At 52.6% G+C, this 101,495-nt stretch overlaps 9 protein-coding genes and 1 non-coding gene across 17 annotated transcripts; 3 read left to right on the top strand and 7 right to left on the bottom strand.

Moving 5' to 3' along the window:
* On the bottom strand, positions 9,905-18,613 carry RCN3 (reticulocalbin 3). The gene is made up of 7 exons (XM_018062791.1): positions 18,214-18,613; positions 17,552-17,799; positions 15,565-15,767; positions 14,388-14,560; positions 13,023-13,083; positions 10,713-10,912; positions 9,905-10,461 (listed from the first exon to the last, which is right to left on the bottom strand). The coding sequence occupies exons 2-7, from the start codon at positions 17,791-17,793 to the stop codon at positions 10,354-10,356; spliced, it is 987 nt and encodes a 328-aa protein (XP_017918280.1). The 5' UTR covers positions 17,794-17,799; positions 18,214-18,613; the 3' UTR covers positions 9,905-10,353.
* Positions 18,737-24,993, bottom strand: FCGRT (Fc fragment of IgG receptor and transporter). Of its 2 annotated transcripts, XM_018062789.1 has the most exons (7): positions 24,870-24,993; positions 24,355-24,441; positions 23,806-24,054; positions 23,424-23,699; positions 20,272-20,541; positions 19,533-19,649; positions 18,737-19,225 (listed from the first exon to the last, which is right to left on the bottom strand). In XM_018062789.1, exons 2-7 carry the CDS (start codon positions 24,425-24,427, stop codon positions 19,146-19,148), a joined length of 1,065 nt encoding a protein of 354 aa, XP_017918278.1. In that variant the 5' UTR covers positions 24,428-24,441; positions 24,870-24,993; the 3' UTR covers positions 18,737-19,145. The 2 variants fall into 2 exon arrangements, with proteins under 2 accessions (XP_017918278.1, XP_017918279.1); XM_018062790.1 differs by lacking the exon at positions 24,870-24,993 and having other exon boundaries at positions 24,355-24,637.
* Positions 32,477-32,573, top strand: MIR150 (microRNA 150). Its single transcript, NR_129599.1, has one exon. It is a non-coding gene; the product is annotated as a microRNA 150 (primary transcript).
* RPS11 (ribosomal protein S11) lies at positions 33,713-36,332 on the bottom strand. Its single transcript, XM_005692721.3, has 5 exons — positions 36,065-36,332; positions 35,049-35,180; positions 34,787-34,862; positions 34,323-34,452; positions 33,713-33,895 (listed from the first exon to the last, which is right to left on the bottom strand). The coding sequence occupies exons 1-5, from the start codon at positions 36,077-36,079 to the stop codon at positions 33,772-33,774; spliced, it is 477 nt and encodes a 158-aa protein (XP_005692778.1). The 5' UTR covers positions 36,080-36,332; the 3' UTR covers positions 33,713-33,771.
* Positions 41,860-45,442, bottom strand: RPL13A (ribosomal protein L13a). Its single transcript, XM_018062788.1, has 8 exons — positions 45,331-45,442; positions 43,863-43,935; positions 43,411-43,476; positions 43,102-43,203; positions 42,813-42,898; positions 42,574-42,633; positions 42,165-42,287; positions 41,860-41,975 (listed from the first exon to the last, which is right to left on the bottom strand). Exons 1-8 carry the CDS (start codon positions 45,343-45,345, stop codon positions 41,889-41,891), a joined length of 612 nt encoding a protein of 203 aa, XP_017918277.1. The 5' UTR covers positions 45,346-45,442; the 3' UTR covers positions 41,860-41,888.
* Positions 46,404-56,084, bottom strand: FLT3LG (fms related tyrosine kinase 3 ligand). Of its 6 annotated transcripts, none has more exons than XM_018062783.1 (8): positions 55,976-56,084; positions 55,591-55,657; positions 54,332-54,445; positions 53,263-53,349; positions 52,969-53,112; positions 52,376-52,514; positions 48,755-48,942; positions 46,404-46,621 (listed from the first exon to the last, which is right to left on the bottom strand). In XM_018062783.1, the coding sequence occupies exons 2-8, from the start codon at positions 55,621-55,623 to the stop codon at positions 46,421-46,423; spliced, it is 906 nt and encodes a 301-aa protein (XP_017918272.1). In that variant the 5' UTR covers positions 55,624-55,657; positions 55,976-56,084; the 3' UTR covers positions 46,404-46,420. The 6 variants fall into 6 exon arrangements, with proteins under 6 accessions (XP_017918272.1, XP_017918274.1, XP_017918273.1 ...); XM_018062785.1 differs by having other exon boundaries at positions 52,376-52,460; XM_018062784.1 differs by having other exon boundaries at positions 53,296-53,349.
* Positions 61,016-75,301, bottom strand: ALDH16A1 (aldehyde dehydrogenase 16 family member A1). Its single transcript, XM_013971563.2, has 17 exons — positions 75,122-75,301; positions 69,624-69,726; positions 69,076-69,202; positions 67,918-68,096; positions 67,755-67,832; positions 67,481-67,662; positions 67,243-67,395; positions 66,361-66,546; positions 66,078-66,173; positions 65,732-65,868; positions 65,460-65,565; positions 65,250-65,374; positions 64,733-64,900; positions 64,253-64,454; positions 62,695-62,880; positions 62,230-62,352; positions 61,016-61,655 (listed from the first exon to the last, which is right to left on the bottom strand). The coding sequence occupies exons 1-17, from the start codon at positions 75,209-75,211 to the stop codon at positions 61,494-61,496; spliced, it is 2,403 nt and encodes an 800-aa protein (XP_013827017.2). The 5' UTR covers positions 75,212-75,301; the 3' UTR covers positions 61,016-61,493.
* Positions 75,132-81,616, top strand: PIH1D1 (PIH1 domain containing 1). Of its 2 annotated transcripts, none has more exons than XM_005692717.3 (10): positions 75,132-75,150; positions 76,605-76,698; positions 77,067-77,133; positions 78,073-78,252; positions 79,409-79,470; positions 79,561-79,642; positions 80,248-80,377; positions 80,605-80,680; positions 81,222-81,365; positions 81,495-81,616. In XM_005692717.3, exons 2-10 carry the CDS (start codon positions 76,609-76,611, stop codon positions 81,534-81,536), a joined length of 873 nt encoding a protein of 290 aa, XP_005692774.1. In that variant the 5' UTR covers positions 75,132-75,150; positions 76,605-76,608; the 3' UTR covers positions 81,537-81,616. The 2 variants fall into 2 exon arrangements, with proteins under 2 accessions (XP_005692774.1, XP_017918269.1); XM_018062780.1 differs by lacking the exon at positions 75,132-75,150 and adding an exon at positions 75,263-75,364.
* Positions 84,537-95,923, top strand: SLC17A7 (solute carrier family 17 member 7). The gene is made up of 12 exons (XM_018062779.1): positions 84,537-84,752; positions 89,079-89,331; positions 90,803-90,921; positions 91,218-91,332; positions 91,411-91,498; positions 91,773-91,859; positions 91,959-92,101; positions 92,730-92,879; positions 93,060-93,192; positions 93,862-93,972; positions 94,173-94,300; positions 94,503-95,923. Exons 1-12 carry the CDS (start codon positions 84,691-84,693, stop codon positions 94,794-94,796), a joined length of 1,683 nt encoding a protein of 560 aa, XP_017918268.1. The 5' UTR covers positions 84,537-84,690; the 3' UTR covers positions 94,797-95,923.
* GFY (golgi associated olfactory signaling regulator) lies at positions 96,216-99,265 on the bottom strand. Its single transcript, XM_018062777.1, has 4 exons — positions 98,706-99,265; positions 97,951-98,561; positions 96,858-97,031; positions 96,216-96,415 (listed from the first exon to the last, which is right to left on the bottom strand). Exons 1-4 carry the CDS (start codon positions 99,263-99,265, stop codon positions 96,216-96,218), a joined length of 1,545 nt encoding a protein of 514 aa, XP_017918266.1.

Genomic DNA, 101,495 nt, shown 5'->3' with positions numbered 1-101,495 from the left:
GGGAACTGGAATGCAAAAGTAGGAAGTCAAGAGACACCTGGACAAACAGGAACATTTGGCCTTGGAACACAGAGTGAAGCAGGGCAAAGGCTAATAGAGTTTTGCCAAGAGAACGCACTGGTCATAGTAAACACCCTTTTCCAACAACACAAGAGAACGCTCTACACATGGACATCACCAGATGGTCAATACCAATATCAGATTGATTCTATTCTTTGCAGCCAAAAATAGAGAAGCTCAATAGAGTCAGCAAAAACAAGACCGGGAGCTGACTGTGGCTCAGATCATGAACTCCTTATTGCCAAAATCAGACTTAAATTGAAGAAACTAGGGAAAACCACTAGACCATTCAGGTATGACCTGAATCAAATCCCTTACAATTATACAGTGGAAATGACAAATAGATTCAAGGGATTAGATCTGATAGAGTGCCTGAAGAACTATGGATGGAGGTTTGTGACATTGTACAGGAGGCAGGGATCAAGACCATACCCAAGGAAAAAAAATGCAAAAAGGCAAAATGGTTATCTGAGGAGGCCTTACAAATAGCTGTGAAGAGAAGCGAAAGGCAAAGGAAAAAAACGAAAGATATACCCATTTGATTGCAGGGTTCCAAAGAATAGCAAGGAGAGATAAGAAAGCCTTCCTCAGTGATCAATGCAAAGAAATAGAGGGAAATACAGTGGGAAAGACTAGAGAACTCTTCAAGAAAATTAGCAAAGATGGGCTCAATAAAGGACAGAAACAGTATGACCTAACAGAAGCAGAAGAGATTAACAAGAGGTGGGAAGAATACACAGAAGAACTGTACAAAAAAGAGCTTCACAACCCAGATAATCACGATGGTATGGTCACTCACCTAATGCCAGACATCCTGGAATGTGAAGTCAAGTGGGCTCTAGGAAGCATCACTAAGAACAAAGTTGTGGAGGTGATGGAATTCCAGTTGAGCTATTTCAAATCTTAAAAGATGATGCTGTGAAAGTGCTGCACTCTATATACCGGCAAATCTGGAAAACTCAGCAGTGGCCACAGGACTAGAAAAGGTCAGTTTTCATTCCCATCCCAAAGAAAGGCAATGCCAAAGAATGCTCAAACTAGCGCACAATTGCACTCACCTCTCACGCTAGTAAAGTAATGTTCAAAATTCTCCAAGCCAGGCTTCAATAGTACGTCAACTGTGAACTTGAAGATGTTCAAGCTGGATTTGGAAAAGGCAGAGGAACCAGAGATCAAATTGCCAACATCTGCTGGATCATCGAAAAAGAAAGAGAATTCCAGAAAAGCATCTACTTCTGCTTTATTGACTATGCCAAAACCTTTGACTGTGTGGATCACAATAAACTGTGGAAAATTCTGAAAGAGATAGGAATAACAGACCACCTGACCTGCCTCTTGAGAAATCTGTATGCAGGTCAGGAAGCAACAGTTAGAACTGGACATGGATCAACAGACTGGTTCCAAATAGGAAAAGGAGTACGTCAAGGCTGTATATTGTCACCCTGCTTATTTAACTTCTATGCAGAGTACATCATGAGAAACGCTGGGCTGGAAGAAGCACAAGCTGGAATCAAGATTGCCGGGAGAAATATCAATAACCTCAGATATGCAGATGACACCATCCTTATGGCAGAAAGTGAAGAAGAACTAAAGAGCCTCTTGATGAAAGTGAAAGAGGAGAGTGAAAAAGTTGGCTTAAAGCTTAACATTCAGAAAACTAAGATCATGGCATCTGGTTCTGTCACTTCATGGGAAATGGATGGGGAAACAGTGGAAACAGTGTCAGACTTTATTTTTTTGGTCTCCAAAATCACTGCAGATGGTGAGTGCAGCCATGAAATTAAAAGACGTTTGTTCCTTGGAAGAAAAGTTATGACCAACCAAAATATCATATTAAAAAGCAGAGACATTACTTTGCCAACAAAGGTCCATCTAGTCAAACCTATGGTTTTTCCAGTAGTCCTGTATGGAGGTGAGAATTGGACTATAAAGAAAGCTTGAGTGCCGAAGAATTGATGCTTTTGAACTGTACTGTTGGGGAAGACTCTTGAGAGTCCCTTGGACAGCAAGGAGATCCAACCAGTCCATCCTAAAGGAAATCAGTCCTGACTATTCATTGGAAGGACTGATGCTGAAGCTGAAACTCCAATACTTGGGCCACCTAATGTGAAGGTCAGTTCAGTTCAGTCACTCAGTCATGTCCGACTCTTTGTGACCCCATGAATCACAGCACACCAGGCCTCCCTGTCCATCACTAACTCCCAGAGTTCACTCAAACTCACGTGCATCGAGTTGGTGATGCCATCCAGACATCTAATCCTCTGTCGTCCCCTTCTCCTCCTGCCCCCAATCCCTCTCAGCATCAGCGTCTTTTCCAATGAGTCAACTCTTCGCATGAGGTGGCCAAAGTATTGGAGTTTCAGCTTTCCCATCAGTCCTTCCAATGAATAGTCAGGACTGATCTCCTTTAGGATGGACTAGTTGGATCTCCTTGCAGTCCAACGGACTCTCAAGAGTCTTCTCCAACACCACAGTTCAAAAACATCAATTCTTCAGTGCTCAGCTTTCTTCACAGTCCAACTTTCACATCCATACATGACCACTGGAAAAACCATAGCCTTAACTAGACGGACCTTTGTTGGCAAAGTAATATCTCTGCTTTTCAATATGCTATCTAGCTTGGTCATAACTTTCCTTCCAAGGAGTAAGCGTCTTTTAATTTCATGGCTGCAGTCACCATCTGCAGTGATTTGGGAGACCAAAAAAATAAAGTCTGACACTGTTTCCACTGTTTCCCCATCTATTTCCCATGAAGTGATGGGACCAGATGCCATGATCTTCGTTTTCTGAATGTTGAGCTTTAAGCCAACTTTTTCACTCTCCTCTTTCACTTTCATCAAGAGGCTTTTTAGTTCCTCTTCACTTTCTGCCATAAGGATGGTGTCATCTGCGTATCTGAGGTTATTGATATTTCTCCCAGCAATCTTGATTCCAGCTTGTGCTTCTTCCAGCCCAGCATTTCTCATGATGTACTCTGCATATAAATTAAATAAGCAAGGAGACAATATACAGCCTTGACATACTCCTCCTATTTGGAACCAGTCTGTTGTTCCATGTTCAGTTCTAACTGTTGCTTCCTGACCTGCATATAGGTTTCTCAAGAGGCAGGTCAGGTGGTCTGGTATTCCCATCTCTTTCAGAATTTTCCACAGTTTATTGTGATCCACACAGTCAAAGGCTTTGGCATAGTGAATAAAGCAGAAATAGATGCTTTTCTGGAACTCTCTTGCTTTTTCGATGATCCAGCAGATGTTGGCAATTTGATCTCTGGTTCCTCTGCCTTTTCTAAAACCAGCTTGAACATCTGCAAGTTTACAGTTCATGTATTGCTGAAGCCAGGCTTGGAGAATTTTGAACATTACTTTACTAGCGTGTGAGATGAGTGCAATTGTGTGGTAGTTTGAGCATTCTTTGGCATTGCCTTTCTTTGGGATTGGAATGAAAACTGACTTTTTCCAGTCCTGCGGCCACTGCTGAGTTTTCCAAATTTGCTGGCATATTTAGTGGAGCACTTTCACAGCATCATCTTTCAGGATTTGAAATAGCTCAACTGGAATTCCATCACCTCCACTAGCTTTGTTCGTAGTGATGCTTTCTAAGGCCCACTTGACTTCACATTCCAGGATGGCTGGCTCTAGGTGAGTGATCACACCATCATGGTTATCTGGGTCATGAAGCTCTTTTTTGTACAGTTCTTCCGTGTATTCTTGCCACCTCTTATTAATCTCTTCTGCTTCTGTTAGGTCCATACCATTTCTGTCCTTTATCGAGCCCATCTTTGCATGAAATGTTCCCTTTGTATCTCCAATTTTCTTGAAGAGATCTCTAGTCTTTCCCATTCTGTTGTTTTCCTCTATTTCTTTGCATTCATCGCTGAGGAAGGCTTTCTTATCTCTCCTTGCTATTCTTTGGAACTCTGCATTCAGGTGCTTATATCTTTCCTTTTTTCCTTTTCTTTTTGCTTCTCTTCTTTTCACAGCTATTTGTAAGGCCTCCCCAGACAGCCATTTTGCTTTTTTGCATTTCTTTTCCATGAGGATGGTCTTGATCCCTGTCTCCTGTACAATGTCATGAACCTCCGTCCATTGTTCATCAGGCACTCTATCAGATCTAGTCCCTTAAATGTATTTCTCACTTCCACTGTATAATCATAAGGGATTTGATTTAGGTCATACCTGAATGGTCTAGTGGTTTTCCCCACTTTCTTCAATTTAGGTCTGAATTTGGCAATAAGGAGTTCATGATCTGAGCCACAGTCAGCTCCTGGTCTTGTTTTTGCTGACTGTATAGAGCTTCTCCATCTTTGGCTGCAAAGAATATAATTAATCTGATTTCGATGTTGACCATCTGGTGATGTCCATGTGTAGAGTCTTCTCTTGTGTTGTTGGAGGAGAGTGTTTGTTATGACCAGTGCATTCTCTTGGCAAAACTCTATTAGCCTTTGCCCTGCTTCATTCCGTACTCCAAGGCCAAATTTGCCTGTTACTCCTAGTGTTTCTTGACTTCCTACTTTTGCATTCTAGTCCCCTATAATGAAAAGCACATCTTTTATGGGTGTTAGTTCTAAAAGGTCTTGTAGGTCTTCATAGAAATGTTCAACTTCAGCTTTTTCAGCATTACTAGTTGGGGCTTAGGCTTGGATTACCGTGATATTGAATGGTTTGTGAAGAACTGACTCATTTGAAAAGACCCTGATGCTGGGAAAGATTGAGGGCAGGAGGAGAAGGGGGTGACAGAGGATGAGATGGTTGGATGGCATCACCGACTCAATGGACATGAGTTTGAGTAAACTCTGGGAGTTGGTGATAGACAGGGAGGCCCGGGAGTGCTGCAGTCCATGGGGTCGCAAAGAGTCAGACACGACTGAGTGACTGAAAGGAGGAGGGAATTGGGTAGTGACTAATTAAAGTCACCTGCCTTGGAATTGTGGCATCTCAACAGCTGGACCGCCAGGGAAGTCCCTGGGCAGCTTTTAATCATAATTTGTTCCCTACAAATTTGTTGCTATGTCTATTGTTTTAATTTTTTTTAAGTTTTCAAACAGTGTTGTTCAATCACTCAGCTGTGTCCGACTCTGTGACCCCATGAACTGCAGCATGCCAGGCTTCCCTGCTCTTCACTATCTCCTGGAGCAGATACAAACTCATGTCCATTGAGTTGGTGATGCCATCCAACCATCTCATCCTCTGTCACCCCCTTCTTCTCCTGCCCTCAATCTTTCCCAGCATCAAGGTCTTTTCCAGTGAGTCAGCTCTTTGCATCAAGTGGCCATGCAGCTCTCAAAAAGCTACAAATCTGCCCTACGCCTTCCTATATGGGAGAATTACCAATAACCTGAGATACGCAGATGACACCACCCTTATGGTCAAAAGTGAAGAGGAACTAAAGAGCCTCTTGATGAAAGTGAAAGAGGAGAGTGAAAAAGCTGAGTTAAAACTCAACATTCAAAAAACTAAGATCATGGCATCTGACCCATCACTTCATGGGAAATAGATGGGGAAACAATGGAAACAGTGACAGATTTTATTTCCTTGGGCTTCAAAATCACTGCAGATGGTGACTGCAGCCATGAAATTAAAAGACACTTGCTTCTTGAAAGAAAAGCTATGACCAACCTAGACAGCATATTAAAAAGCAGAGACATTACTTTGCTGACAAAGGTCCGTCTAGTCAAATCTATGGCTTTTTCAGTGGTCATGTATGGATGTGAGAGTTGGACCATAAAGAAAGCTGAGGGCCAAAGTATTGATGCTTTTGAACTGTGATGTTGGAGAGGACTCTTGACCCTTAGAGTGCAAGGAGATCCAACCAGTCCATCCTAAAGGAAATCAGTCCTGAATATTCATCAGAAGGACTGATGCTGAAGCTTCAATTCTTGGCCACCTGATGCAAAGAGTTGACTCATTAGAAAAGACCCAGATGCTGGGAAAGATTGAAGGCAGGAGGAGAAGGGGACGACAGAGGATGAGGTGGTTGAGTGGCATCACCAACTCCATGGACATGAGGTTGAGCAAGCTCCGGGAGTTGGTGATGGACAGGGAAGCCTGGCGTGCTGCAGCCCATGGGGTGGCGAAGGGTCGCACACACCTGAGCAACTGAACTGAACTGAACTTCCTAAACAGAGTCACCACCTTCCGCCACTAGGTGGCAGTGTGTTATAATTAAAAGCTTTGAGCCACTCCAACAGGTAACAATTATAAACTCTGGGTAAGACAAAAGAATTACTGTCTAGGCTTAACCCAAAGTTCAATTAGTCTCATGACATATTTTACTAATGGTCCCCTTTAACATAGGATTCATTTTCTCAGTTTTTCCTGTTAATTGTAATCTCCAGGACAAATATACTTTCCAATGTATGTGTAATCCCTTAGATATCTGTTTCGTTACACTGGAGACAAAAGCAAGCACACTGTCCCTTTGAAGGAAGTTGTTGTTCAGTTGCTCAGTCGTGTCCAACTCTTTGCCACCCCATGGACTGCTGCATGCCAGGCTTCCCTGTCCTTCACTCTCTCCCAGAGTTTGCTCAAACTTACATCCATTGAGTCGGTGATGCTATCTAACCATTTCATCCTTTGCCACCCTCTTCTCCTTTTGCCTTCAGTCTTTCCCAGCATCAGGATCTTTTCCAGTGAGTTGGCTGTTCGCATCAGGTGACCAAAGTACTGGAGCTTCAGCTTCAGCATCAGTTCTTCCAATGAATATTCAGGACTGATTTCCTTTAGGATGGGCTGGTTGAATCTCCTTGCAGTCCAAGGGACTCTCAAGAGGCTTCTCCAGCACCGCAATTCGAAAGCATTAGTTTTTCAGCACTCAGCCTTCTTTATATTCTCTCATATTGGTACATGACTACTGGAGAAGCCATTCAGTTCAGTTCATTTCAGTTCAGTTCAGTCGCTCAGTCATGTCCGACTCTTTGTGACCCCATGAATCACAGCATGCCAGGCCTCCCTGTCCATCACCAACTCCCGGAGTTCACTCAAACTCATGTCCATCAAGTCTGTGATGCCATCCAGCCATCTCATCCTCTGTCGTCCCCTTCTCCTCCTGCCCCCAATCCCTCCCAGCATCAGGGTCTTTTCCAATGAGTCAACTCTTCGCATGAGGTAGCTAAAGTATTGGAGTTTCAGCCTCAGCATCAGTCCTTCCAATGAACACCCAGGACTGATCTCCTTTAGGATGGACTGGTTGGATCTCCTTGCAGTCCAAGGGACTCTCAAGAGCTTTGACTGTATGAACTTTCATCAGCAAAGTGGTGTCTTTGCCTTTTAATATGCTGTCTAGGTTTGTCATGTTGTTTTTTTTTCCCCAAAGTGCAAGGGTCTTTTAATTTCATGGCTGCAGTCAACATCCGCAATGATTTTGGAGCCCAAGAAAATTGAAGGCTGTAAGGTAATCTTAATTGGGGAATAATTTCTTTAAGAAGGGTTTTTACCACTTCAGAGGCTTTTTCTTTCTGGATGGGAAATGCCTCCACTTGTCCTGAAAAAAGACTGTCCACAAGCACTAGCTGGTATCTGAAATTTCCCACAGCTTAAGGCATTTGAGCAAATCCTATGTGCTGATCCTCAGTGGACAGGCTGACGTTGTGTCAACTCTGTGTCAACACGCTCCCTTCCTTTTCTTCCTGTGTGATGGATATTATCTTGGGTTTCTATTACCATTAAGTGACAACTGTCTTTTTCTCACCCTGCTGTAATACACAAATGCGTGCACCTAGATAATTCCATTCTTCTTCCTTGCTTCACCACAGAATAGCTCCAGAGCCAATCAAAGACCCTGTAAAACCACACATAGCAGCTGAGCATCTCTAACCACTGAAAGATGCCTTTTGGCCTTGGCATCCACCAAGTGGGCTGAATTCTGGGATAAGGCCTTCAGTGATTTTAGGAACCAGGTAAAACCTTTCTGTTCTCCCTGGGCATGTCCCAGTTTGGGACAGGGATGGACAGGTGTGTGTGTGTCTATCAGCAAGTTTGTCTGTATATGTGTATCTGTCTTCCTTTCCTCCATTGGACATCAGTGTGTAAATAAAGAAATGGTACCAAAACAAAATGAAAGTAAAAACCCCAGACCACAAGCAAAACTCTAAATAAATCCTCAAGTTTGGCCTCGAGGTTTTACGTATCACAAGAACCATCAACTCAACCCCTGTGCAATGTGGCTCCTTGGAGAGCTGCTGTATCCAGACCAGTGACCCAGGAGACCGCAGACAATGGAATTAACACAGCAAAGGTGACGGTACATGGGGCAGAGTCCCAAGATGGCCCCTCAACCCTCTTGTGGAGACCCTAAGAGGTACTGTGATCACACATTGTAATCCATTATCTGCCTCTTAGTCATGGGTCTGTAGCTGTAATCAGATCATCCACCCAAAATGTACCCTGGACGGTTTTCTTTAGGGATAGTCGGAACATTCCTCAACTTGCAAAGACAGAAACACAAGAAAAATAAAAAAGCACGTGGCAGACACAAATGCCAGCATCAGACAAACCGGTTCACGATTCAGGGAAAAGTTCAGCAATCATTGCCTCTCTCCAACAGGGTACCCCACTTCAACACAAAACACACTGGCTTATTCTGGAGGAAAGAAGCCCCAACTGGAGCAAAAGTTTCCTGTGGCAATGACTTACCCTACTGTATGGAACCCAGCGGCTCCCACAGGTCAATTTCTTGCTCCAACTGCCAAGCGATGGGGCAGCTGGTGCTGCTTTAGGGAATTCTGAAGGGAAGATCCTCAGGACAAGTGGTCCCATGGCTGCTAGGGACTTACCCCAAAATTCCCTAACAGGGGTGGGTTGGCCAGGAGCACGGAGGCTCCCAGTTGGCTTTGCCAAAACTGGTACTGTTCCCCCCACAACAGGCCAATAAATCCAGAGGTAAGTTGTCAGGGCAAAGAATAGTGACTTTATTCACAAAGTCAGCAGACCAAGAAGGTGGTGGACTAGTGTGTCTCAAAGAACCATTTTCTCCAAGTTAGAATTCAGACTTCTTTTATACTAAAAGGGGAGAGAGCAAGTCCTGGTTCTGGGTCAGAGCCTGGAGGGGATGTGTTCATTTCTTCCTTCCCACAATCATTCACAGGTGAACCTAAGTAGGTTTCTCATAAGTTAAACAGGTATTCTGGCTTAATGCTCAGTATCTGGGAGGTAATGACAACCCTAGACACCGTATTAAAAAGCAGAGACATCCTTTTGCTGATAAAAGTCCGTCTAGTCAAAGCTATGGCTTTTCCAGTAGTCATGTATGGATGTGGGAATTGGACCATAAAGAAGGTTGAGCACTGAAGAACTGATGCTTTCAAAATGTGGTGCTGGAGAAGGCTCTGGAGAGTCCCTTGGACTGCAAGGAGATCAAACTAGTCAGTCCTAAAGGAAATGAATCTTGAATATTCATTGGAAGGACTGATGCTGAAGCTGACGCTCTAATACTTTGGCCACTGAGGGAAAGAACTGACTCACTAGAAAAGACCCTGATGTTGGGAAAGACTGAGGGCAGGAGAAGATGACAGAGGATGAGATGGTTGGATGGCATCACCAGCTCAGTAGACATGAGTTTGAGCAGTCTCTGGGAGACAGTGAAGGACAGGGAAGCTTGGCATGCTGTAGTCCATGGGGTGGCAAAGAGTCAGACACGACTGAGCAACCGAACAACAACCTGGGAAGTAGGTTCCCCGAGATGGGTCATTATGTATAATTTAAGGGATAACCCTGCCCAACCTCTAGAGCCCCCTCTTCAAATGCCTAGTCCCGTCCTTCAACCCAGAGCAGTTCCCCAACTCCCAACACGTTCCTCTCCCAGTCACAGCCACCGAGGCCCGTGTCCCCCCTTCAGAGAGACACACAGGTGAGGCCCCAGCACTGGATTTTATTGCCTCCCTGGCAGAGAAGAGACATCCTTTGGGCAGGTGCTGGGGGTGAGTTCAGGGCACCTGGGGGTATGTTTCTCCGCTGTGTGGGGTGAGGCTCAGATTTGGAGCTGGGGGGTTAGTGGAGGCCTTTGGAGGCTGAGCTTGATGTCGGAGGGCCTTGGTCTGGGCTGGGAGACTCTGCCAGTGAGAAAGGGGTGGTCCCTCATCTCATCATTTGGGCCTGTGAGCCCCTTTGGGGAGCTGGGAGGGGCCGCGGTGTCTCAGGGAGACAAGTTGACGCAGTGGTGAGTCCGTGGAGAGCCCAGGGGCAGGGGGACGCCGAGGTCGGTGTCCACCTCCTGCAGGGCTGGACAGGTCAGGGCCTGGCCACTGGGGCGCCCCAGCTCAGCCCGCGGGGCAACAAGGCGGCAGTGGGTTCATGGGGCTCAGAGCTCGTCGTGGTGCCGTGTCAGATCCTCGCCGTAGTTGGTGGCCTGGCTGCCCACGAACATATTCCAGTTGCCCAGGATCTCAGCCTTGCTCAGACGCCCGTCCTGAGGGGGTCAGAGGTCAGGGGACCGGCAATGGACCCCATCTGGGAGGCTCCTCCCTGAACTAAGGATGACCTCCCGATCTCCATCGCCCTCTGAGTCCCTGGTCCCCCTCTTCTCCCTCCCCATCTCAAACTCTCTGTCCCTTTTCCGTTCTCCAAACAAGAACCCCAAAGCCCCAGGCCCGCGTCTTGGTCATCTCTGCGCATCCCACAGCGAAGGCCACCCACTCGCCAGCCGCCCCGTCCCCGCACCTTGTCTGTGTCGCTCTCGTGCAGTAAGTGGTTGGCCTCCACCAGGGGCTGGTCCTGGGCGGGGGGCAGCACCCAGTGGCCCACTTCACTCCCATCCAGCTTCCCGTCCTTGTTCAGATCCCGGAAGTCCCGGAACTGCTCTCGCTCAGTCTGCACCCAGGCCGGCTCCTCCTCCCCGGGCTCCGCTGTGTACAGGTCAGCTGGGATGGGGCAGTCGGGGGCGAGAGGGGGTGATGTCAGGGGCGGTTCCCAGGACCTCCCAGCCTGGTTCTGACATTTCCGGATCCCGGGCCTTTCACTGTCCTTTGCCTTAATTTCTTCTTCTGTTTAAATCCGATTAGGAACATACCTGATTTACAGGTGATCCCTTATGCATGCATGCTAAGTTGCTTCAGTCGTGTCTGACTCTTTGCGACCCCATGGACTGTAGCCCACCAGGTTCCTCTGTCCATGGGGTTCTCCAGGCAAGAATACTGGAGTGGGTTGCCATGCCCTTCTCCAGTGATTCCTATGCTACACTGACTTCACTGATGGATTGGTCATTTGATTGACTGAATCATCCATCCATTTGGTTGACATACCCGTGACACAAGAGTGTGCACTGCTTGGCACATAGTAGGTGCTCATAGGAAGGAGGAATGAGTGAAAATTTTTATAGGCAATCTTCTGAAGCTACGCTTTGAACAGCTCACCATATCCAGACCATCCCTCAAGATTCTAGGAGCCCCTCCTTTGTGGCAGTCATTTGTAAATGTTTGCAAAACCCTTCACCCCAAGGGCCCACAGACAGATCTGGAAGACATTACAAACAGACAAGTCTTTTTATACCAGACACAAAACCACCATAATTAGGACAGAATGCTTTCTTCTCCTCTGGGTTTGAACCAGGGAGCTGTCTTAGAGATGTCATCAAAGATGGAGCAAGCGGGGGAAAAAAATTATGGAGCAGGTGCTGGGCATACAATTACCCAGTTAACCTTCAGACTTCCCTTTTTTCCTGCCACACCTCACAGCTTGCGGGATCTTAGTTCCCCAACCATGAACTGAACCTGTGGCCATGAAAGTGAAAGCGCCCAGTCCTAACCACTGTACCCCCAGAGAAGTCCCGGTCATCATTTCCCATAAGAAATGATGACCTAGTAACTGGAAGTACATGGGGTTCTTTTATTTTTATTTTTGGAATTGTGGTAGAAAGCCCACAACCTAAGATTCACCATTAGTGACACTTAGCACATTCTCAATGTGCAGTAGCCCCCTCCCTCTAGTTCCAGAACATCTTCATTTCCCCAAAAGACACCTATGCCCATTCGGCAGTTACTCCCTATTCCTTCCTCCCTCCAGCCCCCTGGAAACTGATTATCTGATTTCTATCACTATGGATTTTCCTACTCTAGACATTTCAAATAAATGGGATCACGTACGATGTGGCCTTTTATGTCCGCTTCTTTCACTCGGCCTGATGTTCTCGAGGTTGATCCACATTGTTATATGGATGGTGCTTTGTTCTTTTTTCACAGCTGAACAGTATTCCGTGCCCTGGCTGGATCCCCTCCTGTTTACCCATTCATCCACTGATGGGCATTTGGGTTGACTATATATACAGCTCCTACATGGTAGGTGGTCTATTATCTCCATTTATAAGATGAGGAAACTGAGGCACACGGTAGGTGCTTGATACATGCTTTTCTGCTCTGGCACACCAAAGGAAGTCAATAAATGTTTCCTGGGCCTGGCACACAGTGGGTGTTTGATCAAGATTTGCTGGAGGGCTTCCCTGGTGGCTCAGTGGTAAAGAATCCGCTCGCCAATGCAGGAGTCACAGGTCTGATCCTCGATTTGGGAAGATCCCATATGCCCCGAGGAAACTAAGCCTGTGCACCGCAATTACTGAGCCTGAGCTCTAGAGCCTTTGTGACGCAGCTAGTGAAGCCCCCACGCCCTACAGCCTGTGCTCGATAACAAGACAAGCCACCGCAATAGGAGGCTCGTGCACCAAGGCTAGAGAGCAGCCCCCACGCTCTCTGCAGCTAGAGGAAAGTCTAGCCACGGAGACCCAGCACCGCCAAAAATAAATAGATAAATACATAAATACATAATTAAAACAAATGTGCCCAAACCCCGCAAGTATACACCATCGGTAAAGGCCCCCCAGGCCTGACCCACAGCTGATGCTCCGTGAGTGTTTGGGTGAATGGATTCAGGCAGCCTCCACTTCAGAGGGTCTTTGCTCTAACGGCTGATAGGTATCAGCTGCTACCCGTGGCTGAGGAGAGGACAGGCATCCTTGGGGGGAGAGCTGGGCCCACTCACCGATGTACTCATCCACTTGCACGTAGCCGTCTTTGTTCCTGTCCAGATCCTCCAGGGTTTCCTGGGGAGAAAGAGGCATTGGGGCTGAGAAAATGCAGAAAGAGAGGAAAGCAGTCAGACAGGACAAAATAATACGAGTTTGGTCGTTAAGTTCCTCTTCAAGAGCTGTAGATAATATTCTGAGCCATACAGACTTCCCTGGTGGTCGAGGGGCCAAGACTCTGCACTCTCAATGCAGGGGACCTGGGTTCGATCCCTGGATGGGGAACTAGATCCCACATGCTACAACCAAGAGTTTGCATGAGGGTTTCCCTGGTGGCTCAGTGGTAAAGAATCTGCCTGTCTAGAGCCCGGGAGCTGAAACTACTGAGCCCACCCACCCATGCTCCACAACAAGAGAAGCAATGAGAAGCCTGTTCACCGCACCCAGACAGTAGGCCCTGCTCAGCGCAACTAGAGAAAAGTCTACCCAGCAACGAAAACCCAGCACAGCCAAATATAAACGTAATAAAGTAATTTTTAAAAAAGAGTTTGCATGCCATAACTAAGACCCAGCGCAGCCTAGTACATAAAAATAAATACTAAAAAATATTCTGAGCAATATCCTTTGAGATGTCTAATGTAATAAAGATACTGAAACCCCCACCAGGTGAAACAGGTGGAAGAATTTAACTCCCCCTAGCATGGGCAGGGGGACAGGGGAAATGTCTGGACTTTCCATTCAACTTTGCTATGAACCTAAAATGGCTCTAGAGATTAAAGTCTAGTGGAAAAAAGAAAAGGGAGAAGAGGAAAAAAAAAAAATCCTGTCACTCTAGAATACAGACAGTGTTGGCAATAATAATAATAATAATAATAACAGGCAAGCAGAAATGGCCTCAGAGTGGACACTCCATGTCTAGGGTTGGAATTTTCCTGGGATTCAGCCTGGACAGGGTTTCCTCTAAGGCACTTATGGAGGGGATGATCTTCTGAAGATAGCCTGGGTGCTTGGATCCCCAATGTGAGCACAGAAAGGGGGAGGCCAGGGACTTCTCTGGTGTCCCAGTGGCCAAGACTCTATGCCCCCAATGCAGGGGACATGCATTCAATCCCTGGTTGGGGGATGGGATCCCACATGCCACAACCAAGAGTTTTCAGGACACAACTAAAGATCCCACGTGCCGCAACAAAGACCCAGTGCAGCCAAATAAATATTAAAAAAAGAAAAGAAAGGGAGAGGCCAGATTAGGAGAGATTAGACACTAGGGGGTGGAGGGTGGGCACTGGGGCCCCCAAGGTAAACGCTGGGAGGCAAGTCTTGGCGTCAGAAGCCTAGGTCCCAGGAAGGGAGGTAAGAAGCTGGATTCCTCAGGCCCCACTCACAGCAATCACAATGTCCCGCATGTGAGGGAACTCCTCGGGGTGCAAGAAGGCCGTCAGCTCCTCCCGAGTGGCCATCGAGTCCCCATCCTGGTCAGCCACCCGGAAACGCCGCTCATCCCGAGCCAGCATCTTCTTGTAGGTCTCCGCATCCTCCACGTCATGAAATTCTTCACCTGGGGAAGGAGGGGTCTTGGTGGACTGGGCTTTAAGACAGAGGGATCTAACTCCGGGGAGTCACGGCAGGAAGACCTCCACCGATTAATAATAATTAACAGTAGCTACCTTGCAGTGAGAGCTGATGATGTGCTAAGCTCTTTATCTACAAAACTGCAATTCATCCTCCCAAGAAGCGAGTACAGTGAGTTATTTTGTCAGTCCTCACTTTATGAAGAAAACTGACTCTCAGAGAGAGGAAATCACTTGCCCAAGGTTATGCAGTCAGGAAGGATGGACTTTGAGTTGACACTGGCCCTCTGGGCCCTGAAGTCACACTCTGGTGCAGTTTACTGACTCAGCTTGCTGGGAACAGAGGAAGGGAAGAGCATTTTCAGCAAAGGAAATGCTATGTGCAGAGTACAGAGATTTGCAAAGCATGGTGAGTTCAGGGGAACTGCGGAAGATCCATTTAGCTGGGACAGAAAATGCAGAAAATTGAAAGTGGAAGGTTGGCTGAGGTGGGGTTGAGGTTGGGTAAGCCTGAGGACCCTGGGAAGCCATGGAGACTATGAGCAAAGGAAGGTCAGGGTCAGCTCGGAGTGTGGAACGATCCCCCTGAGGGTATGTGAAGAAGTCTGGAGTGGGGCTGGGGTGAGGGTTCAGGTGCCAGAGGATAAGAGCCCTGCTGGGGCAGAGGGCTTGGGCCTGGTGATGAGAGGCGGGAATTCAGAGTCAGAGGCAGAGGAAATGGCTTTGGGGTTCTCGGAATGAGAAGTCAGAGGTCAAAGGTCAGGCTGATAGTGCTCGGGCCATTAGATGTCCCTGGTCAAGAAACTGAGGTTCCCAGTGGATGTCAGAATGAGAAACCAGAGATCAGGGATTGGGGGTGGGCCCTAGTCAAGGGTCAGAAGTCAAAGGTTAGGGATCTGGTTAACGGAGTTTGAGGGTCTCAGGATGAAGGTGTCACAAATGTCCGGGTCACGGTGTGTGAGGGGACCAGGGGTCGGTTCTCGCCGCGTACCCGGCTCATAGTGGCCGTAGGTGGCGTTGCGCAGCTCCTCCCAACCCACACGCCCGTCGCGGTCTGTGTCGTACGTGTTCCAGGCCGCGCTCACTGAGTCCCGTATGTGCCGCTGCTGCGTGTGTGCGATCCACGAGCGGAGCTCGGCCAGCGACACCCAGCCATCCCCGTCTCCGGCGCGGTCCATGCGGTCCACGATGCGCCTGCGAGCCGGAGCGGGCGCACGTCAGTCTCGGACCCCGCCCACCCCGGCTCCCGCCTTCTTCTAGACACTGGAGACACAGCCCCATATTGGACTGAAAATGCTATCCCCGCCGACAAACCGGGGGGAGGAGTCTGTCAATCCCAGGACCACTCCCACCAGAGGGCTCCGCCCTCTCAATCCGGGCTCCGCTCCCAGAGGCGATAACCTCTCTGCCGAGATGCAGCGGGCCTGTGGCTGGCGCTCCGCTCTACAACTCGACGGCTTGGGGGAAGGACCCATGACAATCCAGGTCCAACCCTCCACTTTGGCCCCACCTCTCTACCCTGCGCGTGTTCCATCTCTCACTTGAAAGAGCTGGGAGGGGACGGAGGGCAGGGAGTCACACCGCGCCCATCGCCCGCAGACTCCCTGTCCCAACATCCACTCCGAACTCCGACTGCCGCCGCAACACGCGGTCCGGACGGCTCCCCTTCCCTGGCCCCGCCCCCTTCCCTGGCTCCGCCAATCTCCTGGCCCGCTAGCCCCGCTAGCCTCGCCCTCTTCCCCGCCCCCTCCCTGGGCGCGCGCGTCTATCTCAGGCCAATATCCCTGCAGTCCCGAGTTATGCTGCGACTCTCCCCTTGCGCCTGGTTTTTCCTAGCCGTTATCAGGCTTTGCCCTATGACTGTCACCCCCAACACGGCGGGCTCGGCCTTCACCCACTCCTCTCCGAGCTCCAGCCTGATCCTGCACACCTCCATGTCTCAGGTCAAGCCCCTTTAGGCCACCACCTCATGCCCCTTCTCTCAGGCCACGCCTGTCGGTTCCCAGGTTCCATCCCTGGTAACGTCCCGTCATTGGTCTGTGTCCTCGCCCGACCGCTAACGGAGCCCTTCTTCCGGTCTCCATCCCAAAGCCCCTCGACCCAGTTCCCAGAATCCAATTTGAGATGGCCCTGCCTAGATCGCTGACCCGTCCCTCCAGCGTTATGTTGTCTCTGCTCTGCTCCGGCTACCCTGAGGTTCGAGCTATGGTTAAGAGTTTGGACTCTAGAGCCAAACATTAAGGTTCAAATCCTGCTGCCTCTTCTTGCTGGCCGTGTGACTGTCGGCAAGTCATATAACCTCTCTGTGCCTTAGTTTCCCCCTCTGTAAAATGGGAGTAAATAATAGAACATACCTCACACTGTGGATGTTGGGATTAAATGAGTTAAGCCTGGTAAGCCCTTTGCACGGTGCTGGGCATTGTAGTAAGCGCGACCACAAATGCATTAGCCTACTTCATCCAACTCCATCCATGCACAACATTCTAGTCAGCATAGCTGACCACCACGGACATCTCCACCCTGAGTTGGGATACCCTGGTCTCTTATCTCCCACCTGGAAGACTGCAGTCCCTTCCTCAACGTGCTCTCTACTTCTTGCTCCCTATAGTCTGTTCCCTGCATGGCAACCAGAGGGATCCTGTTAAAACTGAAGTCGGCTCACCTCCTCCTTCAGAGCCATTGCATAGCTCTCATCTCACTGGGTCCCCTGCACAACCTGATCCCTCTGTTCTCTCTGCTACTACCTCCTACTTTCTCCCTCTGCTCACTGGGTTCCAGTCACATAGACCTCTCCCTTTTTCAAATACACCAGGCACATAATTCCCCCTCCTGCCTCAGGGCCTTTGCACTTACAGTTCTTTCTTCCTGAAATGCTATTCCCCCATATACCCAAGTGGCTCAAATATCACCTTCTCACTAAGGGCTCCCCTAACCTCCTCCTGAAAATTACAATCCTCCTTCCCCTCCATCTCTCCTACCCCAGACGAGCTTGACTTTCCTCTGGGGTGAGTTGGTCGAATTCCTTGGCCACTTCTCGTCCCAGAAAAGCCTCATGATCATATTGGAAGTTCCCGTGAGCGTCATCATGAGGGGCTTCGCTCAGGGGGGCCGCGTGGTGCACCCTCCCCTGGCCATGAGGGCCGGCGTCAGGAGATGGCTTCCCCTGGGCTCCACGCCTGAGCAGCAACAGCAGCAGCAGAAGTGAGGGTGGCCACATCATCAGTCCCTGAGGAGTGGCGGAGGCTAGGAGTCAGAGTCACAGAGAAAAGGACAGAGAGGGGATGGGAGGGATGGGGACGCGGGCAGGGGGGAGCCCAGGACAGGACAGAGAGCTGGTAGCTGGTTGCAAAGTTTGGGCCGCAAGAAGGGACAGGAAGAGGGAAAGGAAGGCGGGATTCTCAGAGGTTAACCAGCTGTAGGGACCGAATCCTCCGAGGAAGTCCCAGAGAAGTACCCCAAGAGGGTAGGATTCAAGCGGGAGACGTGGCGCACTTCCCACGCGTACTTCAGGGCAGGGTCGTGTCCAGAGAGAAATCTTGCAGGTTCCCGGACATCGCTTTCAGCCTGGTCCCCAATCCTCCGCCCAAGGGGACCCAAACCGTCCTCCCTGGACAGGCCACCCGCCCCCGCCTCCCTTTACCGGGTCAGATAGCTTCACTTCGCTCTCCACGTTCCACCCTGCGTTCTCCAAAGGGATGCCCAATTTGGCGGCTCTCCAGTCAGGCCCCGCCTCCTGAAGCGCAGAGGCCCCGCCCCCAGCCAATGAGCGCTCTTGAGGGCCTCATGGGGCGGGGCCAAAGAAGCAGGGCGGGCCAAGGGCGCCCCTCGCCACGTCCACAAAGGAAAGCGCGGCCCCGCGAGGCTCGGCCCCGCCCCTTCCCAGTGAAGGCGAAGTGGGCAAATCCGGAGTGACACGGCCAGGGGAACTACAACTCCCGGCAGGCGTCGGGGCGCCCTGCCCGACCACCTCCAGTTGCTCTAGCTTCAAAGCCTCACGGGAGATGTATTTTTATCTCTTTCCCTTTGTCCGCAGGTTTTAGGAAAGGGAACCTAGGAGCCAGAGGAGGCTTTCCTTTCCCTCAAGGAGGGAACATCTCTTCCGCTACACCAAGAAGTCAGATCAGACTCCAGCCAAGAATTCCTCAAAATGCCTGGCACAAACATCCAGTAAATATTTGTGAAATTTATTCATTAAAAATACATGACTTGGTATATAAAGTTGGCAAATTCCACCATGGCAACAAGTTAGCCTCAGGAGAGATTTGAAGCCCAAGGCTTACACCATTTATCCCCCCTCACAATTCCCTAAAAAAGTTGAAACGATGAGAACACAACGATTCGGGCCTAAACCCATGTTATATGTGGAGCTGGAAAAGAACCATATATATCAGGAGGGGGAACTGAGGCAGATCACAGGAGGAAAAATCCAGAGGGAGGACATCGGGCTCCTTCCGGAGGCTCAAAAATACCAGGATTCCCGGAGGTCTCACAGCATGAAAAGGACCTGAGGACATTAGCTGGTAACAGCCAGGATGGGGGATGATCGGCAGTTGCTGGGAATGCATTTTTATCCTAAGATTCACCATCCTTGGACAGGCCGGGAGTGGGCAGGAGGGCCCCTACATCCTCCCCACGGAAAGAGATCCAAGAAGCTGAGAAAAGAGGGACAGGGGAGATGATTAGAATCTTTGAAATCCTTTAGGTCTCTGACTGCCCCTCCCCACGTATGTGTATGTGTGTGTGTGGTGTGTGTTGTTTGTGTGTGTCTGTGTCTTTTTCAGTCTCTGTCCTACGTTATGGATTTCTATCCCCCTGAGTCTCTTTCTCCCCTCCAGTTTTCTTTCTCCCCATCTCTCTCTGGGTCTCTGTCCCCCTCTGTCCCTGCAGGAATGAGTCTCCCGATTTTGGAGGGGGTCTCTACCCCTCTCTCTGAGGCACCTCCCTCTTCCTGTACCATACCTGGCAGCCCCTTCCTCATCCTTCTCCACAGGAGAGTTCCTCCCGCAGCCACCGTCAGGAGCAGGAAAAAGCCGATGACGATTCCCACCACTGGCACCGAGGTCCTGGCTGGTGATTCTGCAGTCAGACAATGTTGTGAGATATTTAAGGGACCCTCCGCCACATCTGAGTCAGGACAGGGGACTTGGGGTTTGCAGTCCCTCCCAACCCCAGAGGTCCCAGCACCAGGTTGTAGAGAGTGGGTGTGGGTAAAGGGAAGGCCACTCCCAGGATGTTCTAGATCTAAAAAGCCCCCAGGTTGGATATAAGAACCAGCTGTAGCAAGAGGGGTCTCAATCACTCTGGTCAAGGGACCTGTAGCAGCGGAGTGGGCGGTGTTCCAACTTGGAGAGGAGGGATGGACACAGAGCAGTAGAACATCAGACTCATAAAGGCCTGGCAGCAGCACACAACGAATGGTCAGACTCCTGAAGACTAGCAGCAGCAGGACGGAAGGTGGTCAGACTTAGGGAGGACTTCCCATAGCGGTTAACAGTGGCCAGAATCAACGAGGCCAGCAGCAGCAGGATGGAAGGCACTCAGACTTGGGGAGGCAAGCAACGCAGGACAAGAGGCTGTCAGGCTTTGGACGAACTGGCAGCGGTGGGGCAGAAAGCAGTCAGACTCAGGAAGGGTTGCTGCAGCAGAGGGAGAAAAGACAACCGGAAGTCGGGAGCACAGTTCCCCAGCGGGACCTCACCCAGCTCCACTGTGAGGGGCTGGGCCAGCCCCACGTGCTGCACCACGCAGCGGTAGTGGTGCTCGTCGCCACTCTTGACTGTGAGTGATGACCAGGCGTAGAAGGAGCCGTCGCCGTTGGGGCCCATGTCTATCTCACCAGAGCCAATGGCCAGCCCGTTCCGCAGGAAGTGCAGCTTCAGCTCAGGTGGGTAGAAGGAGAAGGCGCTGCAGGTGAGCACAGAGAGGCCGGGACTGCTGGGTCTGGCCTTCAGGCGCATGGAGGGTGGCTCTGCAGACGAACAGGCAGACAGGCCTAAGCCCCAGGCCCAGAGACCCCCAGGACCAGGCCCAGGGTTGTGCAGAAATGGAGAGAGGCCTCCATTCCTCCCCCTCTACCCAGCAGGCCCCACCACGTGCCGCGTGCTGCTCTGTGCTCCGTCGCTCAGTCGTGTCTGGCTCTTTGCGACCCCACGGACTGTAGCCCACCAGGCTCCTCTGTCCATGGGACTCTCCAGGCAAGAATACTGGAGCGGGTTGCCATTTCCTACTCCAGGGGATCTTCTGGACCCAGGGATCGAACCTGCGTCTCTTGCATCTCCTACACTGGCAGGTGGATTCTTTACCACTGTGCCACCTGGGAAGCCCGCATACCACATCCAATCGTGCCCTATGCTGGCCTGAGCCTAGAGAACATAACGATAAAGGAGGAAAGGCCTTCTTAGGGGTACTGATATCCAACCTGCCCACCACAAGGGTATCCACCTCTTTTCCAGTCCTTCCTACAATGACACATACACGCATCTACCATGGGATGTGCAGGCACTCTTCCGGGCACTAGAGATACAGCAGTGAACAAGAGAGACAAAAGTCCCTGTCCTCGTGGAGCTTGTGTTCTAATGAGAGGAGTGTGTTAGTCGCTCAGTCGTGTCCAACTCTCTGACCCCATGGACTGTAGCCCATCAGGCTCCTCTGTCCATGGGACTCTCCAGGCAAGAACACCGGAGTAAGTAGCCACTCCCTTCCCCAGGGGATCTTCCCAACCTAGGCATAGAACCCAGGTCTCCTGCATTGCAGGCAGATTCTTTACCACCAGATTCTCTGAGCTACCAGAGAAATGAATATTTGTGTATATGTAAATGAAAGGGAGGACTTCGCTGGTGGTCCAGTGATTAAGATTTTGCCTTCCAATGCAGGAGACGTGGGTTCAATCCCTGGTCGGGGAACTGAGATCCAACATGCTGCAGGACAACTAAGCCTGAGCACTGCAACTACCCAGCCTATGCCCTACAATTAGAGAGAAGCCCACTCGCCCAAATGAAGACCCCGAGCACCACAAGGGAAGATCCTGCATGCCACAACTGAGGCCAGACACAGCCAAAAATAAATATTTTTAAAATAAATGAAAGGGAAACAGGCTATGAAAGTGTGCTGAGGGAAAATAAGACAGACCCTACAGTCATTCAATAGATAGTGAGAGGATATGAAAATTTCAAGCCAGCACACTTGAAATTTAAATGAACTTGACAAATTCCTGAGAGACACAATGTTCCCGAACAGACACAAGAAAAAAATTTTACAATTGCGTAGTGGTCCTGTAACTATTTAAAGTTTTTAATCCATAATATAAAACTTCTTGACAAATAAATTCCAGGTTCAGGGACTTTCCTAGTGGCCAGTGGTTAAGACTCTGTGCTTCCAATGCAGGAGGCACAGGTTTGATGCCTGAGTAGCACAGCCAAAAACAACAACAAAAAATTGATCCGTGTACTTTTTTTTTAGCCACACTGTGTGGCATGTGGGTCTAGTTCCCTGGCCAGGGATTGAACCCTTGCCTCCTGCATTGGGGGCTCAGAGTCTTAACCACTGAACCAGCAGGAAAGTCCCTGAGCAGTGTACTTTAGATAGGTAAGTCACACCTCAAGAAAAATAAATAAATAAATAAAAGATGCTATAATGAATGAACGGACAAAAAACAGTGGTATGAGAGACAATAATGGGGGTTGGGGGGCACCCTTTAGCCAGGGAGGGCCCTACTGAAGAGTGGACATTCAAAGTCAAACCTCTAGCATGAGAAGGACCCAGTCCTGGCCGGAGCCCAAGGAAGAGAATCAAAAGCAAAGGGAACACTGAGGACTACTCTGGTGATCCAGAGATTAAGAATCCACCTTGTAATGCAGGGGACAGGGGTTTGATCCCTGCTTGGGGAACTGAGATCCCACATGCCGTGAGGCAACTGAGTCTAGGCACCACGACTAGAAAGAAGCCTGCAGTGTTGCCACAATGAAGACTTGACACGGCCAAAAATTAATTAATTGTTTTTAAAAAAGGCAGCGGGAACAGCTGGAGCAAAGGCCCTGAGGGAGGAAAGAACCTGACAAATTGGAGGAAAGGGAGAAGTCCAGTGTCACTGGGAGCATTGTGAAATTACAGCGGTGGAAAGCAGCCAGACCATGCAGGGCTTGCAGGCCTCGGAGGAGAGTTTGGATTTTCATCCAAGATTAGCGCGAATCTGTGGTCGGGTTTTAAGCATCAGTGGGATGCGAGCTCATTTATGTTTTTAAAAAGTTCATCTGACTCCTGGGTGGAGGAGAGTCTGAACTGAGGGCCGAGACAGAAGCAGGAAACTCAATGTTGGGGAAGCTGAGGACAAAAGAGCTCTAAACTGCAGCTCTTGAATTCCCTAGACATGCCTATAATTATAGCTCAGAGTGACACGTGCTGTATGGACTGGAGGTCACATAAGGTCCTGCGGCGTCTGAAGGAGGTGAGAGAAAAACCTCAGGGCCAGAGTGGAAGCTGACACCAGTGGCCCCTGGCACCAGTGAAACTGGCAAAGGTGGAGAAATGGGAGGGCTGGGGCGAGCTCAAGGGGCTCTGGGTGGCTGTATCTGGCTGAGTGGAGCAGATGGAGACAGGCGAGGCTGAGCTGAGGGGCAGAGGCCATGCCACGTGGGATCACAATGCCAGGCCGAGGGGCCTGAGCTGTGCCCCGAGGGCAAGCTGTGTGCAGGAGAGGGGCTGGGGACCGCTGAGGGTGGAGGAAGACCCTCAGAGATAGGATTGTGGGAGAGCAGGGTGGACTGGAGTCAGGGGGGCCAACGGGGAGAGGCTGGGGAAGAGGATGAGGCCCTGGGAATGGAGGGGGCCTGCAGTGATCAGGGGGTCGCTCACCCTTCCACTCCAGGTTGCCTCGGCCCCTCTCCAGATGCCCCAGCAGCCGGTGTGGGCAGGAGTAGAGGAGGAAGGTCTTCTCCTTGTTGACCGCCTCCGGCTGCTTTGTCCACTGGATACTGACCGTCCGGGACTCAGGCCAGTCACCATCCCAGATGCCCAGCTTGGGGTCAAACATCATGAACTCCTCGCCGTTCAGGGCAAACTTGGCCACCGGCACCGAGACATTATCAGGGCCCAACTCGCAGCCCAACAGGCCCTGCAGGGTGAAGGGGCCTGGGGTGCCCACACGCGTATTAGCGGCTGGGAGCAGGGGGCCCACCGTCCCCTCCTCCCTCAGACCCGGGATCCAGGCTCCCAGCCCAGGAAGTCCCCGTCTCACCTTCGCCTAAAACTTGGAGCGCTTGGAGGAAGAGCCTCTCCTGGTTCCTCAGGTCCGTGGTCTCTCTCTCCCAATACCAGGACACCTGGCTTTCCCAGACCCACGCGCCATACGGCTCAGCCTGCGCTCGCAGGTTATTGTAGCTCAGGTACTGCTGGGGCCCTAGCCAGCCCGAAACCCAGAAAGCAGGGGTCCCCGCGGCGGGGGCCGACACGGCGGTGAAGTGGTACTGGAGCGAGCGATGGTTCTCTGCCGGCGAAGAGAGCAGATGGTGCGGGGACCCTGGATGGGACAGACACCCCGGGAGAGAAAAGACCCCACCCCAGACAGAGGGGCCAGACCCTGGCGGGGTCGGGGGTAGGGTGGTGGGGGCGGGTCCCAGGAAGAAGGGGACAGGTGTTTTCCAGACAGACCGCCAGAGGGAGAAAAGATCGTGGGAATCCAGACGAAACGCGGCCGAGAAGGAAGTCCCCCGGTTCGAGCGGGGGATCTCGGATTTCGCTCATTTCCCGGAGGCTGGCACCTCCCTCGTGCCCGGCAGCCCCTCACCTGCGCTCAGCGCCCCAGGCAGGAGGACGAGAAACAGACCGAGCCCCCAGGGCTGAGGCCGGGGAAGCCGCATCCTGAGTGGGAGACCTGGGGCGGGAGGGGGCGCGTGACTCCTCCGGACCCCCGGCCCGCCCCTCCCGCAGCTCTGGCCCGGCCCGGCCCGGCTCGGCCCGGCCCGGCTCGGCTCAGCTACCCCGCGCGCCCGCGGCTGCAGGTGGAGGAGCTCGATCCCGGGGGGAGGATGACAACAAGGCCCTCCTCCTCGGTGAACTTTCACCCACTAATTTGATCCGCGCTGGTTAATTAGTTACAGAGCCTGGATAGGCTGAGATTCCTGGCTCAGACTTCGGCCCCGCCTCCTCCTCCCTCCTCCTCCTTCCTCAGACCCGCGAGTCCCGTCCCCTCCTCCCTCGGCCCCCAAAGTCCAGATCGCCGACGCCCTAGTCCCTGAGACCGGGGAGTCCTGCGCCCGGCCCTCTCCTCCCTCGGTCTGGGGGCCCCAGCTCTGGACTCACTGGCAGCCGCGATCCCTTCCCTCTGCGGCCCCAGCTGGCTCCCGTGACTGGAGACCCCAGTTCCTCTCTCACATCCTGTCCAGAGAGGACGGCTCCTCGACTCCAGGAATATCCAACCCCGCCCCTACAGCTGTAGGGCACACCCCGGGCCCAGGGGCTGGTCTGGCTGAGTGTCCGTCTCTGCCTCTCTCGAGAAACTTTTGTCTTTTTTTCTTTCCTCTCTTGCACTGTTGCTCCCTGATTTTCTTATCTTGAGAATGTCCGCCACCCAGCAAATTCATGACAAAGTTGAGAATCAGTATTATCCGAGTGCCAAATTTCGAGGTCTGTGTGGGTCCCCTCCTTACCTCCTTGTCTGCCCCCCACCCCAGCAAGGTCACTAATGCCTGCGGTGATAAAAGTCCTCCAGCTTCCACGTTTCTTCCTTCCTCTCCCAAGGGGCCTCTTAAAGCGCCCCTGCAGTTCCTTAATATCTTCTGGTATGACCTCAGTAATGCACAGACCCAATATTCTACATCATACTTGGGGCATCATCCGGCCTCCCACTTCCAGCCCACCTTCCTGCTATAATGCTTCCATTCACTTGTTTTATTGTGGTAAAGTGCCCAAGACAAAGGAGTTACTATTAGTGACATTTGGTGCACTCACAATGTTGTGCAACCATCACCACGATCTAGTTCCAGAACTTTTTCATCATCCCAAAGGAGAGAGCCCAGACACATTAAGTGGTCCCTTCTCCCCCCTGCCCCTGGCAACCACGAATTTACTTTCTGTCTCCACGATTTGCCTATTCTGGACATTTCCAATTAATGTGGCATTTTATATCTGGCATCTTTTTCGTGTACTGTGGGGGTTTTCTTTCTTTTTTTTTCTTTTTTTTTTGCCTCCCCACAGGACTTGCAGAAGATCGCAATGAAAATCCAGAGTCTTAACCATTGGTTTGCCAGGGAATTTCCCAGCATGCTGTTTTCAAGATTTAGCCACATGGTAACATGCGGCAGGACTTCGTTCCTCTTCACGGCTGGATGATATTCCGTCGTATGGATTGACCACACTTGGCTCATTCCTTCAGCAGTTGATGGACATTTGGTTGTTTTCACTTTTTTGGCTATTGTGACTAATGCTGCTGCAAACATTTGCTTGCAAGGTTGTTGTTTTTTTTTAATTTTTTTTTCCTGCATAGCTGTATTCAATTCTTTTGGATATGTACATAGAAGTGGACTTGCTAGGTCATATGATGTATTAGTCAAGGTTTCTTGGAGGAACAGAATCAACAGGATGTGTATATATATAGAGAGAAAGAGACTTAGTATAAGAAATTGGTGCACGTGATCAAAATGTGATAGAGGTGGCCGGAAAGAATTACAGTCCAAGTCCAAAGGCAGGCTATCTGGAAAACCCAGAAGAGCTCATCTTGCAGATGAAATCTAAACGCAATCCGCTGGCAGGGTTCCCCTTTGCTTGAGGGGAGGTCAGTTTTCCACCTTCGGCTGATTGGATGAGGCCCCCCCACATTATGGTGGGGGTGGTCGGCTCTACTCAGAGTCCACTGATTTCAGTGTAATTTCACCCCCAGACACCCACACAGAAACATCCAGAATAATGTTGGACCAAACATCCGGGCACTGTGGCCCCGCCAAGTTGACACGTCTTTAACCGTGTGTGTGTGTGTGTGCGCGCTTAGTTGTGTCCGACTCTTTGCAACCCCGTGCAGTGTAGCCCATCAGCCTCCTCTGTCCATGGGCTTTTCCCAGTCAAGAATACTGGAGTGGGTTGCCATTTCCTCCTCCAGGGGATCTTCCCGACCCAGGGATCGAACCCATGACTTCTGTTGCCGTCTCCTGCATTGCTGGCGAACCAGGCAAGAAACTTTCCGCATTTCTCAGGAACTTGCTGACCTTCCCTCTTCTAAGGACCCTTGTGATGACATTGCTCCCACCTGGATAATCCAAGATTATCTCCCCATCACAAGATCCTGAATTTAATCACATCTTCAAAGTTCCCTTTATTAAACAAGGTCATGTAATCACAGGCTTTGGAGTTCTAGGGCATAGGCAGCCTTGGGGAACACTATCCAGCCCAGCATGGTCACGGCCACGGAGGGTGCCCTCCCTGGACTCTGCTGTAGTGTCCCCATTCGGGTCTTCCTTTGCTCCTGTCAGAATGACCTCGGGGTTTAGCCACGAGGCCTCTCAGAGGTCCGACCTGAACATTCCTCATAATGTTCCTCCTTCTTGCTTCAAAAGAAAAAGCTCTCAAGGTCCCTTAATACCCACCAGGAATCGCTGCTAAGTGTGCTGGAAGCTTCTGTGTCTCCAGGGACCATTTACAGCATCTCATATCTTATCCCCAGGGTCCTATGCTCTAATGATCCCTGCTCATGCATGTTTTTTTTTTTTTCTTCCCCCCCCCCCCCCCCGGGAGGGTGGTGTTTGCAGGGTGTGCCGTGCAGCTTGCAGGATCTTAGTTTCCCTGATCAGGGATTGAAGCCTGGGCCCCAGCGGTGAAAGCACCGAGTCCTGACCACTGGACCACCAGGGAAGTCCGTTTGCCTATGCCTTTTAGATTCCGTGGGGTCCTACTATCACATCGCCAGGGGCCCACAATAAAGTAATAGAAAACAGCAGGACAGTTATGAAATGTGCAGAGCCCAGGGGTAAATGAAAATATGGGCGCTTAGCTCCAACTTCAAAACGAACCAAGGTGCCTTTGGAACATCGGCACAGGGAGCTCACTCCTGATGCTGCCCTTGGTGTCTGGGGACATAGCCCCTGGCAGCTCTGAGCTGTCTTCCTGAATCACCACCTTATCTGCCCCTCCTCTCTCCCCTGCACTGTAGCGCCCCCTCCTGACCCCAAGATGCAATCACACCAGCGTTTGAAACCAAACCCCCTCTTTCCCGTGGGCTTCTCTGTGCCTCAGTTTCATCTGGGAGGTGGGATAATAATCGTGCCTCCTTCGGTAGAGAGGCTTCAGTGAATCAAAGGTTTGGCATGAGGCACATAGTAGAGCGTAGTAGTAACCTGTTCCCCACACTGCCTGCCTCCCACTCAGTGCGGTGAAAGTCCCCAGGGTTCAGGCCCTGGCTCTGTCTCGCTCACTCTTGCATCCCCAGGGGCCAGCACAGGAAGCATCAGCAGAATGAAGGAAGCCGGTAGTGAAAGACCCGGGGCTGGTTTAATAGGTCCCTAAAACTTCTAGAATGTTCTAGCAGAATCTGTATGCACCCCTGGAACAATCTGTGGGTCTCTGTTTAAATACCACAGAGCTCGGACCTACTGTAATGCGAAACTCCAGGGTTTTCCAGTGATGGAAAACTCAGGGAAGTGCTCGCATACGACAGCAAGGCTGCTCACACATCTGAAGCCGCTCCAATTCCATATTCCTAGACTCCACTTGCAGTCCTGGGGCTAGTTAAATGAATCCAGGTGCCTGCTCCACACATAAGATGCATGTGCTGGCTCTCATCTAACCCAGATACTGCGACCACCAGTTACAATGGACGTACTTGGTGGTGGTCCAGTGGGTAAGACACTGCGCTTCCAAAGCAAGGTGCGTAGGTTTCATCCCTGGTGGGGGAACTAAGATCCCACATACCATGTACTGTGACCACAGGGAAAATTAAAAAAAAAAAAAAGTTACAAGACCCTGAGGTCCCACTATAATCTATTATAGGTCGTGCTATAATACCACACGGGGCTGCAACGATGCTCGCCAGTCTGGCTATAACAGAATATTCCTGTGGCCTGTTCTGATAGATGTGAGGCTGCAAAACATTATGATATAACCAATATCTGCCCTGTTTTCATGTAACAGGCCTGACACCTGCTGTCATCATAACCTGGGAGCCTGCTTTGAAACATGCTTGGAGCTAATTTCCCTGGAAAATGACCACTGGGGACACCTATAAGAGGCATGCAACAGAATATTCCAGAAGCATGCTAAAACAGTCTCAAGATCCCATGACAAACCACCAGAATTTGCTGTAGCAGATCCAGGATTCCATAACCATTGATACTTCTAGGGCCTTCTGCCAAAGACTTTTTAGTTTTTAAATTTGTTTGGCTGCACCAGGTCTTATTTGCGGCATGCAGGATCTTTAGCTGTGGCATGTGGGATCTAGTTCCCTGACCAGGGGTCAAACCTGGGCCCCCTGCGTCGGAATCGTAGAGTCATAGCCACTGGACCACCAGGGAAGTCCCCTGCCAAAGACTTTTGTCCTCCGGCCGGCCAAAGCGACTCAGCAAGGCTTCGCCAAGGTCTCACTAGGCTTTGCTCTAACAATAGGCTCAGGAATGTGACACAATCACTTCCTTAAGAAGTATCTCTTACTAGAACTAGTTCTACCCCCGATAACACAGGTTAGTCTATTTCATGTTCCCAAAGGGGCAGGGAGGCAAGATTTTACAGGTTAGGAAACTGAAGCCCCGAGGTTCCCAGAATAACATGCCCAAGGTTATGCAGCGAATGAGGGCAGGGCTAGACTCTGCAACAGAGCCTGCAGTCTTCATACTAAACATTGGGAGGTTTCTGTGCAAGTTCACTGCTTCCGGTTACTCTGTGCCTTGAGACCCAGTGTAAGCCGATAGGTTGGGGGTCCCTGAAGAAAAAGAACCACGAGTGACTTTCTTGATGTAAGAGAAGCCATTTTGGCCTAAGCCATCTGTGATCTAAGCCTGGCCTCAGTACTTGCCCTTGAACAGGTCTCAGTCATCCGTGATCTTCAGGGAAGTAAAGTGTGAAAGTGTGAGACGCTCAGTCGTGTCCGACTCTTTGCGACAGGCTCCTCTGTCCCTGGAATTCTCCAGGCAAGAGTACTGGAGTGGGTAGCCATTCCTTTTTTCAGGGGATCTTCCCGACCCAGGAATCAAACCTTGGTCTCCTGCAGACAGATTCTTTACTGGAAGAGAGGGCATAGAGAAAAAAGGAAAAGCTGTCAAGAAACAATAAAACAGTCCTAATTCCTCCTCAAAGTATATACAGAACTATCTGATACAATCTTTGAGTTCTGCAGTAACTAAGGCCCCACCCAGGTGAAGGATCAAATGCTATTGCCCCTCCAGACTTCAATAACTACAGTTAGGGCTCGGGCGAACTTTGCCCCAGTTCTGTGCTGATTTCCCCTCTGCTCCATCACCCCCGCCCCATGAATGTGCTTGTTCCCTTAGCTTAAAACTTCCCCAATTTTGCTGCTGGCGAGACACTCCTTTGGGGAGCGTCCCTGGTGTTCCCCTTACTTGTGGCGAGTTATAGCAAAACTTCCTTTTCCTGATCTTTGGCTCAGACACCCACCAAGAGACGGATCTGGGGTAATGCTAGGGGTCAAGCCTGGCCTGCGAGAATGTGGGGATTTAACTTTTTTAAAAATTAATTCATTTGGGATTTAACCTTAAAAGGATTCATGCACTCGGGCAAACGTGTGCGGCGCACTCAGTTTGTTCCAGGTGCCAGGGTTGCAGAGATTTTTTTCCCCCCTTTTTGGAGTTTATATTCCAGCAGTTAACAGGTTAACTAATAAGTGTGCCCAGTCATACAGGATCTGTGCAACAAATATACAAATATGTCATGACCAGGCTTTCCTGGCTATGTGGGACATTCAGGCAGGGAGGGGGCACTGGGAGGGCTGGAGATTCTGCCACATGGAAAGAGGTTGGTGAAAACTAGAGGTTAAGGGGTGTAGGAAGCAGCAAGTGGAAGCCTGGGGTTGGAGGTTCTGGGCAGAGGACACAGCCAGCGCAAAGGCTCAGAGCAGGGAGCAAGTCTGGGGTGCAGGGAGGGTGGGAGGAGCAGGCAGGTAGAGGCCAAGCTCTGCGGCTGTGAGCTGTGCCCAAGAGTCATGTCTCTAGCTGCCACAGGGCTCTGAGAAGGGCAGGTAGGGACCCTCCTGGTGGTCCTGGTCTCAGGGAGGCAGCAGTGAGCAGTGGCTTGAAGCGAGATTTAATTCCCTTCCCAAGAAATGAACTGGGTAGCCTGGAATCCTGGCCACCAGACCAGCAAGGGGTAGAGGCTAGAAACTATTTTTCCCCGGCTCTTTGGCCGCAGTGAAAAATGCAGTTATCACGGAGGCAGAAACTATAAAGGCAGGTACAAAGTTTATTGTTAGAGACAGAGCACAACAACAAATGTGGGGAGCGCACACACAGAAGTGGTTTGCTCTGTTAAGACCGAAGCCAGGCAGAGACGCACACCCAGACAGAGAGGGTGTGGGCGTCCCCCGTAGTGAGGAGGAGCGCAGTGAAGGGGCGGTTAAGTCGTTTATATAGGTCAGTTCTCCCAGGTCTTTGTTTACCTTTAGCCCAATATCTGGTTCCTTTTTCCACACCTGGCCTACCCTGGGACCCTTACCCTGGGTGCACACACACCGCTCAGCCAAGATGGATCTCAAAGTGAAGGCTTCTGAGCAAGAATCATTATGGCCTGGTGTTATCCCCTGATTTTTGGCCTCCAAGGAGCCTTTTTGCGCATGTGTAGGGTCTCCCTTGTCCCAAAAGAGGGGGAGTGAAGATCCCGTAATCCTTTATTTGAACAAGGTTTTGCCCCTCTTTGTCCTTGCCCTGACTATTACCTTAAAGTGTTTACAAGAGACAAAGACTGGCTATTTACCCTGTTTCTGTTGTTACTTCCATTTTGCCAAGCAAACGGGAGGCTGACTGTAAATTCCTCAACTGGAGCTCAGTTCTCATCTCAGGAAATGCTAACAGTTGTTAAGGATCCAGCCTGAAGCCCACATCTTTGTGCTCCGTGAAATGCAACCAGGAGGCCAGCTGTAATGTCTAACCTGGAGCCCCTCTATCTCCTGTCTCCGTCCAATGGTTAAGAATCCACCTTCCAATGCAGGGGATGCGGTTTTAAGCCCTGGTCAGTGAACAAAGATCCAACATGCTGTGGGGCAACTACTGAGCCCACACACTCTATAGCCCTTGCATTGTAACTAGAGAAAAGCTGCACGCTGCCACAAAGAGCCCGTTTGCCACAAGGAAGACCCAGAGCAGCCGAAACAAACAGAACCGCGGGTAATGTCCTCCTCCAGGTCATCGGAACAGAGGATTGACAGGGCCCTGGGGACTTTCTCCTTGGATTTTGTGCACTGACCATCAGGAGGTCCCCACCAGGTCAGGGCTGCACCCGACACTAGGTAGCCTGACAATGGGGTGCCAAGGAGACGCCCAGCAACCCAGCGCTGGGAGGAAACAGAGGAGCGGGCCTGTTGTTGTTGTAAACACGGTGGCCCCACCCCGAACGGAAACACCTGCGGGTGGGGGCTCCTGGAGCGGCCCCAGGTCCCCCTCAGGGTCTCCGTTCCCCGTCCTCTCTCTCCTCCTGTCTCTCCGGATCTGCCTTTCCCTGGTCCCCATCGCTGTCCCCCGCTCTCTGCGTCCCAGTGCCCCTCCACGGGGCTCCCACCCTCCAGCACCAGGTGGGGCGGGCTCGAAGGCTGAACCTCGGGGCGTGCCCCCTTCTGACCCGTCCCTGCCCCTTCCTGCCCTCTTTGATGCGGCCCCACTTCCTCTGGCAGGAACCCCCGCCCTCACCAGGCCTGGGTAAAAAGGAGCCCCCGGGCCGGTCCAGACGCAGTCCCCAGAGGCGGCAGCAGCGGCAGCGGCCCTTCTCTTCTCATGGCCCTGTCTCCCAACCCTTGTACCAGTGTGTGTCTTGGTCCCTGGTACAGGTACGGGGAGGCAGGGACCTGGGGATCCCAGCAGCACCAGGCCTCCGGGTTGGAGTTAACGGGGTAACTCCAGCGCCTCCCCTAAACCTAAGCCTCCATCTCTGCCCCGTTGTGGCTCAGGTGAGGGTCTCTGCTGTCTCTCCTCGGCATTTGTCTGCACCTGCTGTCTCTGTACCTGCTTCTCCGTCTGACTGGTGTCCAGCAGAGGGGTGTCTCACATCTCTGACACTCAAGGTCCCTCTTCCTTTCCCCACTTCTGTAGCAGAAAGCCTTTCCTGCTAATACCAACTGTTGAGCTCTCCCCATTTCCTGAGTTTTTACCCTTGACCCTCAAGGTTGCCCTATCTGGCTGTCAGAAATCTCTTCCCCTTCATTTGCCTTGCCCTCATTTTTCCCCATCTCCAATTTCTCCTCACCCAAAGCCACCCCATCTGGTCTGTCCTGATTCAGTCCCACCTTGAGGGACTTCCTATCCATGCAGCCGCCTGTGACCCCTCACTGCTGGCTGGCCTCGCTATGCCCTCTAGGCCATTTTCCTTACTAGGATTTTTGGGCAAAGTAGTCCCCATCATCTGATGCCTGCAGCTTAGGTACTTCCTGGGACCCTAAACAGAGAACTTGCCCCCTCAGATGAGTTTGCTCATCTGCAAACAGGCATGGTGCTCACTTAGGAGGGTCGGCGGGATGTGCAGGGGAAGGTGGGTGCCTTGCTTTCCCGTCAGAAGACAATCCCACCTTGAGTTCAAGACCTTCAACTCTGCCAACAGGCAGCTTTGAACCCAAGCCCACCCAACCCACTGACGCTGACACCCAGCAAAGCCAAGAGGGCGGATATTTCTTCTTCCCCCTCCCCACAGAGACCAGAAAAGGCTCAGTGTCTAGAGAACCCAGGAACCTCCACCCTCACTCACTTCCTCCCCAGAGACTTGCGGGGGGAGCTCAACACCAGGTAGAAAGGCCTCATGTGCGCAACACCAAAAGGTAACAAAGACCAAAACATCAGAGGAGGCAGCATCTTGATACAGGTTGCTACACCCAGACGTGAGGGCAGGAGGCAGGATGTGGGCCCCATCTTTATGCCCCCAGAAGATGTAGACGAATCCCATCTTCCACACCAACCCCACTTAATTCCTGGGGACAACCCCTCCCTCTTGTAGGGGCAGACAGCCAGAGCTTTCCAGAGCCTGGGAAAATAACTTTATTGTGTTTGGGGCAGCAGGCAGAGGTCCAGTCTCAGAACTTCTGGAACTGCTTCTTGGTGCCGGCAGCCTTGGTGACCTTGAGGACATTGAAGCGCACGGTCTTGCTCAGGGGCCGGCACTCACCCACCGTGACGATGTCACCGATCTGAACGTCCCTGTGGAGGGGAGCAGGGCTGGGTTAGGGGAGGCTCTGCTCTCAGCAGACCCTAAAGGCATCTTCATGTCTCTAGGCGGAGCCTCTCAGCTTTGGCTCCTCCAAACCCCCACCAAGCTCCTATTTCCAGTTTCACCCTCCCCCAGGTAATTACTGAGCACAAACAATGTATAAGGCCCCAGGTTCCAGGCCATGCAGAGGATGGTCCGACCCTTCCAGGGACAGAACACCACCATCTGTCATGTCTTTTGCAGGGCACTGGAGGCTCACAAAGATGATGATACAGGACCCCTTTACTACCCGCCCCAACAGCTGATGACCTCCACACAGGCGGCCAGGGCGTCCTGTTACAGCCAGGTCTGGTCCCACTCACTCTTGTGCAGCCCAACCCCTCCTCCCTGCCCAGGAGGGCAGCCAACCCTGCTCACCTGAAGCAGGGAGAAAGGTGCACGGACATGTTCTTGTGGCGCTTCTCGAAGCGGTTGTACTTCCGGATGTAGTGAAGGTAGTCTCGGCGGATGACGATGGTCCTCTGCATCTTCATTTTGGTCACCACGCCTGGGGGGACGGGGGGCAGTTCCTGGTCAGGCCCCACAGGGAAGGGAGCCATAGGCAGCCTGGGGCATCCGGGAAGCAGGGGGCCGCTGAGTAGGGTTCCCAGGAAGCCCTGCTTCCAGCATCAGTTGCGCCAAGTGGCCTTCTCAGCACTGCCCAGGGTGGGCGTCTGAAGACCATCGTGAAATAGACATCATTTGCCAAAAGTGTCCCCCTGGGGTCACCAGAAGTCTGCCAACCCCTTCCCCAACCCAGGACCCTGGAGCCTCAGTGTCCTCAGCCCTTCTTTCCTCAGACCCAGGAATTTGAACCCAAGCCCCTGGAGGTCCTCACTCACCAGACAGGATCCGCCCTCGAATGGAGACGTTACCGGTAAAAGGGCATTTCTTGTCAATATAGGTGCCCTCGATGGCCTAAAGAGATGAGGAGGATTAGGGAGCCCTAAACATAGTTCCTGAAAAGAACAAGGGGCGTGGCCTCTCTAAACACACAAACTACAGTTCCTAGCAGCAGCCACTGAGATGCGGATAGGTCAACTCGGTTTGGGCACATGTGCAGGGACACAGGGGTCTCTTCCTTTCTTCTGAGGGTGCCCGTACCTCCTTTGGAGTCTTGAAGCCCAGACCAATGTTCTTGTAGTATCGAGGGAGCTTTTCTTTGCCAGTTTCTCCAAGCAGAACCCTCTTCTTATTTTGAAAGATGGTCGGTTGCTTTTGGTACGCACGTTCTGTCTATAGGGATGAGGAGGAAGCTGGTAAGACCCGAGCAGGCATCAACCTGGCCTGGAAAGCTTCACAAAATCCCAATACCATCTTGTCGAGTATTTAACTCCCTGAACTCTGGCCACCAGCGCCAAGCGCCCCAGAATTATCTTCCAAGACACTAACCCAAATATTCAGACTCAACTCTGAACCCAGGGTTACATCAGCATTTATGGTCTAAAACACCTCCTACCACCTAGAGCATTCAATCCTTAAAGCCCCAGCGATACAAAACCATGCCTCAAACACCAAAACTGTTCAGCAAAAATTATTCAAGACACAAAGACATCCAACCAGGATGCACTCCTTAACTAACATAGGCGGCTCCAGAATTAAATACCAAACTGACGGGCTCCCTGGAGTGGCCCTTAGAAGTCAGCTCTCAAAGGATTAACCCTAGAGCCTAAGGCCTCCAAAAAGCAATAAAAAGTACTCTGTAAATCTTGATTTTTACTAAACCCCAAATGCGGAGCCTCCAGCATGTAAGTCTAAATGTTAGTCGCCCAGTCGTGCCCGACTCTTTGCGACCCCATGGACTGCAGCCCACCAGGCTCTTCTGTCCATGAGATTTCCCAGGCAAGAATACTGGAGTGGGTTGCCATTTCCTTCTCCAGAGGATCTTCCTGACACAGGGATCGAACCCAGGATTCCTGCACTGCAGGCAGATTATTTACCGACCGAGCTACAAGGGAACATTTAGGAGGTGCTAATCGAGATTAACGCCAAGACAACTGCCCTCTGCCCAAATTAACCCCTGGGAAATTAACCCCCAAACTGGAGCGCGGAGTCCCGCTCTCCAGGACTCGCCGCTGAAACCCAGACCCCGGAGCGTCGCATCGGCCCGTAGCCCATACCTGAATGTCCGCCATCTTCCCGGCTGCCTGAAAAAAGGAAGGCCGCAGCGGCGTCCGGGTTTCCTTATCGACTGCACAAGGGTTAGAGAGGAAGTGACGACAAAGGGGCGGGGCGGACACGGTTTGGGGCGGTGCCTTGGCGAGGCTCTGATTGGCGAACGGTCCTACCTAAGCACGCGATTCGCAGACAGAATGAAAGCCGCCATGATGTTCAAGGCAGAGGGGCGGGAAGCGACACACTGTCTCGCGAGAGTCTTACGCCATCATTGCGCGCCTGCATGCTAGGTCACGTTGGGAAGGCGTGGCCAGCCTTAACCAGCCTATGTGATCGCGAGAGTTATCGGAAGCGGCCATGTTCCTGAGATGAGTGAGACCGCGTGGGGTTTGCGACCTCGTGTCTGTGTCCGTGCAGGGGTTGAACGGGTTGTGGTGGCGGCCATCTTTTTGCGGGGCGCGAGACCAGAAAGTGTTAGGAACATGCAGGCGCTGCGAAGCGCCATCTTTGTGAGGGACGGACACTACCCGTGAACTTCTTAAGTTTAATACAAGTCGTTTTCATTTGTGGGCCGTTTTTTCCCCAGAGAGTGGTTTCGTTGAAATTTTTAATTCAATTAAAAAAAAATGCCTTCTGCTAATTGGTGAGCAGCGCTGTCCAATAGTACTCCCCGCTATGATGCAAATACTATCTGTGCTGTCCAACACACTGGTCACTGGCACTGTAAGTGGGGTGCCTGTGACTGTGAACCTCAATTTTAAATTTTATTCGATTTAAATAGCCACATGGAGCTAGTTATCTACTGCGTTGGTCAGTGCAAGTCCAAATCCGAATATCAATTTATTATTTTACAAATTTTTGGAAAGCAAAAATCTAATAGCAATTACCATGTACACAGAATTGTGCTAACCCACTAAGATGGCTCTGATAATTGTTCCCATTTTGCAGATGTGGAAACTGAGGCATAGTTCGGAATTTGGGAATTTAACCTGAGCAATCTGTTTCCTGCCTTCTTAATCACCTACCTTTAAAGAAATTAAAAGACGCTTGCTCCTTGGAAAAAAAGTTATGACCAACCTAGACACTGAAAAGCAGAGACATTCCTTTGCTGACAAAAGTCCGTCTTGTCAAAGCTGTGGTTTTTCAAGTAGTCATGTATGGATGTGAGAGTTGGACTATAAAGAAAGCTGAGCGCCAAAGAATTGATGCTTTTGAACTGTGGTGTTGGAGAAGACTCAAGAGAGTCCCTAGGACTGCAGGGAGATCCAACCAGTCCATCCTAAGGTGTTCATTTGAAGCACTGATGTAGAAGCTGAAACTTCAATACTTTGGCCACCTTATGTGAAGAGCTGTCTCATCTGAAAAGACCCTGATGCTGGGAAAGATTGATGGCAGGAGAAGGGGACTACAGAGGATGAGATGGTTGGATGGCATCACCGAATCCATGGACATGAGTTTGAGTAACCTCCGGAAGTTGGTGATGGACGGGGAGGCCTGGCGTGCTGCAGCCCATGGGGTTGCAAAGAGTTGGACACGACTGAGCGAATGAACTTAAATGAACTTTAAAAGAAGGAACACCAGAGTCGTTTTTACATGCACTTCGCACTTTTTGCGTACTAGGCCCCCTTCTGGCCAGTGGTGGCAACAACCCTGTGTCTTGTAACACCCTAATTTGGGCCTTGGGAGAATTCAAACTCCAGACTTTGGCCTCTTTCCTTAATTAAGTCTTGGCCTGAATTTTCCCAGCGCTCTCGCTGAGACTTCACATTCACCAAAGTCCTCAAATTTAGGCTTTTGCTAGACTGTTCCAGTTCAATGTACAAAGTTGCATTGAGTTCATAATATATATAAGACTTAAATGTATGTTTTCTTCTGCTTCAAATTGCCTTTGAATGAATCATTTTAAAAGAAATCCTGGTACATTATTATATTTGTGTGGGTGTGTTAAATGCAATTTCTTTTGCAAATAAAAGTTGGTTTCTTCAATATAAATATTTAAGTAAATGTTAATTTAAGTAAAAAGTTAACTTCTTTAATGTAAATATTTAAAATATATCTTCTAGGAAGTCCAAAAATAGATCCAACTCTGAGAATTTAGCTTATGATGACAGGTGCAATGAAAATCCCTGGGGAATATATAAACTATTCAGTAATTTTGTGTTAGGACAAGTGTGAGACCACCTGCAGATAAAGTTGGATCCCTACTTCCTACTTTATGCCAACGTAAATTTCTGGTGTGTAGGGATAAAATTTAGGTAGGTTTGAGAAATGAAGCCATGAAGAAAAGAAGCTATATATTAGAAGAAAACATGAGGGTTTTTTTTTTCCCACTTACAAGTCTAGTAAAGATTTTTTAAAGCACTGCATTTAGAATATACAATCTATGCTCCTAACAAACTTCTACAGGGATCACAAAATATTCTTTTGATTTTTTTCCCAGTTAAAAAAAACAGAATTATAGTTCATTTGGAATGTTGTGTTTCAGGTGTAGAGCAAAGTGATTCAATTTTGCATATATATATATATATACACATTCTTTTTCATATTTTCCATTATGGTTTATCACAAGATATTGAATATATTTCCCTGTGCTATACAGTTGATTATCCATTCTATATATAATAGTTGGCATCTGCTAATCCCAAACTCCCAATCCATCCCTCCCTCACCCCCCACATGGCAACCACAGGTTTATTCTCTATGAAATCTATTTCTGTTTCATAGATAAGTTCACTTGTGTTCTATGTTAGAGTTCACATATAAGTGATGAATGGTTCATTTTTAATTGTCACTGTTTCAGTCCCTCTGGGATAGCATTAAGGAAGAGAGACTTTGTTTTAAAACCTGCTGTATCTTCCTCCCAGTGACCTTGTAGTTGTTTTATAATTTTTTTTTTTTGAAGAAAAAAGTTCTAGAGTTCTTGAATAACTTGGAAAGAATTTATATTTAGTTTTTAAAAAGGGGGAACCTGGCTAAACTGTGTATGAAAGTTAATGTAGAAAAAAGCCTGGAAGGAAATACATGACATTGCCCTAGTGGTTTACATCTCCAGGTGGTGAGATTAGGTATGATTTCCTGTCTGGTGTCTTAAATGCTCAATACTTTGCAAATTGCTAAGAGCAGCTGGTGAGATTTTGATGATAAGGGAAGAGCAAAGAAAAGTAATACTGTTCCACTCTGAGGGGGTGAGGGCAATTTGGAGATGTTTAGGTCCTTAGCTTCTAGGTGGTGTTGATCACAACTCAACAGTAGGAAATCCTTTTTGTATTGTGACCAAACACACTTATCTCTGTCTTACCCTCCCCTGCCTTCGTCAACTTGTCTGATTTTTAAGTCTTTAAACTCTCTCCTTTACCTTCTATAATACATTGTTTTTTTTTTTAATTTCTATTTAATTTCATCACTATTTTAAGGCTGCTTACAAACCACCACCTTGAATTTTTTGAACTGTGGTGTGAACAGCCTTGGTGCTCAGTAACAAACTTCAGCCAACTTAGTTATCACTTGAGGGCGTATTTCCCTGTCTCTGACAGATCTCAGATATTTCCTAGCATTTCACAACAGAAATGCAAACATTAGAGTACAGAAGGGCCCCCTCCTCAGTGAGCACTGAAATGCCTGTTAAGCCATTCCTCTGTGTCCGGCCCAAGGACCAGTGTGTCCAAGGTTGCTGTAGCCCAGGAGTTGAAGCTGCTCTGGGACTAGAGTGCTGTTGGAGGGTGCTTTGGGCAGTTTGGTCTTCCCTGGTGGCTCAGACAGTAAAGCATCTGTCTACAGTGCGGGAGGCCTATGTTCGATCCCTGAGTCAGGAAGATCCTCTGGAGAAGGAAATGGCAATCCACTCCAGTACTATTGCCTGGAAAATCCCATGGACAGAGGAGCTTGGTAGGCTACAGTCCATGGGGTCGCAGAGTCGGACACGACTGGGCGACTTCACTTAACTTCACTTTGGGCAGTTTGGGGAACGTTCCTTCTGCTGGCCCAGAGGTTCTGATTCCTTCTATTTCTCCCCCAGGAATGATTAAGGTTATGCCTGGAGATTTATCTTCTTTAATGGGGAATGATGAGCATCTCTTCACATGCTTATTAGCATTTGTGTCTTCTTTGGTGAAAGCCGTTTTCAAATTCTGGGCCTAAGTTTTTGTTGGTTGGCTCATTGTTACTGAATTTTAAGAATTTTTCTATGTATTTGGCATTCAAGTCCTTCAAGAGACATGATTCACCAATACCTTCTCCTAGTCTGACATGTAATCTTCCAAAGTGTTTTAACATTTGGCTTAATACTTGACTGTACTGGGTCTTAGTTCCCATTCATCGATTTTAGATCTTTAGTTGCAGCAGGTGGGATCTAGTTCCTTGACTAGGGATGGAACCCACAGGCCTTCTGCAGAGTAGTCTTAGCCACTGGACCACCACACCCAATGTTGCATGTCTTTTGAAGTGGCAAGTTTTACATTTTTAAGCCAGAATTAAGTGGTTTGGGCAACCTATTGTGCTGCTCTAACATAGTGTCATAAGATTTAAACTCTAGGATTTTCAGTTGGTTCTGGAGGTGGCTCTGCTGGAGAGCAGGAGCCCCCAGGAGCAGGGACACCACCCATTTGCAAAATGATCCTGAGAAAACTTGGGCCACTGTCTTGGACATTTTGGAGACTAAGCAGGATAGAATGGCAGTGTGGAAGTTATCACCTGCTCAGTGAACCCACACACACCAAGTACTGCCCACCAGTCTCAAAGGACAACAGGAATCTAACTTTCCTCCCAGTACAGATGGATGTACCTTGGTCAAGCCAGACCCCTCTGGGTGTCATCAGCGCTGACACCACTGACTGCACAGAACCTCCTAAGGTGGGGCAGGGGGCCCCACCTGGGTGTTGAGAGGTGACCAAGGGCTAGGTACCTTGATCCTTTCAGGGACTCATCCTGGCAGAACTAACAGGTCTAGTTTTAATCTTAAAAAAAAAAAAACAAAAAACTTCACTTCTCTAATACCTCACCTATCTCTGCATTACAGCCTGATGTGGTACAGCCTGACAAGCCCACATGCCCCAGTGAAGGACTGATTTTAGGGAAGAGTGGCCAATTCCATACTTTGCAGCTGAATTAGGGAGACAATTTTATGTAAAATGGGCAGCACCTGGCTCTACAGGCCATAAATACCCACAAACCCACAGGCATCTCAAATTCCTTGGCATGGAAAATCTCTACCAAGGTCAACTCTTCCATGAAAGGCAGTCAGTTTCTGATCCACCTGTGTAAAGAGCACAGCCAGTCTTATTCTCCAAGTCCCCCGTCAGCCGAGAGCCTTGCTCCCCTGGGCCTGCCTCTACAGCAGACACACACTGCAAAGACGCCACATTTCTTTAAAAAAATAATTTATTGGTTTTGGATCACAAAATATAGGGAAGACATAAGGGCGATGCCTGTGACCCCTTGGCTGAAACTTCTCTTCCAGAGACACTTTTTGGGCATTCTCTCACACCCTAACAGCTGCAGAGTATAGTATCCGACCACGTGGGAAGCATGAGCAGACTCCCTTAAGTCCTGCGAATCCCTTCCCCTAGTCTTCCAGCTCACTTCTGCCAATACTGCAACTGGACTGGTTGTTCCAACTGTTCGTCTTAAAAGTCTCACAAACAAAGACGCTGCAGACCAGCGATGCCTGCACAGCCCCTGGACCTGCCTACACTGACTAATGTCCCTCGGCTATACCCCGTCTGCCTGTGGCACCTGCATGGCAGCCCCTGGGGGCCCCCACATCCTAGGGTGGCAATGGAGGAAGGGCAGGCCAGGCCAAGCATGAAGAATAAACAGTCAATTTTATTTGGCTCAGACTAGGAATCCGTGAGTCTTGAGGACCTCTGTGAATTTGCCAATTTTCTTCTCGATGTTCTTTTCGGCCTGCTTCCGTAGCCTCTGTGGGGCCAAGATGACAGATAGCGGTCAGTGGCTGCTCCCGGGGACTGTCCTCATCCCAGGGACCCAGTCCCACTCCCCATGCCCACAGTGGGCCTCAGGCAGAGACTTCCAAAGGCCTAACAAACAGGTGAGAGCTGCCAGCTGCCCGGGGATGTGGCGCCCCGCCAGTACCAATCCCACCCTCACCATGAGCTGCTTCTTTTTCCGGTAGTGGATCTTGGCTTTCTCCTTTCTCTTCTCCTCCAGGGTGGCTGTCACTGCCTGGTACTTCCAGCCAACCTCATGAGCCAGACGCCCTAGGTAGGCAAACTAGAGGGGAGGGAGAAGAAACGAAGCTGTTACAAAAGGAGGCCAGGGTGACTAGAGGAGGGGCGTTAACATCCTGTCCTAGAGCCTTCCAGCTAGTCAGGGAAGCCATGCTCCCCGTTCCTCCTGGCATCAGCTGAGCCATTGGCGTTTTCGGCACTGCCCACAGTGGCATCCGCAGACCATCGTGAGAAAAACCCATCATCTGCCAGTCCTAGGGCCCTCAGCGCACCCTCCCAGGAAACCTGAGAATCCCAAGGGTATCACTCAGCAAGATCTGGAGGCTCACCTTGCGAGTAGGCTTCAGACGCACAACCTTGAGGGCAGCAGGAACCACCATTCGCTTTTTCTGTTAGAGAAGGAGAGGGGCTTAGAGACCTGGAGTGAGGGACAGACAGGGAAGAAGGCTGGCTGGGGCAGGCGTCTCAGCCGGTGCTCTTTTCACAGGGATCAAACAATGTAGGTAATTGCAGAACATCACCGACGCCAGCCACAGGGATACTGTCGAGGGCACTGCGTCCTGCTCACCTTGTCATAGGGTGGTGGGATCCCATCAAACACCTTGAGGCGCTCCAGAGCAGCCTGGCCCCGCTTGGTCTTGTGGGGCAGCATGCCTGTGGACAGAGGACAGCAGGCCTGCTCAGTGGGGCACGTGGGGGAGCCGCTGTCCCACCCAGGCAGGCAGGCAGGCAGGTGGCCTCAGATGGTAGTGCATGTGGCGTCATCTCACGGTTGGGAAACTCGAACACGAGTGGGAGGAGTCTTCATCACTGGCTACCTGCCCCCTCAGCACCTGCGGCCCCTGGGCCCAGCTCACCTCGCACTGTCCGCCAGAAGATGCGGCTGGGGGCTCGGAAGTGGTAGGGGCCACGGGAGGGGTTGGTGTTCATCCGCTTGCGGAGAAAGGCCAGGTATTTCACTGGGAAGAAGGGAGAGCATGTAAGGCCTCATAGTCCCCAGCCAGGCAGTAACTCCTTCCAACGCCAGACCTCACTTCTGAGGGCCTGCTAGGGAACTCAGACTTGCACCTCCCACCACTGAGGGGGCGGTCTGCTTTCCAAGTCTGTGAAGCCTGAGCGCCACACAGGTCCACCCTCCCCAACCCTCCTCCCAGGCCCTAACTCACATTTATTTCTGTAGAAATTGCCAGAAATGTTGATGCCCTCACAGCGCACGACCACAACCTTCCGGCCTAGAGGGAATGGAAAATGGAACAATCACGGAGGGCAAAGGTCAGGAAGCCAGGTGCCCAGTTATTGCCCAGAAAGAGACCCCAGCCCTGCCTAAAACTGGCCCCTGTGCACAAACACACCAGAAGATACCAGAATCTCCTGCCCCAAGTCACAGAGGGCTAACTGGTGGAGCTGGTCTCATGCTAAAGTTCAATTTGTTACTCCAACAAAACACGTTTTGAATTCAGAGCCCCTGACCCAGGAGGGGAGGATGCTGGCAGGTCTCAGAGCGGTGCATGGGGTTGATCTCATGGTCGTGAGACTCAAACGAAAGATGGTGATTTTTGCTCATCACTGACCTGTGAGCTCATGTCTGGTGGGAGCTCCGGGCAGCGGGCAGACTTACCCAGAAGCACCTGCTTGGCCACAATGGCCGCCAGGCGGCCCAGGAGATGGCCTCGGCCATCGAGCACCAGGACCTGTTGGAGACAGGTTGAAGAGCTCAGAAGGGCTCAGAGGCACCCACAACTTTCACTGCCCACCTCAACCAATTTCTCCTCTCCATTAGTTCACTTACCTCCCAGAATGCCTGCTAACCAGATATCAGACCCAAAACTAGAACTTAAGGCTCACTTTAGAGATGGCCAAGAAAGCAAATGACTGACTTAGAATTTCAGCGAGCGGGTAAGACACAAAATAAACCAATCCCTCACATTTCAGCTGCTTCAAGGGCAGGCATCTTTATGCTCAGATTATGTTCCATGGTCAGAGAATAAGTTACAATCTGAATCAACACTGATCACCCAGTTAGAGGAACCGGTAATCTGAACAGAATCTGATCCTGTTCTGATCTCAAAGGTAGCTTTCTAGTGTGAGAATCAAAGCAAACAGGTTCAGAGCCAGTGAGGCTAGGTACGGTAGTCAAAAACCCAAGCTTGCTCTGGTACTGACTAGCTCTGCATCCTTCGGCAAGCTTTAATGGCTCAAGTACTAATCTAATCCTTCGTTTCTTTTCAGAAGTTCCAGCTCTTACAAAGTGTATGTTATGTGAACGCAGGGACCCATGTTCAGAGAACTCTACCATTTCCCTGGCTTCAAACTTAATTTTCCCTCCTGAACCATACACTCCATCACATGTTCACCCCTTCCAGAACGACTCCCACCACTCCCTCCCTGTATCAGGAATAGGTTACACAAGGAGCCGGAGAAGAGTCAGTGGTGAGCTTCCACCTTCCTTGAGGGCCTCTAGCTGGTTAAGCAATTACGACTGTCTCAAGGATCTGGAACATTTCATTCCATCCAGTTGCCAGCACTGGCACTTTTAGACTCCATCTAACCACAAAGCACAGCAATTTGTGCCTGCCCCATATGCAAGAGATCGCCCAACCTACAGCAAAGGTTTCGTGCCAAATTACCCCCAGTTGCAGGGGAACCTTGATGCACACTTTCCACGTGGCCGAAGCAACCGGCGCCTGGGCAGGGCGGAAATACCCTCCATTTTGGCCTACCCCCGGCTTCTCACCGTCCCCAGGTAGCGTAGCCGCCTTCAGCGTGCTTCCCCATTGCTGGGGACACACCGGTTTAATTCCGCCAAGATCTAGATAAATGAGGCCTAATTTTAAAATAACTGTTGTGTAGAAAGCCCCGATGACCGCCCCTCGAGGGAAAAATGATGCCGCATTCTTAGCCAGCCCAGAGAACAAAAACTGCCTTATATTCCCGTTTTGGATTTCTCTTACCCCGAAAGCTTTCTGCTTTGCTCAGTTATCGTCCTTAAGTTCCACAGCACACTTACGACAGAAAAGAGGTCCAACCCCGGTCCGGCCTGGACCCCACCCGGCCCCACGCCGCCCCGGCCCGCGCGGAGCCTGTACCTGCCCCTCCGCCATCTTCGGCAGCCGCCTGGGAAAGAAGGAACCCTAGACGCAGGGTTTCTTATCCCTTGAAACAGGGGCGGAAGAAGTGACGCAACACGGCCGCTTTCTGTCTTCTCATTGGCCAGAGTGTCAGGCGCGTGCGCAGAAATTCCCCACTGGGAGGCGGGTCATCTTCTGACGGTCCAATCAGTATCGTTCCCATCGAGCCTAGGCGGCCATGGCTGAGCCGGGCGAGATCACGTGGGGTAGGGGCGGTGCTCTTCAGCCTCCGCTGCAGTATTCTTGAGGGGCTGGTAAGCCTCGCGTGAGTTGCCCGCTGCTTGCTGATGGGTGGGGCCAGGAATTCTGGAGGAGAGGCGGTTACCCCCTGAAGCGATGTCACGCTGCAGGGCACGTGGTGGCCTGCAGGGGGCCAGGAGGGCTGCCCCTTCAGCTCTCCGCCAAACCTTAGAGACGTAAGTTCCAGTGCCTGTCTGACTTGTGATCTGACTAAATCCCTAGCCGTGTATGGGCTTCAGTGTCCCCACCTGGTAAACAGGTGGAGATGGTCTTCCGCTTGAGAGCTGACCAATGAAAGAATGACTTCTAGATGCCCGAGTGTTCCCCAAAGGAGCTACTCACCTTCTGGATTTTCTGGATAAAGTCTTTGCCTTGAAAGTGTCCCTTGTCTGGGATGCCGTCCCCCCACCTCCGCCTCCACACCCCGTTTTCTAAAATCTGGCTTGAGTCCTTCCCTTTAGAGAACCTCCCTGATACCGCTCAGGCTGGCTCAGGTACCTCCTGGGGGATCTCACAGTGCCTACGCCACCTCCATTAGAGCGTGTGTAATCGGGTACTGGGGCTCTCTGGGGCCGACGTCTTCTCCCGTCTGGACCAGGAGTCCTGAGAGGGCGGGGCTGGTTCCGATTCACGTCTGGGTCCCAGCATTGCCCTCTTCTGGCCCTGGGCCCCAGGAGGACTCAGAAAATAGGTATTGAATGAAACACTGTATTAACTGAAAAACCAAACCCGAACCCAAACGGCCCCATAACACACACCGTGTCCCATCCACAGACAAACCTGGCCAGAGCTGGTAGAAAATGATGATTTATATACAATTTCCTGGGGACAAGGGCTTTGTACAAAGGGGGGAAGGGAGAGCCGATGGTGGGTGCTGGCGTTGCCTCCATCCCGGGGGAACAGAGGCAGTGTGGCCAAGGAAAGGACCAGATTCTAGCTGACTTCCTCCAAGTGCCGACTCTGTGTCCGCTGGCAGGTGACTGCTCTCTCTCGGCCTCAGTGTTCTCCGCTGTAAAAGGGGATGATAGATGACTCACTGGGCTGTTTGAGGTTCCGTGGACAGAGGAGGGGAAAGTAGGAAGCTCAGGGTACAAGCTCAAGAACAGACTCAATGCTCAAAAACAACTCCATTCACCGTGAGCACTCACTATGTGTTTGGGCATTGCTGTCAAAGAAAACTTCGCGCAATGATGAACACGTTTTAGATCTGTGCTTTCCAAGATAGCCCTTGAGACCAGCCCCAGTTGAAAACTGGGCATTTCTATTGTGACCAGCGAAACTGAGGAACTTAGTTTCTCATTTCATCTAATTTAAGCTTCAACTAATAGTGTGGTTATTGGGAGCGTGGGAAAACAGGGTATGAAAAGGGACAAGGATAAGAGGACAATTTCTCAATCGAAAATTGTATCTCAAAAACAAAAAGTAGTAAAAAGTACTGTCCAAAACAAATGCCGAAATGAAAAAAATCATTGAATTCAGAAACTGTTCCCTGATCCAATTATTGGAAAACTTCTGTAGGTTTCAAAGAACTTGAGTATAGGAATCTACTTACGCAACTGTAAGTTTCATGGAATCTTAATATAGATCGAGTATTTCTAATAAAAGTTTCTCATATGAATTGAGATGTGCTGTGAGCATCACATTACACATTGATTGGATTCTGAAAACTTGGTATGGAAACAAGAATGTAAAAATATCTCAATAATTTTTAAAGTATTGATTGCACGTTGAGATGACAAGATTTTGGATACACAGGGTGAAATAACATAAATTCTTTAAGGTAACCTGTTTGTTTTTAAAAGATGCACTGGCACAATGTGGTAAATCAGCTATACTTCAATTAAAAATTTAAAAAAATATGCAGCTACTAGAAAATTTAAAGTCACATGTGTGGCTTGTATTCTGTTTCCTATGGACAGTAAGTATTGCTCTAGGGGGTTTTTCGTGGTCCTTTCACTTAACCTCCTGACAACTCTAGCGTAAAAAATGATTATGAGTCTCTTGTACAGATAAGGAAACTAAGGCAGAGGAGTGAAAAGCACAGATGCTGGAATCAGAGGGCCCAGAGTCCAGTCTTGGCTGTCACTCAGGAGCTGTGTGACTTTCAGCAAATGATTTACCTCTCTGAGCCTCGGTTTCCGCCAAGGGGAAATGGGGAAGATAATAGCCACCAGTTTCTCAATTAAGTGAGTTAATTTGTAGAAAGCTTCAGCACAAGGCCGGAGGCACTGAGGCACTCAACAGGTGAGCGATTGCTGCCAAATGTTTCCTTTGGGCGCTTGGGGAACCCGCAGGCCCCTCCCTGCCTTTCTCCCTCAGGGTACCACCTACAACCCCGAAACCGGTTCCCAGGTTCGCCTCAGGGGCTTCTTGCTTCCCTGGGGTAGGAAGTCCCAGCTTCCCTTCCTTACCTTTGAGGTAAGGAAGATGTTACCTCAAACATCTTCCAGTGCCATTTTTTTTTTCACCCCACCCCTAGACTGGACAAAGTTGCTAGAGTAACCTGAGCTTTTTCATACCTGGAGGGCTTTGCAGAGCCTGCTTCTGGAGGCGGCTCTCTCCTGGCTTGCAGACTCCTATATCCAAATACCTCCCCGCCTGCTGAGCTTCACTGTCTTTCCAGAATGCCTAGCGCCGGACTGTCCCTCCTCCTCCCAGGTTCCCCACTGGGCCAGACCCAGCGTCCTCTGCCCGAGCCCCTCCCCTTCCCTGCTCGCCCCCGGCCCCCCCCCCCCCCGACCCCACCAAGTCTGTCACTCTCCAGCCCCGTCCCTCCTGACCCCTGACTCTGCCTGTCCCCTCCTCTCCACCCCGTGGTCCTGTCCCGGTCCCTGCTCAGACCTTGTCCTCTCTCCCTGGACCCTCACCCAGCCTCCAGTCTGTCTTCTCAGTCTGTCCCCTTCCATGGTCCCAGAGGGGTTTCCTTACATCCAGAGCTAACCCACCGCTTCCCTGCTCCCACTCTGTCACCCCCCACCCCCATGGCCCCCACATCAACACCAAGTCCAGGGTCCTCCAGTAGCCGCAGGAGCAGAGGATCCTGGGGATGGGAGGGGCAGGGTACCATGTCGCCCATGGAATCCGCCACCTCCGGTCAGCCCCTGGACCCTCTCCACCAGCTCTGCGCACCCCACTGGCTCACCCTCTCCCCAGGGTAGCGTGTCCTCCGTCTCCTCCTCCACCGGCACAGGCACCAGGCAGCGGCCAGCAGCAGGAGGGCCACCGGCAGCAGCAGCAGCAGCAAGAGGAGCAGAAGAGGGGACTGAGGGGCCGGCAGGGACGTGGCTCCCAAGGCCCCAGGACTCCTTGGGGGCAGCAGAGTGGAGGAGTCTGCCAGGAGAGAGGTCAGGTGACTGAGAAGTAGGGCCAGGCCAGGGAAGGGAAAAAAAGGCCTGCCTGGTGCTGGCTGTGTGACCTGGGGGAGGGGGTGGGGGTAGGCTGTGCACTTCTCTGGGCCTCAGTCGCCTCATCCATAAAGTGGGTATAATTATTATACCAACTTCATAAGGTTGTCACAAAGATTAAATGAGGGAATATACAGAAAGTGCTTAGAACAGTGCCTAGCACGTAGTAAGGTTGCATTTTATTGATTTTTTTTTTAAGTCACTAATAGGACTTCCCTGGTGGTCCAGTGGTTAAGAATCCACCTGCCAATGCAGGGGACATGGGTTTCATCCCTGGCTTGGGAAGATTCCACATGCCACAGGGCAACTAAGCCCCTGGGCACAACTGCTTGACCCATGCGATAAAGCCCATGGTCCAAAACAAGAGAAATCACTGCAATGAGAAGCCTGCACACCAAAACTAGAGTACCCCACAACGAGGGCAGCAACGAAAACCCAGCGCAGCCAAAAATATATTTTAAAAATAGTCACTAATAACTTTTTAAAATTGGTATGCTTGTTTACTTGTTTAACCAGACCCTATAAATTTTAAAAATATATATTTAAATTTATTATTTAGTTTTATTTATTTGTTTATTGACTGGGTGGCATTTGGGATGTTACTTCTCCAGCCAGGGATCAAACTTGTGCTGCTTGCATTGGAAGCTTGGAGTCTTAACCACTGGACTGCCAGCGAAGTCCCAATAATTCTTTATTTCAAATATATCATTTTACTTGTTTTGGCCTTGAAGGCATGAAGGATATTAATTCCCTGACCAGACCAGGGATTGAAACTAGGCCCCCAGCAGTGGAGGGGCAGAGTCCTAATCACTGGACCACCTGGAAATTTCCTGCATTTTATAATTGGACAAACATGTGTCTAGTGCTTACCTACTGATTTATATATTCATTTTCTTCCCCTAGTAGTCTGTGAGCTCCAGGAGGGTGACAGGAGACACTGCCAGAACCTAGTACTTCTTATTGTTGTTGTTTAGTCACTAAGTCATGTCCGAGTCTTTGCGACCCCAAGGACTGCAGCCCACCAGGCGCCTCTATCCATGGGGTTTCCCAAGCAAGAATACCGGAGTGGGTTGCCATTTCCTTCTCCAGGCACCAGGGATCAAACCCCAAATCTCCTGCATCGGCAGGCAGATTCTTTAAGGCTGAGCCATCAGGGAAGCCTAAGTAGTTTAATTTACATAAGTTAAATATCTGAGTGATCGGACAGATAATAGAACAATGAAAGATACACTGTATAAAGCCATGATGGCTCACAAGGCCCCACTTGAGCTGGCCCCCTTTATTCCCTCTGTACCCTCACTCCACACCTTTTCCCCTTTGCTTACTTGGCCTCAGCCACTCGGGCTCCCTCTTGATTCCTTAAACAGGGAGGCAGGTTTCTGCCTCAGGACCTTTGCACTACCTGTTCCCCTGTTTGCAACTTTTGGTGACTTTCCAGCCGACCACTTCAAGCCATGATTCCACCACCCCGTTTTAACGTGCCTGCATAGGACTCATTACACTCAGACACTTTCCTGTTTATTTATATGTTTACATGTTTATCATGTCTCCCTGATCAGCAGGTTAGTGCCCCATGGACACAAACTTGGTCTTGTTCTGTGCTGTGTCTCCAATGCCAAGCATCAGGGAAATGGTTAGTAAAACTTAGTTGAAAAAGAAAAAAAAAACTTAGTTGAATGGATGATTAGTGATGCATGTAAATATGAACAGCAAACAGTGGGTAAGTGGTTAAGAATTCACCTTAACATGCAGAGGATGCTGGTTCCATCCCTGGTCAGGGAACTAAGATCTCACACGTCAAGGGACAACTAAGCCTGCAACCGAAAGCCCATGTATACTGCGATGAAGACCCAGTGCAGCCACACACACACACACACACACACACACACAACTTTTTTTTAAAAAGGAGTACTTCCCTGGTGGTGCGATAGATAAGAATCTGTCCGCTAATGCAGGTTCAGTATATGCTGCAGGGCAACCAAGTCTGTGTGCCAAGACTACTGAAGCCCTCCGGCCTAGAGTCTGTGCTCCCCAACAAGAGAAGCCACCACAATGAGACGCTCACACACCGCAAGGAAGAGGAGCTCCCGCTTGCAGCAACCAGAGGAAGCCTGCGCACAGCAACAAAGACCCAGAGCAGCCAAAAGTAAATAAATAAAATTATTTTTTAAAGGGCTCTTTGTGATTGAAATAATTATCTTAAAAATTATGAAACTATGAGAATTAAATTCAATAGCATTACTGGTTGCCAGGGGATAGAGGTGGGAGTTTTGGGATGGGGATCAAGTTACACAAACTCAGGGATTTCCCTGGCAGTCCGGTCCAGTGGTTCAGATTCCTGGCCCCTATTGTAGGAGGCACGGGTCCCATCCCTGGGTGAGGAACTAAGATCCTACAAGCCGTGTGGTACAGCCGAGAAAAAAAAAAATTTTTTTTCATACGATGCAATCCTAATCCCTAGTACCTCAGAATGTGACCTTATTTGGAGATCAGGTCTTCAAAGATGTGATCAAGTTAAAATGAGATGGTTAGTGGTGGCCCTAATCCAATATGACTGGTGTCCTTATAAGAAGGAGAGATCTAGACACAGAGATACGCATGGGGGAGAGCACCACGAGCATGAAATTGGCCCTCGACAAGCCAAGGGAGACAACCGAAACAGATCCTTCCCTCACAGCCCTCAGAAGGAGCCAGTCCTGCTGACTCCTCAGTTATAAGAGGATGCACTTCTGCACTTTAAATCGCCTGGTTGGTGGTACCTTGTTACAGCAGCTAATACACACTACTTACTACACACACATGCGTGCCTGCAGTTATGCATACGTAACTGATAAACTCTGAATAAACTCTGTGGATTGCACTCATGTCAATTTCTTGTGCTGTAATTAACATTACCAAGCAAAATGTACCACTGGGGAGGCTGGGTAAAGAGTGTCCAGGACTTTCCTGTACGTTTCCTTGCCCCTTTCTGTGAATCTGTAATTATTCCAATGTAAAAAAGTTTTAAAAATAAACCCACCTATAACATACTAAAAAATAACAAACATTAAGAATCCTGAAAAATAAGTTAATTTACCTTTTTTTCTTTTTACCTTTTAAAACAGGTCTATAAGAAATTTTACACTCAAACATGTGACTCTCATTCTGTCTCTATGGGATAGAGTTGCCTCAGAGAAACAGGCAAGGCTAGTTATTCCCTTCTCAGAGACAAGTAAACTGAGGCCCAGAGAGGGATGAGCTTGGGGAAACAGGCCCAAAATCACACAGCCTATGGGAACCCTGAGTGGAATGGGTGAGGGACTGTAAAGTGGGAGAGGAGTGGGTGGGGCGGTGGGCTTGGGGGCAGTGGGAGGCTTTACCCGGCTGACACTGCAGTTCCAGGCACCGGGAGAAATTCCGGTGGGTGATCCAGGGCTTCAAGGCCTCCAGCTGCTGGGAAGTGTCCTGCAGGAGGTGGGAGATGTTGGCCTGGACGAAGCGAAGACAGCTGGGAAGGGGCTGAGGGCAGGGGAGGGAGACGTCACCACGGCATCACCCCCAGCGTCACCTCAGGTCAAGGGTGAGGCCTGGGTCTCATGGAGAGTCTGGACCCTTGCTCCCCCTGGTTGCTAGCAACCGGGCCCAGTCAGACCTGGATCAGGAGGGTCCCCTGATTTAGGGCCCCCTCCTTCTCCCTGTTGCTAGGGGTAAGAACCCTTTAGCAACATCCTTCAACAGGGCCTGAGAAATGAGTAGAATTGATGCCTTTGGCCCTTACCCCTAGGTATCCTCCAGTACTTAGAGAAGTGTCACTTCCCACATTGGGCCCCAGCAGGTCTGAGGTTCCAGCTCCACCTCCCTCAGGATGCTCCCAGTCAAGGGGAAACCTCCAGTAAGGCCTAGCAGACCTTTGCTGCCAATCCCTAGGAAAGCATCAGGCTCTCTGCACTTGTCCCCCAAGTTCAGGGCTGACCTGGAAGGCACACGAGGTGACAAAGTGTATCTCGGTGTTGACATCCTCCAGCAGTTTCTCCATCTCCGACCCAGCCACGGTCTTGAGCCGTCCCATCCAGCGCTGGGCCAGGACCAGACGCCAGAACGCCCCGCAGAGCTTGTCCTGGGGGGAGACCACCCAGGCTCTGGGTCCCGCGGGTGGGCGGAGGGGGCTGGGGGCCAGGATTCCTGGGTCCCGAGGGAGGGGGTGGCCTGGTGGGCACACTAGCCTGGCCCCTAAGGGGGCGGTGAATCTTGAATCTCTCCTTCCCACCTCCATCCTGGGCCCCTCCCGGCTGTGACTCACGTCCTGCAGGTTGGAGGCAACAGTGACGGGGTAATCTTGAAGCAGGTACTTGGACTGCGGGAGAAAACGGGGTCAGGCCAGCGCAGACAGGAAGAAACAAACTATGGGGACCCAGAGGGAGGGGGCGGGGACCCAGAGAGAAGGGGACAGGGACCTAGTGAGAAGGGGCGGGGACCTAGAGTGAGGGGGCGGAGACCCAGAGAGAAGGGGCGGGGACCTAGAATGAGGGGGCGGGGATCCAGAGAGAAGGGGCGGGGACCTAGAGCGAGGGGGTGGAGACTCAGAGAGAGAGGGCGGGGACCCAGATTGAGAGGGTGGAGACCCAGAGAGAGAGGGTGGGGACCCAGAGTGAGGGGGTGGAGACCCAGAGAGAGAGGGTGGGGACCTAGAGTGAGGGGGCGGGGACCCAAAGAGAGGAAGAGGGGACCTAGAGGGGGCGGGGACCCAGAAAGAGGAGGCAGAGACCCAGAGAGAGGGGGCGGGGACCCAGAGAAGGGGGGCGGGGACCCAGAGAAGGGGGGCGGGGACCCAGAGTGAGGGGGCGGGGACCCAGAGAGAGGGGGCGGGGACCTAGAGTGAGGGGGCGGGGACCCAGGGTGAGGGGGCGGGGACCCAGAGAGAAGGGGGCGGGGACCCAGAGAGAAGGGGGCGGGGACCCAGAGAGAGGGGGCGGGGACCCAGAGTGAGGGGGCGGGAACCCAGAGAAGGGGGGCGGAGACCCAGAGAGAGCGGGCGGGGACCCAGAGAGAAGGGGGCGGGGACCCAGAGAAGGGGGGCGGAGACCCAGAGAGAGGGGGCGGGGACCCAGAGTGAGGGGGCGGGGACCCAGAGAGAAGGGGGCCGGGACCCAGGGTGGGGAGATGGGGACCCAGAGAAAGGGGGACAGAGACCCATAGCGAAGAGGGCAAGGATGGGGGGACGGACGACGGAAGGGAACCCAGAGGGAGGAGGCAGGGGGGCCACAGAAATTCTTGACAGGGGGAAGTCAGACCCAGAGACAGCACCTCGGGCTCGGATTGGGAACAGGGACGCTCACCAGCTTGCCGATCTTGATGGCAAAGGTGGAGGAGATGGGGCTGTGGCGGAAGGAGCAGTCGGGGGTCCCTTGAAGGCCAGGGCTGAGCAGTAACAGCAGCAGCAGAAGGGAGGTCTGCGGGCGGGGTAGGGCGGGGGCTCCATGGACTCCACACACGCCCCCCTCCCTCGTGGAGGCTGCCCCCAGCAGCCCCCTGTTCTCTCTTCCCTCTTTCCCCTTTCCAGCTTTCCCACTTCTCAGCTCCTCCGCTTGGCTCCTGTGTGCCCACCTCCGACCATCTTTCCCTGTATCTCTCTGCCTCTGGACACGTGCTAACCAGTTTTCGCCCTCCTCTGCCCGCTCTGTCTCACCTCCCATCTCCGCACCTCAGCCCATCTCTCTCCACTTCTGCTCACCTCTGCCCAGGATTTTCTCATCTTTCCCCATTCCTGTCTTTTCATGCTCATCTCTCCTGTTTTTCCCTAGATCTGAGCCCTATCTTCCCCATTTGCTCCCACCTCCCTGTTTCTTTCCCCAACCCCTGTCCATCTCGCTTACCTCTGTCCACGTCCCCCCACCTGTGTCAGTTTCCCCTACTCATGTCCATCTCCTCATCTCCCCACCCCTGTCCATCTCCCCACCATGTCCATCTCCCCACCATGTCCATCTCCCCACCCTGTCCATCTCCCCACCCCTGTCCATCTCCCCACCCCCGTCCATCTCCCCACCCCTGTCCATCTCCCCCACCCTGTCCATCTCCCCACCATGTCCATCTCCCCCACCCTGTCCATCTCCCCCACCCCTGTCCATCTCCCCACCTCTGTCCACCTCCCCACCTCTGTCCGTCTCCCCCCCACCTCTGTCCATCTCCCCCACCCCTGTCCGTCTCCCCCACCCTGTCCGTCTCCACCACCCCTGTCCGTCTCCCTCACCCCTGTCCGTCTCCCCCACCCTGTCTGTCTCCACCACCCCTGTCCGTCTCCCCCACCCTGTCCGTCTCCCCCACCTCTGTCCGTCTCCCCCACCCTGTCCGTCTCCCCACCCTGTCCATCTCCCCACCCCTGTCCATTTCCCCTACCCCTGTCAATCTCTCTCACCTCTGTCCATCTGCTCACTTCTGACCACCCCAACTCAGTCCATCTCCCTCCGAATTCTGTCCATCTCCTCCCACCTCTGTTCATCTCCCCACTCGTGTCTACCCCAACTCTGTCCACCTCCCCTCTCAGCTCTGCCCATCTTGACACTGCCATTCCCCCACCTTAACCCCTAGGGATACGCACAGTTGGGCTCCAGGCTGGCGCCAGCACTATCATTTCTGCCGGGGGCCCTTCATGCCTGTGGCCGGATCTTGGAAGGGACAGAAGAGCGAGTCTCGGACCCCCACACCCCAGCCCCTTCCTTGCCCGCCCCTTCACCTCCCCGCCCCTCCCTCGGTCCTTTGATGTGGCTAAGTTTCCGCCTCCTACTCTATAGGGCTTCCTGCGTGAAGCACAGTTACAGTGAAAACTCCTCATCTCCCCTTCTAAGAACCCCGACGTCCGGTGCCCGCAACTCTGCGCAGGCCAGGGACCCAGGAACCCGACCCCCCGCCGTCTGCGCTCAGCCCCAGGAGGGGGACCCCGGCCCCGCCCTTCGGGGACCCGGAGTCCATTTCTCCTCACGCACCAGGCTTGCCCCAGCTGGGTGTGGAAGGGGCCACGCCGGGTGACAGCCAGAGATCGAAAGTGAAAGGAAATTTTGGGGGGAGAGTGAGCTGGGGTGGATCGGGCTGGTGCACGGGGCGCCACCTGGTGGTGACAGGTGGCAGATGTCGCCGCAGTGGGCGCTTTAGCGGGACTTAGGCTCAAGGGGTCTGACCTTGGGTTGGTAGCCCGAGTGGGACACAGTGAATGTGGCTCGGGGGCTCCAACGGGGATCTGTCTCTGGCTAGAATTAACGCAGCTCGGGCAAGGAGGAGGTCACCCTGAGCCCTTCACCTTTGCCTTGAAACCCCACCCCCACTCTCCAACCCCCATCTCCTTCCACAGGGAGTGACAGCTCCATCCTTCCAGGTGTTCGGGCCCAAAGGCTTGGAGGAGACCTGAGTCTCCGTCTGCCTCTCACTGCCCACGGACAGTCCAGTCCATCAGCAAGTTTGTTGGCTGATCATCAAAGTGTGTTCAGAATCCCACCCATCTCACCCCTGCCACTGCCACCACCACCCACCTGGAAATCATGGTTTCTACTCACCCTACCAGCCTCCCTGCTTCAGTCTTCACTTGCCAGTCTGTTCTCCATGTGCAGCCTGAGGGAGCCTGTGAAGACCCAAGTCCCCTCACCTCCCTCCTCTGCTCCACGCTTCCCCCTTACCCGCGCACCTGCCACACAAGTCCAAGTCCTCACTGTGGCCTAGACAGACCTGGCCTCTCCTCCTGCCTCTCTCCACTCTGGCCACACAGGCCTGAGGCAGGCACATTTCTGCCCCAGGGCCTTTGCACTGGCTGTTCCCTCAGTCGGGAATGCCCTCCCCCCAGATACCCACATGGCTCAACCTGATCTCATTCAGGTCTTTGCTCAAATACACAAGGCAAAGGCGAGCTGCAACTACTGAACCCGCCTGCCTCAACTGCTGAAGCCTGTGTGCCAGGAGCTCATGCTCTGCAACAAGAGAAGCCACCGCAATGAGAAGCCCGCGCACGGCAATGAAAAGGAACCCCCGTTCGCCTCAAGTAGAGAAAGCCAGAGCATGGCAGTGAAGACCCAGGGCAACTCCCCAAAAATTTTTTAAAAAATACACAAGGCAAAAAAAAAAAAAACAAAACAAAAAACACAAGGTGAAGCCTTCCCCAACCAACCTTTTTCAAGTTGCAACCACTTCCCAGCACTCCCACTCATCTGAGCTTTGTTTTTTCCCTTGTCACTTATCACCTTCTGACACACCACTGCAGTTTATCTTCTTTATTGTCAGTTGTCCCCATTAGGAGTGCAACTCCAGGAGGGCCACAGTATCTGTTTATCCTGCTGGATCTCCAGCACCTAGAACCATGACTGGCTCACAGAAGGTGCTCCATCAATATTTGTTAAATGAATGAACAAATATGCGTTGTTGTCATATACTGGATAGGGCACCTGCTCTTGGGCTCTGTTTCTTGGGTGACAACCTCTAACTCCCTGAAACTTCCAGATAGGCGTGTCTTTGTTATTAAGACGGGCTCCCTGACCACATCTCAGTTTACCCTAATGAGGTGACTCAGGATGGGGGCTGGGCAGCACCAGAAAGACCAGTCACATGACTAGAGGGCTGGAACTTCTCATTTCCAATCTCTAACCTCTCACCTTCAACTTCCAGGGAAGGAGGCAAGAAATTGAGTTCAACTTCTGTCTCCAACTTCACATGGCTTTTCACTCTTCTCCCTGTCCTCTCCTCTTTTGTTGCTCTTTTTAAATTGTATATTTCTGGTTGCACTGGGTGTTCACTGCTGCACGGGCGTTTCTCTAGCTGCAGAGAGCGGAGGCTACTCTCTAGTTGCCGTGTGTGGGCTGCTCACTGTGGTGGCTTCTCGTTGCGGAGCTCAGGCTCTAGGGCACTTGGGCTTCAGTATTGTGGCACCTGGACTCAGCAGTTGTGGCTTCCGGGCTCCAGAGCACAGCCTCAATAGTTGCGGCGCAAGGGATTTGTTACTCCATGGCACGTAAGACCTTCCTGGACCAGGGATCGAACCTGTGTCCCCTTGGCAGGCGGATTCTTTACCATTGAGCCACCAGGGAAGTCCTCCTCTTTTGTCTCTTATAAAAAAAAAACAAAACCTTGTATTTAGATGCAGGGTCTACTTGGATAACTCAGGATATCTTATCTTGAGATCCTTAACTTATTTCCATCTTCAAGGATTATTTTCCAAGTAAGATCACATTCAACTCCAGGAGTTGGTGATGGACAGGAAGGCCCGGCATGCTGCGATTCATGGGGTCGCAGAGTCGGACACGACGGAGCGACTGAACTGAACTAAACTGAAGATCACATTCATAGGTTCCATGGATGAGGAAGTATTTTGGTGGGGCCACCACTGAAGCCACTAGTTCCCTCAAAGCTATTTCTCACCTCTGGGCCTTTGCGTATGCTGTTTCCTCTGCCAGGGATGCTCCCGGCCTGCCCCCCACCACACACACACCTTTTCTAATTAGATGCTTATTGCCCTTCAAGGCTCAGTGCAATCACTATTCATTAGGGAAATACAAATTAGAGCCACAGTGAGATTACCACCTCATATTACGTTAGGTTGGCTAACAGGTTATGACAGAGAGGGGGAGGTCCTTGGTGGGTCTAGTGGTTAGCATTTGGTGCTTTCACTGCTGTGGCCCAGGTTCAATCCCTGGTCAGGGAACTGAGATCCCACAAGCCAGGCAGCACAGCCAAAATAAATAAATGATTGTCGGAGAGGAGGTTGTGGAGCTTGGTAACTTGGTACAGCCACTATGGAAAAACGTGTGAAGGTCCTTCAAAACATAACAAACAGGGACTTCCCTGATGGTCCAGTGAGTGTGGGTTCAATCCCTGATCAGGGAACTAAGATCCGATATGCCAGGCAGTGTGGCCAAAAAAAAAAAAAAAAAAAAAGATTGGATTATATACTGAGAAGTAGCTGAGAGTGGATCTTTTGTCCTCACCACAAATAGATGACAGATGTGTTAATTGACTGTGATAATCATTTCACAGTTCATAAAAAAATCACATTGAAGAATTGAACTACTGATATATACAATGTTGAATTGTCAATCATAGTTCCATAAAGCTGGGGAGAAAACTCAATGAGGATGGCAGTTGCCTTGTGGAGATTCCTGCCATCTCTCATCTTCACTTCATATACAGACACACACACACTTAAGTTGGGAAAGCTGTCTCCTTTGGGCTCCCAGAGTGCCCCGAGCTGCATATACAGCCATAGTACTTTACCTGTCACCCTATGTCACGTCTGTATGTCTTTTAACTGGAGCTGAGCCTACCTCTCCTCTGTTCACAAACTATGGCTCCGAAGTGCCCTTGAGACAAATGCCCAGCCCCTGCTGACATCTTGATTTTATTTTAAATAATTTTTTTTTATTTGATTGCACCACATCCGAGTTGCAGCATGTGGGATCTAGTTCCCTGACCAGGGATTGAACCCAGTCACCTGGTACCAGGAGCTTGGAGTCTTAGCCACTGGAGCACAGGGGAAGTCCTGACATCTTGCGTGGTTTTGGCTCAGTGAGACCCACTGCAGCCTTCTGCTCTCTGGAGCTGTAAGATAATACGTTTGCATTGTTTCATTTAAGCCGCTCTCTTGTGGTCACCGCTACAGCACTGACAGGAAGTGACTGTGCCTCTCATCCACTACACGAGCTCACGAGGCTAAGCAAGCTCTGTCCTGTTCATGGCCGTCCCCAGCACCCCACTCACAGCAGGCGCTCAACTGACTTTTGCTGACTGACTAGATGGCTATCTTAACCAGGAGCTCTTGCCTCTTGACCAGAGATGATTGGACCACTAGTGGACACCTGCCCCAGGCTGGCCAATCAGATTTCTTCTCCTTGCGGCTGTGGCATTCATTGTCCTCTGCAGTCTTTGTTGGGGTTATGGAGACCTGCTGTAGTTGGCCTTGACTGATTCAAGCCTCAGGACTAATCGGAAGGTCACTGGGGCAACCCATAGAATCTGGGAGGAAGCTGTTATCAAACCTCAGAGGAACTGCAGCCTTCCAGGGACTTTCCTCCAAGATGTTCCTTGTGTCTTTCCTGTCTAAACATCCAGATTCTGGGAGAGGTGATTTATTCTGCCCAGCTTTAGCCAACTACTGATAGGAGGTTGTCCGTTTTCATTTGCTCCAGGACAAAATCAACCCCTAACAGCATGCGTGCGTACCCATCACAGAATCGACCCAGGGAGTCTGGAACTATTAGCCCCAGTTTACAGATGAGGAAACCAAGGCTCAGAGTGGTTAAGAAGCTTTCCTAAAGTCACATGGGTAGAAGGATTTAGAATAAGTAGACTGACAGATACGAGACCCAAGAGATCACGTGACCCAGAGACTAGACCTGAATACACTTCCTGCTTGCATTCAGGTTCATAGGACCTAGGTACCCATCTGTGTGTTTTGCCCTATTTTCCATACCTCTGTAGCCTTCCAAAAAAATGCCCTTTTATCCTAAGTTAGTGTGAGTGGGTTCCTTGTGTCAAAAAGAATCCTCAAAGAGGACTTCTTCCCTGGTGGTACAGCGGACAGGAATCTGCCTGCCAACGCATGGGTTCAATCCCTGGTCCAGGAAGAGTCCACATGCCCCGGAACAACTAAAACCGGTGCGCCAAACTACTGAGCCCATGAGCCACAGCTGAAGCTCATTTGTGTGCTTAGAGCCTGTGCTCCGCAACAAGAGAAGCCACCGCAGTGAGAAGCCTGTGCACTACAACAGAGAATAGCCTTTACTCACTGCAACCAAAGACCGCCTGCATGTAGAAACTGAAGACCCAGCACAGCCAAAAATAAATACATAATTTTAAAAATTAAAAAAAAAAACACTGTATGAAAACATAAGAGAATATTAACAAAAAAAAAAAGGAATTCTCAAAACAGCAGTATGCTGGAGCGGCTCATAGGAGCTGACTGTTAAAAATTCAGGAACTGTCAGCCGGCGGTTCAATCATCTGGAACTTAAGACTGACACAGTAGGAGATTTCACACCATGGACATTGGCCAACGTTACTTACCAGGGATTTTATTTTATTCCAGAAAGCCACTGTATTTTATTTTTTATTTTTTGGAGTAGAATTGTTTTTGTGTGTGTGTTTGCAGTTTGCTTTACACCAGCACATCTCAGATTTTGAGGCAAGGCATACTCAGAGAAAGCCAGGGAGCAGGAGCCACTGGATGGAAAAGACGAGAAGAGACAAGAGTCCCTAAAGCCCCGTCCAAAGCTTCTGCGTCCCCTTTATCTGTTTCACAAGCACTGCGTTGTCCTGGAGCCAGCCCACAGGGCTGCTGAGTCTCTGAATGAAATGGCCTCAATAGGCCAGAAGTTGCTATTTCCTCCCATCCTCCCCTCAGAAGCACAGCCAAGATTGGTCAGAGTTTATTGGAGGGCACGGGAAGCATACTAAGGCAAGTTCCAGATGTCTGGTGTCAGTTGGGGTCCATGTCTTCCCTGTCCGAGATGGAGTGGGAGTGCTGGGCAATCAGTCCCCCATGGGCAGCCACAGGGCCTTGGTCCGTGCTGCCCGCAGCCCCAGCTCCGGGCCTGCCCCCTCAGCCTGCTGATCCCAGGCGCGCGGGCAGCCTCTGTTCACCCACACCGGCTTGAGGTTTCCTGCTGAGGCCCACTCCACAAACTGGGAGCCCTGGTGTGGGGAGAGGCAGAGACGCATGGTCAGCATATCTATTGGCTTGGTTGCTAAGCACATGCTTCCTTGGCAACAAGGCCTATTACTGAAGACAGGCTTGACCCTTGACCTAGGCTCTGTGGCTAGAAAGTTCAGCTCCCAGCAAGCAAACCTTCCAGATGCTGAGAGAAACAAGGCTGACCTTTATGGTTGTGGAACTTTCTCTCCTTAACAGCCCACACTCAAAGGGATGGGGCCAGCGGTAACTGTTGACGAGGAGTTTCCATCTGTTACTGTCAGGAGACCAAGAGGGTGGACTGTAGGCTTCTGACTCTGTTGCTAGGGTGTGGTTCTTAGCAATGGGTTGTCCATTGAGAGTAGGTCTTTGGGTTGGGCATCAGGCCCTTGTTGCTAAGGAGATCCTCTTCCTTAGAATCAGGGGCTCTAAAGGGGCAGGACCTCAGAAGCTAGCTGCCCAGAAGTTTCTCCCCTTTAGCAATAGGAATTCTAGGAGAGGTACAGCCAGGATCCCAGAAAAGGTAGAGTTTGTTGGTGAAGTTTAAGACACTGGAGATGGCAAAACAAAAAGTACCTGGGCAGATCCGAAATACCACAGGGCCTGGATGTCCTGGTGCAAGGCGAGGCAGCGGGTCAGGTGGTCCCGGTCTCCTGTTACCACATTCACCAGGCCTGCTGGCAATAAGGCGGCCATCTCCTAGCGGATGGGAGAGAGGGCCATCCAGGGTTGGGAGGAAGGGGGTCAGAGACGCTCAGGGCAGTCGGGAGGGTGAGGAATGAGCATCGAGGGAATGGCCATGGGGGTCCTGGCAGGAATGACTGGGGTCAGGACAGGGGTCATGACCGATAAAGGCTCACAGTCTGGAGAGAACCATCACTGGGACTACAAGGACTGAAGGCTCAGGTACCAGGATGCGGGTTACCATGGTTACCAAGGGGGGTGCTGAGAGCTAAGCTGCTGCAAGCCATGGGGCATCTTTCATCCCCTCTGCTGCTCCCCAGGCTGCTGGGAGTGCGGCAGGCAGGCGGGCAACTGTACCTGGCAGACCTCCAAGGCAGGGATGGGACTGGCCCCGCTGGGCACCAAGACCACAGTGTTGCCGTGGGCCAGGGCGGGGGCCAGTAGAGACACGAAGGCAAGCAGGGGCCACTCGTCCGGGCACACAATCGCTAGCACGCCCAGCGGCTCCCGCAGCCGAAGCACGGGGCCTCTCAGCTCTGCGACCTGCAGGGACAGGAAGGAGGTCAAGGGCAGAGCAGGGGAGCTGACTACCCTCCTCCAACCTTCTCTATCACCTGCCCTTTTTCTCCTGTCATCCCCAGTTTGCTTCTCCATAACAACTCCAATCATCGTAATGTAGACACTCTCATCAGCTGTGTGACTTTGGGTGAATTATTTAACCTCTCTATGCCTCAGTCACTCACCTTTAAAATGAGTATAATAATAGTGCCTACCTCAGAGATTTGCTGTTAGGATAGAATGATTTTAACATGTGTACAGATCTCAAAACCTGGCCTATGGGCTTGTTGGCATGTGTGCGTGTATGTGTTCTAAGGTTTTCCTGACTATATTAATAATTGACTATCACTAAACTGCACACACTTTATTTCTCTGGCTCCGCCACCTCGAGGCATGTGGGATCTGAGTTCCTCAACCAGGGATCAAACCCGCACCCTCTGCACTGGAAGCAGGAAGCCTTAACTGTTGGACCACCAGGGAATTCACCTAAACTGCACACACTTTAAAGAGTACATTTGATGAGTTCTGATATATGTATACACCCACGAAACCAACAACCACAATCAAGATAATGAACATCACCCCCCCAAATTTCCTTGTACCCCTGGATAATCCTTCCTTCCTGCCTCTACTTGAACCCTCTGTCTCTGTCCTCAGACAACCAGCGATCTGCTTTCTCTTTATAAATTAGTGTGTGTTTCCTAGGATTTTCTAGATATAGAATCATACAGTCTATACTCTTTGATCTGGCTACTTTCATTCAGCGTAACCATTTCAAGCTTCACACAGGCTGTAATTTGTTCCTTCCCGAGTGTGAGTAGGACCCCATAATATGGAAGCCTTAAAAGAAAAAAAATTTTTTTTTTAAGTCTTTTAATTGCATCACATGGCATGTGGGATCTTAATTCCCTGAAAGGGATCAAACATGCACCTCCTGCGTTGGAAGCCCAGGGTCTTTACCACTGGACCACTAGGGAAGTCCTTATGGTATGGATGGACCATAATTTGTTTATCTATTAATCTACTGGGGACATTTGGATTCCTCTTTTGATTTACTATGAATAATGCTGCTAGACACATTTGTGCATAAGTCTTTGTATGGATACATGTGTTTATTTTTCTTGGGATAAAACCTAGAAATTGCATTTATTTAGATAAATACCTAGGAATCATGTTTAAAGTATATTTAACTTTTTAAGAAAGTGCCAAACTGTTTCCCAAAAGAGTTGTCCCATGGATGGTCCCAGCAGCAGGCTCCAGAGAGCCACTGGACCCCCAGTCTGCTCTTTCCGGACCCCTTGCTCTGACCCCACTCCAGACTGCCTGCTCTGTCTGCCGGCCCACAGACCCCTCTCACCTGCAGGGCGCAGCCTTGGGCCTGGACCCGGGCCCCCCAGGCCCGAAGCCGCTTCACGCTCAGCTCCACCTCCGCCTTGGCGACCTTGAGCTCCACGCCGTGCCTCTCCAGCCTCGAGACCAGGTTGGGCTCTCGGCGTTGCAGCGCAGCCGCCAGGGCCCACAGCAGAGCCGCTCTGGCTGCTGGGGACTGGCTCATCCAGCTGTGGGTGGACGTAGCCGTGCACACTGGGGGTTGGCTTCCTCAGCCTGGCTCTTCCCGGTGCCCCACCTCTGTTCACAGGCCCTAGCCTGGTGGTCCAGGCCCCACTGCCCGTCTGCCCAGGGAGGAAAGTGAGGGGCTGGAAACGTCCTGTCAGCTCTGAGAGCTCAGATTCCGCAGCCTGGAGTCCAGCCCTGGGGTTTCAGACCCTGTCCTCTAACACCCCATGACCCCTGGCCTATCTCAAGCGATGCACCCGGCCTCCCCCTTCCAACTTACCCGGGGGCGGCCTGGTGAGCTGCCTCCACGGCACCGCGGATATCCTTGGCTCCGCCCTCAGCCACGTAGCCGAGGAGACTGCCCTGTGAATCCCGGATGGGCCTGGAACTCCTGGCTCCAGGAGCCTGGAAACGGCCCCCCACAAAGAGCCCATAGGGGGGTGCTGGACTGCAAGAGGATGAGGGGTGGGGATGGGTCAGGGCCGCCCCGGCCCAGAACCCACCCTCACCCCTCCCTGGCTGGACCACTCCGCCTCCCACGAGCCTCTGCAGGACCCCGCACTCCTGGCCCCGTCAATCTCTGGGGGAGCACAGAACTTCATCGAGCGGAACTGAGACTCTTGTCAGGCCTGGCAGCTGGGGGTGAGGCCGTTAAGACTCAGAAAGCAATTCTCAGCAGGACTCAGGGATCCCCCTCCTCCATGGCTCTAAAGACCCTCCTTTCAGTCTGGGGAGGATCCCCTCTTCCCCTCCACCCTCCAGGAATTCTGGGAGTTGGAGTCCCTAAACTAGCTCACCCTGCTTCAGGTCCAGCTGGTAGGGTTGAAGGAAGAGCAACGCCAAAGGAGTCATAGTCGAGAGTCTTGGACAGGTAGGGAATCCAGGCAGGGGTCCCCGAAGGCCGCAGATACTCATACAGACCCTGGGAGAGGCGCAGTGTCAAGAGACCGTGAGATGGGCACAAGTTGGATGAAGGGGTGGTGCCATGCAGGGAGGGGGGTACTCACATCTTGCCCCCCATGCCAGGAGGACCCGCTCTCCTTGCAGCCACCTGTGGGCACTGCAGGGTCCCTGAGGCCATGGGCATTGATCCAGACTGTGCCCACCTGGAGCCTGTGGGGAGCAGGAGACATCAGAGAGAAACGTAGAAAGTTGGCGGGGGGGTGAGTCGGAGAAGCGAGAATGGGATGGTAGGAGAGACCCACAGAGCGGGGAGACACGGAGACGGAAGCTGGGGCCTCCCAGCAGGACCCGTGTCCCCCAGCGGGCGTCCACTGACCCGTAGGCGAGCTCCAGGGCCTGCCCCAGTCTTTCGCTCCACACGCTGGCACTTCCTCCGCGGGGCGTCCCGTTGGCCACAGCCAGGGCCTCCTTAGCTGTGCGGAACGGGGAGGCCACCACCAGAGGCCATGGCACCTGGAGGGGGTGACAGAGGGGCTCAGAGGGCCTGGCTGGTCCCTCCCTCCAACACCCCATGACACCCTATGACACCCTAGGGGTCCACAGCTAGCAGCCCCCAGACCCAGTCCAAATGGCCACCCCAGGGACCTGTGTGTGCTGCTGCTGCTCATGCCCAGCAGAGGATGGGTGGACGGAGCAGGGCCTCTGGGACCTAAAGGGCTCACCTCTGCCTGGGTACATGGGGAGGCTGGAGGCAGATCAGAGACCAAAGTCGGGGGGAAGAATGGGCTGTCTGAGGGCATACTGCCAGCCTGGAAGACCTGGGAGAAGAGGAAAAGACCTGCGAGTCCCTTCTGGTCCTTCCTCCCCAAGGAACCAGGATCCAGACCCCCAGCCCCTCCTCCCTCAGACCCAGGGGTCCAGCCCCCGCCCTTCCTCCCCCAGGCCCAGGAGTGAGATCTCAGGCCCCTCCTCCCCCGGAACTCCAGAGTCTGTACCCCGGCTCACCTGTGCACCTTGGCTCTGGGCCTCGCGCACGTAGCGCTGTGCCAGGTCATGGGCGGCATCCCCCCGAGCCCCCATGTCCACGGCCCCGTCTAGCCCACGGCCGCAGCGCAGCCGCCCCATCCGTTCCTGGAGCCGCCTCATCGTCTCATCCCACACAGCCTCCTGGATGAGGAGCCTGAGGCCCCCCTGTTAGCAAAAGGGAGGGGTCAGAGTGGACAAACTCAGGGCACACGTGGATGGGCCACAGACCCACAGAGGGCCAAGATAGGGGGACATACGTGTAAAGATCAGAGGAGGGTCTGGGCAAAGAGGCCGAGGACCCTGGAGACTCCCTGAGGCTCCAAACCCCAGGCGGGATGTGGAGTTACAGAAAGCTGGTGACGCAGAGTGAACAGAGAGGTTAGGAATCAAGGACATGGACACCTAGAAAAAGGAAGAGTCCTAATGAACAATAGGGGCTTCCCAGGTAGCTCAGTGGTAAAGAACCCATCTGCCAGTGCAGGAGACACAAGAGACATGGGTTCGATTCCTGGGCTGGGAAGATCCCCTCGAGGAAGAGATGCAACCTACTCCAACATTTTTGCCTGGGAATTCTCATGGACAGAAGAGCCTGACGGGCTACAGTCCACGGTATCACAAAGATTTGGACACAACTCAGCGACTAAAGTAACTGAACGATAGACACAGAGCCCCCTCATCTGCAGGACTGGGAGAGGTGGGAACGTGGAGACTCAGAAACTTGAGGGGCGATGGTGTAAAGATAAAAGGGTTTGGAGCCATAAAGAACTGAAAATTAAAATGAAAGAAGACAGGAGGCCCAAGCTCTGGTGACGGACATGCCCAGCCCCCAGGACGGGGGAACCACGAGCACAGGAGTCTCACCCGGCTGCGGTCAGACCAGGCTGCATCCACGATACCCTCCACGGCCGAGTCCACATCCGCCACCTCCGTCAGCAGCAGCAGCGACTCAGCGCCCAGTGCCAGGCCCAGCTCAGGACCCCAGCCTGCCAGGGTCCGCCGCAGGGCGCGTCCTTCCTAGGGGAGTCGCACAGCATTCAGAAGGGGGCAGAGCATGCTGGCCCCGCCCCAGCCGTGACCCCGCCCCACGCCTCCAAGATACCTCGATGGCTCCACAGAAGGCCATCTTCTGGACTCCAGGCTGGGCAGCCAGGACAGGCCCCAGGGAGGCAGGGCCGCTGATCACATTGAGGATTCCTGGGAATAGGCCTAGCTCCCCTGCCAGCTGGGCCAGGAGGAGGGGCGTCGGGGAGGCTGGGGGCGCCAGGACCACCACAGTACAGCCTGGGGGAAGTAGGCAGCTCAAGACGGAGGAGTCCAGACTCCCAGCTCCTCCTCCCTCAGACCCAGGGGTCCAGACCCCGCTGACCACTTACCCACAGCCAGTGCAGGGCAAATCCTCCACATCATGTCCAGGAAGGGGAAGGTGGGGGACAGGATGAGACCAATCACTCCTGCAGGAACAAAGGAGACTGGGCACAGGCCCCGGGGGCAGGGCGAGGGGGGTGAGGGCTAGGGGCTGGGACTCCTGCGGCTCACCCATGGGCTCCCAGCCTGCCAGCGCCTCCTCCTGGGTGTGCGCCTGGACCGCGTGGTACTGGAGCAGCTGCTGGGCCAGGGGCACATCCCTGTCTCGAACTTCTCGAACGGCCCGTCCGGTAACCAGGGACTCCAGGGTCCACAGCAGCCGCTGGTGCTTTTGGATTGCCTTGGCCAGCCTGTGGAGCAGGCAGCGGGGGATGCCCATTTCCTACCACCCCTTGGCCAGGTAGAGTCCTGGAACACAGGCTGTGTCCCTGAACTATAGTTCCCAGGAGCCCTTGGGGCATCCCCACACTATTTACCAGGGGTGGAGGGCACCAAAGGTTGATGAGAAATGTAACCTGGGAAATACTCAAAACCTCAGGTTGCTGTGTAAAGATCTTGGCCACCTCCCTCAAAGGTGCCAGGAAATGAAAGCTTAACCTGTAATCTCAGTTGTTCTTTGGGAAATGGCATCTTTGTCTCTAACTTCCCCGAGAGTGTTTTGGGGTGGGAATTCTCTGGTGGTCCAGTGGTTAAGGCTCCGCGCTCCCAGTGCAGGGGGCCCAGATTCAATCCCTGATTAGGGAACCAGGTCCCATATGCAGCAACTAAGAGTTTGCATGCCACAACTAAAGATCCCAAATGCCCTGGTAGCTCTGTGGTAAAGAATCAGTTTGCAATGCAGGAGCTGCAGGAGACGTGGGTTCAATCCCTGGGTGGGGAAGATCCCCTGGAAGAGGGCATGGCAACCCACTCCAGTATTCTTGCCTGGGAGAATCCCATTGGCCGGAGGAGCCTGATGGGCAACAGTCCATAGGGTCACAAAGAGCTGGACACGACCGAAACGACTTAGCACACACTCATCATGCTACAGCTAAAACCCGACACAGCCAAATAAATAAATGTTTAAAAAACCCAAAAAACGGTTTTGGGGGCTTCACCAGCCCCAAGGAGCTGTTGAGAAATGGTGCCCTGAAAAGTCCCAAGGATATTGAGGGAATCAGGCTTTGTCATTACAAATCTCAGGAAACAGTGGGAAATGGATGTTTCAGCTGCTCAAAGGCAAGTTGGGAACACGAGCCTGAGCTGCCAATGAATTCAGTGTTGTTAGGAAAGAGTCTTTGTTCTCAAATCCGTCTCCATCCCCTGGGGTCCACACCTTGAGTGCATCACCTGGTCAGATGTTGGGCCCGAAACGCTCCAGGTTGCGTGCTCCAGTTCTCCAACGAGGCTCTGGCAGCCTCCACAGCTGCCGCCACATCCTCACTCTGTGCCTGCAGGCAACTGGCCAAGTTCTCTCCTGGGGAGATGAATGGGGGGACCCAGTTGGAAGGTGAGGGGAGCCTTTGTCAGAAATGGAGGGGGCTGACATTTCTGGAGTCCAGGAGTACCCAAAGGCAGTAAAGCTGGTCCCCTGCCCCACTCTGGGTCTCAGTTTTATCATCTGACAAATGGGGATAAATCTATATAGGTCTTTGCTCTGACTGCTGCCCACAGGCAAGGATGAGATTTTATGAGACAGCAACTTCAAAAGTATCCATAGGGGCTTAGGACCATAGCTAAGAGGACTGTTATCAAAAGGAGCCAGAAATCTCAGCCTTCTTCTCCCATCAGCTGCTCCCTGCCTTCCGGTCAGTGAGCAAAGGGACTGGTGTGTTGTTGGTGGGGATGCCTGGGGCCACAGATGCCTCTCCCTCCCACGTCTGGGGGACATCATATACCTGTGATGGGATCCTGGCAAGGCACTGAACTCCTGTGTTCCGGTTTTAACCACTGTCCATTAACATAGTGACCCAAGTGCCGGTCCTGGGTGTCCAACCAGGCCTGGGGGAGGTGGAGACAGTTAGGAAAGGGGTCTGAGAGCTGGCTGGGGGAGCTGGACCCCTACCCAGAGTCCTCTGGGAGAGGAATATCTGCCCCTTTTGCCTCATCAGTTATTTTCCTGTGTAGGAAGAAAATACATATAAACATATGTGTGTGATAAGTCACTCAGTCTTTGTGACCACATGGACCATAGCTTGCCAGGCTCCTCTGTCCATGGGATTCCCTAGGCAAGAATACTGGAATGGGTTGCCGTGACCTTCTCCAGGGGATCCTCCCAAGCCGGGGATGGAACCTGCATCTCTTATAGCTCCTGCATTGGCAGGCAGGTTCCTTACCATTTTAAAACATTAAATTCACCATTTTTAAATTCTGGTTTTTAAGTTGTTATGTTGTATTTTCACTTTTATTCAGCTCAAGAATTTTTTTTTTTTTTTTGGATATGATATTCCATTGTCTGGAGTGATGGCATTTGGTTTATCTCTTCATCAGTTGATGGCCATTTGGGTTATATTCTGCCTTTTGGCTATTGTGAATAGTACTGCTGTGAACATTCATGTACAAGTCTTTGTTTGAATACCTATCTACTTCTTCTGGGTACATGTACCCCAGAGCTGCTGGATCACATAGCAATGTTCAGAGTAACTTATGCAGGAAACATCGAACTGTTTACCATAGCAACCATTCTACATTTCCCACCAGCAGTGTGTGAAGGATGTCCTATTGACTTTTACACATGGAGAATGTGAACAAAGGGTTAATAAAACTTTTTCTTCTCCATGGAGAAATGACCTTCTTGAATAGAAATGACTAGAACTTCCCTGGTGGTCCAGTGGTTAAGCATCTGCATTTCTAATGTGGGTTTGCTCCCTAGTCAGGGAACTAAGATCCCGATGCAGCTAAAAAGAAAAGAAATGATTTCCCTGGAAATCTGATAAAATTAGTTATATGCCTAGACAACATTGACCCTTGACTGATCCACTACACCTGGACTGGGAAAACTGGGAATAGACTATAAAAATCCAGTGGGAGACATCACTTTGCCAACAAAAGTCCGTACAGTCAAAGCTATACACAAGTCAAAGTCAAAGCTTTCCAGTAGTCACGTGTGGATGAGAGTGGGACCATAAAGAAGACTGGGTGCTGAAGAATTGATGCTTTCTAACTGTGGCTGGGGAAGACTCTTGAGAGTTCCTAGAAGACCAAGAAGATCACTCCTTGCAAACCAGTCGAAAGCAACCCAGAAGAATTGATGCTGAAGTTCCAATACTTTGGCCACCTCATGTGAAAAGCCAGCTCACTGGAAAAGATCCTGATGCCGGGAAAGACTGAGGACAACAGAAGAAGGGGGCAGCGGAGGATGAGATGATCAGATAGCATCACCAACTCAATGGACATGAATTTGAGCAAACTCTGGGAGATAGTGGAGGACAGAGGGGCCTGGCGTGCTGCAGTCCATGGGGTCACAAAGAGTCAGACACAACTTAGCAACGGGACAACAAGGATAACAACAACAATCCAGCAGTATCAGAGCCCTGAGTGTTCCTGGAGTGCTCCACATTCTTAGGCTGGACATGTCCCTTGCCAGGACCCTGGAAGCAATGTCCACAGACTGTACCACTGCTACAGGGTCTCTTTGGGAGGTGGGACTTTTAAGCCAGGTGGCTTCCACATCCTCCTGTGTGAGGGCACTGTTAGCCTGGATCTTATAATACTCTGGCCTTGGCTAGCCCATCTGGAAGATGGGGATAATCACAATCCCTCCCTATGTCACAGGTCAGTGGTGAGAATTAAATGGATCACTACGTGTCATATGCTCAGAAGGGCACCTACTTAAGACTTTCTATTAATTTTACTGCATTTCACCATCTCTGCTTCCTGTTTCTTTCTCTCCCTGGTCCTGTCTTCCCCGAATCCTTGTTAAATCTAAGATACCCTTCCTACTCTCTTGTTTCTGCAGACTGTTTCCTCTTCGCATCCCCAAGGCCTCAGTCTCCTGATTTTTCTCTTACTCTACCAGGTAGGCTTTCCCATTTTGTTTACTTTTTTTATAATTAATAAGATTAAAAAATTATTGATTTACTTGGCTGCGCTGGGCCTCAGCTGTGGAATGTGGGATCTTCGACATTTATTGTGGCATGCAGGATCTTTAGTTGTAGCATGTGGGGTCTAGTTCCCTGACCAAGGATTGAACCCACACCCCCTGCATTGGAAGCACAGAGGCTTAGCCACTGGACCACCAGGAAAGTCCTCGTTTTTCTCTTTAAAAAAAAAAAAAAATTCTTCTTATTTATTTTTGGTCATCCCAGGCAGCATGCCGGGCTTAGTTCCCCGACCAGGGATGGCACCCACAGCCCCTGTGGTAGAAACGCAAAGTCTTAACCATGGGACCACCAGGGAAATGCCCTAGTTTCTCTTTCAACAATTTTTAAGTAAAGTAAAAATTCAGAAGTTCCGAATTCAAAGGCCCCCATGGGAAGTCACATTTTGGAACAAGTTGGGATGTGTGAACATGAGTTGGACGCTAGACAGTATTAAAGAATGACTGTTCTTGTTGCTAATGTGAAAAGGGCCTGGTGGTCATGTTGCAAAATGAGCCCTTATCGGTTAGAAATGAAGATTCAAATATTTATGAGAAGTTAACAGGCCATCGGGTTTTAAATCACTCCAGGAAAAAAAAGAGAAAACAAAGAGCTGCAGCACTGGATGACTGCTGACATTGAGTGATGAGTGAATTAGAGTTCATAATTTAAGTACTCTGTGAAAGTTTGCAAAACTCCCCCCCTCAAAGAAAAACAAAACCTGGAAAGAATGTTCCACAAGGTCCTGGCAGGCCATGCTGGGGTGAGAAGAGGCCACTGGTAGAGACCAAGAACTCAGGACTTGTCCAAAAAGACAGTTAGCTATTGGATCCAGATGATATTTGTCAGGGAATGTGAGCCAAAGGTTGCCAAACTTTGGAATTTTATTTTCAAGAGAAGCTGGAATCCCGGATGTTTACTTGAAATTAGTTGTCCACTAACGCACATTTTTAAAAATAAAGTTCAGGCCAAAGAAAACATGTTAGCTGGTTGAATCTGGTCCACAGACTGTAAGGTTGAGCTGAGGGGCGGCAGGGGGGTGGTGGTGAGAGTTGTGGGGGCCCATGGGCTCTGGAATCCAGGGTTCAGGTTCAAATCTCAGTTTGACATTTAAGCTGTGTTGACCATCAGGCTTCCCTGGTGGCTCAGAGGTTAAAGCGTCTGCCTTTGATGAGGGAGACCCGGGTTCGATCCCTGGGTCGGGAAGATCCCCTGGAAAAGGAAATGGCAATCCACTCCAATATTCTTGCCTGGAGAATCCCATGGACAGAGAAGCCTAGTAAGTTACAGTCCACGGGGTCCTCACCTTGACCATCAGCCAATTACTTACCTCTTTAAGCCTGTGTGCTATCACTAAATGACAATAATCCCCTTTCAAAACTGTTTTGGGGATTAAATGATATCATCCTGCGCACAGGGGTTTCCCTGGTGTCAGTAAAGAATCCACCTGCAATGTGGGAGACCTGGGTTCGATCCCTGGGTTGGGAAGACCCCCTAGAGGAGGCATGGCAACCCACTCCAGTATTCTTGCCTAGAGAATCCCCATGGACAGAGGAGCCTGGTGGGCTGTAGTCCATGGGGTCACAGATTGAACACAACTGACTGACTAAGCACTTCCTAAGCACAGAGGCTGGCACATAGAAAGCACTCAACAAATAGAAGCGATTTATTGAGTATTATGCCTTTATTACTATTTCAGGATAGTCCATTTCTAACCAACCTCCAAGTGTGGGAATTCTCTGTATTCCATCCCAGATCCACTGATGTGAGTCTACACTGTGCTCAGTCGCTTCAGTTGTGTCCAACTCTGCAACTCTATGCACTGTAGCCCACCAGGCTCCTCTGTCCATGGGATTTTCCAGGCAAGAATACTGGAGTGTGTTGCCATTTCCTCCTTCAGAGATCTTCCTGACCCAGGGATCAAACCCACGTCTCTTGCATTGCATGCAGATTCTTAATCGCTGAGCCACCGGGGAAGCCCTACACTACGTTTCTAAATAATCTTATCATTCCCACTATTCAATTCTCTTTCTTCTGTGAGCTCCCTGTCTCCAGACCCGAGGCCCAGGCAGAGGCAGTATCTGACTCCTGCACATGACCCAAGGCTGTCCCCAGGTCCCTCTCATCACAGCTATGTGACAAGCCCAACCTTTCTGCAACCCTACTCTTCCTGGGTGAGGTGGGAGGACAAGGACAGGGCCAGACACGAGGCATTGTCCTTGCCCTCTCAGTATCTCAAACCCTGTTCCTCCTGCATCTCTACAGCCCACACCAGGCTCTGGTCTTATCTTCTTCCACGTATGTGAACCACTGTTCTAACCTCTTCCTCCTTCCCTCCAGAGAAACCCAAGCTTCTTACACGTGGGTGCCAGAGGGCCCTGTGAGATCAGGATGGCTCCATGGGGGATTCTGAGAGACCTGCATAGAAAATTTGAGGCACTCTACTTATACAGAAGGGATAGGCTACCCACTCCAGTATTCTTGGGCTTCTGTTGTGGCTCAGCTGCTAAAGAATCCGCCTGCAATGCGGGAAAGAGACCTGGGTTCGATCTTTGGGCTGGCAAGAATCCCCTGGAGAAGGGATTCTGGCCTGGAGAATTCCATGGGCTGTATAGTCCATGGGGTCGCAAAGAGTCGGACATGACTGAGCGACTTTCACTACTTATACAGGGAACCCCAAGAGCGTTCTGGGGGACTCTTGAGGGATCACTGGAGCCCCACGAGGTTATTCTGCGGGGTCGAAGGTAATTACAGGAAGTTCTGATATATCCTGGGGTTCTGAGAGTTCCTGAGACTATAGGAACTTCACAAGTATTGAAGTGATGGCTGAGGGATCCCGGGGGCTCCTTGGAGGTCTCCAGATGGTCAAAGGAGACCTCCTCCTGGAATTCTAGGACCCCGGGAGCCATAGGGTGTTCTGAGGAATCACGGGAACTCTACGCAGGCTCTGAGCGCCCTCAGAATTCTGAGCGTCACAGGAATTCTGAGTCCGCAGGGATCACAGGAGGTTCTGAGGGGACCCTGAAGAACCACAGGACCCACTGGATGGATTCTGAAGAGTAGGAGAAACGGTACACTGAGTCTTGGGGCGTGGAACAGAACAGGCACGAAGACTCGCGAGAACAGACAAAACGGCAAAGAGACAGCAACCGTGAAGGGCCAAGGGAACGCCCTCCAGCCTGGATCCGACGGAGCGGCGGGAGCCGAGGGGGCGGAGCTGCTGAGCTGCCGCGGTGGATCACGGGAGTCCGCGAGCAAAACTGGGCCCTGAAGACCGCGAAGGGGGATAGGCAGCGCGGATCCAGGCAAGCCCTCACCAGTGCGCATGCGTGGCTCTCCGGTGCCGGTCCGTATTCCAGCGTCGTGAAGATCTCGCAGGCCCGCGATGCTGTGCGCGTCGCAGCCATCACTCTCTCAGACCGTTTTCCACGGACTGCAGGGCTCTCTGCCCGAAAGAACCTGGAGGTCCGAAGGGCAGCACCGCCCCCTGTAGCCCAAAGGGCGGAGCTACAGGAGATAGGCAGTAACTCCGCCTTAGCACCCGGTTACTCCGCTTATAGGTCTGTGCGTGGGAAGTACAGTTTGGAGCATGCGCAGTCCTCAAAGGCGGGGGAATGAAAATGTGTGTGCTAAGTCATTTCAGTCGTGTCCGACTCTTTGCGATCACATGGACTAGCCCGCCAGGCTCCTCTATGCATGGGGTTCTCCTGGCAAGAATACCAGAGTGGGTTGCCATGCCTTCCTCTAGGGGATCTTTCCAACCCAGGGATCGAACCCCTATCTCCTGCGGCTCCTGCATTGCAGACTGATTCTTTACCGCTGAGCCAGCGGGAAAGCCCAGAAAGAAAATATGGGTGCCTTCAAATAGTTCCGAGGCCTTCAGATTTAGAAGAGTGGCCGAATTGGTGTGTTCCCATCACCCTGTTCATATTGGAGATCGAAAGTGTGATTTTTAGTCCGAAATACCTTTACTTGAGAATCGAATCTACCTCTTGAGGACGAGGTGATTGAGATCAGACAGGAGTCTTTTAGGATGGACACCGAGGTAAAGGGGCTTCCCTGGTGGCTCAGACGGTAAAGAATCCACCTGCAATGCAGGAGACACAGGTTCGATCCCTGGGTCAGGAAGATCCCCTGGAGAAGTGAATGGCAACCCACTCCTGTGTTCTTGCCTGGAGAATTCCATGGACAGAAGAGCCTGGCGGGTTACAGTCCATGGGATCACAAAGAGTCGGCCACGACTGAGCGACTTTCACTTCATTGAGGTTAAGGCTTTAAAAGTGTGCTAGGTTTGCCCAGTTATCTGGCCAGATGTGGCTGCGGGAAGGGGCGGAAGTGTAGCTTCTGTGGCTGGCGGGAAGGGGCGGAAGTGTGGCTTTAAACCACACAGGAAGTGTGTCAAATAGTGACTACCAAGATTTAGTCTTGATTGGTTGAGATAGTGGCGTGGCTTCAGACTTAGACTGGATTGGTCTGTGATTAGGAATGTGGTTGTAGGATTGGTGAATAAGCTTTGCGTAGTAAGAAGTGTGGCCTATCCGAGTTCCTGGTTACGCAGAGACCGGAAGAGTGGTTGTTATTTACATATTTGGCACTTAGTCTAGAGATACTGGCTCCCGAGAGATTTGACGCAGTATCTGGTCTGAGTGAAATTATAGTCTCAGGCCAGGTCCGCAGATTTTCGTACAGAATTGTGGGTGTTGGGAGTCGGTTGAGGACCGGGAAGCAGGCCTCAGAATTCGATTCCCGCTGAAGGTCCCCCCACGTTGAGGTTGCTGAGGACGCCTAGGTCTGTTGCAGGGCCATGGCCGACTCGAAGCTGCTGGTGCCGGAGCTGAACGATGCAGAGACGATGGGCGCTGAGACGTCGCGTTTCCAGGAGCTGCTGCTGCAGGTGCAGACTGAATGGACTCCAGGGTCCCAGGGGATTCGGGGGATTTTTTTTTTTTTTTTTTTTTTGGTGGGGTGTGGTTTGTGAACGTGTGCGCGCTCAGAAAGGGGACGACAGATCCCAGCATGCACTGGGAAGGCAACAGGGCCTATGGGAGTTGTAGTTGTTTAAATTTGCTACTCTTTGGATGAAATGGGAGTAAGCTTGGGGTTGTTCTTCAGGTTCCTCAAAGTAGGAAGGGGACATAGTATGTCTTATGCCCTGCCTGGCTCATATAGGTAAACAGTGTTACTCAGTGAACCCTTGAGGAACAAATGAGGGAGTTCTGAGAGCACAAATGCTAAGCCTGGAAATTGTTTTTCTTCACGCAGGCCTCCAAGGAGCTCCAGCAAGCCCAAACAAGCAGACCGGAATCCACACAGATACAGCCTCAACCTGGTGAGAAAGACAGAAACCCAAGGAGAGAGGGATTGAGTCCCAGAGAGAGGTGGACACAGCCTGGGGACAGGGAGCATAAGGAGAGGAGAGGGGAAGGAGACACAGTAGCAGGGTATAGAGGCCTTGGGTGGTGAGAGTGAACAGAGACTCAGAGGAAGCAGGGAGGTTACTGAGATCCAAAGAGGGGGAGGGGTAAATTAGGAGATTGAGATGGACATATATCTATATATTACTATATGGTGGCTCAGCCGGTAAAGAATCCGCCTGCAATGCAGGAGACCTGGATTTGATCCCTGGGTTGGGAAGATCCCCTGGAGAAGGGAATGGCAACCCACTCCAGTATTCTTGCCTGGAGAGTTCCTTGGACAGAGAAGCCAGGCAGGCTACAGTCCATGGGGTTGGAAAGAGTCAGACAGGACTGAGTGACTAACACACACATATATAAAATAGATAACTAGGGGCTTCCCTGGCGGTCCAGTGGTTAAGATTCCAAGCTTCCACTGCAGAGGGCTCAGGTTCAATGCCTGGTTAGGGAACCAAGACCCCACATGCTACTAAGAGTGGCCAAAAAGTTAAAAAAAAAACAAAAACACCAAAACCTAATAGGGACCTACTGTGTAACACAAGGAACTCTACTCAGTACTCTAATGACCTGTATGGGAAGAGAATCTAAAAAAGCGTGAATATGTATATACGTAGAACTGACTTGCTTTGCTGTGTAACAGAAAGTAACACAACTATACTCCAATAAAAATTTTAAAAAGAGATAGAGGGAATGGGTGACTCGGGGGCCAGAGATTCAGAGAGAATCAGAAATCCCAAGGAAGAGACCCAGAAAGTGGAGGACTAATACTCAAGGAGGGGGGACAGATCGAAAGAAGGATGGACACCGAGACCCATGCAGAGACAGGTGGTCAAGGACAAACCCATTCCCACCAGGTTTCTGCATCAAGACCAACTCAGCTGAAGGGAAGGTTTTCATCAACATCTGTCACTCTCCCTCCATCCCTCCGCCGGCTGACTTGACCGAGGATGAGCTGCTTCAAATGCTGGAGGAAGACCAGGCTGGGTTTCGCATCCCCATGAGTCTGGGAGAGCCACATGCGGAACTGGATGCAAGTCAGTGCCTTGAGAAGACCCAGGAATCTACCCCCCACCCCCACCCCCATGATCCTTTCTTCCCTAGGACCAAAGATTCCAGGACCCAGGACCACCCTCCCTCAGAACCTGGAAACTTGTTCCCCTGTGCCCCCAACCCTCTATCTGATCCTTTTCTCCAAGGCATATCTCTAACCTCCTGGGTATCCACAGTCTCACTGGGCAGTCCTGGTTCTACTCACTCGACCAGGCTGGCACTTCTCCATGCCTCACCCCAGGAGAGAGTGGGGCTGGGCAGGTGCTCATTAGCTGATCTGACTCTAGTCCTTGGCCAGCTCTCACTCACCCCTGTTTTCTCCTGCACCCTTCTCCCCTGTCTCTATGTCTCTGCCTTGTCTCATCTCTGTTGAGTTTCTGTCTCTCTATCCTTGTTTTTTCAATTCACATATGTCCCCTGAAGCCTCTTGGGATGATTCCTTGGCCAGTGCCTTGGGAAGTAGGCACTTATCAAAACCCAGAACCTGCCCTTGAGAAACTCTCAGTCTTGGATGAGGGCAAAGGAGGCAGATGCAATTTCAATATGGTGTGATTCTATGCTGGGCTGGAGGGGGTTCTTCTCTCCCACTAAAGGATCAGGGAAGGCTTCCTAGAGGAGGACACATTGGATATAAGATTGGAAGGAATCAGAGCAGTTCATCAGACCAAAATAGAGAAGAGGGTCTTAGGCAGAGAGGAGAAGAGGGGTCCAGAGGCTGGAGAAATGATTCAGTTGGTCAGTGATCAGTAGTGATGGGAGGAAATTTACAGGGACGAAGAGCGGGAGAAGTGAAATTCTCTGCAGCTGGAAGGGAGCTAACCATGCAGGGCCTCCAGCGCCAGGCTGAAGAACTCAGCCTTACCCCAGTGGCGCTGGGGAGCCCTGGGAGGACTGTGAACTGGGGAGGGTGAACAGGGTGAGCTCTGGGACTTGGTGGGAAAGGGCCAGAGGCGAAGAGACTGGAGACTAGGCGGTGGGTATGAGTCCAGACTGGCAAGTTTGGTGTCTTTGACTTCCTAATTGTCTCTGGGTTTCTCTGGGTCTGTGGCTGCTGTCCTTGATTGTGTTGTCCTTGACTGTGTCTGGGCCTTGGGGTTCCCACCGAGGGCTGGGGGTCTCACCCCCTTTCTCTCCCCGCAGAAGGCCAGGGTTGTACCGCCTACGACGTAGCTGTCAACAGCGACTTCTTCCGGAGGATGCAGGTTGGGGGCGGGGCTGCGGGGGAGGCCTGGGCCGGGGCCTCTCCCTCCACCCCTTCAGCGCTCCCACATCTCCTCTCTCTGCATCCCTAGAACAGCGATTTCTTGCGAGAGCTCGTGATCACCATCGCCAGGGAGGGCCTTGAGGACAAATATGGCCTGCAGCTGAATCCAGGTGAGGGGGTGGGGCCAGGGCTACTGGGAGGAGCCAGCCCCGGTGCAGTTCGGGGTCAGCTCCTGCGAGAAGTAGGACTAGTGTGGGCAGAGATTATACTAGCCTCTGGGCTGTAGGGGGCTTCCCCGGTGGCTCAGAGGTAAAGAATCCACCTACACTGCAGGAGACGCAGGAGCCCATCCTGGGCTCAGGGAAATCCCCTGGAGGAGGGCATGGCATCCCGCCGCCGTATTCTTACCTGGAAAATTCCATGGACAGAGGAGCCTGGCACATTACAGCCCACGGGGTCGCAGAGAGTTGGGCATGACTGAAGAGGCTGGGCACACTCTAGGCTGTAGAGTTCAGGAAGAGGGCTCTGGGAGGAGAGGGAAAGAGGCCCAGGATTTCAGAGAAGGGACGGGGTCTGGAGAGCCCGAAGGGGCGGGGCTAACGCAGACAGGCTTTCTAAAGTCTAGTGCGGGTGTGGTCAGACCCCTGGCCTCTTAGGCAGAGGGTGGAGCCAGGACTCTGGCTCTCCTAGCACAGGACCCTCTTTCCCCTGCGGAGAAAGAACAGAAGGAAACCTGGGCTCATGTGACTTCTGACCCTGTGCTCCTTCCCCTCAGAGTGGCGCATACTGAAGAACAGACCTTTCCTGGGCTCCATCTCCCAGCAAAATATCCGCTCCCAGCAGCGTCCTCGGATCCAGGAGCTGGGGAACCTATACACGCCCAGCTCCCCGAGACCTGAGGCAGGGTGGGCATTCGACGAGGCCCCTATCTCCTGTCTCCCCGACATTCTTTGTAATATCTCGCTCCATACTTCGGGATGGGGTCCTGGGGCTCTGAGAACACAGAAGGAAGCGAAGTGGAATTTCACCTGGGAAGGTGTCCTGAGGCCCCAGGGCTGGGAGGGAGCAAGAGGAAATAGTCCTGGCCAAGCCCTGGCGGCTCTCCTGAATTCTGGGTCTTGTTCTTCCCCAGCCCTGAGAAGCCTCACCTGAGCCTTTGGCTGGAGGCCCCTGACCTCCTCTTGGCTGAAATCGACCTCCCCAAACTGGTGAGTGCATCCCCGTGAGGTCTGGGGTCTTGGACAGGGAGTGATGGGAGAGATTCCAACGAATGTTGCTAGACCAGTGTGAGCCTGGCTAGTGCTGCCCTGTGACCCCAGCTGCCTTCTCTGTTCCCTGGGGTCCTTAGGCCCACTTCTGGTGCCGTCCTTACAGTGCTCAGACCTGTATTACTGTGTCCCACCTTTTTCCAGGGCATCCCTGGTGGCTCGGGTGGTAGACAGCCTGCCTGCAATGCAGGAGACCAGGTTAAATCCCAGGGTTGGGAAGATCTGGAGAAGGAAATGGCAAGCCGCTCCAGTATCCTTGCCTGGAAAATTCCGTGGACCGAGGAGCCTGGTGGGCTACAGTCCATGGGGTCTCAAAGAGTGGGGCACGACAGTGACTAACACTTTGAGTTTCACCTTTTTCCTGGGCAATTAGACTCTTTAAATATGGTACCCCAACACGTGAGGCTTCTCTCTCTGGTCTGTGTTCTGATCATCCTGCTGCTGGGAAGGGAAGAGTGGGCTGATTCTCCCACACCTCCAGGATGGTGCTCTGGGGCTGTCGCTGGAAGTTGGGGAGAATCGCCTGGTGATGGGGGGCCCCCAGCAGCTGTACCATCTGGATACCTACATCCCCCTGCGGATCAACTGTGATGAGAGCAAGGCAGCCTTCCATCAGAAGAGAAAGGTACCTGGGGGGCTGGGGGTTTGGGGAAGCTAGGATCCCTGGAAGGCCTAAACTCTTGGATCTGAGGGAAGAGGGGGCAGGGGGCTGGACCCCTGGGCTCTGAATCCTCTCTCCGCTTTCTCTCCTCAGCAATTGATGGTGGCGATGCCTCTTCTCTCAGTGCCTTCTTGACCGGATGTCTTCCTGTGCTTCTGTTGAGGGGAGAGGCTGGTGGCTTCTCTAAAACTGAAATAAAAGATATTTGCCTTTGTCTTGTGTCTGGCTAGGAGTACATGGAGAATGGGAGGGAAGATGGACATTGGGCTGGAGTCCCGTAGAGGTCACTGCCCCAGCTCAGGCCTCGTCCTCTTCCCAGGATGTTCTCCCTGGCATCCTGACCTCTTGTCCCACCTCTTGTTTGTCCCCAACAAGGTCTCAGGGCTGACCTTGCCCAGCTCCTGTTCACGGCCCCTCCTTGGCTCTCCAGCACCCCTGGGAGAAGGTCCAAGCCCCTCCGCCGAGCACTCGAGGCTCTGTGCTATCCAGTCCCCTTCACACTCCATTTTGTCTCTTCCAGTCACTGAGGCTAATCACGATGAACCACACTGGTTTTTTGTGCCTTTCTGTAGTTCCCCTTCGTTGGATCCTTTTCTCCAGTACACCTACCCAGTTCTACTGCAGTCCTCGTTGTTTGCCCTCACAGGGCTCATCTGACTTTCCACCAACACCTTGCCCCCACCATCCCAATTTTCCTTCTTAGTGAGCTTTCCCTGGAAAGCCTTTCAATTCTTCAGGTTTTCTCTGATTTTCCCTGGTTTCCTCCTCTGTGGTCCCCAATACTCAGTGTTACTCTCATTAGTGCGATGCACCCTACGGTGTGACAATGCCTGACCCCCGCTTGTTCACTCGCTAAGTCTGTCCAACTGTTTTTGACCCCATGGGCTGCCAGGCTCTTCTTGTCTTCCACTATCTCCTGGAGTTTGCTCATATTCATGTCCTTTGAGTCGGTGATGCTATCTAACCATCTCATCCTTTGCTGCTCCCTTCTCATTTTGCCTCAATCTTTCCCAGCATCAGGGTCTTTTCCAATGAGTCGGATGGTCACAACAAGTAGCTAAAACATTGGAGCTTCAGCTTCAGCATTAGTAGGAACTATTTGTTCGGTTAATGAATGATTGCCAACATTCTCTTCTTCCATAGTGAATCCTAGGAAGATAGATAAATGCAGGGGCTTCAGTCGTAAATGTTGAAAGAATAGCCAGGTGGCCAGTGTGGCTGGAAATGAATGAACTGGATGGTGAGAAAGGAAAAAGATTTGGGGATGACATTGAGTAGGATCCCTTGGTCCTCAGGAGTGAATTTGGGCTCCGTGTCCAACAGAGGGCGCAACGCAACTTCAGTCCACTGTCTCAGAGAACTACAACTCCCAGCAGCCCTCTGAGTATGCAGTCATTCAGAAGAAAACGGTAAAGTCCAGCGGCCGCTGGGACTTGTAGTTTGCACAGGAACCCTCCGTGGGAGGCTGAAGAACTCATTCCCGGGTCCCGAAAATGTGGGGCTGGGTCCTTTCTGCCTTCCGCGGTCTCCATGGTGATGGTTCCGGCGAAGGCTCGGGATCTGGCAGCCGCGGGGCTCCCCTCCCACTCCCTCCTCTTCACCATCTGCTCCACCTTCACACCTGGCTCGGAGCCGCGGCCGCCGCCTCCACACCCAGACCGGGGATTCTGCCGCCGCAGGGTGGCGCGTGCGGACGGCTCCGCGGGCTTCTCCCCCAGACTCTGGAGTCCGAGCTCCCGGCTCCCTTCTCCCTCGAACCCAGGAGTCCCAGCCCCCAGCCTCTCCTCCCTAAGAATTCGAGGTTTTCTCAAACACAGGCAAAACTGTGACACCAAAAGACCCAGCGAGGCAAAGCTAGAGGCGAGAGGCTGCGCCCCGTCCTTGGCGCCCGCCCGCCGTTCTGGCTGCTCCCTCCCACTCCCTCGCGGACCTGTGCCGCATCATGAAATTTTAATCCCAAGTGCATTTTTGGCCCAACGCCGGGAGGCGATGGGGAAAGGAGCACCCTCCTGGGGGCTGGATCTGGAGGTGGACTCGGCGTCGGGGAAACGGGCTGGCGGCGAAAGGAGCGGAGCAGGACCTGCCTTCGGGCAGGAGATGGCCGAGGACAGTCGAAGTTCAACCCCAGAGGGGCAGGGCTGGAATTCAGGGGTGCAATAAGAGTTCAGAGGGCGGGGACAGATCCCAGGGGGCGGAGACAGATCCCAGAGGGAGGGAAGAGAACTCACGGGCGGGGAAAGTACTCAAGGATGTATACCTGGATCGGGTTTCAGAGGGTGTGGGCAAAAATCAAAGCAGGGATAGATCCCAGGAGAGGGGACAGAACTCAGGGGTAAAGAAATATCCAAGGGGACACACTCAAGGGGTGGGGACAGAACTCAGGATGAGAGAAATAAAAGGGCAGGGATCGATCCGAGGCTAGCGAGGGAATAATGACCAGCAATGAGGGTAGCGGGAGTGTAACTCTGAAGAGATGAACCCAGAGGGAAGGAAATCGGAAATGAAGGAACTGGAAGGGGTGGTGGGCCAAGAGGGGAAATAGAACTGGAGGGGCATGGAATCCAAAAGGGGAAAGATGGAAACAGGTGGATGGGGAAGAACGAGAGGGGACAATGGGTGGGTCGAAATGGGGGTTGGAATCCATGAAAGGGGAAGGAATTCCCTGAATGAGAAAAGAACTTTCTGAATGAGAAAGTTGAAACTGAGGATGTGGCGGGTTGGGGATGGCGTGCCCGGGCAGGATGAGGAACTGGGGGACCCAGAAATTCGGCGAGGTAGGACTGGGAGGACAAAACGCTGGAGGATATTTAGAGGAAGATGAAAATGAGAGCACGAAATTAGGGGAAACAATCGGCGGGAGCAAGTCTCAGGAAAGAACTCTGGAGGAGAGAGAATCTGGGATAGGAGCTGGTGGGGAATGAGTGAGGGAGAAGTACCTCCGGGAAGGGACTGATCTGGGAGCGATGCAACCCAGACAAGTGGGTTCAAAACCCATAGGCTTGGTCTTGGGTGAGGCGAGAACCTGGATGAATGGCAGTGGAAGGTGGGCGGGACTAGAATACAAGGGGCGGGGTATAGCAGGGTGGGCGGGGCCTCGTCCCGCCCCACCCCGCCCCCGACGCTGAGTCCGGTGACAGCCCCCAGAAAGCCCGCACTCGCAGCCTCCTTCCCCCCGAGCGGAGCTGCGGGGCCGGCCGGGCCGGGGCGGACCCCGGGTACCCGGACGCGGCCGCCCGGGCCCGCGGGCGGGGGGATCGGCGGGGGGGGTCCGGCAGCAGGGGCGGCCACCATGGAGTTCCGCCAGGAGGAGTTTCGGAAGCTAGCGGGTCGCGCCCTCGGGAAGCTACACCGGTGAGCGTGGTGGGGGTCCTGGGCGTGGAAGAACGCGAGGGTCTGAGGAGGACGCTCATTCCCACCTGGGCGCAGATGGACAGCTGGACAGGCGGTACCCATGCGTTGAGGGGGGGCGGGGGGCGCTCCCATCTGTCCAGTTTTCTCCCTCGGTCTCCGACGGTCCGGTCTCATCCATCATTTTTCTGCGCCCCACCCCATCCCTAGGCTCTCTCCCCTTTTCTCTGGGATTATAAATATATATCCCCCTCTTCTGGATCTCTGTTTCCCTCGCCGGCTTCTGGGTCTCCCTTCACCTATATTCTCTCTGCCTCCTCTCTCCAGATCTCTGTCCACTCTCTCTGAGTCTCTATTTCCTTTTATCTCTGAGTCCCTGTCCCTCTCTCGCTCTCACTAGATCTCTACAACTCTGTCTCTGGGTCTTTGTCTCTTTCTCTGAGTCTCTGTCCCCCAACTCCCTGCCCTAGGGTTTCTGACACTCTCCTTTAGGAACTCGGGCACTCTTTCTGGTGTTTTTTACTAGCTCATCCCAGATCTCTCCATCTCTGTGTGTTTGTCAGTTACCATCTCTCAGAGAGTTTAATCTGAAGCTAAATCGGATTGAGGCCCATTGGTCCATGTCCTTGAGGAGAGCTAAGCTGGGAGGAAGAAGCCAGGGTATCCTGGATCTCTGATGGAGAAGGGAGTTGCAGGCCAAACATTAGGCTTCTGGAGTAGGATAGACTTTCCAAAGGGTATAGACTAGGGCTGAGAGGGACTTCCTCCCAGTCAAGGAGATGACCCCGATAACCTGGGTGTCCCCAGAGCAGTCTGCTACACCTCTCCTGAGTCGCTCACCCCCAACCCCAGCCCTGGCTCCAAGTCAGAGAAATTACTCAGCTGCGGAGAAGCCTAAAAATATCTGGCCACAGTGCGGGGAGGAGTTGGGGCCTCATCAGCACCATGCCCTGCTGCCATTCCCTCAGACCCTGGGGTCCCCATGACCCATAGTCCTGACCCTATCTTTGGTTACTCTTCAGTGCAGCTTACTATACCATGCAAGTTCTCCTCTAAGTCTAACACTCGTCCTGCTTGCCGCAGATTACCTCCGCACTCCAAACTTACCCCACCCTTTAGTAACCTGAGAGATAGGAATAAACCTGGACAGAAGGGAGGGGGCAGGAGGATGGCGCAGTGTTGGGGAGGGGGTGGAGAAGCTGAGATAACCTCACCCTTTCTTTTTCCCAATCTTCCAGCCCCTCCCCACCCTTTTTCTCACCTCCTTTCACGAGTTTCTCAAAATACATCAGCGTGAAGTCAGGAGGGGGAGAGAGACGTGCTGGTGGAGGGGGTTGGGAAGGGGGATGGAGGCAGGAGGAATGTGTTTCTCAGGCTCTCTTTCTTCCTCAGTCTCCGCTTCTCCTGTGTCTGGGTTTCTCTCTGTCTGACTCTGCCTGATCGTCACCTCTTTCAGCTGCCTTGGGAGCCCCTAGAGACCCCAGAGTTCAGGGTTCCCACCAGGACAGTCACTAAGGAGTTTGAGCCCAGAACAATCGCATCTGAATCCTGGGGTCTGCTTTGGTGATTGCTGAGAGGGGGAAATGCCCACACCGGACTCCTTTTAATCCTCTAGACGAAGCTGGGGAAACTGAGGCACCATTGGGAAAAGGGGGAAGTCCGTGGCTGAGTACACATGGCATCTTTTGAACCCAGGTCAGTCTCCCACCCAAGTCTTGGGTGGGGGCTGAAGATTTCCTCGAGATGAGTGCTGCTGGAGTGGGTGGAAAACTCCCTCAGATCAGGAAACACATAGCAACCCAGGGTGACTTGGGACAAGGACAAGGGGGGAAAGGGAATACAGCAAGAGACAGGAGCCAATATGCCTCCTTTTTGAGAGCCAGGCCTGGGGCAGGGTGATGCGGAGGGCCAGGAAGTGATCAGGTCCCACTGCTGCTTGTGTGTGACCTTGGACATGCTGCTTCTGTTTCCTGAGCCTCAGTCTTCTCAGTTGTACAATGGGAGGGTAAGGGAGAACCAAAGGGACATGAGGACAGAGACTGGGGAGGTGGGAGGAGGGGAGTGGACTGAGAATCTCCGAGAAGCAGAGGCAGAGACCCACAGATGGAGGCTGAGACACTCTTTATTTTGGGTGAAAGAAAGTGGAAGGGGGCAGTCCGACTCTGCAACCTGATGGGTTGTAGCCTGTCAGGCTCCTCTGTCCATGGAATTCTCCAGGCAAGAAAACTGGAATGGGTAGCCCTTCCCTTCCCCAGGGGATCTTCCTGACCCAGGGATCTAACCCAGGTCTCCCACATTACAGGCAGATTCTTTACTGTCTGAACCATCAGGAAAGTGCCCTACCTGCTCCCTAATCACGGCCTTTCATCATCACCAAGTTCCTAATCCTGAGTTCCAGGCATCCTGAGAGGGCAAAGCGATGTGTTCTTACCCTCCATGAAGCATTGGAGCCACCTTCACCTCTGCATCTCTAGTTCTCCTGAAATGATAATGTCACCTTGAAGTGACATTATCTTTGTAACCTCACATTCTACTCATGCCCCCATTTCACAGATACAGAATACTGAGACTGCGTTCCTTTGTTTAGAAAACCTTGATCCGAGATCTATGTCCTCATATTAACAATGAATATCAAATTTCAGGGGCTGCAATCCCGTCTTGAGTTTCAGGGTCAAACCGCATGCCAGGGCAACCTGGGTCAAAGTTTAATTTCATTGGCCGACCTGTTCTGGTGGGAGGGGCCAGTGCCTACCACCGTGCACTATTCATTCTAGGGGGCTTCTGTTCCCCACTCTGGCTCATTGTCCCCTACCCAGGGTCTTATTCCTCGTCCCCCTAGTTTCTATCCGTTCCCCCAGTCTCCCCACTTTCTTAACGCCCTCCCCCACTTCCTTAAGTTCCAGGATGGGGAGGGTTGCTGTGTTCCCATCTCTTCCACCCGCCTCCTCCCAGGCCGTCTGGCTGTTCTTTCCTCCCCCGTCCCAGTCTCCCTCGCCTCCATCTGTTCTAGCCCCTTCCTGGGATCCAGCCGGATCCCCTGGCTGCCTACCGGCCTCGGAGAGGAGCCACGCCTCACACATCATGTCCCCAGCCTGTCTCTCCTCAGGCTCCTTGTCTTTCCGTCTTTCTCTCAGCGTTCTGGGTCTCTGTCTCTGCGTTCTCTCTCCTGGGTTTCTGTCCCCACTTGTCTTTGGGTCCCTCACTGGGTTTCAGTCCCTTTCCTTCTCAGGGTCTCTGTCCTGCCCCTCTCCCCCATCTTTTTTCAGGGTCTCTGCCCCGGTCTCTTTCAGACTGGTTGTCTGTTTCTCCCTCTCTGGGAGTCTGTTTCCTTCTCTCTGAGTCTCTCTCCCTCCTGTGTCTCTGATCCTTTTTCTCTCATTCTCTGTTCTCTCCACCCTCCGACTCCATTTCTGACATCCTTTTGAATTTTTCCACGTCTATCTCAGGGCACCTCTTTCTCCCTGCAGCCTCTCTCTGGAATGGAGGTGGCCCTCCAAGTACCCTATCCGTCGTCACAGATTCAATCCTGGATCCAGAACAGGCGGGGGCGAGAGTCACGCTGGGGACTGAGCCAACCCCCCTACCAGGGCCATCTGTCCCTTGCCAGGACACCACCCGCCACTCCTCCCCACCCCCCAGACTGACAGCCTGAACTCAAGTTTCCCCAGATATATCCAGCTGGGCTGCTGGATCCCAGTGCCCTGGACCTCTCCCACCCCTCCCCCTCCCCCTCTCAATCCCTGGGAGTGGGCTTCCAGTGGCTGAATGGAGTCAGCTGGATGTCAGCCCCACACCTGGGCCTGGAAGCCCAGCAGGGCATGCCCCGGGGCAGGGGAGGGGTGCGGTATATGTAGCAGATGTGGCTGAGAAGCATCTGTTCCTTTGACACCTTTGCTGAGGCATCTCCTTAGCGCCTTTTGCTTCCTCAAATAGACTCATATCTGGAAGACGGGGCTGGAGAGAGTCTCTGGGCCTTGGGGATGGGGGCTGGGGGCACAGGGTTTTGGATCACAAAGGATAGCCTAAAACAACTGAGTTGAGAGGTGACAAGGCTAGCGGAGAAGGGAACTGGGGAGTTCCATTCTCTAGTCTTGAGGAAGGAAGGGGCTGGGGGCGCGTGGGAATTACTCGTCTGAGGGAGATGGAGACCAGGGGTCCAGATTCCTGGAGGGAGAAGGAAGTTAGAGGCTGAACTCTTGGGGAAAGAGGGGTTGCGGGTTTAGAATCCCTGGTCTTGAAAAACAAGAAGTTTTGCCCTGACTCGTGTCATGGGGAGGAGGGGGCTAGGGGCCCGGACGTCCGAGTCTGATCCTTGCTGCCTCGCCGCAGTCTTCTGGAGAAGCGGCAAGAAGGTGCCGAGACGCTGGAGCTGAGTGCAGATGGGCGCCCGGTCACGACGCAGACCCGGGACCCGCCGGTCGTGGATTGCACCTGCTTTGGCCTCCCTCGCCGCTACATTATCGCCATCATGAGCGGTCTGGGCTTCTGCATTAGCTTTGGCATCCGCTGCAACCTGGGTGTGGCCATCGTCTCCATGGTCAACAACAGCACGACCCACCGCGGGGGCCACGTGGTGATGCAGGTAGCTCGGGGGCGGGAGCTGCCTGAGGCTGGGGGAAACCCTGCCCAGGCCCTCTGATGACGTCACACTCGCCTACGCGAGGCCCAGACCACGCCCCTTCCACGCCCCGGCCTGAGTAGACCCGCCTTTTTGCGCTGCCGGACCATGGGCCCTAACCAGGTGGCGCTAGTGGTAGGAGACATGAGATGTGGGTTCAATCCCTGGGTGGGAAAGTTCCCCTGGAGACGGGCATGGCAACCCAATCCGGTATACTTGCCTATATGGACAGAATCTCATGGACAGAGGAGCCTGCTGGGCTACAGTCCACGGGGTCACAAAGAGTTGGACCCTTGGCACACAACCTCAGCTCCACCTCACCTCAGGGCTCTCCTTTCCTAAGTCCTGCCCTTATCTAAATGAAGCCCCTTTCCTATTTGTTTCACCTCTCTGCTTTCCAAGTGTAGACTCTTCCAAGCGTTTGGTTCCCTATGATATGGCTGCTCCTGTTTCATTTTGGGCATCCTAGCAACTTTGCTCCACCTGCATCTCCTGCACCTGTTCCAGTGTTGAATGTTACTCCCAGGCCAACTCAGGCTCCGTGAATTTTTTGTTGTTGTTGCCGTACCTTGCGGCTTGCGGAACTTTCTCAAGCAGGGATCTAACCAGCACCCCCTTGCAGTGGAAGCAGGGAATCCTACACACTTGACCACCAGGGAAGTCCCTCCACTGTGAATTTTTTTTTTAAGATTTTTTTTTTTTGATGTGGAACATTTTAAAAGTCTTTATTGAATTTATTACAACATTGCTTCTGTTTTGTTTTTTTGGCCATAAGGCATGTGGGATCTTAGCTCCCCTACCAGGGATCAAACCCTGTATTGGAAGGGAGAGTCTTAACCACTGGACCGCCAGGGAAGGCCCCACCGTAAATTTTGATTCTGGCTTTTTGGAAGTTCCACCGCTGCTTATATCCCTTCTACCTCTGCTCTGGCCATTAACCTAAAGCCCCGCTTCGTCTCAGATTTTCTGTTTTAATTTCCATATAGGCCATGCCCCTGCCTCCAAAAAAAAATCCTGATTTGGGCTGTGGCCTACCTGCCCCTGTTCTTTTCCAATCATGCCCAACCCTTTGGCTACTTCTTGTCTCTTCCTAGAACCCATCCAATCTGCAGTTTGTACATTGGTTAGAAGTGGAGGAAGAAACGTACCCCATATATGGGCTCCTACGCATTCAGAGAAGGGACCCTGAGGCAGGCAAGCAGACAGAGCTAGGCCTCTAGGCAGCAGCAGGCTCTGTTGCTAAGGTAGTGCGGCCCTAGCAACATGGAGGAGCAAAGTTGGGGTAGATGGCCCGAGCTCTGATTGGCAGGTGTTTTGAAGGCGAGAGGGGATCCTTGTTGCTGATTGGCTGAGGGACTGTCTGCGGGTGCTGGTTGGTGGAGAAGCAGAGCGTCTGGAGCAGGGGCGATGGTTTGATGTGCCTTTTGGCCCACAGAAAGCACAGTTCAACTGGGATCCAGAGACTGTTGGCCTCATACACGGCTCCTTTTTCTGGGGCTACATTGTCACCCAGATTCCTGGAGGATTTATCTGCCAAAAATTCGCAGCCAACAGGTATTCAGGGGGCGGGGTGGATGTCTCAAAGTGGGCAGAAACTACAACTGTGTGGGTGGAGTTAGAGGCTGTGGCCTTGCATTTGGGGGCTGACTCCGGGAAAACCGGAGGAGCCTGGGTTCGGGCCGAGGCCCTAGGGAAAGGTGGGGTTTGTATTGTGGAAGTGGGGAGTCTCATAGAAGGTGGGACCGGGGGTTCTGGGGGCGCGGGGCCTGGCCTGCCGAAGGAGGAAAGGGCAGAGTCCTAGGTCTGGCAGGATAGCTGGACTCTTCTCGGAACACAACTTTTCCTATCAGGGTTTTCGGCTTTGCTATTGTGGCTACCTCCACTCTAAACATGCTGATCCCCTCGGCTGCCCGTGTCCACTATGGCTGTGTCATCTTCGTGAGGATCCTGCAGGGGTTGGTAGAGGTAAAGCTCCGCCCCCTATGACCCCATTGCCGTTCCGACCCCACCTTTTCTCGTTGACTTTGGTTTTCTCTTCCCTAGGGGGTCACGTACCCTGCCTGCCATGGGATCTGGAGCAAATGGGCCCCGCCCTTAGAGCGGAGTCGCCTGGCGACGACAGCCTTTTGCGGTGAGAGGAAGGGGCTGGGATCCGGACTCGTGGGTCTGGGGCTGATGGGGGTGGGGGTGCTGGAGTCTAGACTCTTCGATGGAGGGAGGAGGGGGTTGCGGGCTTGAACTCCCGGATCTGAGAGAGGAGGGGGCTGGTGACCCAGACCGACGTGTCTAAGGGAGGAGGGGCAGTGGCCGGTACTTCTGTGTCCCAGGAAGGTAGGGGCTGGGAATCCGCACTACTGCGTTTGAAGAAAGATGCGCTCTTCTCCTTTCTGCACCCTCCCCGTTAGGTTCCTATGCTGGGGCGGTGGTCGCGATGCCTCTCGCCGGAGTCCTGGTGCAGTACTCAGGATGGAGCTCTGTATTCTACGTCTATGGTGAGGGGCCCGGACGCCTGGGTCCGGGTGGTGCCGGGGCAGAGCGAGGCCGGTCGTCACCTCGCTTCCATCCTCCTCCTGACCCCCTCCACCCACCAGGCAGCTTCGGGATCTTCTGGTATCTGTTCTGGCTGCTCGTCTCCTACGAGTCCCCGGCGCTGCACCCTAGCATTTCGGAGGAGGAGCGAAAGTACATCGAGGACGCCATCGGCGAGAGCGCCAAGCTCATGAACCCCGTCACGGTCCGGGCCCAAGCCTGGGGAGGCTGGGGCGCGGTGGGGAGAGGAGAGTTATCAAGGCAGGGAGACCAGAGGAAGAGGGGCTTTGAATCCTCGCTGCGTGTGGATCTTGGTAGATCTACATAGACATTTCCATAGACGTTTAGAAGAGACGATGGGATCGCCAGCTGGATGGAGCTAGAACGTAGGAGGCGTGATCAAAGCCCAGGGAGGACGGGGTTAGCAGGTGCGGAGAGCAGGGCTAGGTAGTGAGGTGGGCGGAACCACTGATGGGCGTGGTTAAACCGGCAGAGGCGGATTAGAATGTGGGGTTTTGCTCAGACCTCAGGGTGGGTGAGGCTCGAATTAGGGGGCATAATTGGGTGGAAGGAGACTCTTGGGTCCACATTTATGACTCTCTGAAGGTCATCGTGGGGTCTGGACACCCACCAGCCTGAGGACCACTGAGGCTAGGATGTCAGCCTTCCCATGGGGACGCGGTCAGGCTGGCGACCCTGCCTCCTCGACGGCTTTAGTGAGACACGGAAATCTGGGTCTCTGCGGGACTGTCGTGGGATCCCTGAAGGGACTTGGAGAGCGCCCAGGCCTGTTGTCTGTCTTAGCAGCCCTTCCCTCCTCTCCCCCACCACAGAAGTTTAACACACCCTGGAGGCGCTTCTTCACGTCCATGCCAGTCTACGCCATTATCGTGGCCAACTTCTGTCGTAGCTGGACTTTCTACCTGCTTCTTATCTCCCAGCCTGCCTACTTCGAAGAAGTGTTCGGTTTCGAGATCAGCAAGGTTGGGCCCGGAATGGGAGAGCTGCGGGCGCGGCGGGAGGGTGAGCGCGGGAAGGAGAGGAACCTGGATCCCAAGGGGTTGGAAAGGGGGCAGGGAGGAAGCCCATGGTACCTGAGCCGTGGTGAGACCCCCAGGCAGGTGGCCGCTGAACCGCGACGCCTTGTACGCCCGCCGGCGCAGGTGGGCCTGGTGTCAGCGTTGCCTCACCTGGTGATGACCATCATCGTGCCCATTGGAGGCCAGATCGCCGACTTCCTGAGGAGCCGCCGCATCATGTCCACCACCAACGTGCGCAAGTTGATGAACTGTGGGGGTGAGTGGGGCGGGGCCTGGCTCTGGTCTGGGACCTGGCTGGAATGGGCGGAGCATGGCTGGGCGGATCTAGGGGGCTGGACCATGGCGGATGGGGCGGGGTCAGAGGGCGAGTCCATGGGGCGTGTCCAAAAGGCAGAGCCTGAGTGAGACCAGGTCTGGCAGGAATGAATCTTAGGTGGCAGCCTCCGGGGCAGTGTCTGTAGAAGGACAAGGTGGGTGTGGCTGCCCAGGTGAAGCAAAGGCGAGACCACGTTGGGTCTGGAAGGACGGGGCCTATACGAGGCTGGCCAGAGTAGGATGGGAACTGGGTGATGAAGAGGGGCACCCGGAGAGACAAAGGTGTGAGTGTAATGAATGGGGACTGAGAGGGAAGCCGTGAAGGTGCCGGGGTGGGGCCTAGACCCGCTGTCTTCAGGGCGTGGTCTAGTCAGGGGGTGGGGCCATTGAGGTCCCAGCTTGGGTAGCGAAGCCTGTGCACGTGGTCAAGGGCCAGGCACTGGAGAATTGAGGGCTTGGTTAGGGCGGGCGCGGGCAGAATGGAGGACAAAGCCAGGGACAGGCGTGGAAGTGGCAGGACTGGGTCAAACTGGGGGAGGCTGGGAGCCAGGAGTGGGTCTGGAGAGGCGGTGCGGGGCGGCCTGTGCTCATAGGGGGCGGCCCTCCGTAGGCTTTGGCATGGAAGCTACGCTGCTGTTGGTGGTCGGCTACTCGCACTCCAAGGGCGTGGCCATCTCCTTCCTAGTCCTCGCCGTGGGCTTCAGCGGCTTCGCCATCTCCGGTGAGAACCGGCGATCTGCAGCTTGAGGGTGGGGGGGACTCTGCTCAGCTCAGTGGGGAACTTCCTGACTCATGTAGAGCACCTCCCAGCCTGGCGAAAGGCAGACTGGAAAAAGCGGCCGGGAAGTCGGGGAGGCTAGGCTGGGGGAGGAGTCACTGGCGTGGGAATCGGTTGTGACGCCTCTCGGCTCGCCTCGCCAGGGTTCAACGTGAACCACCTGGACATCGCCCCGCGCTATGCCAGCATCCTCATGGGCATCTCCAACGGCGTGGGCACGTTGTCCGGCATGGTGTGCCCCATCATCGTGGGTGCCATGACTAAGCACAAGGTCTGTGCCTGGGCCCTGACCCACTTGCCCTCCAAATGTGTACAGCACCTTCCTGACATACGTCGCCTCTCTGGATCTCTGGCTCCTTTTCCAGAGAAAAGGCCCGCCCCTTCCCTAGCCCCGCCCCTTTCCACTAGCCCCGCCCCTTCCCTCTCCTGTCTCTCTGTCCTCTGACTTCACTTCCCCGTTGTCCCCGCTACAGACTCGGGAGGAGTGGCAGTATGTGTTCCTCATTGCCTCCCTGGTGCACTATGGGGGCGTCATCTTCTACGGGGTCTTCGCTTCGGGAGAGAAGCAGCCGTGGGCGGAGCCTGAGGAGATGAGCGAAGAGAAATGTGGCTTCGTTGGCCACGACCAGCTAGCTGGCAGCGACGAAAGCGAAATGGAAGATGAGGCTGAGCCCCCCGGGGCACCCCCTGCTCCCCCTCCATCCTATGGGGCTACACACAGCACAGTTCAACCCCCAAGACCCCCACCCCCTGTCCGGGACTACTGACCACGTGCCTCCCACTGGATGGCAGTTTCCAGGACCTCCATTCCTCACATCTCTGGCCTGAGTGACAGTGTCAAGGAACCCCAGCCCTCTCTGTCCTGCCTCAGGCCTAAGAAGCACTCTCCCTTGTTCCCAGTGCTGTCAGATCCTCTTCCCATCCTATTTGCCTCTCAGGGGTAGTGAAGCTGCAGACTGGCAGTTTCAAGGATACCCAAATTCCCCTAAAGCTTCCCTTCTCCACTCTTTTCTGCCTCAGTGGTTTCAAATCTCTCCTTTCAGGGCTTTATTTGAATGGACAATTCAGACTCTTCCTCTCTCTTGTGGTTTTGGGCACCTTCCCCTTTCCTTGAACCCCTGGGACTCTCAGGCGAACCCCTGAGATTACTCAACACACCTTCCCTTTCAAAAAAATTCAAGGTCTTCCTCTAGAAGTTTCAAATCTCTCCCAACTGTATTCTGCTTTTTCCAAGTTGGTTTAACTAATCACCCATCCCTGCCATTCTAGGGATTGATTCTCACCAGCGTTTCTGAGGGGAAATGGCAGTTTCAAGCACCCCACCCCCTACACCCTCTTCATCCCTCCCCCACCAGCAGACTCTGCTGCAGCACCAAATTTCCCCAAAACCTTCTCCCAGCTTAGCACATTGCCTAGGGAAACAGCCAAAATGGCAGTTTTAATATGCCTCTCTTCACCCCCATGCACTTTTTCTGACACGATTTTCAGGTCTAAGAAGAGCGGCTGCTCAAGTCCATCAACTCGACGGTTTGAAGCCACCGCCATTGAACTTCCCCATGGTGGTTTCAAGACGCTCCCCTTTCCCCCAATTCCTTGCACTTTATTCTCCTGGGTGGTTTTGAACTACCCTCATTTTCTCAGTGGCCATTTATTGCGTCCCTCAGGGGCTAAATGACTCCAAATCTGGGATCCTTCCCCTCTCAGACTCCCCTATTTCGGCTTAGAATTTGGGGGAACATATGTAAAGGAGAAGTCACAGAATCCCAGGAAAGGGAATGGGGCTGGGGAAAAGGGGTGTTTTTCCCCGGGGCAGGGTTGTGTCTTTGTGTCTCTGTCTCTGTGATTGTAAATCCTGCCCTGCCCCTCTCCCAATAAAATGCTTTGGTGTACACACCCAGTCGTCCCTGGCCTTGGGAATCTCCAACCTTCTTCTCCCTCGGACCGAGGAGCCCAAGCCCCCAGTCACCTTGACCCCAGCCACCCTCCTCTCCCAGGACTTAGGCCAGAGGCGTTGTCCAGCTGTGGGTACACGCAATTTATTCGGTCTCAGACTGTGTTCTCCGCTGACATCTAAAGCATTTCTGGGTGTCCTCTATTCTAGAGGACCACTAGGTAGCAAAGCTGACCCCGAGGACGGGACCCCTGGGTGCTTCCTCCGTCCGGGGCTGGCGCAGGTCTGGAGAGGCTCACAGGAAGTTGTTTGGAAGTGTGGCAGGGGAGAGCGGTTCTAGGCGCTGGGGGCGGCCCCCGCGGGGCGGCGGAGGCAGCTTGGGGGGCAGTGGCGGGGTGGGCGGTGGCTGCTTGGTAGCGATGTGTGAAGGGACCCAGGCGTCCGGCGCGTAAAAGTAGAGGTCGTAGGGTTCCTTCGGGGCGTCCAAATGTATAACTATGGAGACAAAGGAGCGAATTCGTCCCCGGAGCTGACCGGGGGCCTGTCCCCTCTACTGAGCCGCTGGCCGATGAGGAGACGGGGGCGAGGACTCCAAGCTTCCACTGGAATCGGGTTTTCGGATAATCTTAAGAGGCCTTAAATACCAAGGGGGCGTGGCGTCCCCGCAGCAGGGGCGGGGCATGCCGCGCGCCAGGAGGGGGAAGGGGCGGGGCTTGTAGGGACCTGCCCTTCCCCCACCTGGGGCAACTCCACGCTGCCCTGGGGGCTCAACTTCACAGGTGTTTGTGAAATTTCCAGAGAATTGGGGGTCAGGGCTTCTACTGACCTTGGATGGGGACCTGTACTTTTAGGTTGGACGCCCTTAAGTGCCAGGCGAAACCAGGTTAAGGACACGTGCAAGCACTTAAGGAGCGGGACGCTGCAGGTAGTGGCTTACCCGGTTCATCTCCGTCGTTCGGGAGCCGGTGGTGTGCGAAGGGCCGGTGTCGAGCCGCCCGGCGGTAGAGACACCACAGCAACAGGAAAATGCCAATAAGCAGCCCGATCCCGGCGAGGAAAAGGCAGAGGGCCCCGCCTGCCACGCCCCGGGGACGGCCCACCAGGGTCACGCCTGGAGGAATAAGGCCCAGGGACTGAGCAATCTAACCTCCGAGCCCCCTCCACTCTCAGACCCAGGAGTCCAGATCCCGCCCTCGCCCGCCCTCGGATCCGGGAGTCCAGACCCCCAGCCCCTCCTCCCTCAGAGCCAGGGGTCCGGACGCCCAGCCTCTCCTCCCCCAGACCCGGGTGTCCAGCCCCCAGCCCCTCCTCCCTCAGACCCGGGGGTCCAGGCCTCTAGCCCCTCCTCCCCCAGACCCAGGATCCAGACCCCTAGCCCCTCCTCCCTCAGACCCCGGGGTCCAGCCCCCAGCCCCTCCTCCTCAGATCCAGGATCCAGACCCCCAGCTCCTCCTCCCTCAGACTCGGGGATACAGCCCCCAGCCCCTCCTCCCCTAGACCCAGGATCCAGACCCCCAGCCCCTCCTCCCCCAGACCCAGGATCCAGAGCCCCAGCCCCTTCTCCCTCAAACCCGGGGGGTCCAGGCCCCCAGCCCATCCTCCTGCAGACCCAGGGGTCCGGATCCCCATCCCCTCCTCCCTCAGACCCGGGATTCCAGCCCCCAGCCCCTCCTCCCCCAGACCCAGGATCCAGACCCCCAGCCCCTCCTCCCTCAGACCTGGGGGTCCAGCCCCCAGCGCCTCCTCCCCCAGACCCAGGATCCAGACCCCCAGCCCCTCCTCCCTCAGACCCGGGGGTCCAGCCCCCAGCCCCTCCTCCCCAGACCCAGGATCCAGACCCCCAGCTCCTCCTCCCTCAGACTCAGGGATACAGCCCCCAGTCCCTCCCCCAGACCCAGGATCCAGTTCCCCAGCCCCTTCTCCCTCAAACCCAGGGATCCAGGCCTCCAGCCCCTCCTCCCTCAGACTGGGGGGTCCAGGCCCCAGCCCCACTCCCTCAAACCCGGGGATCCAGGCCCCCAGCCCCTCACCGGTCTCCTGCACTCTCTCCAACACGATGATAGTGTTGACTCTCTCACCTCGGCTGCGCCGCTGAGGGGCCCGTGGAGTGGCTGGGGCCGGATGACTGGGGGGCCCTGGAGGAGCAGGGGGCCCTGCAATCCTGGCTGAGGGAGGAGGGGCTTCGGGCCCTTTAGGGCTAGAGTTCTGGGGGGCTTTCAGATCAACTGTCCCAGGAGAAACTGAGGTGGGCAATTTAAGGGCGGTGGGCTGGTTGGCTGCAAGTGCTTCTGGTTTGGGATTCAGGGATTGCTCATTAAGAGCAGTAATTTCTTCTTTGAAGAGTGCAGGAGTTTCTGGGGCAAGGCTAGTGGAGATTTCAGGGTCAGAGACCGTGGGGATCTCTGTTGAGTCTTGGTAGAAGGTTGTAGGGAATTTTGTTTGAAGAATCTCAGTGGGGTTGGGCTTGTGGCCTATATGAGATGCCAGATGGGGTGTTTCAGTAGGGTCAGGATGGAGGGTCTGGAGGAATTTAGAGCTTGGTGTGTCAGAGTCATGGGTTTCCAGAGATTTGAGGTCAAAGATTTTGGTGGGGTCAGAATTTGGGGTCTCAGGGGTTTCTGCAAGTGATATCTCAGGGGAGCTAAGTTTGGGAATCTCTGGGAATTCTTGATGTAGAGTTTGGGTAGGATCAGGGTTTGGGGTCCCAGAAAATCCTAGGTGTGAAGTTTTAGAGGGATTAGAGTTGAGATTCTCATGGGATTCTGTGTGTGAGATTTCTGTGGACTTAACCTTGGAAATCCCTGGGGATTCTTGGTGTGGAGTTTGGGTAGGGTCAGGGTTTGGGGTCTCAGAAAATGCTGGGTGTGCGGTTTTAGAGGAATTAGGTGTAGAGGCCTCAGGGGATTCTGTGTGTGGAAGTTCAGTCAGGTCAGCTTTGGGGGTCTCAGATGGTTCTGGATATATCATTTTTGAGGGGTTAATTTGGAGGGTGTCCAGGGACTCTGGTGTTGAGGTGTTGAATGAGTTAGGTTTGGGGGTCTTAGGAGGCTCCTGCTGGGGGGTTTCTTGGAAGTCAGTACTGGGGGTCTCAGTGAAGGCAAGGGGGGAGGGCTCAGGGGAAACCGCGTGAGGTGTCTTGGAGGGCTCAGGATAAGCAGCCCCTGGGGATTCTGGGTTAGGTCCATAGAGACTGGAATTTTCAGAAGCCGGAGGGAAGGGCTGGGAGGGGTGGTCTATCCCCAATAAATCGGAGCCCGCAGGCAGTGAGACCGTAGGGGCGGCCTTGGAGCCCAGCCAGGTGAAGAGGAAGCCGAGAAGGAAGAGGATTGGTCTGAAGGATTTCATAGCTTTGGGTGATACCTGTAGAAGCAGTGGAGCGGGAAGGAAGGGGTTAAGGTCAGAGCCGCCTGGGAGGAGCCTCTGACCACTCCAGAGGCCACGCCCAGTGGTCCCCAGATAGACCACATTAGCACCGCCCAGGTCAGAGCCAGAAAAAGGAGATGCTACCTGCAACTCCCCAGTAGGTTGTAGGGTGGAAGCCATGGTAGCTAAGCGGGACTGAGGCACAGGGCTTCTTGGGAGTCGTAGTAAATTTCCTTATCTGTTTCCCCAAAGGGGGTCCCAGGAAAATTGGGAAAGACAGATACATTTCCGAGCCCCTAGATCTTTGACTTTGGCTTCGAAGTGCGTAGACCTCTGAGGGGGCATGGGATCAATCCCTCTTCAAGGGCCCTGGGGACATCTTGACTCAACAGTTGTTTACATTAGAGGAGGCTCAGAAGGAACGACTAGGGGGCCTGACCGCCTAGATTTGAGAGATGAGGGGGCCTAAATGCCTGTAACCTGAGGAGGCAGAAGACTCCTGGATCCTGGTCAAGAAGCCTGCTGGGGGTTCAGACTCCTTTTTCCCAGAGGGTGGAGGGCAATGTGGGTCTAAATTCCTAATTCTCTAGAAAGGAGAGGCCTGAAGGTTCAGATGCCTAGAATTTTGAGGGAGCAGAGCTTGGGGGGTGGGTAAGTTGTGGATTACGGGAGAGAAAGGAAGTGGGTGTCTGGAACTCTTGGGTCCTGAGTTAGAAGGAGATTGAAACTCTTGAGTCTCCTATCCTCCAGAAATAGGTGTATAAGGGGTCTGGCTTCCTCAGGCTTCAAGGGGAGACAGCTTGGGGCAGGACTCGTGTCTCTATGGAGGATGGAAACTGGGATCCCAGGGTCTCAGGTTGGTCTTGGGCAGAGATAGTTCTCGGGTTAGGTGGAGGTGGGGTGGGCATACACCCAAATGGGATGGGGCCTCTTGGGGTCTGGGGTCTCTTACCTGCTCAGTGGGGTCCAAGATAACAACAGGTGAACAGAGCTGAATGCAGAGATCTGTGAATGCTGCCGAATGGCTCTGGGTGGGGTGGCAGGAGGTAGGGTCCCAGGGGCACAGGTGATGCAACTGATCCCCACCCTTGGGATCCTGGGAGCCTAGCGACAGCTTGAGCTCTTAAAGGGCCAGAGATAAAGGATAGTGTCTCTGGAGTGGGGGAGGGAGGTAGGGACTGGATCCTTTGGTTGAGTGGTGTGACCCAACCCAGCTCTCCTCCCTGCAAACCCAGGGGTCCCAGCCCTCTGCCCTCTCCTACACCCACACCAAGCATCCAGGTCTCTGGTAGCCTTCCACTTCAATGTCCAGGAGTTGGGAGCCCCCCCCCCCGGCCCCGCCACCAAAGACCTCTCCCCTCAGATCCAGGAATCCAGGTTCCCAGACCCAGGCCTTGTTCCCCTCCTCTGGGGAACTAGGAGTCTCGGTTCCCATCTCCTGTCAATCAGAGACCCGGATTGCTGCTGCCTTTTGGGACTTCCCAATGTTTGCCTACCATCCCATCGTGAAGAGCTCACCCTGTTAAGAGCCAGTACTGGGGGGGGGGCTTATCGTCACAGCACCCCCAAATTCCTCCCCGGGAAGGGCTCCGACGCTTCAGGGTAGTCAGGGTCCTTGTCTGTCTTTTCCCCTTCTGTGCAGTGTCGCTAAGACTTTGCTGATTTTGCCTGTCACTATACTTGCCTTCGCATCCCACCATCACACATTCCCTTTGCCTTCTCTTTCCTACCCCTGTCTCCCACCTCTCAGTCTTTCTGGTCTCTGCCTGCCTGGACTTGTCTCTGGATCTCTCTGCCCAGGCTGGCTGGCTGTCCTTCATCTCCTTCTGTCTTTCCGAGTGCCATTCCCTTGATCCTCCATCTCATAGCTGCTCTCTTGGTCCCTTTCCCCTCTCTTTTCTCTCTTCCTTCCCTTTTCCTTACTTCCTCTGTTGCTCCCATTCTCCCTCTCTTTCCTCTTCTCTGTCAGTCTTTGTCTTTCCCTCTCATGGTTGCTTCATCTCTTTGTGTCTCTGCATCTCCCCATCGGTCCCTCCTCTGTTCCTTCCCCTGTCTCTCTTTCTCTGTGTCTCTGGCTTCTGCTCTGATGGTCCTTCCGCCTGTCTCTATTTTTATCCCTCTGACACACCCCCTGTGTCCACTTCTCTGTCTGTCTGTCTCTCCCCCTCCCGATTCTCCTCAGGTCCCAGCTCTTGGTCCCAATTAGTGGGTG

Source organism: Capra hircus, chromosome 18, assembly GCF_001704415.2.
Source record: "Capra hircus breed San Clemente chromosome 18, ASM170441v1, whole genome shotgun sequence".
In the NCBI taxonomy this organism is placed as follows: domain Eukaryota; kingdom Metazoa; phylum Chordata; class Mammalia; order Artiodactyla; family Bovidae; genus Capra; species Capra hircus.
The sequence above is the reverse complement of the archived record's forward strand: the minus strand, read 5'-3'. Positions and strand labels throughout refer to the sequence as shown.

Bases quoted from the DNA above. Each gene is read 5' to 3' on its own strand.
- RCN3 (XM_018062791.1), bottom strand. From the start codon at position 17,793: ATGATGTGGCCACCCTCACTTCTGCTGCTGCTGTTGCTGCTCAGGCGT. The intron at 14,561-15,564 runs GTACGCGGCGAG...CTCCTTCCCCAG, and splicing joins CTACGGCCACTATGAGCCGG to GTGAAGAATTTCATGACGTG. The intron at 10,462-10,712 runs GTGCGGGGACGG...TGACCCCCTCAG, and splicing joins ACGAGAGCGACACAGACAAG to GACGGGCGTCTGAGCAAGGC.
- FCGRT (XM_018062789.1), bottom strand. From the start codon at position 24,427: ATGCGGCTTCCCCGGCCTCAGCCCTGGGGGCTCGGTCTGTTTCTCGTC. The intron at 24,055-24,354 runs GTGAGGGGCTGC...CTTCGCCGGCAG, and splicing joins GCCTGGGGCGCTGAGCGCAG to AGAACCATCGCTCGCTCCAG. The intron at 20,542-23,423 runs GTGAGCGACCCC...GTTCGTCTGCAG, and splicing joins AGGCAACCTGGAGTGGAAGG to AGCCACCCTCCATGCGCCTG.
- RPS11 (XM_005692721.3), bottom strand. The intron at 34,453-34,786 runs GTGAGTGAGGAC...CCGTCCCCCCAG, and splicing joins TCGAGGGCGGATCCTGTCTG to GCGTGGTGACCAAAATGAAG. The intron at 33,896-34,322 runs GTGAGCAGGGTT...TCCCCTCCACAG, and splicing joins CACCTTTCTCCCTGCTTCAG to GGACGTTCAGATCGGTGACA.
- RPL13A (XM_018062788.1), bottom strand. The intron at 42,288-42,573 runs GTGAGCCTCCAG...CCTCCCCTCTAG, and splicing joins GTCTGAAGCCTACTCGCAAG to TTTGCCTACCTAGGGCGTCT. The intron at 41,976-42,164 runs GTGAGGGTGGGA...TTGGCCCCACAG, and splicing joins GGAAAAAGAAGCAGCTCATG to AGGCTACGGAAGCAGGCCGA.
- FLT3LG (XM_018062782.1), bottom strand. From the start codon at position 55,623: ATGATAGTGCTGGCGCCAGCCTGGAGCCCAACT. The intron at 54,446-55,590 runs GTGCGTATCCCT...CCCCGCCCGCAG, and splicing joins CGCCAGCCTGGAGCCCAACT to ACCTCCCTTCTGCTGCTGCT. The intron at 53,350-54,331 runs GTGAGCGTCCCT...TTTCTCCCGCAG, and splicing joins CCATCAAGATCGGCAAGCTG to TCCAAGTACCTGCTTCAAGA.
- ALDH16A1 (XM_013971563.2), bottom strand. From the start codon at position 75,211: ATGGCTGCGACGCGCACAGCATCGCGGGCCTGCGAGATCTTCACGACG. The intron at 67,396-67,480 runs GTATCTTGGAGG...CGACTCCCCTAG, and splicing joins CCTTCTGTGGAGCCATCGAG to GAAGGACGCGCCCTGCGGCG. The intron at 65,566-65,731 runs GTCAGTGGACGC...TGCTCCCCACAG, and splicing joins GCCCTGGAGCTCGCCTACGG to GCTCCAGGTGGGCACAGTCT.
- PIH1D1 (XM_005692717.3), top strand. From the start codon at position 76,609: ATGGCCGACTCGAAGCTGCTGGTGCCGGAGCTGAACGATGCAGAGACG. The intron at 78,253-79,408 runs GTCAGTGCCTTG...CTCTCCCCGCAG, and splicing joins ACATGCGGAACTGGATGCAA to AAGGCCAGGGTTGTACCGCC. The intron at 79,471-79,560 runs GTTGGGGGCGGG...CTGCATCCCTAG, and splicing joins ACTTCTTCCGGAGGATGCAG to AACAGCGATTTCTTGCGAGA.
- SLC17A7 (XM_018062779.1), top strand. From the start codon at position 84,691: ATGGAGTTCCGCCAGGAGGAGTTTCGGAAGCTAGCGGGTCGCGCCCTC. The intron at 91,333-91,410 runs GTAAAGCTCCGC...TCTCTTCCCTAG, and splicing joins TCCTGCAGGGGTTGGTAGAG to GGGGTCACGTACCCTGCCTG. The intron at 93,193-93,861 runs GTGAGTGGGGCG...GGCCCTCCGTAG, and splicing joins CAAGTTGATGAACTGTGGGG to GCTTTGGCATGGAAGCTACG.
- GFY (XM_018062777.1), bottom strand. From the start codon at position 99,265: ATGAAATCCTTCAGACCAATCCTCTTCCTTCTCGGCTTCCTCTTCACC. The intron at 98,562-98,705 runs GTCCACAGAAAT...TCCCAAACTTAG, and splicing joins CCAGGGATTTCCAAGGTTAA to CTCCCCTGAGATATCACTTG. The intron at 96,416-96,857 runs GTAAGCCACTAC...TTGTCTCCATAG, and splicing joins GAACGACGGAGATGAACCGG to TTATACATTTGGACGCCCCG.